The sequence below is a fragment of the Bos indicus genome, chromosome 5 (genome assembly GCF_029378745.1).
Source record: "Bos indicus isolate NIAB-ARS_2022 breed Sahiwal x Tharparkar chromosome 5, NIAB-ARS_B.indTharparkar_mat_pri_1.0, whole genome shotgun sequence".
Taxonomy (NCBI): Eukaryota; Metazoa; Chordata; class Mammalia; order Artiodactyla; family Bovidae; genus Bos; species Bos indicus.
Window position 1 is genome coordinate 33,988,363 of NC_091764.1, and position 144,179 is coordinate 34,132,541.

A 144,179-nucleotide genomic window follows, 5' to 3' on the forward strand; every position below is an offset into this window, starting at 1 on the left:
ACCTCTAAACAGGGGACACATACAGACTGAAAGTGAAGGGCTGGAAAAAGGTATTCCATGCAAAGAGAGACCAAAAGAAAGCAGGAGTAGCAATACTCCTATCAGATAAAATAGACTTTAAAACAAAGGCTGTGAAAAGAGACAAAGAAGGACACTACATAATGATCAAAGGATCAATCCAAGAAGAAGATATAACAATTATAAATATATATGCACCCAACATAGGAGCACCACAATAGCTAAGACAAATGCTAACAAGTATGAAAGGGGAAATTAACAATAACACAATAATAGTGGGAGACTTTAATATCCCACTCACACCTATGGATAGATCAACTAAACAGAAAATTAACAAGGAAACACAAACTTTAAATGATACAATTGACCAGTTAGACCTAATTGATATCTATAAGACATTTCACCCCAAAACAATGAATTTCACCTTTTTCTCAAGCGCACACAGAACCTTCTCCAGGATAGATCACATCCTGGGCCATAAATCTAGCCTTGATAAATTAAAAAAAATTGAAATCACTCCAAGCATCCTTTCTGACCACAATGCAGTAAGATTGGATCTCAATTACAGGAGAAAAACTATTAAAAATTCCAACATATGGAGGCTGAACAACATGCTGCTGAATAACCCACAAATCACAGAAGAAATAAAAAAAGAAATCAAAATATGCATAGAAACGAATGAAAATGAAAACACAACAACCCAAAACCCGTGGGACACTGTAAAAGCAGTGCTAAGGGGAAAGTTCACAGCAATACAAGCATACCTCAAGAAACAAGAAAAAAGTCAAATAAATAACCTAACTCTACACCTAAAACAACTAGAAAAGGAAGAAATGAAGAATCCCAGGGTTAGTAGAAGGAAAGAAATCTTTAAAATTAGGGCAGAAATAAATGCAAAAGAAACAAAAGAGACCATAGCAAAAATCAACAAAGCCAAAAACTGGTTTTTTGAAAGGGTAAATAAAATTGACAAACCATTAGCCAGACTCATCAAGAAACAAAGGGAGAAAAATCAAATCAATAAAATTAGAAATGACAGTGGAGAGATCACAACAGACAACACAGAAATACAAAGGATCATAAGAGACTACTATCAGCAACTATATGCCAATAAAATGGACAACGAGGAAGAAATGGACAAATTCTTAGAAAAGTACAACTTTCCAAAACTGAACCAGGAAGAAAATCTTAACAGACCCATCACAAGCACAGAAATTGAAACTGTAATCAGAAATCTTCCAGCAAACAAAAGCCCAGGTCCAGACGGCTTCACAGCTGAATTCTACCAAAAATTTAGAGAAGAGCTAACACCTATCCTACTCAAACTCTTCCATAAAATTGCAGAGGAAGGCAAACTTCCAAACTCATTCTATGAGGCCACCATCACCCTAATATCAAAACCTGACAAAGATGCCACAAAAAAAGAAAACTACAGGCCAATATCACTGATGAACATAGATGCAAAAATCCTTCACAAAATTCTAGCAATCAGAATCCAATAACACATTAAAAAGATCATACATCATGACCAAGTGGGCTTTATCCCAGGGATGCAAGGATTCTTCAATATCTGCAAATCAATCAATGTAATACACCACATTAACAAATTGAAAAATAAAAGCCATATGATTATCTCAATTGATGCAGAGAAAGCCTTTGACAAAATTCAACATCCATTTATGATAAAAACTCTCCAGAAAGCAGGAATAGAAGGAAAATACCTCAACATAATAAAAGCTATATATGACAAACCCACAGCAAACATTATCCTCAGTGGTGAAAAATTGAAACCATTTCCCCTGAAGTCAGGAACAAGACAAGGGTGCCCACTTTCACCACTACTATTCAACATAGTTTTGGAAGTTTTGGCCACAGCAATCAGAGCAGAAGAAGAAATAAAAGGAATCCAAATTGGAAACGAAGAAGTAAAAAATTTCACTGTTTGCAGATGACATGATCCTCTACCTAGAAAACCCTAAAGACTCCACTAGAAAATTACTAGAGCTAATCAATGAATATAGTAAAGTTGCAGGATATAAAATCAACACTCAGAAATCCCTTGCATTCCTATACACTAATAATGAGAAAATAGAAAGAGAAATTAAGGAAACAATTTCATTTACCATTGCAATGAAAAGACTAAAATACTTAGGAATATATCTACCTAAAGAAACTAAAGACCTATATATAGAAAACTAAAAAACACTGGTGAAAGAAATCAAAGAGGACACTAATAGATGGAGAAATATACCGTGTTCATGGATCGGAAGAATCAATATAGTGAAAATGAGTATACTACCCAAAGCAATTTATAGATTCAATGCAATCCCTATCAAGCTACCAACAGTATTTTTCACAGAACTAGAACAAATAATTTCACAATTTGTATGGAAATACAAAAAACCTCGAATAGCCAAAGCAATCTTGAGAAAGAAGAATGGAACTGGAGGAATCAACCTGCCTGACTTCAGGCTCTACTACAAAGCCACAGTCATCAAGACAGTATGGTACTGGCACAAAGACAGAAATATAGATCAATGGAACAAAATAGAAAGCCCAGAGATAAATCCACACACCTATGGACACCTTATCTTTGACAAAGGAGGCAAGAATATACAATGGATTTAAGACAATCTCTTTAACAAGTGGTACTGGGAAAACTGGTCAACCACCTGTAAAAGAATGAAACTAGAACACTTTCTAACACCATACACAAAAATAAACTCAAAATGGATTAAAGATCTAAATGTAAGATCAGAAACTATAAAATTCCTAAAGGAGAACATAGGCAAAACACTCTCCGACATAAATCACAGCAGGATCCTCTATGATCCACCTCCCAGAATATTGGAAATAAAAGCAAAAATAAACAAATGGGACCTAATTAAACTTAAAAGCTTCTGCACAACAAAGGAAATTATAAGCAAGGTGAAAAGACAGCCTTCAGAATGGGAGAAAATAATAGTAAATGAAGCAACTGACAAACAACTAATATCAAAAATACACAAGCAACTCCTGCAGCTCAATTCCAGAAAAATAAACGACCCAATCAAAAAATGGGTCAAAGAACTAAACAGACATTTCTCCAAAGAAAACATACAAATGGCTAACAAACACATGAAAAGATGCTCAACATCACTCATGATCAGAAAAATGCAAATCAAAACCACAATGAGGTACCATTTCACGCCAGTCAGAATGGCTGCGATCCAAAAGTCTACAAGCAATAAATGCTGGAGAGGGTGTGAGGAAAATGGAACCCTCTTACACTGTTGGTGGGAATGCAAACTTGTACAGCCATTATGGAGAAAAGTGTGGAGATTCCTTAAAAAACTGGAAATAGAACTGCTTTATGACCCAGCAATCCCACTGCTGGGCACACACACCGAGGAAACCAGAATTGAAAGAGACACGTGTACCCCAATGTTCATCACAGCACTGTTTATAATAGCCAGGACATGGAAGCAACCTAGATGCCCATCAGCAGATGAATGGATAAGAAAGCTATGGTACATATACACAATGGAGTATTACTCAGCCATTAAAAAGAATACATTTGAATCAGTTCTAATGAGGTGGATGAAACTGGACCGATTACACAGAGTGAAGTAAGCCAGAAAGAAAAACACCAATACAGTATACTAATGCATATATATGGAATTTAGAAAGATGGTAACGATAACCCTGTATGCGAGACAGCAAAAGAGACACAGGTGTATAGAACAGTCTTATGGACTCTGTGGGAGAGGGAGAGGGTGGGATGATTTGGGAGAATGGCATTGAAACCTGTATAATATCATATATGAAACGAATCACCAGTCCAAGTTCAATGCATGATACTGGTTGCTTGGGGCTGGTGCACTGGGATGACCCAGAGGGATGGTACGGGGAGGGAGGAGGGAGAGGGGTTCGGGATGGGGAACACGTGTATACCTGTGGCAGATTCATGTTGATGTATGGCAAAACCAATACAATATTGTAAAGTAATTAACCTCCAATTAAAATAAATAAATTTATATTAAAAAAATAGGACAATAACACAGATATATTAGTGACAAATATATTGAGGTACATATTATGTTGCAGAAGTAAAATCAAGGTGTCTTTAGCTTCAGTTCAGTTCGGTCGCTCAGTCGTGTCCAACTCTTTGTGACCCCATGAATCGCAGCATGCCAGGCCTCCCTGTCCATCACCAACTCCCGGAGTTCACTCAGACTCAAGTCCATCGAGTCAGTGATGCCATCCAGCCATCTCATTCTCTGTCGTCCCCTTCTCCTCTTGCCACCAATCCCTCCCAGCAGTAGAGTCTTTTCCAATGAGTCAACTCTTCGCATGAGGTGGCCAAAGTACTGGGGTTTCAGCTTTAGCATCATTCCTTCCAAAGAACACCCAGGGCTGACCTCCTTCAGAATGGACTGGTTGGATCTCCGTGCAGTCCCAGGGACTCTCAAGAGTCTTCTCCAACACCACAGTTCAAACGCATCAAGTCTTTAGGTTACATTAATTAAAAAAATTTTTTTAATATATGTTTTCAGGATGACATATGTTATCAATGCCCTTTGATGAGAACTTTTCCAGAAGTGTGTTATTGGAGGCTCATGCCATCTACGGTCATAAGGAAGAAGGAAAAGGAACAAATGCCATAAGTATTTAGGAGGCAGAGTGACAGGACTGGTGATTATTCCTTTGAAAATGTTCACTGGATCATGTCCATCACTGCTCCTTACTAAAATCCTCCACATAAAGAGGATAGCATCCAAGCAAGGCTCATGTCTTCAGGGGAGCCTCCCCAGATTCCCAGCCCAGTGCATGTCCCTCTGTTACCCCAGAGAGTCATGCTGAGGCCTCTCCCTCACAGCACTTCTCTCTATTTACAAACTTCATTCATTGGTGAGATCATTTGCAGAATGTTGGTCCTTCCAAGCTCCATGAAAGACTAGCAGAATGCCTGGCATTTAGTGCAAAGAATGCATCAGTTGGATCTGAAAGGTGAAGGAGACACTAAGATACCCCCCTACCTCTAGCCTGAACAGTTGTGACCATGATGGTACAGTTTCACGAGATGGGGTCTATGGGGGAAGAGGAGAGTTTGGGCTTGGGGGAAAAAGGATGAGTTCAATTTTGGACATGTTACATCTGAATTAAAAACTTGTGGAGTATTTTACTTTAGAAGCACATACATATGTGTGTGTATAGTTAACTAGAAACATATCAATAAACCTCTCAGTAAAATTATCCCATTTGTCATTATGAAATAGCATTGGATGTCTAAAATAAAACTGAATACATAGTCCTTCAAAATCAAGCACACTGAAAATTACTGGGTATTTCCTATTTTAAGAACAATTACTTAAAATAGAAATTTATTTTAGTAAAGTGTGTTACTCTACTCAAGTAATGAATAGGGCTCTTCCCCTTTTATTGCTTGCCAGAAGGAATAGAAAAAAAGAGACAAAAAAAAAACCCCCTTCCTCCCCAAAGCTAACTTCTCAGCAGAAAAGGCAAAACCTATATGGCACCCCACTCCAGTACTTTTGCCTGGAAAATCCCATGGATGGAGGAGCCTGGTAGGCTGCAGTCCATGGGGTCGCTAAGAGTCGGACACGACTGAACGACTTTGCTTTCACTTTTCACTTTCATGCATTGGAGAAGGAAATGGCAACCCACTCCAGTGTTCTTGCCTTGAGAATCCCAGGGACGGGGGAGCCTGACGGCTGCCGTCTATGGGGTCACACAGAGTCAGACACGACTGAAGTGACTTAGCATAGCATATTTCTGCCCAATAAGATTTTAGCATCATATATCCTCCCTCTAACTTCCTGAGATGACCTTGCCCTTGTTCTCACCTGAACTAGCTCATGCTATGCATCTGGGGCTTGTTTCACGTTTTCATGCCTTCTGATTTTGTCATTCATTTCCCCATTTTCTTATCTCTATCCTCACTTCCCTTGATACCTCTCATCACTTCCCTACTATTGCTTTCATTTCTCTGGCTCTTGGATGAAGATTCTTTCTCCATTGTATTGCTTTTGGACACCCAAACTGATAAGAAAGTAAGAATGATCATACTGGTTCAGAACTAAGGAACAGTCAGCCCTGTATTCCATTTCTAAAACTATCTCTAAGGGTTTGAGGGTTTAAAGATCTCCCTGAGTCTAGCCACCTGAATATTTAATTTGGACCTATCATTTAAATTTGTTATCCTTACTTTGAATGAATGCTTTTCAACATGCCTTTTACCTTTACTTGCCTGATTCCAAACCCTGTGCTCTTATCATCTGTGCTATTTGTGAACATCTCTGTGTATTATTTTTAGGATGCAGATTCCCAGAAGTGACACCAATGGGATCTAAGTTCTTCCTATTTATTGCCAAATTATTTTCCAGTAACTAATATTGTTATTAAATACCTAAGATACATTATGACTTACTCGAAATGTTTACACATATTAACAAACATATTTCATATTACCATGTGAGGTAGGTGTTATTATTTCCACTTTAAAGATGAGGAAATTGAGGAACAGAGATGTTAAGCAACTCACCCACGGTCACAGAGTTATTAGGGTGGAATCAGAATTAGAATTCAGAAAATTTCACTTCAGAGCCCACATTTTTATCACTAAACTAAATGTGATTAAATTTAATTTTATCACAAAAAAGTTATAGTAACTTATACTGGCACCATTAACAAGTGTAGATAATATACTCAACTTTGGAACACTTCTACTTTTTGATTAGCACATTCATATGTAGAGCTTAACTTCCCTTTGTCACTTTAAAATTAAGGTTTGGAGTGGACATGGAGGACTATTTTCTAATAAATACGTTGTCTCCTTACTCCCATAGTGGGAGAACAGGATCAGAGGTGTTGGTCCGACAGCTATTTCAGTATAGAATGAGCATAATGAAATACTCATGCCTGTAAGCTGGGGCTTTGAAAATTCATTGCCCTGTGCTTATTTCTGCAAAGCATGCAAGAAAGTAACAGATACCACTTATTGTGCACTTACTGTGTGCCAAGCATTGTGGTGAAGATTCTGGAGACACAGAGTCATTTAAACATCAGACGGGTATCATTACCTCATTCAGTAAGAAGCTAGGGAGATCCAGGCATGTTGATCTGCATAACAATGCATAAAGGTCAGGTAAATAAACCCCTGGGACTGATCACTGGCTCTGGTTCTTTAGTTTAGCTTCAGCGAATGAGACCATTTTGCCATCCAGTCACAATACGGAACAAACCCTACTCTCTGCTCCCCTAACAGATGAAAATTAAGTGACCCTACAAAGCTAACCTGGGCCAAAATCAGGAACAATAGACATTTTTAAAGAGGACTGCACTGTGATTTTATTTTAAATTCGGTTTAGATTCAGTAGAATTTGTTGACCTCCTGCCAGAGCCAGTTACAGATCTGGAGAGGTAGATTGTCTATTGAGATGCTGGAAGAGATGACAGCAGACCCTGTCAGGCCCAGACGACTGGGACTCTTTTAGGTTGCAAAGTTATTCTTTGCTGTGGCTCCTTTAACTAACTCCTATTGTCAAAATACTGTCATCTATGAATGAGATCCAAAGAACATTGAAGTTGGTAAAATGGGTTAATTAGGCAAAGAAATGTGATTACATCCATCAAAAGAAAAACTAGGTAATTTTAAAGACCATCTGATGTTTTAGACCATATTAGTTGGAGTAAAAGACTGATTTCAGAATAAATAACTTACTTTCTAATGAGGTGAGTTTTTTTTTTTTTCCATAGATGGCCATATTACTTCTGTTATAAATTGAAGATAATCAGGACACTTATTCTGCAAAAACTGTACCTACTGATCTTTCTATTTTTCATCATTGTCAAAATTCAGACTGTCCTATAACTGATTAAAAAGAGAAAACTATACACATTCAGGAGATAGTTTTGATCCCATTTCAAAATTCACCCACAAGAAATATATATATATAGAAATTCACCCACAAGAAATATATATATATATAGATAGATCTACATACCAATGTATTTGGACAGCTTTGAAAACCCATGGGGGAAAGCACCTTTTCTTTGTAAGTGCACAGCTCTCCTACTAGGCACCCAGACAGGAAGCATGTGCAACCCAGGTGAATACAGGGTGAAGCTGCGGTGAGGGCAGGTGTTGCTCAAGTTTAGGCTGAATCTTGTTTGGGATGTGATTAATCTTTCTTCAAAAAGCTGCCCCTCCTTCCTGGACCCTTCCAGAAAGGGCCCATGGGAGCTACTAGAAAACTCCCAGGTGACCTGAGGTGATTCAATTCTCTTTTCACACTACAGATTCCTTCTCCAGCCTCACTTTCAGATACAGAAATGTTTATTTTCTCAGTACCATAGGGCAGCCCACTGCATAACCCATTAATATGTCCTGACTACAAGAGTATCATTTGGGGAATCTACTCAGTTGCAAAGGTCCACAGTAATTTTAGATACAATCAACAATGCCCTTGGGGCTCATAACTCTGTTACAAAGCAAACTGATTCCTGGGCTGCCTGGAAATAGGGCAGCCATCCCCATGTGAAGGCAGGGGGTCCTTCATCCTCTTGGTCCTCCAAAGGGGTTGTTTCAGCATCAGGGAACATCTTAGAGCCAGGCACAGTAAACTGACTTTGGAATCAGTGCTGGATATAAGACCTAGATATGCCAGTTAGAGCTGAGTGAACTTGGAATAAATTCATTAGACTCTGAATCAGGGGTTATAATGGACTGTACCTTCTAGGAATGATGTGAGGATTAAACGAGAGACCATCTATTAGGTGCTTATGTTGTTGCTTGTCTCTCGAGAGGCACACAGCAAAGAGCAGAGTCATCATCACGATACCCCCTGCTTCCATTTGAGACCACAGCAATTGGGTTTAAATGCTGAGCTACTGAAAGGACCTCTGACAGGAAGTTTCACCTACAAGTGGTGTTGGAGGAAAAGCCACACTGAAGCCACTGGGCACTCTTCCTGAATACCATCCCCATCCTCCTTCCCGGCAATCGTCTCCACAGCAGCTTCTTCACTTCAGCCTCCAAGGGGACATCTACACTCCATTTTCAGATTGCCAACTAAAATCCAGATGAGGGGTGAAGTCTTTCCACACTCAAAGCCCAAGGGTGTCTAATTGTAAACAGTTGTAGAATCATGGTTAAGTCTGAGCATGGACTTTGAATTTGGGCCTGAACAAGAATTCAAGCCCCCTTTCACCACTTACTGTCTTAATGTGAACTTAGCCTCTTCAAACCTGTTTTCTTGTTTACACACAGGCTAATATGATATTGAGTAATTAAAAGGATAACATGTAATAATATTTACATGTAAAGTGCTTAGCACGGTAGTTGCCAAGGAGTGAAGCCCAGTTCGACTACTGAATTGAGTTTGTAAAATGCTACCTTGATTACTGCGGCCTTGTAGTATAGCCTGAAGTCAAGGAACCTGTTTCCTCCAGCTCTGCTTTTCGTTCTCAAGATTGCCTTGGCTGTTCAGGGTCTTGTGTTTCTAAACAAATTGAAAATTTTTTTGCTTTACTTCTGTGAAAAATGCCATTGGTAATTTAATAGGATTGCACTGAATCTGTAAATTGCCTTGGATAGGATAGTCATTTTCACAGTATTGATCCTTCCAAACCAAGAACATGGTATATCTCTCCATCTGTTTGTGTCCTCTTTATTTCAGTATCTGAACAGTTTTCTGAGTCGAGGTCTTTTGCCTCCTTAGGTAGGTTTGTTCCTAAGTATTTGATTCTTTTTGTTAAAATGGTGAATGGGATTGTTTTCTTAATTTCTCTTTCCAGTCTTTTGTTGCTAGTGTATAAGAATACAAGAGATTTCTGTCCATTAATGTTGTATCCTGCAACTTTACCAAATTCATTGATTGGCACCAGTAGTTATTACTCAGCCATAAAAAGTAATGAAATTGTGCCATTTGCAGAGATGTGGATGGACGTAGAGACTATCATTCAGAGTGAAGTCAAAAAGAGAAAAACAAACATTGAATATTAACACACATATCTAGAAAAATGGTACAGATGAACCTGTTTACAAAGCAGAAATATAGACACAGATGCAGAGGAGACAGAAGTATGGACAGAAAGGGGGAAAAGGGGAAGTGGGATCAATTGCGAGATTGAGACTGACATATATACACTGCTGCTGCTGCTGCTAAGTTGCTTCAGTCGTGTCTGACTCTGTGCGACCCCATAGACAGCAGCCCACCAGGCTCCCCCATCCCTGGGATTCTCCAGGCAAGAACACTGGAGTGGGTTGCCATTTCCTTCTCCAATGCATGAAAGTGAAGAGTGAAAGCGAAGTAGCTCAGTCATGTCCGACTCTTAGCGACCCCATGGACTGCAGCCTACCAGGCTCCTCCGTCCATGGGATTTTCCAGGCAAAAGTACTGGAGTGGGGTGCCGTTGCCTTCTCCACTATGTATAAAATAGGTAACTAATGAGAGTCACTGGGAGAACAGGGAGGGGGAAAAAAAGGTACAGTCTGTTTATAGGACATAAATTAACCTTAAAAAATGCGTTACAATATATATTAAGAGCAGACAAATACTGCTTGATTCCACTTATACAAGGTAGCTACAACAGCTGTCAGAAAGTACTTTGGGGGTGGGGTGGAAAGGGAATGGGAAGTTAAGTGTTTAAGGGGAACAGAGTTTCAGTATAGGAAGCTGAAAAATTCAGAAGATGGATGATGGTGAGAGTCGAAAAACAATATGAATGTACTTAGTGTCACTGAACTATACAGTTAAATAGTTAAAATAGTATGTTTATATTATATGATTTTTACCACAATTTAAAAAAAATTTTAAATGCTACCTAACTGCAGCCTTAGGTGCACAGAAATAAGTTAAAACCCTAATCAAAAGATAAGCTTTCCATCAGACAATCAGACATGCTCTCTAAACACTGGGGAATATACCAGTGATGATAAGGTAACCAGCTGATGGAGCCATGCTCCGTCTATCATTTTGCATGTTCAGATTTCCTACCTTATTCATAAGCATTATCCCTGCCAGGCAAAGGGCACACTACTTATAATTAGCAATTTCATTCTAAATTAGCTTCCTCTAGAAAGGGAGGGGGGAGAAAAACCAACTTTTTGGCGACGTGTATAATATTATTATGATATGGGTACTACTAACTGTCTTGTTGTTGTTGTTGTTTTTACAAACTTGGGAACAAAACTAAGGACAAACGTTAAGCAGGCGAGGGAAGCAGTGTCAGAGGCAGAATTTGATCGCAGGTCTGTTTGAGCGAGGCTCCCCATCCATCGTCTTCCCCTTTCTGTTTGCACTGCCTTTCAGTTTCTCCAGTTTATTCAAGAGCTGGCCTTCTGAACAGGATTCTCAGACAGCCATTACTAACCAAAACCGATTTCTGCCACTCGACGGAACAAATATTCTAGTTATGAGGCGTTTGGTTTTCCTCTCGCTTTTCCAGCGGTGACTAAAAAGCCATAGCTACTCCATCAGAGGCTATTCCGTCTGCCCTTTTGAAATGCGCCTGGTAGATTAATTTTTGAAAGATGATTCACCTTCCTTTTCCTGTTTTGATGGAACACGGAGACGCAACCATTCCTGTCAATAGAAGGCTCGAGTTTCCACCGCGCAAATTCGCGCGCCGCTGACTGTCTCATTGGCTGACGCGCAGGTGGGATTTCCTGTCGCCATTTTAAGGAAACACACTGCCCTGCAAGAAGTGCCCAGTCAGTTCAGAGGGTCTGTGCCCGGAACAAAGAGAGAGCAAAAGAAAGGGAAACGGGCCCAGCGGCCCCAGACCCCTCCATCCTGTGCCCTCGCTCCCCGCTGACCCCAGATTTCGAGCGCCCGGCTTCTTGATCCCCGACGCGCCACGCCCGGGGCTCGATCACGTGGGGTCTCCTCCCAGCCCAGAGCGCGCCCCAGCTCAGCAAAACCACCCAGTTCGCCCAACGGAGCCCCTCAGCATAGATCTCGGGGTGCGGGTTGGCCGGGACTGCGGGTGCTGTGGATCCGGAAGAGGGGAGGCACCTCCCACTGCGGGTGACGGACAAAGGCTTTCCAGAGGTGCTCGCGCTCCGGCCGATCCCGGCCTCCTCCGCGCCGTCCCTAGGGAGCCTCCACGCCGCTCCCTTGCTGCCAGCGGCTCCCACGCTGTTTGCAGGGTTGTGAGCCGACCAGCCACTCCGGCGGCCATCCTCACTCGGCGCCCTTCCCACAATGCAACTCCCCTCGCTCACGCGCCCCGGCCCGGCTCCGGCGTACCCTCAATGCACCCCCAGCTCCCCATCGCACAGTCCTCCTCGCCTCCTTCCGTGCCCTCCAAGCCACCTCCCCTCTCCATCTCCGAGGGCTCCCAGTCTCCGGCCACCGCTGCAGCTGGGCTCTGGGCTCATCGCAGGGCACCAGGAGGGCGTGGGGCAGGTGTCCAGGCTGCGCGCACATTCCGCTCCCGGTGCCACCGCCGGCGCTCCCGACACACAAGCGCCCCGCAACCCCTCCCTCGCTCCCTCTCTCTTTCCGATGCTCAACCTTCGCCGGCCGCGGTCGCCGCATACTCGGCGGACGGCGACACGGAGGCAGCCAGGGGCGGCCGCCTAGGCAAGAGACACCATGTGACGGGCACCGCTCAGTGACACGCAGCTTCGGTTAAAGAGCGGACGCGCAGGAGGGGAGGCGACGGCACGCGAGACGCGGATAAATAGCCTGAACAGCTAAACCATCGCGAGCCATGGATGCGCAAGGGCGACGCGTCCCCTAGTAGGAGAATGACTGTGATTTGATTCGAGACCCTCTGCGGCCGAGCGAGCGGATGTGAGTGCGAGGCTGGCGAGCACCGTGTGGGTAAGGGTTGCTGGTGGGGGGAGCTTCTGATGCAATCGGCCCCGAAAGGAGGAGGAGAGCCAGGAGTGCGCGGGCTGGGGCGGCACGCCGCTCCGCCTGAAGGTCGCCGCCCTTCACCTTCCTCGGAAATCCGCCACGCCACGCCGAGCCTTCCCGCCCAGTCCTCGCTGACTGAGGGCACCTTTCATCCGCCAAGGCAGCCAGACCTTGACACAAAGGACATCGCAAGGCTGGGGGAAAATCCGGGAAGGGCGGATACCACTTTCCCCCCCTTTTTTTTTGGCCCAAGGTAAGAGGATTTCCCTTTCCCAGGGAGAGCTGAGGGAGCAGCGGTGGGGAGGAAAGGGACGTTTTAGATGTGAGAGGAGGCGGTAACGCAGAACTCATCCATGCGAGCGTAAAAGGAAGGAGTGCGCGGCTGAGCCGGATGCGTTCGCATTTTGCTTTTACCAAGAGAAAAGTCAGATCCACGGTTCTGCTGACCGCCTGCGGCAGTGTAAAGAGGCGCGGAGCCCCTGGTTTTAGCGTTGCGTGGGCTGCGGCTTACTTTTGGGGTCTGTTTTCTTAGTGGCAGATTGTGGTGCCAGATCTGGTTAAATCATTCGCGGGTTAGGGACCACGCGGGTCTAGAGAGCGCGCCGAGGTGAGGGCTCCACTGCATTCCCGAGGAGTGGTTGAGTGCTGGGCATTTGCGGGGAATTTCCTGTGTCTTAGGAGCCCCAAGAAAGGCATGTGATGTGCCCGGGGTTGAGTATGCGGCCGGCTGGGTCTCGAGGACTGGCCACGGAGCCCGAGTAAACAGGAACACGCTCGCCGGCCCTTCTCGAGCTCTGCCCGGCTCTCAGTAACGGAGAGGATGCGGGCTATGAGGTTGGGGGACGAGGGGTGAGGGGGATTATTAAGCGATGCTGGCAGTGACTCGCTGCCCTTTCCCTCCCCGAAGAGGTTCTTTCCCAAAGGAAGGAGAGAAAGAGAGAAGTGCCGTTCTGAAAGCTAGGAACCGGTGGAGCTGGCGAACAAAAGGGCACCGATTGCGCGGGGCCAGAGCGCCGAGTGTCCTCCCCAGCACTCCCACATCTTCCCCCCACCCCCGAATCACCCTCGCGTCCCTAAATGTTACCACAATAGGCCTTTAACCTCGCCGGGCGGGTGCCCGGAGGAAAGTGCTCCTTCGCCCCGGTGCACGCCCCCACCACCGTCATTCCCCTCCCGGAGCTTCGGGGTCCTCAGCACCCACTGGTACCCCCAGGCTACAGGGCTGACTGGGCGCCACTTCCCTGTTGAAGTGCCCAGCCCTGGGTTTGGACTGAACTGTAGTTAGAAGGTACAAGTACATATGGCGGCAAAAGGAATTTCGCGGTAACCGCGTCCCGGCGTTTCGGCGGTGCCTTTCACAGGCTGTCTTCCGCTTGGGAAGGTGGTGCTGCAATTGTGAATCCTTTGTGTCTGACCTGGTTTTTCTTGCTCTGGTTCTCTGGTGAAAACCTAATTGCCACCAGTATCACATACTTTTGCGGACGAATCCCTGGTGATGTATTTCATGAGTTGAAAAAGACCCGAGAGCTAGGAAACCGTATTTATTTGCGTTTGGAAAAGGATCTGACATCTCTGCCGTGGGTTTAAGACTTTTTAATATAAGGGGAAGGAAAGAATAAATCATCCTTTGCAGACTCCAGGGCCCAACAAGACTGTAATTTGTCACCTTGATAGAAGAAACTGCGGCAACTCGTGCTTTTTCTGACGTCAGAACGACGACGGAAAATAAAACCTGAGCTAGGTGGCTGGCTGGCCTCATTGTTAAATGAATCTCTCACCGGCTGGGTATTGCTGAAATTTTTCAGACAAGTCAGGGCTCTGATGATGGTAGGATTTCAGTTTGGGCCCCAACCTCAAATTGGCTTTACTCCTCAGAGTTACTCAGTTCTCAGTAGTTCCTTAGACATCACTAAACTCACCTGGTTTGGCTTAAGGTCTTAACCTTGATGAGATGAATTCACTTTTTTCCCCCTAAACATATTCAATGAGTGTTTCCTACTGAGAGTTTATGTGGCAGTTAGCAACTACAAGATAAAAGTCCTATTTCTGTGAGCTGTCCCTCCTCCTGGGGGGAAACAGACAATAAATACACCTATAAATGAATGTTGGAGATTTGTTCTTGCAGTGAACGAATAAAACCAGGTCAATCTTGTGAGGAAGGCTGATGCCTGAGATAGATGACCTTCTAGGTGGGTCTTGTAAGAGGGTACATTTGTCCTGAGACTAAGAGACCAGACACCTGATTATTGCTAGACTGTCTTTTTCTTTCCCTGGGTGATGCATGAGCGCAAAATTAGTCTTACTTACCATTGTTTCCCTAATGCCCAGCACAGAATAACTGCTTAATAAATGCCTGTTGGATTGAGATCTTAGTCAAAACATCTTGTTCACCACTTAGTGCTACTGTTGACCATCCCTTTCTCTAGATCTCATTATTTGTTCCTCTGCTAAGTTGAAGCATCGGAGTCTCTTTCTACTCTGCTTCTTCTCTCGCCTTCTCTCCATTTTTGAGCAGTTACCAGGAACCTGCAAATGATGCATAAACCTGTTTTTTCATCTCCATTCCCACTGCCCAGGTTCAGGTCTCTCTCACTTGATTTAGACAGGGCAATTTAAGGAGTTTATTGGGATTCAAAAATGGTGAAACAGACATGGAGGTGCCCTGAAGAAACCAGCACTCACGGGAGCAGATGCAAGCACGGTGAAGGGTAAAGAGTAAAGTAGCCAGCAAAGGAGGCGTAATGGGCTTCTAGTTGGTCTCCTGGGTATCAAGTTCTGCTCCCCTAATTCAGTCTCAACACTTCCATGGGATCTGCATTTTTTTAACTAATTTTTAACTAATCTTTCTTTTGAAAACCTTCAGTGGTTTTCAAAAACCACTGTTTTTCAAAATCAGTTGCCTACAATTAAAGTCTAAATTCCTTAGTCAGGCACCTGGGACCTTCCACAACCTGTTCCTCACCTCTTTCCATCACTTTCTCCCAGTTCACCCTATGTCCTCCCTGTCACTTTCTGCCTCAATATTGATGCTGATTCCAAACTGGAATGCCTGCTGAAATCCTATATATTTGTAAAAGACTTAGCCCAAATACTACTTTCTGCCTCTTCAAGTAAGTGTTCACTGATTACCTCCTAGCCTTTTCATATTGATCTTTCACATTTTGCACCATCAGTCCAGGTGATGGAAGGTGAAGTAAGGACAGATACTTTGAGTCAAATGTAAATGCCCAGTCTCAACTTATCAGCCTAGACATCTTGGGTAAGTTGTTTAGCATCTCTGAGCCTCAGTTCCCCACCCCCCACCTTTGTTAAATGATAGTGATGGTGGTGATGATAGTGGTACTTACTGAGTTATCCTGAAGGGTTAGTGAGGATAATAGATGTGAAGAGCTTGGCACACTGTTAGTACTCCATAGGTACTGAATTAAGAGAGACTTCAGGTTTCTCATCTATCAGAGGAGGTGGGGGAAGTTGATCAGGAAAGTTCCCCTTACCTCTAATGTTCAATGAATATTTAATCATTTAAAAATATTTTTCTGAAAATGTCTTAATGGAAACTACCAGAAACTTTTCAGTCCCTGGGCGAATGTGCATCTGTGAAAGGTAGTATGGAGGTGGGGGAAGCAAGTGCATAGAAGGAAGTGAAATCCAAATAGCATCATAGACTTTAGAGAAGGACATCTTAGAACACTGGCCCTAAATTGAATCTTTTTAAAAAAACTTATATCTGGAAGTTGATCACATTTTAGTCATTGGTTTTCAGCTCACCACCTGTGTGTTAGGGTTACTTACTAAGCATAAAGGAATCCAGTCATAGGAAAGCACCATGGTTTGGGTAAACTTTGCAAGCACCCAGGTTGCTGTCACGGAACTCTGCCTCAGGTAATGCTATAGTGTATCTTTGCCTGTAACTAACTGGGTCCCCTTGGGTAACTCAGCTAGCATTTTTAATGCCTCCTTTTCTCATCCGTATGATGCTAATGACAGTGTCTGAGCTGTGAAGGTACAATGAGAACAGAGCTGAGAATATGCTTGAACAAGTTCAGACTCTGGTAATCTGCAGGTTTAGGAGATAGATCAAGATTAATGATTCTCAAAGCAGGCTTCACACCAGATTCACCAAAAGTCTCTTAAAAGCTACCAATGCCCAGACTCTGTTTCCAGAGATTCAGATTTAGTTGGCCTGGCATAGAGCTCAGACAGGGGAATTTTTTAAAAACAATACTGGGGTAATTTTTATAAGTGATTTAGATTTAAAAACAAAACAAAAACAGAAATTAAATGACGATTTCCATATATTGTTTGTTTGATAAACCTTTTGGTAATATGAAGTTATGAGCTTGATTGGCTTTTCCCCCGACTTCACGAAACCAACTGGTTGTTGACATCATGGAGTCACAGCCTCAGGTTACAGTTTATAACTTGAATTTTCCCAGGTAGAGAAGCCCGTCAGAGTGATGCAGCCAGGGCCACATAAAGATTTAATGTGTGGATCTCAGTTTCCATCTCTTAGGAGTGATGGAAGACAAAGAAGATGGGAAAAGAAGGGAGCAATGGAAAGGAAAAGGAAAGGGAGAGTTTATGGCCCGAGGTCTCGGAGGAGGGGGCTTTGAGTTGGGAGAATGTCAGGACAGAACACAGAGGAAAAGTTGGGCTTGATTTATTGAACTGGTTTTGTTATGTTGGTGACTATAGAACCGAATGAAACCTGTGGGTGTATTTTGTAGGACTTGTTCTCTTAAAATTGTTTGGAATTAGCTGTCAACATTTAAGTATCTGAATTTCACTTAAAACTTGATTTCTGGCATTTCTTGAAAAGAAATAAAAAGATTTGTCTTATTTTTACTGAAATAGATGAGACACATGTTCTCCAGTTTCTTGTATCCAATCTGCTTTGCTTATTTGTCTTACCTACTTGGGCTCCAGCTACATTTGTTTTTAGCTTTTAATATAATCTGCAGATCTTAGTATTGGCAACACATTAGAATCTTCTCAAAGCATTTAAAACATCCATGCTTAGATTCCATTCTAGATGAACTGAATCAGAAACTGGTGTGTGTTAGGGGGCATGTTATCACTATTATTTTTCCAAACCTCCCAAGGTGATTTCTATGTGTAGTTAGAACTGAGGACTACTAGTCTGAGTCGGACATGACTAAAGTGACTTAGCAGTAGCAGCAGTCTGAGTCACCTATTGCAACCCACTCCAGTACTCTTGCCTGGAAAATCCCATGGATGGAGGAGCCTGGTAGGCTGCAGTCCATGGGGTCGCTAAGAGTCGAGCACTGAGCGACTTCACTTTCACTTTTCACTTTCATGCATTGGAGAAGGAAATGGCAACCCACTCCAGTATTCTTGCCTGGAGAATCCCAGGGACAGAGGAGCCTAGTGGGCTGCCGTCTATGGGGTCGCACAGAGTTGGACACGACTGAAGTGTCTTAGCAGTAGCAGCAGTCTGAGTCACCTATTCAAAAGACTTGTCTACAAGCCCATCTTATCTCTGAAAATGATTCATTAAGAAACGGTATATAGAATCATAAATTCAGAGGATTTTAGAACCAGGAGAGATCTTTGAGAGCGCATCTGTTAATCTGAACTTCAGATTCTGCCTGAGAAAAAGTCCAAAAAGAAAAAAAGCTTGTTCAAAGACTGTAAACATCATTTAGTATGAATTATGGTGTTTTATTATATTTTCTCTTTTCAAATAAAGGTATATTTTTAAATGTTTATAAGTGATCCTCTTTACATGCACTAAAAAGCCTCTTGATGAAAGTGAAAGTGGAGAGTGAAAATGTTGGCTTAAAGCTCAACATTCAGAAAATGAAGATCATGGCATCTGGTCCCATCACTTCATGGGAAATAGATGGGGAAACAGTGGAAACAGTGTCAGACTTTATTTTTTGGGGCTCCAAAATCACTGCAGGTGGTGATTGTAGCCATGAAATTAAAAGACACTTACTCCTTGGAAGGAAAGTTATGTCCAACCTAGATAGCATATTCAAAAGCAGAGACATTACTCTGCCAACAAAGATTCGTCTAGTCAAGGCTATGGTTTTTCCAGTGGTCATGTATGGATGTGAGAGTTGGACTGTGAAGAAAGCTGAGCGCTGAAGAATCGATGCTTTTGAACTGTGGTGTTGGAGAAGACTCTTGAGAGTCCCTTGGACTGCAAGGAGATCCAACCAGTCCATTCTGAAGGAGATCAGTCCTGGGATTTCTTTGGAAAGAATAATGCTAAAGCTGAAACTCCAGTACTTTGGCCACCTCATGCGAAGAGTTGACTCATTGGAAAAGACCCTAATGCTGGGAGGGATTGGGGGCAGGAGGAGAAGGGGACGACAGAGGATGAGATGGCTGGATGGCATCACTGAATCAATGGACGTGAGTCTGAGTGAACTCCGGGAGTTGGTGATGGACAGGGAGGCCTGGCGTGCTGTGATTTGTAGGGTCGCAAAGAGTTGGACACGACTGAGTGACTGAACTGAACTGAACTGAACTTACATACACCACTCTGTTGTGCTTTCAATTTGTCATGATTTCTATTTTTCCTAGAGTATTTTGTTTGGAGTTAGCTAGAACTTAAAAAAAAAAAAAAAAGTTGCCATTCACTGTTTTTAGTCCAGCAGTAATTCTTGATCAGAGGTATTGCTAGAGCAAAAAGTACATGTGCAGAGAAAGAGACTTTTTCAAAGGCTATAGGAATATATTTTGGGTTGTTTTTGAACTCTGTACATAATTATTTAAATCTATTAATTTTCAGTTGATGAGAAAGATTTTTACTTTTGTGTATTCACACTGCTCAAAGACACTCACTGTTTAAAGTTAAATTTTTAAATGTAATATACAATACAATCTGTCCTCCTGTATCCAGAGTTGCAGGTTAACTTCATTAACTTCTAAAGTTTATTAGTATTTTCTCTCTTTGAGAAATCAGAATAATTGCAAAACATCTCAATGGGAAGGTTAACTCCTAGACATCTTAGGCTGGGCATGTTAATAAGAACATTTGAAAAATTCAGCTAGATGAGTCAAAGATTTTAATGTAAAAAATAAAATTGTGAAAGTTATAGAATAAAACATGGGAGGGAGCTTTTGGGGGGATAGGCAGTGAAGGCTCTGGAGTAGGAAATGGGAGCCACTCCAGTATTCTTGCCTGGAAAATTCCATGGACAGAGGAGCCTGGCGGGCTACCGTCCATGGAGTCGCAGAGTTTGACGCAATTGAGCACACAGTACAGCAATGAAGGAGGCTTTTCTCACTGTAGACGCTTTCGTACTGTATGAATGGTGTACTGTGTACATGTATTACCTAGTCAAATATTTTATAATAAAATGAAATAGTTCAATACAAAAATAAAAATAAAACATCATCTAGGAACCTGAACAAAGTTCTTGTGGAGCAGGTGTCAGGATACTGTAAACAAGACAGGACCAGGGGTCCATCATTTCAAGGCAGTGAGCTGTTCCTCTCTGCCCCCCTCAGGAGTGGTCAGTCCTTACTCCCCTGTGAGCTTCCTGTAGCACAGGGCTTCTCATCCCCAGTGCTCCTGGCCTTTGGACCAGATAAAGCTTTGATGTGAATAGCTGTCCTGTGTACTGTATGATGTTTAGCAGCACCTCTGACCTCTCTCTGCTAGAAGCCTACAATACCCTCTCACTTGTGATAGCCAAAAATGCCTCCAGGCATGGCCAATGTCCACTGAGGGCGGGGGCCAAAACGGTCCCTAGTTGAGAACCACTACTTTAATATAACCCTTTCTGTGGGCTTGTAGAAGTCATACCAAGAATTCTTAAACATTCCAGCCATAGTGACTGTGTTGTTAATGATAGATACCTTTCATTAATAGAGTACTTTACAATTTTAAACATATTATCACATACTTTGTGCATGCTCAGATCAAAAGTAAAATACAGTGGCAGAGTTAATGAAAACTATGTGGAGCAGCTGTACACGTTGCTTCTTTTAACTTCTAATCTTTGTTTTGTTTTCCTAAGAAATTGTGTTTGTGAGGATTATGCTGTATTGTCTGTAGGCAGATGATCAGTTGAGTCATCATTATTGTTAACGTTTTTACTATCACTGTGTATTGAGCTAAGAGGTCTGTGCTCCCTGTCCTCGAGAAGTTGAGAATGTACTTAGGAAGGAGGATAACTCCATAAAGAGATCATGAAAACATATAAGACCCCTTCCTATAATCCAATGAGTATACAAAAGTGCTATGAGAAGTCATCACAGGTAAATAATCACAATTGGTCACTGGAGGAAGACCTTATAGAGAAGATTGGCTTGAAATAATCTTTTTTTTTAAAAACCACACAAGCCAGCAAGCTGGGCTTTTTGAAAGAAATGTACTTAGTGGGCACTGGCTCAATGAGAAAGGAAGTGGCTGAGAAGTATGTTCAGGGCCAAGGTGGGGGGCGGTGGGAGGAAAGCCGAAAACTGCAAAGCAGATCCATTACAGAAGTGAAAGGTTCAGAAGGAACATCCTGGGAGAGAAATTTAAAGCGTTAAGAGGGGACTTCCCTGATGATCCAGTGGCTAAGACTCCACGCTCCCAAGGAGGCCTGAATTCCATACCTGGTCAGGGGTCCCACATGCCGCAACTAAGGCCCAGCACAGCCAAATAACTAAGTAAATATTCAGGGGAAAAGAGGAGTTAAGGGCAATCTTGGCTTTGAATTTGCTGTTCCAGGGGTTCGACTAGTAGAAACACTTAGGACTGGCAAGGGGAAAAGAGGAATACGCCAAGACATGGATTTTCAGGAAGAATCTGCCTCTGTAAATGGAGTGGGCTGGGCTCAGTAGGCAGCATGGGGGGAAGCGACCAGCCAGGCTACGATTGTGGAGCCAGAAGGAACAAGAGGAAGGAAGGGATGGTATGAAATGTTGATAGGACTCAGAGACTGATTAGATACCCGAGTTCCAAGTCTGAGTGATGAGGGGAACCAACATTATCGTGAACAGAAATAGAAAAGCTGATGTGTGAGGTCAGATGGTATGTTCAGTGGGGCACGTTGAGTTGGAGGTCACGACAAACATTCACGTGAAGAGGTCTCCCAGGCAGCTGGGATCTGAAAAGAATTTGTGAAAATTTTTCTGAGCAGGAGGAGGGAACCTGAGAGATTGTCTCTCCCCTCCAGCTTTCGCACTTTACAGATAAAGAAATACGTGGCATGTTAAGTGACGTGATCATTAGCAAGTAGGAAGTATGACAGAGATCCTATCTCCTAATTTCTAGAGGAATTCTAGTTTTGTAAAACGAAAAGCCCTGGGGAAAAGAGATCTGAAAGGCACCCTTGTGGGATGAAGACTGACACTTCAGGCTTGAAACTTACAAAGGAAAGAGTTTGGAGTGTATGAAGGAAAGCGGGGTGGGGGTAGGGCTGCCCCCACACAGAGCACAGAGGATGGGAGGAGAACAGGAGCTGGCAGTGGAGGCTGAGAACAGTTCCTCTGAGAATGCGGATGCTTGCAGATGCAGTGAGAAGCAAGGTGGTGGGGTTCAGGAAACAGTGTCCCTCCTTCGCGGGGAGGTGAAAGGTTGAGAACTTAGAAAAGGCCACTTGCCTTGATTAGGAGGAGGCAGCAATAGTAGCTGTGACAGTCGCCCTCGCTTACCAGAACCAGGGCAGGTACGGACCCAGTTGTAGAAGCTTTATAGCGACTCTGTGAGGTAGATACTGCTTCATCTCCATTTTACAGATGACAAAACTGAGACAAAGAGATATTAACCTACTTGCCCAGAGTCAGCACAGCTCCTGAGGGGTGGAGCCAGGATTTGCCAGTGGAACTAGGGTTCAAGGGAGTGATGAGAACAGGGGTAAGCTGTTTAGATTGTTGGCCATAGAGACAGGAGCAGGCTGATTGTTCAAAGTCACTTTGCAAATATGGAGCTGAGCGGGATTGACAGAAGTTGGGGGAGCCACCAGAGGGAGAGTGGGAGGCCAGGTCCTAGCAGAGCTGAGACCAGGAGCACTGGCTAAGTCATGAGTTTTGAGTAAGAAGAGAGAAAACACCGTCTCTTCTGAGACTGCTTACTGGATCCCAGTCTTTCATTACCCAAGGTCATTCCCCACTTCCCAAGGACCCTGGGTTTTCAAAGATTGTATCCACTCTAAGTTTTTATTTTAGTTGAAGTATAATTTATATGCAGTGCAACAGCTGGATCTTAAGCATACTGTTTAGAGAGTTTTGACTATAACTTGAATTATATTAATTCACTTCCCACTTTTGGTACTCTAAGATATATTACACTGCCAGTCAGAATCTAGGATTATCACACCAAGTTAAGGCAATCTTGCCAAAACTAAGGACTCATGACATTTTAATTAACCTGTTTAGCCTGTTTGAGGCCTTTCGAAATATAGTGAAGCAGCTCACAGATCATATTATTACCATCTGAGAGTCCGGTGAGCCAGGGACCTCCAGTATGTAAATAGACTCAGTTGGTTGTGGGAAGAGATGTCGTGGGAAGAGTTATCAGGAAGACAGAACCATAACTGGCCTTATACCTAACACATTCTCAAAACCACTGACCTAGCTGTCATAATTCATTCCCAGGAGCTGAACTAGGAGAGGTAGATCTTATTCTTAATCACCAATAATCATTCATAGCAGTTTTGAAGTTATGTGTACCTGACTGGATATTTGGCTTCCCAGGTGGTGCTAGTGGTAAAGAACCTGCCTGCCAATGCAGGAGATGTAAGACTCAGGTTTGATCCCCGAGTCAGGGAAGATCTCCTGGAGGAAGGCATGGCAACCCACTTCAGTATTCTTGCTTGGAGAATCCCATGAACAAAGGAGCCTGGCAGGCTACAGTACATAGTGTTCCAGAATCGGACATGACTAAAGTGACTTAGCACACGTGCATGACTGGCTATTTAATGTCATTTAGGGATTCTTGTTAGGAGAAGGCAATGGCAACCCACTCCAGTACTCTTGCCTGAAAAATCCCATGGACAGAGGAGCCTGGTAGGTTGCAGTCCATGGGGTCGAAAAGAGTCGGACACGACTGAGTGACTTTGCTTTCACTTTTCACTTTCATGCATTGGAGAAGGAAATGGCAATCCACTCCAGTGTTCTTGCCTGGAGAATCCCAAGGACGATGGAGCCTGGTGGGCTGCTGTCTATGGGGTCACACACAGTCAGACACGACTGAAGTGACTTAGCAGCAGCAGCAGGGATTCTTGTTATGTTTTAGATATGATTGTGATATGGTGGTATTGTTTTAAAAATGGATCTGACTTTTTAGAAATATGTATTGAAGTATTTACAGGTGATATCTGGAATGTCTTGTAAAATAATTCTAGGTAATACTGGGAGTAAAACTTCAACAAGACTGGCCTGAAATGATCATTATTGAAGTTGGTACATGGGGGTTCATTATTATGTTATGTTCACTTTTGTATATGTTTAAAAGTTCTCATAATAAAAAATTTCAGAGGTTGAAAAAAATAAAATTAAGAATATCAGTCAGGGTTTAACTGCATATAAACAGAGATCTCTTGTATGTTAAGCAAAAGGGATTGAATACAGGGAATTAAAGCCTGTAAAATTGCTAGAAAAGATGGCAGACCAGGCTTTGGGCTCAGTCTCTAGGAATAAACACAGAGTACCACCACTCAGCTCGCCTAAGGGTCTTCTCTTATGCCTTCATCAGGAAGCCAGCTTCTCATTGTTTGAACTGCATCCTCTGGGAACACATCACTGAGGCCAAATCTGATGGTCAGGAATTCACCACCACAGTTGTTGGCTGCACTGTAGCACCTGCTAAAATTGTACCAGTGAAATGGGTGCTTGGTCCCCACCACTTTGCTCTCTATTGCATGAGTGCTAAGTCGCTTCAGTTGTGTCCAATTTTTGTGACCCTATAGGCTGTAGTCCACCAGGCTCCTCTGTCCATGGGATTTCCCAAGCAAGAATACTGGAGTGGGTTGCCAATTCCTACTCCAGGGAATCTTCCTGACCTAGGGATTGAACCTGGATCTCCCACATTTACAGGCAAATTCTTTATTGTTTAAGCCACCTGGAAATCCCACCCTGCTAATCAGTAGATTGGGGGATTAGTTCAGTTCAGTTCTGTCACTCAGTCGTGTCCGACTTTTTGCAACCCCATGGACTGTAGCACGCCAGGATTTCTTGTCCATCACCAACTCCCAGAGTTCACTCAAACTTATGTTCATCGAGTCAGTGATGCCATCCAGTCATCTCATCCTCTGTCATCCCCGTCTCCTCCTGCCTTCAATCTTTCCCAGCATCAGAGTCTTTTCAAATGAGTCAGTTCTTTGCATCAGGTGGCCAAAGTATTGGACTTTCAGCTTCAACATCTGTCCTTCCAATGAACACTCAGGACTGATCTCCTTTAGGATGGACTGGCTGGATCTCCCTGCAGTCCAAGGGACTCTCAAGAGTCTTCTCCAACACCACAGTTCAAAAGCATCAGTTCTTTGGTGCTCAGCTTTCTTTATGGTCCAACTCTCACGTCTATACATGACCACTGGAAAAACTGTAGCCTTGACTAGACGATCCTTTGTTGGCAAAGTAACGTCTCTGCTTTTTAATATGTTGTCTATTGGTCATAACTTTCCTTCCAATTTGGGGGATTAATTAACAAACTACAATTTCAGTTGCTAAGAAACTTTGTGACAGATTGGCCCAGTCAGTGTTTGTTCCCACTTCTTTCTAGTCCAGTTCTGCAAGGATGAAAAATTGAAAACTACATTTCCTACATTCATTTGCAGCTACGCTTCTAGAGAGGATTTAGATTCTACCAATTTTTCTTTCTGTTAGTGGAATCTAAGTGTATTTTTGCTTATTTATCCCCCAAAGTAATTTTGGACAATGTTTAAATTATAGTATATTCTTTGGTTTGGTTTCCTCTCTACAGTTTTTAACCAGCTTTTACCAAACCAGTATAAACTCTTCGTACTCAAGAATGTGTTCTTTGATCTCTCTGCTTCGGCTAGATTCATCTGAATGGGTGTTCTGTGCACACTTGGCCACCATGTCTTTGCCTGTGCTGTTTCTAGTGCAAGGAATGCCTTCCCTGCTGCCGCTACTGCTGCTGCTAAGTCGCTTCAGTAGTGTCCGACTCTGTGCGACCCCATAAACGGCAGCCCACCAGGCTCCTCCGTCCCTGGGATTCTCCAGGCAAGAACAGTGGAGTGGGTTGCCATTTCCTTCTCCAATGCATGAAAGTGAAAAGTGAAAGTGAAGTCTCTCAGTCGTGTCTGACTCCTAGTGACCCCATGGACTGCAGCCTACCAGGCTCCTCCGTCCATGGGACTTTCCAGACAAGAGTACTGGAGTAGGGTGCCATTGCCTTCTCCGAATGCCTTCCCTACTCCAGTCTAAATCCTATTTTTAAGCATAGTTCATATCCTAACTATTTGTAAAATCTTACCTGATTTCTCCAGGCTCCAACTTCCTTCCTTCCCTCTTTCCTTCCCATGTGTACATATGTATGTCTCTGAAATCTTTCTGGACTTATCTTTGTTTTACTGTACAGTTTGGTCTCTATCATGCAAGTGTTTTATTGTTGTTACTTTATATGAAAAGGTCTTTCTTGTTTCAGTAGGCTGTATGTGCTTAGTCCTCATTCATGTCCAACTTTTTGTGACCCCATGGACTGCAGCCTTCTAGGCTCCTCTGTCCATGGGCATTCTCCAGGCAAGAATACTGGAGTGGGTTGCCATGCCCTAATCCAGGGATCAAACCCAGGTCTCCCACATTGCAGGTGTATTCTTTACCATCTAAGCCACCAGGGAAGCCCAAGAATACTGGAGTGGGTAGCCTATCCCTTTTCTAGGGGATCTTCCTGACCCAGGAATCAAACCAAGATTTCCTGCATCACAGGCAGATTCTTTACCAGCTGAGCTACCAAGGAAGCCTGTAAGCAATGTTAAATTCTCTGTATAACCTCTTTTTTGATCTGTATCACCATGAAGAGTTAGAGAAGTTTGTGTTTTTTACATGGGTACTGTTAGTAAAATGTACCAATAAGCATACCAAGATAATACTGCTTCTTAAGAATATCTCTGAGTTTTGTAGTGAAGGATCAGAAATGTTCTGTGCTTAGTAAACTGTCATTTGTAACCTGTTACAGACGCTGGGGGATAGTCATTGTTGTTGGGTTAACATCAAGATCTTCACATGATGATCTCATTCAATCTTGTAATTAACTGTACAGTCTGATAATTGCTTCTGTCCTTCAGTGAAACTATAATTCTTTTGTTTCTTAAACTTGACCTGCACTTCCTGTCTCTTTGTCATGGGCCATGTTCCCCTTCATTGAGAAGTCTCAGCTTAAGGCCCGTCTCCACCTATTGTCTCCCATCCCCCGGGCACTGCGACTGGCCTGCAGTAGCAGGCTGGATGTCAGTTTATGGCAAGTCAAGAAGTTAAGGAGCATTTTCAGTAATGATGTAGAACTGTGTTATGGACATAACTCAGGATGGGAGACTATATCTTGTTAAGTGAAAAAATATGTCTTAAAAACTCTGTGGTATGATTTCCATTTTTGTAAATGTATACATATTTTTAAAAAATCTATACTTATTCCTTTCATTTAACAGATACTTATCAAGTGTCTACTGTGTGCCAGGCACTGTATCTGTGTGCATAGAAAAACCCCTGAAGCTGATACTCCAATATACATATACAGTGATCATCTCTGCTTGCTGAGATAACAGGTGACTTTTTTCTTCTTATTTGTTTTTTCCTTCATTTGCAAGCTTGTGTTTTCTAATTTTTCTACACTTATATTATTTGTTAATATGGAACTAACACATTTTTTAAAAAACATGTCTGTTCTTCAAATGTGTACTGTGTAGTATTACATGAAAAACAATAGACTAAAAACACTAAAATTCCAAAGTTAATAAAAGAGAGCTAAAAAGGAAGACAGAAAGGAAAAGAAAAAGGAGAAAAGAAGGGAAGAAGAAGCACGTTAAACTTTAACACTGGCCCATTTTGGGTGTTGGGTTTCTTGTACAATGTTTGTTCTAAAGATTCTGCAATGGGTATGTATTAGCTTTAGAATCAGAACTTTTTTTTTCCCCTTTTTAAATAGCCAGTTCAAATGTGACTTTTCTGTGAAACTGCCTCAGATCCCTGAATTTGACCTTTTCGAAAGCTTTTAAAGTCCTTTTATCACCTAGCACTCAATAAATATACGACAAATTGAATGGGTAGTATTTTCTAAGTATGGCCTTAACTTTCATAGTGATGAATGTCACTAATTTTGTTACTTTTCCGCATTTTTCCAGTTTTTGTTTTCAAGAAAAAGTTAGATTTCAGATAGGCTATTTCACAACAATAAAAATGTATTCTTTAAAAAAAAAAATAGGAGATTACAACCTAGACAAAACAGAGACTGACAAAAAGCCATGTGAGGCGAGAACAAGAAGATGCGATCTGTAAGGCAAGGAGAGAGGCCTCAGAAGAAACAAAACTTGCCAGCATCTGATTTTGCACTTCTGGAACTGTGAAAAAATGAATTTCTCTTTAAGCCAAAGGCAAAAATAAATGTATCCTATGTGATTAACTTAGTAGTGGCATTTGCCTAATACTGACATAATTTTAATGGCCAGAACTTCATCTATTCTTTCTGTTCTTTTCCTCTTTTGTCCATTGCATGTGTGTGTGTGTGTGTGTGTGTGTGTGTGTGTGTGTGTACATAGTATATATTTGTATACACACTTGTATATTAATATAAAAGTTTGAATACAAACAGTAGACTCAAATCTGTTGTTAGTCACCTTTTCCTCTCCTTAGAAATTTTTTGTCTAGTACCCTATTTCCTACAAGTTTATGGAGAGAAAAGGACTCCTTAGCTCAGATTGGAAATGCCATCCACTGAGTGAACTTTCTAGAAGCTCTGCAGGATCGCTTCAGTAGCCTCTGAGGGAGTCATTTAGGTGAAAGCCAGGGTGGCAAGACTCCTAGGAATGACCCAGTCTGGTCCACTTGTGTGGCTTTCTTTAGAGGGGGCCAAAAGGTGATGGGGGCTTCAGCCTTTTTAATGCACTTCAACTTTTGCAAAGAAAACACAGGCTGTAGACATTGCTGCTGTGTGAAGGCACTAAAAGCAATTAGTCATGGCCCGAGCTCCAGCACTGCCACCCTGGCTGGAAGAATCAGCTTGGAGCTGCCAGGTTGGCTTTAGATCAGGAGTTCAAGGAGCTTCGGTCTCTTGTCCCTGCTTCCTGGTTTCTAGAAGAGGCCTTGCTCTGCAGAAAGGGTGAGCCTTCTGGAACCTGAGATAGTAGACAGTATTTATTTTGTGGAAGCTTTAAAGGATCATGGAACCAGGGAAGTCTCGTTCTAAATGTGTGAATGAAAAGGAGTAACGTGTGGCCTAGCTGTTGGGAAAAGAAGAAAGAAATTATTGAAGAATTATCATTCCAGAGTACTTTCTGAGGGTCCAGAAAATATTATCATATTTTTACTATTTTAAATATTACATATTTTAAATATTACTTCCTGGGTATTGTAGGATGTTTACATTGGCACATTGGAGTTTTCACTCTTAACTAGGTTACAGTTGTGGAATTCAGGGTCAGACAAAACATCAAAACATCATCCAAGGGGGTTTACCATTGGAGGTGAAAAAAAAAATCTTAGTGACATTCTGCTTCATCCCTTGGTCCTGAGACTCACTGAGGACTCCCTTGGTCCTGAAACATCACCTCACTGAGATTATCCAAGTGAGGCTCCCATACCTTTATAGGCCTGACTTTGAAAGTTGCATTTCCCTCTTGAAAGGATTCCTGGACCCAGTACCAACATGTGCATGTGCGTGGGTGTGTGTGTGTGTAGGCTTCCCCATACCAACAATTGTCGACCCAATTCTGACATTATCTACCAGTAGCTAGAATGAGATTCTACAGGTCGAGGTCTTCATCCCATGAAACTGCCCTCCACTTCAGATGCCATCACAAGTCCGAGTTGTTACCTGTGCTGCTGACTGGCCATAAATCAGAGGTTTTCATGATCTCCTCATTGGGTTCCAGTAATCTTCCAGAAGAGCTCACAGAACTCATGAAAACCTGTTTACTCACTTGGTTACCCATTTATTACAAAGGATATCAAAGGATACAAGTGAAGTGAAAGTGAAGGTCACTCAGTGGTGTCTGACTCTTTGGGACCCATGGACTATACAGTCCATGGAATTCTCCAGGCCAGAATACTGGAGTGAGTAGCCTTCCCCTTCTCCAGGGGATCTTTCCAACCCAGGGATCTAACCCAGGTCTCCCACAATGCAGGCAGATTCTTTACTAGCTGAGCCACCAGGGAAGCCCAAAAAGATACAGACCAACAGCCAAATGTAGCAGTACAGTGGCGAGGTCCTCAACAAAAGAGCTTCTGTCCTTGTGAAGTGTGGGGTTCAGGATGTGGGGAGTTCTGGGTCCCTAGTACGAATACTCTCCGAATCTCCTTTATTAATTTTTTTTCGCGGCTTCATTATATAGGCATCACTGATGAACTCATTGGCCATGAGTGATTGACTGAAGTTCTCTCCTCTTCCCGGAAATCATGGATAGGACGGAAAATTCCAGTCCTCTAATCAAGTGTTTGACTCCACTGGCAACCAGCCCACATCCTTAGGTGCTTTCCCAGAGTTGGGTCATTAACATAACAAAAGACATTTATCACTCTTACAGTGTATGTAAGTCGCTCAGTCATGGCCAACTCTTTGCAACCGCATGGGGTTTGTAGCCCACCAGGCTCCTCTATCCATGGAATTCTCCAGGCAAGAATACTGGAGTGAGTTGCCATTCACTTCTCCAGGAGATCTTGCCGACCCAGGGATCGAACCTGGGTCTCCCTCATTACAGGCAGATTCTTAACTATATAAGCTCTAAGGGTTTGGTGAGCTGTGAGCCAGAAGTAGGAACGAAGACCAAGTATGTATTCTTTATAACAAATCGGGGCTTCCCTGATAGCTTAGTTGGTAAAGAATCCATTTGCAATGAAGGAGACCCTGGTTTGATTCCTGGGTTGGGAAGATCCACTGAAGAAGGGATAGGCTATCCACTCTAGTATTCTTGGGCTTCCCTTATGGCTCAGCTGGTAAAGAATCTGCCTGCAATGTGGGAGACCTGAGTTCAATCCCTGGGTTGGGAAGATCCCCTGGAGAAGGGAAAGTGACAGTCATAAAGTGAAAGTCACTCAGTCATGTGTGACTGTGACCCATGGACTATCGAGTCAGACATGATTGAGTGACTTTCACTTTATGATAAATCACAGTACCACACCTCTGTGGCCACCTGCTTTTTGATTTGTGATGCTGTGTGTCTAAAACTCTGTAGTGATAGTGCTGAGTTGCTAAGCCTAACTTGTGTCTGACTCTTTGCAACCCTATGGACTATAGCCTATCAGGCTCCCCTGTCCATGGAATTGCCCAGGCAAGTATACTAGAGTGAGCTGCCATTTCCTCCTCCAGGGGATCTTCCCAACTGAGGCATGGAACTCTCATCCTCTGTCTTCTTCATTGGCAGGTCTTTACCACTGAGCCACCTGGGAAGCCTGAAACTCTTATATATTAATGATGACCCCTTTGAAATTTAAATCACAATCATCCATGTAGGGGAAAATGTGAACTCGGCAAGTCTTTCATTTCTGTGAGGAAATATAGTTTCAGGTGGATTAACCTAAATCCCCAGAGTATGAGTTTTTAATTCCCTAATTCCCTGACATGGAGTGATTTCATTGAAGAGATTGATTTAATCTCTTGCAGTTGATGGATAAACTGTTTGCTAAATTTCAAAACACAGATTTGTCCTTTGCTGCTTGACCTCCAGGTTGGGTGGTTGATCCTGCATGATGCCATTTATTGAGGATTTGCATTTTTATTAAATGGGGATTGCTAAATCAGAGGTGCTTTTGTGTCCGTTCGATCTGTACCCAGCTATGTGTGTGCCCTGTGGTCTGACGCATTAAAACAACTGAATCGCTTTCCTTTTAAACTTACTGCTTCATAAAAGGGCATCTCTATTGACTAAAGATGACATGGTATTTCTATAAACGTGAACATAAAGATTATGGGACATGACTCCTTTTATAGTTAAAAGTGTAGGGAGATTTATGAAAGACATAAAATGTACAGTCTCTATAATTTGATGTACCAAGATTGCTTTAATACATTGAATAACAAAATGTAAAAGTTATCAGTAAATTGTTTGTGTGTAATAGTTTATTTTTAATCAGTGGTATTTGTATGTTTAATTATTTTTCCTTGTGTTGTATTTTAGGGGTGTCAACCTTATATTTTTGCTGCTATCCTTTTGTAAATACTCTCAGAAAAAGAGAATTTGGACCCATTTTTTGACGACAGGTAGTTTCTAAACATGATGCATTTCAAAAGTGGACTTGAGCTAACTGAGTTGCAGAACATGACAGTGCCCGAAGATGATAACATCAGCAATGATTCCAATGATTTCACTGAAGTGGAAAATGGTCAGATAAATAGGTGAGTATTTTTCCACTAACACTTTCTCTCCAATGAAAGAAAGGTCTCTAAAATATTATTCTGGTTTTTCAGTTATTCTCTTGAATTATTCATTACTAAAGTTATGCTCCATTTGAAGATGTAATTTGAATTTCATATGTGACATCTGTTGGGCATAGTCTGCAATAGCAGATGAAGCAAATAGGAAAGGAATTTATTCATCCTTTCGCATCTTTCAATTGAGTCTAATAAAAATGTATAAATACATTGGACCCCAACCAGCCCTAACTTTTCAAAAGCTTTATGCTTATGAATTAGACCAACTGTTGGAATTTAGCTGCACGCCATATCTGAATGTGTACTACAGTCATCTGGCTTCGCCCACATTTTAATCAAGAAATGGTCAAAGTTGCGCTTGCCGACGTTCACATGTTAAAACGACAAATACGTCATTACAAGCATCATTTGTAACATGGATTTTGAGTAATAATAACATAGGGCTAAATGCCTCTGTGAGAAACTAGAGAAATAGTACATGAAACAGAGAGAAATGAAGAGATACTGTGAGTGAGGGAAGGTAGGGGGCAGATAGGAAGAATGCTGGCCTGGCAGCTCTCAGCCTCAGCTGTGACCATAAGTCCTTCCAACCCTTGGGTCCTGTGTTTCTTAAGGTACAAGAATAGGACTAAACTTAAATATATATATGTATGTATATTTTAATGATTCGGGGCGTTATCTGACCTGATTTTATTTTTTTTAATTTATTGAAGTGTAGTTGATTTATATATTGTGTTAGTTTCTGGTGTATGACAGAGTGATTCAGTTTTGCATGTATATACACTCTTTTTCATATTGTCTTCTAGTATGGTTTATCATAGGATAAATTGAATATATTGATATTGAGTATATTGATAATTCCCTGTGCTATCCAGTAGGACCTTGTTGTTTATCCATGCTATGTATAGTAGCTTGCACTTGCTAACTTAAAACTCCCAGTCCTCCTCTCCCCCACCCCCTTCCCACTGACAGCCACAAGTCTGTTCTCTATGTCTGTGAGTCTGTTTCCATCTCATAGATAAGTTCGCTTGTGTCATATTTTTAGATTCCTCACATAAGCGATATCGTATGGAATTTATCTTTCTCTGCCTGACTTACTTCACTTAGTATGATTGTCTCTAGGTTCATCCACATGGCTGCCAACTTATGTAGATCCCTATCGGAAAGTTTTTCAGCTTGGGAGTTTGTGTGTGGTTTGTTTGGAGTTGAGGCCTCCTAAAAGGCTGGAAGAAAAGTGAAATATGTGGGGACTACTTATTAGAACATAGACATGCTGCACTTGGGAGGGCAGGGTCAAAAGGAAATTGGGAGGAAGGAGGATGAAAACATTTTGTCAGCTAACCAGGCATCTCTGCAGCAATCCTTTCTGATAATCTCTGCATTCTGATACAATGTGTAATTGAAAGTCAGGGGTAGGATTGGGCTGCCCTCATTTACATACACTCAGAAGTTTCAGCCCCCTCTCCTCCTTATTCTCTTCCTTAAATGTTCTCAGAGATTAAGTCTCCAACCCAAATACTTCCTCACTACCATCCAAGTATCATTTACCGTGTGGTGATATTTCTTATTGTTGGACCCAAGTTTGCTTCTTTGACCTTTCCTGTGTAATTATTAAGAATAACTGCCATTTCTTGAGTGCCAGTTGTGATTTTATATTACATATATCCTTATAACAATCCTTAAAATATCATGCAATGTATTCTTTTGCAAATAAGGAAATTTAAAAATTTAGTATACCAATAAGAACGTGGAAGCTCAGAGAAATAAATAACTTGCTCAAGGGCACATACAGGTCTGTAAGAAATCTGTGTCTTTCTACCCTCTTCTGCTACCTCTGTTTAAAATGCTCCAGCATGAATGAAAAGGATAGTTCCTACTCTCAGTTTGAACCCTGCTAAACTCTACTAGTGCTGTTTTCTGCTCTGGGTTCCTGGGGTGTTCTGTAGTCACTACTGATTTCCACTGAACAATGGATGGGACATCCGTCAGCTGTTTCACAAGTGCAAATTTTGGGTTTGTAACAACTTCATTCCCAAATCAGTGTAAGCCTTGAGGACCTTAAAACTAGAGTCCTTTATAATATTCAGTTCAGGCTCTGAACTTGATCTTTAAGGGTTTTACTATGAAAAAGTATTGTTTTGGAGGCGATAACCCCTTGCAATAAGAGAAGGCACCGCTTCTCACCCCTTTGGGTGCCTGCCAAGAGAGCCCACTTGCCTACTAGGCATGGGCTGTACAGCCTCATATTTTTTGGAATTTTATTCCACTGTTGCAGATGCAGTGTGATGCATTTATTTGTCCCCTCTTTGGTTGACATGGTTTATGAATCTTGCTTCACTTCTGGCTCTAGACCAATAAAAATTAAAAATAACATATTACAGCATGAAGCCCAAAAGGTAAATAATAATCAGAAAAGAGCCCCCACCCCCATGATTTCTGCAAAGCTACACCTGAGTACCTCTGACTCTTCTGGTAGCTTTTTCACATTCGTGGGAAGAAGGTAGGCCTGATTATATGAATCTAAGAGAATCCTCTCCCAGAACAGTGAACTTCTAGGTAACAGTGCATCTTTGTAAGGAAGCTAGAGAAAATGTTGAAAGCAAATGTTGAACCCTGATTACCTGGCGTCCAGCTGATAGCCTTGCCTGGAAACTTCTCCCCCTAGGATACTTTAAGAAGCATTTTTTAAAGTTTAGTTAAAAAACAGAGTAGAGCCCTTTGGGTATTAGGACTCCTGCCCATCTTCCAGTTCAGTTGTTTTATTTCATGCCCTAATTTTTTGGGTGGTAGTCATAGAAATCGTGCCCAACTCTCTTATGATCCCATGGACTGTAGCCTTCCAGGCTCCACTGTCCACGGAATTCTTCAGGCAAGAGTACTGGAGTGGGTAGCCATTCCTTTCTCCAGGGGATCTCCCCTACTCAGGAATGGAACCTGGGTTCTCTGCCTTACAAGAGAGTTCTTTACTGTGTGAGCCAGACAGCAGAAGCCCTGCAGTCATAGAAGTCTACCCCTGGAACAGCAAAACCTTTTGAAATGTCCACTGGGCCAGTATTGCTGACATTTTAATGTGCATTTGAAACACCTGGAGAACTTGTTAACATGCAGATTCTGACTCAGTAGCTCTGGAACTGGGCTTGAAATTCTGACTTCCTGCAAGCTCCCAGGTGATGCTGGACCTCATTTTGGGTAAGGAGCTCTAGACACTCCTCTAGATGTGATCTTCTGGAGAGGAGGAACCGTCCTAACCATCTTTATATCTCTTATACCTTGTTATCATACTATAATGGTGCCCGGTACAGGGCAAACATCTCAAAGCATTTGTTAAATGAAAGTGACAGAGACAGAGAGAGCTCTTACGTACATGGTTTGAATTTCAACTTGTATTGAACGCTGGCTCTATCCACAGGTCTTGTGTGATCTTGTGCTTTGAGCCTTAGTCCCATCTCTATAACACAAGCATGAAAATAATACCTGACCTCCTGGGATTGCTGGGGAGTATTAAACACAACGCTGTTTGTAGGTTAAGGACTCAAGCTGTACTATCAGCCAGCTTCAGTTCAAATCCTGGCTCAATGGGTTAGTTATTAGTAATCTAACTTTAGTCAAATTACTTAATTTCCCTAAAATGGAGCTAATTATTGTGAAAAGAGATGAGAAAACTCATATAAAGTACTTGGCACAGGGTCTGGCAAGATATGGGAAAGTCTCTAACAAAAGTACAGAGCTCTTTCTTTGGCAAGCACATCTTTCTTCTCCACCCAAGGACTAACAAAACTGTTTTAGGTTTGGGGTGATTGTTGGTTATTGTTATCCTAAAGTTGTTGAAATATTCATAGATGATACTAACTGTGTCCAGGCAAATATTCACATATTTTCATATTTATATACTGTTCTCATCTCCATGTATAGTTATTGTTGTTATGACCCAGGAAGCTTGTAACAAAATCTGAGAGTCTCCTGAAGATTTTCCTTAATGAGAGACTCGTCACTACACACTCGAGTCAGCCTTTTTCCTCTCGGTCCCCTATCTTTCCGAGTTGATGAACTATGTTTGTATCATTGGGAGGACTCTTGAAAAGTCATCACTTCTTTTCTTCTAATGTCTTTTCTGTACCTTTGGGAAGAAGAGGCCATAACTTTTTCTTACATTCAGTTTTCATGTTGGAAAATTCTTCCCTCGCTTTAATCACTCCTGCTCCAACAGAAGTCTGTTTTCTCCTATTTTCAGTAGAGTTTATCCACCAAATAAGGCTTTGTTCACCTCTCAGTATTCTCTTTAAATACCTACTGTTTCTTTAATTCATTTATGTTTTCCAGTCTCTTTCATACATGCTTTTTGGTCCTTTTCTCTTTCCTTCATATAGAATGTAGTGTTTCAGGGGAGGAGCTAGGAAAGGTTATTTAAGTTCAGCTATTCATCTCTTTTGTGTTATAAATCCTCCAGTGAAACACTATAATCTAGTAAGTAACCTGATTGGTGGAGATTAAAATAGGAAGATTATTTTCCCATTGTACAACCCATCCTTAATTGGATTGTTGTTGTTGGTTTATTTTTGGTTTTAAATAACTGCTCTATATTGCTTGCCTCCTTCACATACCTCAGTATAATGCCTCCTTTTTTAAGGCTTTGTCTATTGAAGGTCAGCATGACAGCCACTGTAGATTTTTGTTTTGTTTTGTTCACAGAACAGTTGTCTACCTAAGAGTTGATCGAATTCTGCTTTATGGGTACAGACCGACCCAGCGAAAACTCTTTCTTAATAATACTCTTATCATCCTGAGACCACATGTCAAAGACATCTTCTCCAATAGCCCATTTTTAAGTCAATAAAGAGGTCTTTGCCAGAGGTCAGTGCTTTTTTAACAGGCAATTGCATTTTTAAAATGGTGAGATTACAGAAACTTGTGATAAGCTGCTGACCTAGTTACTGTAAACGGACTTTTCCATCACACAAAAAAGATTGTTTTTGTTGTATGCGTGTGTGTGTTTAAGTTTGCAGCAATATAAAGCAAAGATTGAAAAATAAAAGAGAAGAAAATGTGGAAACACCATAAAGAAAACACAGAGGCTTTCTTTGAGTACTTCATTCTTACCGAGCAAGATTTCCCTGTAGCCTAAGCCAGTCTAGTTCCTCAATGGAAGAGGAGCCTTAGGTTTATGAAGGGTTCCTCTGAGTTGCTGATGAGAAGGGCAGGTACATAGAAGGAGTGAGAACATGACGCCACCACTCTGAATGCAAGATTAGTGCTTAGTGCCACAGTTGGAGCCACAGAAAAATCGTAAATAGGTCAGAGTCAGAAGAGTCTGTTCAATCTAGAGTATCCAGCACACACACAGAAGATGAGGGTCGTGCACCAGGCAGGAAAGCACTGGCTTAGAGGAGGATGGAGGGTCTCTTGAGGGGAGAGTGCATTCCTAGTAGCACTGTTTTTCAGTCCCTGTTCTCCGAATGCCCTGGTCTTATCTCCGTCCTCACCGCCTCTTGGGAAGACCATTCGGAAGAGCAGGGGGAGCTAAGGTTGAACGAGGCCAAATCAAATTCAGCAGTACCTGGAATTTGCAGGCCAAGCAATTTGTACTGAAAACTTTTTCATTAGGAGCGCTAGTAAAGATTTTTGGGAAAACCTATTAAGCTTGGCTGCATAAAGTAGACGGAAAGAGGCAGAATCGGGAGGCACTTGAGGCACAATGTGTTTTAATAAGCTTTTTATGGTTACTCATCACAGCAGCTCTGCAAGTCCCTTGCATTATTTTCCTCCTGTGGAAGCGTTGCAGCAGGGAGCCAGCAGGCATGCAGGGGCCTCGTCTTCCTCCCCTCCCATTGCAGCCTCTGATCCTGCGGAATGCCCCTGCATCCTGGTGCCTTGATCCATTTTTCTCTGTCAGCTTTCTTCCCCAAGTCTGGGGTGCACTGGCAGGCCAGGAGCTTAGAATTGCCATAACAGGAGACTTATGGTGTTTGGTTTAGTTGATTTGAAAATGTTGGGGATTTTCCCCTTTATTTAAAAATAATGAAAATTCTCTTTGGAAAGCAAGTCCCTCCACAAGAAAGGCAAATGGGACTTTCTGGATAATGATTTGGCTCACTTAAGTTGGTTGTTAAAATTAATCTAATTCCATGCAGTCTTTTATTTAACAGAAGCACTCAGTATGAGTCCATTTCATTTTGGCAAGTCCAGCACCCCCGTTTCCTTGGGCTGCCAGGATGAAAAGGAAGGTTGCGCTCCCTTGTCCCTCTCCAGCCAGATCTGTAAACCTCAGTTCTGTGGAAAGATTTAAAATGTTAAGGGTAAAAGAAGGGCCAGGGTTAGAGTACTGTCAGATGGGTCTCCAGAGAAGTGGCTTTCATTATGTCATTCTCTTGCTAAGACCCTGCCATGCTATTTCCCAGACCTCAGCCTTTAAGATTCCTCTGGCTAATCCCACCCAATAATGGTTTTTCCTTTTCTGGCTTCCTTATTTCATCTCCGTTTTGCATGGTCTGATGTTCCTATTCTGGTGTTTTGGTTTGTTGTCGTTCAGTCGCTATGTTGTCGTTAAGTTGTTTCCAACTCTTTGTGACCCATGGACTGCAGCACGCTAGGCTTCCCTGTCCTTTACTGTCAGAGTTGACTCAAACTCACGTCCACTGAGTCAGTGATGCCATCCAGCATTCTCATCCTCTGCCTCTCCCTTCTCCTGCCTCAATCTTTCCCAGTATCAGGGTCTTTTCCAATGGGTTGGCTCTTTGCATCAGGTAACCAAAGTATTGGAGCTTCAGCTTCAGCATCAGTCCCTCCAATGAACTGGTTTGATCTCCTTGCTGTCCAAGGGACTCTCAAGGGTCTTCTGCAGCACCGCAACTTGAAATCATCAATTCTTCATCACTCAGCCTTCTTTATGGTCTCACATCCGTACAGGACTACAAGAAATGCTCCTCAACTGGAAAGTCACCTCCTGTGTTTCAGGAGACCAAGGTTTTCTTCACTTCCTTTTCATTTCTGACAGTCACTGGAAAGGTTCTAGGCAAATGCAGATGCTGAAGGAAATAAACCACAGATTGTGTTGCTCACACCAGGTAGTGGCCTCAGGGGAGGTTCGTAGTTCATATGTTGCCTGCCTTTGGTTTATCCAGGTGAAAAAAAGCAAACCTGAAGAATATGGATTCAAGATGAAAGAGGTAGATAAATAAAACCAACACTGATGATGTGTATCTTTCATTAAAAAATGGTTTATTGTGAAATACAGCTTTGTTCAGAAAAGCATCTGAAAATGTATAGTTCAAAAATACGTGCTTCTTTAAAATAGTCTAGTTCAAGTGTCTTTATATTTATTAGGGAAAAATTTATGAATTAGTTCTTACTAAAACCAGATAATTAAATTTCCAGAAAAGCCAAAAAGAATTCCTATTTTACTATTACATGTAGCAGTTTACTTATGGATGGACTTTTCCTTGTCAATAGAACTTCTTTTTTTAATGGGAAATTTTTTAAATTAGAAATTTAGGCCATAAAGTTCTAATGTTAATCCCAATAATATATTTACTGGTTCTTAGAGCATTCTGATTGCCTCCTTCTGTATGTTTTGTATATACTTGACTCTACTCAGCCTGTCTGAATCTTCCCCAGATTCAGAAAGTGTTCCTTTCATTTTGTGCCTGGAGCTGTATTGGTATTTTACATGTGCTCTTATTTAACTGTCCCAGTAACACTGTGAGATAATGCAGTAGCATCATTCCCATTTCACAGATGAGGAAACTGGGGTCGCATACTCATGCCCTCAGAATAAGTAAGAATTGAGCCCAAGTTCTGAATCCCTTTAAGCCCTAGCTCTGCCCCTGACCATGGACCATATGCCCCTCCTCCTCTACCATAATTTCCTCATCTGAACTCCTATGGGCTAGTGTCTACATCACTTATGACACACTTCCATGCCTCCCACGTTGCCCATATATAAGCGGGTGCTAAAGTAATATTTCATGGGGAGAGAGTTATTTTCCATTTTTGCAGGGGTGAGAGGAGGGTAAACCTGTGTAATAACTTTGTACTCCAAGAATGTGAGCTTGTAAAGAGTCCTGTCTCCAGTATTCTTTTTAAATGCCAGCCTTATAGTATTTTTGACCTTATCTAATGTTCCATTAGAGAAAAATCTATATAAAAGTTAACTTGCATTGCATATAGTGTTTTAATTCATTGGTATTAAAATTACTCAAAATCTATAGCTCTTTTTGACATAGAGTTGTCTTTTGTTTCCTCTCAAGATGAGCATTGTTTGGTACTAAGTAGCAATACATGACCCTTGAACTTCCAGATGTTCAAGCTGGTTTTAGAAAAGGCAGAGGAATCAGAGATCAAAATGCCAACGTCCAGTGGGTCATCGAAAAAGCAAGAGAGTTCCAGAAAAACATCTATTTCTGCTTTATTGACTATGCCAAAGCCTTTGACTGTGTGGATCACAATAAACTGTGGAAAATTCTGAAAGAGATGGGAATACCAGACCACCTGACCTGCCTTTTGAGAAACCTATATGCAGGTGAGGAAGCAACAGTTAAAACTGGACATGGAACAACAGACTGGTTCCATATAGGAAAAGGAGTACGTCAAGGCTGTATATTGTCACCTTGCTTATTTAACTTATATGCAGAGTACATCATGAGAAACGCTGGACTGGAAGAAGCACAAGCTGGAATCAAGATTGCTGGAAGAAATATCAATAACCTCAGATATGCAAATGACACCACCCTTATGGCAGAAAGTGAAGAAGAACAAAAGAGCCTTTTGATGAAAGTGAAAGAGGAGAGTGAAAAAGTTGACTTAAAGCTCAACATTCAGAAAACTAAGATCATGGCATCTGGTCCCATCACTTCATGGGAAATAGATGGGGAAACAGTGGAAACAGTGTCAGACTTTATTTTTTGGGGCTCCAAAATCACTGCAGATGGTGACTGCAGCCATGAAATTAAAAGACGCTTCCTCCTTGGAAGGAAAATTATGACCAACCTAGATAGCATATTCAAAAGCAGAGCTATTACTTTGCCAACAAAGGTCCGTCTAGTCAAGGCTATGGTTTTTCCAGTGGTCATGTATGGATGTGAGAGTTGGACTGTGAAGAAGGCTGAGCGCCGAAGAATCGATGCTTTTAAACTGTGGTGTTGGAGAAGACTCTTGAGAGTTCCTTGGACTGCAAGGAGATCCAACCAGTCCATCCTAAAGGAGATCAGTCCTGGGTGTTCATTGGAAGGACTGATGCTGAAGCTGAAACTCCAGTACTTTGGCCACCTCATGTGAAGAGTTGACTCATTGGAAAAGACCCTGATGCTGGGAGGGATTGGGGACAGGAGGAGAAGGGGACGACAGAGGATGAGATGGCTGGATGGCATCACCAACTTGATGGATATGCGTTTGAGTGAACTCCGGGAGTTGGTGATGGACAGGAGGCCTGGTGTGCTGCGATTCATGGGGTCGCAAAGAGTCGGACATGACTGAACAACTGAACTGAACTGAGAGTGAGGGATGTAAAAAGGAATGAGGCAAAGTGTCTGCCCTTGGAGCACTTTTAGTTTATTAGGTAAAACAAGAATATGAGCAACTAATCCTGACAAAAATTAAAAGCAGCCATGAAATTAAAAGATGCTTGCTCCTTGGAAGAAAAGCTATGACAAATCTAGACAGCGTATTAAAAAGCAGAGACATCACTTTACTGACAAAGACCATAATGTCAAAGCTATGGTTTTTCCAGTAGTCATATACGGATGTGAAAGTTGGACCATAAAGAAGGCTGAGCACTGAAGAATTGATGCTTTTGAATTGTGGTGCTGGAAAAGACTCTTGAGTGTCCCTCGGGCAGCAAAGAGATCAAGCCAGTCAATCCTAAAGGAAATCAAGCCTGAATATTCATTGGAAGGACTGATGCTGAAGCTGAAGCTCCAGTACTTTGGCCACCTTATATGAAGAGCTGACTTATTGGAAAAGACTCTGATGCTGGGAAAGATTGAGGGCAGGAGGAGAAGGGAACAACAGAGGATGAAGTGGTTAGATGGCATCAACAACTCAATGGGTATGAGTTTGAGCAAACTCCAGGAGATAGTGAAGAACAGGGAAGCCTAGTGTGCTGCAGTCCATGGGGTCACAAAGAATGGACACAACTTAGTGACTGAACAACAAGAACAGTCGTGACTGAAAAAAAACAAAAATAAGTCAGTGAGAGCAGCTGGGTAGGACTATAAACTCTTAGCTAACTGATTGATAACTTTTCATGCATGATGTTTTGGTAAATAATAAATCATTCAGTCATGATGTTAAGCTCCAAGTCATTATAATGAAATTAAATCATTATGCCTCTCTTTACAGCAAGTTTATTTCTGATCGTGAAAGTAGAAGAAGTCTCACCAACAGCCACTTGGAAAAAAAGAAATGTGATGACTATGTAAGTGTCATTTTAATAAAGTTTGCTTCTTTTTTAAATTACAATAATTGCAACAGATGTTTTTAATTCATCCAGCATGGTACCAAAAGCATAGCTGTTTACTCACCAAGACTTTCCTTGGAGCCTGTGTATTGTCTCCTGAAACCGCTTTGAAAAAATAAGTAGACCACGAAGAAAGAATTCATTGAGTTTCATTTCCCTGTTGGTTCCTGATAGTGCTTTAAAGGCTTTGGAGTGATGATCTTTATGGAGGACTGTTTTGTTTAGTGTGACTGTGTCTCTGTTCAGATTCCAGGAACAACCTCCTTGGGGATGTCTGTTTTTAACCTAAGCAACGCCATTATGGGCAGTGGGATTTTAGGACTCGCCTTCGCCCTGGCAAACACTGGAATCCTACTTTTTCTGTGAGTGTTGACACAGCCATACTTTCCATTTAAAAACTGTATTTTCTGTATGTTTCTGTTCATACCCAGAAGACACTGGAAATACTTTTAAATGGTTCTTACTTCTTTTTATGTTTTACTAGTGTGACTATTTTATAGTGCATACTTTTGTATTGTTTGTTTGAATGGTTTTTTTCCAAGGAGCACCTAATGTTTGTACAGCTAAAAAAATAGAAAATCATTTTATTAATCAAAAATACCAAAATAAGTACTTGTGAAAAGGATAAAAGATTTGAAAATAGCACTTGTATTTTTGGACTCTTGACTTGTCACTTTAAATCTCAGCTAAATGGTGAAAATATTAAGAGGTGTTTAATCCATCCAGTCACCACTTTGGTATTTGAATTGCTGTGGGATATAAACTATATCCAAAGGTAACTGCAAATTTGTTTGTAAGAAACGTTCAAGAAGCAAAGAAGTTTTCAGTGTTTTAAAGATGAGAAAATAGGGTGTACTTTCTCCCTGAGATTCAGTGAAAAGAAAATCGGCAGTTTTCTTTCACAATAAGTTCATCTCAAACTGTTGAAGAAGACTTTCTGCAAATGTACAGAGGGCTTAATTTCAGTTGGAATGAGATGGCAGATCATTGCAGTCATCGTTCATACGAGGAAAATTCCTACCCAGTCTGATTCCCCTCTCACACCTCAAAGGAGTATCAGTGGTGCTTTGCCTGATGAGGCTGGTACAAAATGCCCTTCTCCTGGGATCTTGCCTTTTTGCCCCTGACGACACTCCCACTCTTCACTGGGTTTGCCCAGTAGTCCTCATTGTTGTATCCATAATTTCTTTGGAAGCAGTTCTGAAAAGACTACTAACCCTGCAAATTGTGTTTATTTCTTTAGAAAGACTTAGAAAACTGACAGAAGTACATTGCTACCCATCCCACACTACTCAGGCATCAGAAATTTCCATCCAGGCTGTGCTGTAGGGATTAATATTCTTACTTTTGTGTGTAAACCCATTAGAGGTGTCCTTCCTAGAATCAGAGAAACTCTGTGTAGGACAGTGAATCTAATATGTTGCCTTCCTTTTGTCAGCCTAATTCAGGAAACCCTCTTCTCTTTATTGCCGAGATCGAATCTTTCTGGGTGGTCTTTCTGTGTATGTATATCCTGAGCCAAGTGCTAGGTTTTAAAATGACAGAAGTTGAACAAAATATTTCTATGGTGATATTTTTTTTGTATATGTGAAACTCTGACCCTGTGAGGATGCCATAGATGGAGTTTGAGTAGCTGTTACTTGTGATTTTCAGTGCGTTGACATGAAACACCTAACTGCTAGTCTCTCCTTCTAAATGGTTATGTAGTCCAACAAGTAACTTAGCTACTGTGAGCTGGAATTCCCTGTGCTTTGAAGCAAGAAAATTGCACTAGAAAAAAAATCTCACAACCCTATTTACCTCCAGAACCCTATAGTTCTGTGACAATTTTCAGTTATTCCAAAGCTGGAAGTAAGTTTGGTTCAGATGTAAGTGTTTCACATTGATTTCTTTCTTTTTAGCTATTGTAATATACAAAGTGTCAATTCTTTAAGGAGGATAATGAGAAAACTCTTGTGGCTTATACTCTATGCCAGGAACTACTCAGAGTGTTTTAAGCTGAGTCCTGACGAGTTTATGAGGCAGGTACTACTGTCCGTTCCCAGTTTCAGAGATAATGCAACTGGTGCTTGGAGAGTAGACCTTTACTCTGGAATCTCTCTTTGCCACCATCCTGGTAATTCCCTCCTCCTTTCTTCTCTGCTAGATCCTTTGTTCCCTGCATTTTCATTTCTTGCTGTTTCTGGATTTACTTCCTTTTTGCTGCTGAGAAAGGGTAAATAAAAATAAAATTTCTGAGCCCTTCATATCTGAAAAATATTTTTATTCTGCCTTCGTCGTTGATTGGTAGTTTGGCTAGATATAAACTCTCTATTGGCAGTCATTTTCCTTCATAACTTGGAAGGCATTGCTTCATTCCTTCCTAGTTTTTTTCTGTTATGAAGTCAAAATGCTTCTGATTCCGGATCTTTTATATATAGCCAGGGTTTTTGTTTTTACTTTGTCTTTCCTGGAAACTTGCCAAATCTCTTTGTTCCCAATGTTCTGAAGTTTCACAATGATGTATCTTGCTATGAATCTCTTTTCATCCATTGTCTCAGGCAACTGGTACAGCTTTTCTTTTAGAAATTTATGCTCTTCAGTTCTGGAACATCTTCTTACATTGTTGTCTTGATGAATTTCTTCCTGCTCTTTCTCTTTTTCTCTCTTTCTAAAACTGTTACCAAGATTTTAGACCTTCTGGACTAGCCCTCTAACTTTTTATTCTTTTCTTTATTTAATTTGTATACTTTTTCACTGTACTTTCTGGGATATGCCATCAAGTTTTTCTCCAACTCTTTACTGAATGTTTTATTTTTTCTTATTTTTTATTTACAGGAGGTTTTAAACATTCTTTGAATGTTCCTTTTTTTATATTATTTTATTTCTGTTTTATGATTTCATTGTTTTCCCTGAGGATTCTAGTGATCATTTTTCTCAGTTATGGAAAATTTCAAACACCAAATTCAGTTCAGTTTAGTCGCTCAGTCATGTCCGACTCTTTGTAACCCCATGAATCGCAGCACGCCAGGCCTCCCTGTCCATCACCAACTCCCGGAGTTCACTCAGACTCACGTCCATCGAGTCAGTGATGCCATCCAGCCATCTCATCCTCTGTCGTCCCCTTCTCCTCCTGCCCCCAATCCCTCCCAGCATCAGAGTCTTTTCCAATGAGTCAACTCTTCCAATGAGGTGGCCAAACTACTGGAGTTTCAGCTTTAGTATCATTCCTTCCAAAGAACACCCAGGGCTGATCTCCTTCAGAATGGACTGGTTGGATCTCCTTGCAGTCCAAGGGACTCTCAAGAGTCTGCTCCAACACCACAGTTCAAAAGCATCAATTCTTTGGTGCTCAGCCTTCTTCACAGTCCAACTCTCACATCCATACATGACCATAGGAAAAACCATAGCCTTGACTAGATGGACCTTTGTTGGCAAAGTAATGTCTCTGCTTTTTAATATGCTATCTAGGTTGGTCATAACTTTCCTTCCAAGGAGGAAGCGTCTTTTAATTTCATGGCTGCAGTCACCATCTGCAGTGATTTTGGAGCCCCCCAAAATAAAGTCTGACACTGTTTCCACTGTTTCCCCATCTATTTCCCATGAAGTGATGGGACCGGATGCCATGATCTTCGTTTAGAGAATCTAAAAGCTTCCCTTCTTCCCTTTATCTCATGACCTTGCTTGTTTAGTCAGCCCCTTTCCCAGGTTGTCTTGAAGCAAATCCAAGACATCATTTCATTCAAAAATATTTCAGTGTATTTCACTAATATATAAGGGCTGTAAAACATAACCATAATATGTCATACCCCCAAAATTCACCATAGTTCCTTAATATCATCAAATATCGAAACTATATTTAAATTGCTCTGATTATCTCATTTTAAAAAAACAATTGGATTGTTCACATCAATACTCAAATAAGGTCCATACAGTATGAGTGTTTGGTATGTGGTTTAAGTCTCTGAGTCTGTAGGCCCCCCATTCTCTTGTATTCTCTTCTGTGCAATTTATTTGTTCAAGAAACTAGGCCATTTGTCCTATAGAGTTTCTATAATCTGAGTTCTGCTGATGATTGTACTCTTATGATGCAAGTTGACTTTTCTGTTTTGGACGCTTTCATTTTAGAACCTTTCCTTAGATGTCAGGTTGTCCCTCTCTGTCTGCTGTATTCAAGAATTGCCAGGGGGTTGGGGGAGAACGAGGCTAATTGAAATCTGGTATACATGAGTGGGGCTTGTTGGAAATAGCTTAACTAAAGATGCTGTCAGTAGCCCTTTTCTTGGGGAACCAGCCATGTCAGTTTCTCCTTGGCTGTTCACATCACCCAGAGATCTTCCTGTAAGGCCTGGACATTGCTGCCGTCTTTCTTGGGACCAAGTAGACGGAAATGGCTTGGGGGAATATCTCTGTGCATGTGCACCCAATCCTGGTTTTCATTGCAGTACCCCTCCCCGACAAGTTGTGCTGGGTCTCTCACTTGGAGACTTACAGTTTATACTCTTCAGAGAATATATTTATGTATCTTTTGCCTATATGGGAGAGGAGCAGTCAGCTCAATTTACAGAGTAGATACCTGGTCTGAGGAATTTGGCTATTTCTTGAAGTTTGACAGATCCTCTTTATTGAAGCTCATCGTGTTCATTGTTGCCCACTTCCAGTAATGCCCCCAGGGCCTTTTGGGAATTCTCTGGTGTAAACTGGCTTGGCTTTCTCCACTGCAAATTTAACTTTCAGATCTGTCTGCTTTCCAGCTTCTGAAACTTTGTAATTGTCTCTTCTCTCCTATTCTTACTATCCTAGCAGTTTTGTGCCTTTAAAAAAAATCCCTTTACAGGTTTATTGAAGCAGGGGAAGCCTTAGTAAATTCCAGCATTCCATCAACCATTCCTGAAACGTGGTTGATTTTTAGTTACACTGGTTCAGGGAGAAGTCATGTCTTATGAGTCTTCAGTTTCTTATTGAGGCGAAGACTTAGATAACGGTGACTTTTATAGTTGTAGGAATATATAGTTTTCTATATATATATAATATATATAGTTTTCTCCTCTGGATAAAACCATCATAGGTTGGTTGGTTCTTTGCAAGATCCATGAATAGCCAGCACCACACACCAAATCTTCAGGGTAAAGCCCTTGAAGGTAGTTGTATAGAGACCCAAACTTACAAGTTTTTCACAGAAGGCAGAACTCTCCTACCTCAGAACAAGGGTTCACTCTGTGTTGTAAAACCAGCTGCTCCCACAGCTGCTCAAAGCCAAGAAGCAGTTGGCAGGATGAAGATAATTCATGTGGTACAGGGCCCTGTTCCAGACTCTTATTGGCCAACACCGAGAAGGGATCCAAGCCTGCCCAGGCTTCTTTAGAAAAGCAGCTGGGAAGGCTCCTCTGTGTCTCACTGAGGCTGGGTGCCGGACTCTTCACTGGGGTCATCTGGAAACTTGCTGGGGTGATTGCTTTTTCTTGGATGAGACTGGGGCTTATTTGGGGGACCTGACTATAGTGGCTATCATTCATGTTTAAAGCACATCTGATTCAGTGAATTCTGCCCTATTATAAGAATACTGTGAGGATTTGTGTTATCCAGAGCCTTTCTGAGGCCTTATATTGGCATCTTAAGAAACAGGAAATACGGTCATGGGGACTCTCAGCTTACAGTTGTTCTGAATGTATATGTTCTTTGTTAAAAAAATAAATAAATAATGGGGCTGTTCCCTGAAGCAGCAATTTGGGGATGTGCTGAGGCACAGCGTCACAGTGTTAGTTGCTCAGTCGTATCCAACTTTTTGCAACTCCGTGGACTGTAGCCTCTGTCTGTGGAATTCTCCTGGCAAGAATACTGGAGTCATGGCCATTCCCTTCTCCAGGGAATCTTCCCTACTCAGGGACTGAACCCAGAACTCCCACATTGCAGCAGAATCTTTACCATCTGAGCCACCAGGGAAGCCCATCAAAGTAAGGGTGAGATGCTCCTATCTAATCGAGTTTTCCTAAGAGTGGGGTCCAAGGGAAAGGCAATGGATGCTGAAGAAATCTCTCTGCACTGTATCCTCCTCCTCTCTTGCTAATCTCTTTGCACAGCTTCCCCATAAATTCATTATAGCAAAACTAGGAATTAAAAGTAAATATTAGCATGGAAGAATGATGGCTTTTGTTTTGTTTGTTATTTCACATTCAGTTCAGTTCAGTCACTCAGTTGTGTTGAACTCTTTGTGACCCCATGAATTGCAACACACCAGGCCTCCCTGCCCATCCCCAACTCCTCGAGTTTACTCAAACTCACATCCATCCAGTCGGTGATGCCATCCAGCCATCTCATCCTCTGTCATTTCCTCCTGCCCCCAACCTCTCCCACCATCAGAGTCTTTTCCAATGAGTCAACTCTTCCAATGAGGTGGCCAAAGTACTGGAGTTTCAGCTTTAGCATCATTCCTTCCAAAGAAATCCCAGGGCTGATCTCCTTCAGAATGGACTGGTTGGATCTCCTTCCAGTCCAAGGGACTCTCAAGAGTCTGCTCCAACACCACAGTTCAAAAGCATCAATTCTTCAGTGCTCAGCTTTCTTCACAGTCCAACTCTCACATCCATACATGACCACAGGAAAAACCATAGCCTTGACTAGACGGATCTTTGTTGGCAAAGTAGTGTCTCTGCTTTTCAATGTGCTGTCTAGGTTGGTCATAACTTTCCTTCCAAGGAGTAAGCACCTTTTAATTTCATGACTGCAATCACCCTCTGCAGTGATTTTGGAGCCCCCAAAAATGAAGTCTGACACTGTTCCACTGTTTGCCCATCTATTTCCCATGAAATGATGGGACCAGGTGCCATGATCTTTGTTTCTGAATGTTGATCTTTAAGCCAACTTTTTCACTCTCCTCCTTCACTTTCATCAAGAGGCTTTTTAGTTCCTCTTCACTTTCTGCCATAAGGCTGGTGTCATCTGCATATCTGAGGTTACTGAGATTTCTCCCAGCAATCTTGATTCCAGCTTGTGCTTCTTCCAGCCCAGCGTTTCTCATTACCATTTCCCAAAACAGGAAAGTTGCATTTTCTGAAGATTTCTATTAAAGGCCTACATTTTATAGAAAATTAATCTCTGAAGAACATGTCATTTCACTGTGCCAGGTTAATGAGAAGTTAATTACACTATATAGAAGCTGATAAAGTAATAAATGCTTTATATTTTTCCTTAACTTCTTAGCATGTATTATTATTTTAATCATGTAACCTTTAAGTTTAAAACCATGAAAAAGAAGAATGTAATTCATGATATTCCTAGGAGCTCAAAGAGATATCACAGTTTATTGTAAATACTGAGTTTGTAAACTATCTGTTCAAAATGATCGTTGTGAAATAACATTATAATCTGTGTGGAGTAATAATTTAAATTTTATTTTGGTTGATTATTACTCCTGCCTATTTTTGGTGTTTTCCATTTTCTGTCTCACTTAGGTAGTGGTGATGAGAATAAAAAGGATAATGTCTAAAAGCACACTTTGAAAAGTGACATGCAATAAAACATGTATTAATTAGTAATGACCCCATCAGGCTCCTTTAAGAAACTAATGAGTGTGGGTATAGACGAGCAGGAAAGAGAGAGAGAGGGAGATGGAGAGATAACCAGGAGTGGCTGGTACATAGTAACACTATGTACTAAGCATTTGCTAAAGTATTAACTAGGTAGCTACTAAATAGTAGGTAACATTTGTTGAACGGTAACTATATATACCATATTATCTCATCTAATCCCCACAGCAACACTATGAAGTAAATATTACCCCCATTTTAATGATGAAGTAACTGATGTTTAATAACACCTTAGAAAGTAGGGGAGCCAGAGTTGCATTCAGAGTCTCTTGACTCTAGAACCTGAGTGACCTAAAACACTGTACTGCCTTTTAGTGATGCCTTCAGAAGCCAAATTTACATTATTAATGTACTTCTTGAGACAAATCTTATTCTTATCAATGGGTACTTGCAAGTTAATCCCTTATCTCTTGAAAAATCAGTAATACAAAAAATCAGTAATACAAAATACCTTGTAAAATCAGTCAGTATTCTTGAACTACTTTACTGCTGTTCCACCAAGAACCATCACCCACCTTTTTTGTAATGGAAATAGTTCAGGAATACCAAGGATACCAAATTGTGTATCAGAGGTGGTCAAGTTCCTGGTCTCAGCAAGTATAATACATGCCTCATGTGTTCAGTCACCTAGTCATATCTGACTCTTTGTGACCCTGTGGACTGTAGGCTGCTAGGCTCCTCTGTCCATGGGATTTCCCAGGCAAGAATTCTGAAATGGGTTACCATTTCCTCCTCCCGGGGATTTTCCCAGTCCTAAGCTGGGTCTCCTGTGGCTCTGTACTGGCAGGTGGATTCTTTACCACATGAGCCACCTGGGACACCCTATACAAGCCTCAAGTATATTGTAAAACCAGTAGGCTTTGTGAACTGCTTCATATTTGTCTTTATGTGTACTTGCCTTTGCCTCATGTACTATTTAAGATTGCTCACTGCCCTTGAACCTAATTCCTTCCAGGACTTTAACTAAATTTTTTGTAATTAAGAATTGAAAACCAAGAAATAGCAAAGTCAAATAACATCAAGTTCATTATTAGGGAATTGGTTAAATAACCATAATAGTTCCATGAAATGGAATATTCAGTTCAGTTCAGTTCAGTTCAGTCACTCAGTCGTGTCCGACTCTTTGCGACCCCATGAATCGCAGCACGCCAGGCCTCCCTGTCCATCACCAACTCCTGGAGTTCATCCAGACTCACGTCCATTGAGTCAGTGATGCCATCCAGCCATCTCATCCTCTGTCGTCCCCTTCTCCTCCTGCCCCCAATCCCTCCCAGCATCAGAGTCTTTTCCAATGAATCAACTCTTCGCATGAGGTGGCCAAAGTACTGGAGTTTCAGCTTTAGCATCATTCCTTCCAAAGAAATCCCAGGGCTGATCTCCTTCAGAATGGACTGGTTGGATCTCCTTGCAGTCCAAGGGACTCTCAAGAGTCTTCTCCAACACCACAGTTCAAAAGCATCAATTCTTCGGCACTCAGCCTTCTTCACAGTCCAACTCTCACATCTATACATGACCACAGGAAAAACCATAGCCTTGACTAGACGAACCTTTGTTGGCAAAGTAATGTCTCTGCTTTTGAATATGCTCTCTAGGTTGGACATAACTTTCCTTCCAAGGAGTAAGTGTCTTTTAATTTCATGGCTGCAGTCACTATCTGCAGTGATTTTGGAGCCCCCAAAAATAAAGTCTGACACTGTTTCCACTGTTTGCCCATCTATTTCCCATTAGACTACTATTTATAAGAGTGAAATAGACTTATATGTCCTGCTATGGAGAAATTTTCCAGGGATGTTATTATGTAGAAGCAAACTGAATATTGGGTGGAAGTGAGCATGGGGATAGATTGAGTATATGTACGTATATTACATAGACTTTGTGGGGAAGGTTCACAAGAAAACTGTTGACAGTGGCTACTTTGGGAGTGTGACGCAGGGCCTAGGGGTGGAATGGGAGTGGAAAGTTTACACTCCTTAACGTATCTTTTTCACCATATACTTTAGGGGAAGAAATTAGTTAAGAAATTGTTTTTTAAAGAACTTAAAACTACTGCAATGAGACTTTTTCTCTTACCTTCAGAAAACTTGAGAAAAAAAAATTCAGTGTGATTATTTAGACCACAAGAGCTAGAATGAGCCATCAGTACAGTGCCACCTGCTCCAATCTGCATTTTCCCTTCATCTCCCTGCAGACTGCCTCTGCATCAGCCACAGAGGCCACCGGGACTGTGCGTATCATCTCGGCCTTTCCACTACCCAGTGGGGGCCACCCCACTCCCGTACCATCCCTGTGCTTCTGAATCCTGACATTCCTCTAAGACCCAGGCCAGATGCCATCTCCAAAAAGGTTTCTCTGATCCTCCAAGATAGAGGGAAGGATCTCCCTTTCTTCTTTTTTTGGTGTAGCCTTTATAGCAAATAGCACTTCCATTATTTAGGGCTTCTCAGGTAACGCAGTGGTAAAGAGTCTGCCTGCCAGTGTCAGAGACACAAGAAATATGGGTTCAATCCCTGGATTGAGAAGATCCCCTGGAGTAGAAAATGGAAGCTCACTCCAGTATTGCCTAGAAAATGGACAGAGGAGCCTGGTGGGCTACCATCCATGGGCTCTCCCAAGAGTTGGACATGACTTAGCAACTCAGCACAGCACACATACTTCCATTATTTAGGCATATATATTCTGTTTCCTGTTGAACACTGATCCCTACAAGGGCAGGATTAATGTCTAATTCTTCCTTATTCTCCCCCTCACCACAAAATCCAAAACAGTGCTTGCCTATAGCTGATCTCAATAAAGTTTTCCTGAAATGAATGAATGACTATGTGAGAATTAGCTTAGTCTTACAAAGGCTTTAGGGCAAACAATGTCCCTTATAATTTTGCAAACTTATCAGAAGGGAAAAAGTCAACTATGAGATTTAGTTCACCCTCCAATTTTAAGTAGGCTGTGGAGATGTAATGAAAATTAGAGAAGGTTAGCAAGGGACTCACCACCCTTTGGTTACTTTCCTGGGAATGCCTCATTCATTTGAAAAATCAAAATAGAGACTGTTAAGAATTACTGTATGAGGTTAGCACTGCATTGCTAAAAGGGCATTTATTGCTAAATTGCTGTTTGCAGAAAGGACAGTACTTTTCATTGTTAGTTTACAGCAATTACCTTCACTTTGTGGTGGATTGTTTGTTCCAGTTGTAGGTAAAGTCCCTCTCTTAATATTTACCTTTGTAGATGGTTATCACTATCCTACCACCAAAAAAATGCAATACAGTATTGCCTATAATCACAGTGTTTGCAAACAAATCAGTAAATAGCCATTCAGTAAAGATAAATCTAAAAAATGAGGAATGCTATAAGCCAAGATCAGACTACCAGATGCCTTCTCTATGTTTTACAATTCAGCCCGCATAAGGGTTAGGCAGAAACTGATTTAGAACAACAGACTCATCAACACATTGCCCTAAATCCTGTTCATATATTACAGTTATTTGATCATTATTGTCGTGTCACAAATATGGGCTTCTTGTTCTATCAGGAGATTTGCTGTCTTAAACAACTGCCTCAGCATAGCTCTCTGGAGTCTCTCAATCTTTTTCTGCAAATTTTACCAAATTGGAGTGAGGTTGCAGTGTACCTTTGCAAATATTCTGCATGGTCTCGAACTTTCATTGCTTTATTACTTTAGATACATTCCTAAAAGTTTGAATCATACCCACCAAAGATGATAATTTTCCTCTTAGCCATAACAAAGATGGTCTGTGTGATATTTATCAAGTCATTCCTGGTAAATGTTGAGTTGTCTTCTCTAGGGGCTCTGAAGCAGGCAGTTCTTGGCCTCCTAAGGAAAGACCAAATTGGATGTTGTGATATCAAAACAGGCACAATAAAGAGGAAATCAATAGGAAATGCTGCTCTTCTGATGATCCTAGGAGGTCCCTGGGTAGAGGCTCACTCATCTTCCATCTTGTCAGTCACTTACTTGTTTTCAAAATTCTTTGAGTTATGGTCTCCGTTCCTTAGAAATGATTTGAAGAGAAAATTGTTATCCTTCAGCTGGCAGCAAATATCATTGGCCTCAGAGTCTCTTGTTTGGGAATAATGATACTGGAAGGGGAGCAGTGGTACATTCAGGCTTGCCAGCATTTGGAATACATGTAGAAAGGACAGCAGCAGTGCCCTTGAACTCTATTGAAATTCACTGGATGAGGAAGCTTTTCAGAAATGGGGAAATAGGAAAGGGGTTAGTGTTGTGCTAAAAATGAGTGCCTATTTTGTAAACAGAAGGAGTTGGCAAGTGTAAGAGATCGGTCCCACCCACTGTTTTTAAAAATTGAGCAGTTATGCTTCGTTGATGAATCATCTGAGATGTGTCTGATAAGGGCTTCCAAGAAGTCGATGCTCTTGGCCCCAGAGGTATAGGAGTGGTGTGCGTGTGAGTGTGCACGTGTGCATAAACACGCAGTACATACACTGAGTCTTCACTCAGGTCTTCCTATGCTGAGTTGCATCCAGGGCCCTGGTGCTACCCAAGGGCAGCAGTGTGGCCCCATTTTGGAGCCCTGTGTTTTTCTTAGTCTGCATGAAGCAGCTTAACTAAACTGTCTGAAACTAAACTAAACTAAACTGTTTAACAGTACTATTCGTGGCCATGATGCATAGAATGCCTTTAACGTTTACTCTTCTGGGTTACAGTAAGACAGATGTGTCACACAGTAGGTCCACGCAGTCCAGAAATTTGGATTTTCCAGAGTAGCTTGAACTCACAGAGTAGCAGGCAGTTTAGTAGATTGGAAAACTGCCCTGGCGTGGGCCAGTTAGTCTGGCTTTGTTCTATAGCCCCAGGCTTCACCTTTGGTCAGGCACACTGTATCAGTGATCTACATCTGTATCAGGGTCAGCAAACTATAGTCCACAGACAAAAGCCACCTGCAGCCTCTATTTGTATGGCTTGCTAGACGAGAATGGCTTAAATTTTTTTTTTAAGGGTTAAAAAATGAAGATACCTATAAAGTATGCATTGTTTCATGGAGTCTTTATAACAATTCTATTTAGCATCCCATTTTACAAATAAAGAAGCTAAGAGTTACAGAGGCTAAGTAACTTGCCCAGGATGACACCATTTGGGAGTGGGAGAGGGGACGGGAGGGCAACGATGATGTATTCCTCTTAACTCACCTTAAGTGTATGGGTTGTTACCTTGGAAACAGAAAAAGTGTGAATTCAGCCTGTATTCCACTGTTCCTACTGGAATGGAAGTCCACATAGCCCATCAAGTATAGCAGATTCCTTTACCTAGTGGTTATATGGAATTCTTTTGTCACTCAGGGGTCACATCTTTAGAGTGTAATAAAGGAGGCATCATTTTGAAAGGTAAGGATATAGTTTTGAGGAGAAGGGAAGCCACAAGGAAGTGATCCTTGTGGAATGGAAGGAAGCCATTTCTCAAGTTAAAAATGGAGCGCTCACAAAACCCACAACCTTCTATCAATAACTATAGTCAAAAAACAGGAAGTGGTGGCACATGGCTTTCTTGCTGATACAACTTCCTCATTTAAACTCAGACCTCCTCCTAACTTTCTTAGCTTCTCAAAAGCATCAACTAAACTGATAAACTCTATTTCTATCTACGTAAAAACTTCTCTCGCTTTAGGATTATATTAGATATTGTTTGATTTGATCACCAGTGAAATACATTCCTTGCCTTAGACAAAACAAATGACCTAATCAACAGTGACCAGTACTTTGTTTTTTCTAAGGCAAAGAATGTATATCACTGGTGATCAAATCAAACAATATCTAATATAATCCTAAAGAGAGAGAAGTTTTTAAAAGAGATACACAGATAGAAATAGAGTTTATCAGTTTAGTTGATGCTTTTGAGAAGCTAAGAAAGTTAGGAGGAGGTCTGAGTTTAAATGAGGAAGTTGTGTCCACAAGAAAGAAAGCCTGTGTCACCACTTCGTGTTTTTTTTTGCCTATAGTTGTAACCAGTCCATTCTGAAGGAGGTCAGCCCAGGATTTCTTTGGAAGGAATGATGCTGAAGCTGAAACTCCAGTACTTTGGCCACCTCATGTGAAGAGTTGACTCATTGGAAAAAACTCTGATGCTGGGAGGGATTAGGGGCAGGAGGAGAAGGGGACGACAAAGGATGAGATGGCTGGATGGCATCACTGACTTGATGGACGTGAGTCTGAGTGAACTCCAGGAGTTGGTGATGGACAGGGAGGCCTGGCGTGCTGTGGTTCATGGGGTCGCAAAGAGTCGGACACGACTGAGCGACTGAACTGAACTGAATCAACAGTGAGGCTAGTTTAAGAGAATCTTTGCACCACAGAATTTAGATTTGCCTACAAGAAAAGTAATGGAATTGTACAAATAATTGATCCTCACCTGTTCCCTGTCCAGCCTTTAAAAACCATCCCTTTAATTCTCTTGTTCACTTTGTAAATATTACAAATAATCACATGCTACTAGATCCTAGTGTGCTGGTCTTCTGACCCTCAGAATGTTGAAATTTAATCAGGGTGTAGTGACTAAGAAGTCCATTTTGGGACTGAATAACTAGATGTTTCTGCTCTTTTCCATAAGTATTTCATGAGTTCCTTAAATTAAATGGGAATTATATTAATAAGCTTTGGGCTTAAACAGATAAATACCTCCCAAAAAAGGGTTTGGAATAATGATGCTGGCATTTGAAAGATTCTTTATATTTTTTATTTTAATACTACTATTGTAAAAGTAAGATAATCATTAAGGCCATTTTGAAAATGTATAAAATATTAAAAAATCACTCAAAGTCTGTTAAAACAAGCTCAATTATTAATACTTGGATATATTTTAATCTGAGGTTTTTGTCTTCTGCTAGGCTCTTGCTTTTCACACTGGTATTCTTCTGTGGACATTTGACTTTGGCAGACAGTAAAGCACGGTGGATAAAGACTCTGGAGTTCGACTGCCAGAGTTTGAGGGCTACGATGCTGGCTTTGTGACCTTGGATAAAATATTCAACCTCCCTGAACTTTAGTTTCCTTATCTGTAAAATAGGTAGTAATAGTACTATTCATAAGTAAAATACTGTTAAAAGTGTTTAGGGTGGGCCTGACAGAGTGAATATTTAAATTTATTGTTCTGTTCAGTTCAGTTGCTCAGTCGTATCCGACTCTGTGACCCCATGGACTGCAGCACACCAGGCCTCCCTGTCCATCACCAACTGCCAGAGCTTGCTCAAACTCATGTCCATTGAATTGGTGATGCCATCCAACCATCTCATCCTCTGTCATCCCCTTCTCCTCCTGCCTTTAATCTTTCGCAGCATCAGGGTCTTATTGTTAATATAAATTTATTGTTAGCAGTGATCAACAAAGTGCTTAATTATACCGAATTCTCATTGAAGTAAATGAAAGCTCTAGGAGGTGCATTTGTTATGTAAAAAATAATTTTGAATTTTTCAAAATATTTAAAATTTCCTCATGAATTAGAACAGCTTGTCCCTCTCTCCTAATTTTCAGGCGTGTGTTCTTCCATTTAAGCTGTCATCAAAAAATACTTCTCCTGTGTGCCCTTTCCTCTCCACTTAAGCCTCTCCCACTGGCATCACTACCCAGACCAGAAACTATACTGCACCACCCACTTTGCACGTACCCGCTAGACACCCTACTCCAGACCACAGCCTCCTCTACTTCCCTCCAAGGGCTTCCCTTTGGATACTCCCAACTGTGCCTTGTATGTCTTTTAAAACCTCTGTGCTTCCTTCCCTGTCCAGCTTAGATGTCACAGCCCTTCACTTAAACTCCTCACTTCCCCACACCTGAAATTCCCTTCCTCCACTGGTGCTGTATCACAGTATCCTGGAAAAGCCCTGAACCTGAGCTCCCTGACCACACAGATGAATGACATTTCAAATTCACTTCATTGGGCTCTCCAGCCCTTCCTTCATCCCCAGCAGGCACTCTGCTCTCTTCAGCAGTATTTTAAAATATGGATGTGAGAGTTGGACTATAAAGAAAGCTGAACACAGAAGAATTGATGCTTTTGAACTGTGGTGTTAGAGAAGACTCTTGAGAGTCCCTTGGACTGCAAGGAGATCCAGCCAGTCCATCCTAAAGGAGATCAGTCCTGGGTGTTCATTGGAGGGACTGATGTTGAAGCTGAAAGTCCAATACTTTGGCCACCTGATCTGGAGAGCTGACTCATTTGAAAAGACCCTGATTGTTGGGAAAGATTGAGGGCAGGAGGAGAAGGGGACGACAGAGAATGAGATGGTTGGATGGCATCACCGACACAATGGACATGAGTTTGGGTGGACTCCGGGAGTTGGTGGTGGACAGGGAGGCCTGGCATCGTGCTGTTCATGGGGTCGCAAAGAGTCGGACAGGACTGAGTGACTGAACTGAATTCACGTCATAGAGATATTTCTTATATGAAGAGTTGAGGGTGGAGTGAAAGAGTGGGGAGAGTCAGTGGAGATGAGAGGTGAATGAGAAAATGGGGAAGGTGGAGACAGCCTGGAAATGTGGAAGAAAGGTGGGAGGTAGAAGAGAGCTTGGGAGAGGCCAGCATCACAGGGAAGGACTGGAGAAAGATGATTGGCCAGGAGACAGAGCTTTTCCTACACTTTGTTCAATTCCCTTGTCCTCGGGTTTTACATTTTCTTGCAAATATTCTGCCTCAATCAACATCTCTGTCTATGAGTCCACATAGACAGTGGACTGTCTATGATAGTGAGGGGCTGCAGTTTGGGGGGACACGATGTTAGATAAAAGCAGGATGAGTAATAAAGACCACTTTCTCTCCAGCGAAGGAGTTTTCATGTGGACTATTCTAATGATGAGGATGGCAAAAGTTTTATATTTTTTAAGGAAATAATTCATTTATTCATCAAATATTTATTGGTACATTTTATGTGCCAGACACTCTCCCAGGCACTGGGGATATCAAAGGATATAGAAACAGAGATAACTGCATGATAAAATAACGTTAGCATGTCAAGAGTATTTTTCAATTCAAGAAAGCTTTTGTGAGCACCAAGCCACAGAGCACTGGTGCTGTCGCTGCACCTCAGATGCCAGCACGCTTGCACAGAGCCCCACAGCTCAGAGACACATGCAGGCAGAGCAGAGAGGCGTCCGCAGCCGCCTGAGGCCTTAGCATAGGGATGCTAGTAAGATCATTCTTTCCTGAATGACTTGGTCTGAGAGAAAAACACCAGCTTGTCATTTGGTTCTTAGGCAGGGGCTCTCCAGATCTCACAGGAAGCTGGTGTTCTTTTCTGGTGAGGAAAGAAGAGGAGCTACAGTAATGATTCACCTAGTAACTGCTTACTTTCACGGCCTCCCTTGTGGTAAGAAAGAGCTGTTCATTCCTCCCTTCTAGCTCTTCTTCCTTGACCTTGATGTTCTCCCAGCCTCTGCCTTCTCAGATGAACAGCCCCTACTAGTGTAGAATGTGGTTAGTGAATTCTTCCTCTTGGACACCCTTCCAGGAAGGTGCCCTGGCCCTGTGTTCCCAGAGGAGCACTTCGGGCCAGTGCAGACCTGACTCTGCGTGGCTCTGGGCCTCGGGCCGCCGGAGCTCTGCCGAGATGCCTGTGTCCACCCTTGGTTACCCCTATGTTCCCTTTTCTTCTCAAAGCAGAACTGAAAAGAGACAGGAGATTACCAGAAACCTAGCTTTTTCCTAAGAATCTGCAGAAAGGGCAATGCCCTAAGGTTGGGAGTGCAGGCGGAGGACAGGTCAGCTGAAAATAGGCCCCAGATCCACTTTCCTAGGACCAGCTCAGCTCCTTGTTTGGGCTGAAGTGACTACAAAAAGGAAGATAGTAACTGTGCTCTTAAGGTTTGGGTTGGAGGACTGGGCCTAGGAATTGACAGGCTGATCACAGGGTTTCAGCCTGTCTCAGCCAGGTGTCAGGGTCTCTCAAACAATCTCAGGCCTAGCCCTTGTCTCCAGTCACAGCACCCTGACAGCCAAGACCTTTACTTGGAAAATCCAGCTTCGCACCCCCATCCCCGATCCCCACACCCACACCCACCCCCCACAGTTAGGTGTGGACACCACTGCTCCTTGCTGAGCTGGCTTGTGGATTTGTACTTCAGAGGTACAAAAGTAGTTGATATAATAAGTCACCAGCCTGAAATGCCATCACTTGGTAAGAAATAAAACAGGCATCTCTGGACATTATTTTTTTTAAAGGTTTTATACTCTCATCCAGGTTTAGATAGAAGAGGGGGGATTGTATAGTATGGTCAACCTCAGGGCCCCTTTGGAGGAAAGGACATGGCAGTTGGGGAGGGGTGTGAAGTTAAAAATAATTTAAAATATATGTATCCTAGTGAAGTAAGTCATGCCCTAATACCCTTAGGAAGTCAACCAAAGGAAACAGACAGGACTCACTTTCACACTGAGAGTTGGTCAGGGTCCCACAGGAATGGCATTGGTTCAGCTGTAAATGCTTCCCTTCAGCCCAGTCTCACCTGGACAGTGGTGGGGTCCGTGTCCCAGGTAATCACCCTGAACACCTGCAGACAGTGTGGAAGGTGATGTGGTGGCGCTGGTCCAGAGGTTGTGAGACATAAACACTGAGACGGACATGCCAGGGGACCAGAGCTCGTAGCTTTACATCCTGGCTACTCTAGGTGCAGTTCATGGACCAGCGGCATCAGCTTACCTGGGAGCTTGGGAAACATACAGAATCTGACGTCCCATTCCAGACCTGCTGACTGAGAATCTTCATTTTAACAAGAACCTAAGGAAATTCAGCGGAGAAGGCAATGGCACCCCACTCCAGTACTCTTGCCTGGAAAATCCCATGGATGGAGGAGCCTGGTAGGCTGCAGTCCATGGGGTGGCAAAGAGTTGGACACAACTGAGCGACTTCACTTTCACTTTTCGCTTTCCTGCATTGGAGAAGGAAATGGCAACCCACTCCAGTATTCTTGCCTTGAGAATCCCAGGGACGGGGGAGTCTGGTGGGCTGCCGTCTACGGGGTCGCACAGAGTCGGACATGACTGAAGCGACTTAGCAGCAGCAGCAGCAGCAGCAGCAAGGAGATTCAGATAGACTTAAAGCTTGAGAATAATTGCTTTAAACTCAGGCAAGGGAGAGGACAGGGAGAGTCATGCTGGGAGGGTCGGTAAGGGTTCTGTCTTTTTTGAGAGAAGTGGGGCCTGGATGAGTTGAAAGCCCTCACCTGTGTGGCAGCCTTGAACACCCCCATCTGAGCTATTTCTAGATCCACAGTGGTGACGGCTGCTTCATCTTCACCTCTTTCAAGGGCTCTGATGCTCGGTTGGAGGATGTCATATGATTTCTTGTTATATAGCTGGGCTGTTAAAAAGATAGTTTCATCTGCCTTAAAGTGTTGTTAGGTTGGGTTTTATTCTTTTTTCTTTTTGTTGAAGGTATAACTTATAAGATTCCTAATTCAAGTTAAAGGATGTAGGATTGGATGAATTTACTCAAATACAGTTGTGAAATCACCACTACAGCCATGGTATAGAACATTTCAATCATCTTAAGTGTTGGTTCCATTTATTGTCACAGCTTTCTATTTCATTAGCATAACATACTTTTAAAAATGAAAAATTTTTAAACATTAGCCATATAATCTTTGTATATATTATAGAAGAATAAAGAATCACAGTCCTATAAATGTTTCAAACAATGACAGATAAATGTTTTTAAAATAGACGTTTAGGTGTTCATTGTTTAATGTATGAGACAAAATTTTCTTGCAGCAAATAGAGGAAAAACGTCTCTGAATATATTGCCAGAGGACTGAAAATGGACAAATGTCATCCCAGGTTTCAAAAGTGGTAAAAAGTAGAGCCCAAACATCATTCCAGTACTCTTGCCTGGAAAATCCCATGGACGGAGGAGCCTGGTGGGCTGCAGTCCATAGGGTCGCTGAGGGTCGGACACGACTGAGCGACTTCACTTTCACACTTCACTTTCCTGCATTGGAGAAGGAGGTGGCGGCCCACTCCAGTTTTCTTGCCTGGAGAATCCCAGGGACGGGGGAGCCTGGTGGGCTGCCGTCTGTGGGATCACACAGAGTCGGACACGACTGAAGCGACTTAGCAGCAGCAGCAAACATCATTCCAGAGCAGATTACTAAATAGCTTATTTATGTGCAATTACTGCAGAAAATATTGCTCCTTGGGCCAAATAAGTATGTCCTAAATAGTCATGCTTAACTAACTTATCTTTTGAAGAATGAACTGGTAACACAGGGAATACTTCTCAGTACTCTGTAATGACTTACAAGGAAAAGAATCTTAAAGAGTGGATATATGTATATGTATAACTGATTCACTTTGCTGTACAGTGGAAATTAACACAGCATTGTAAATCAACTATACGCCAATAAAATTTTTCAGAAGAGTGAACTGGCAGGTCACAGGACTGGCTTAAACAGAGTGTACTTTGATTTTTGTAAGATATTTGGCAGAATCTCATGTGACTTAAAAATGAGATTCTAACCTTTGTAAAGTCACTTTTTCTTAGGTAAGAGTCTGCTATGTCCTGTGTTTGATATTATAAGTATAGGAAATAGGACAGGCCATGAGTGCATGCTTAGTCACTCACTCGTGTCTGACTCTTAGTGACCCCATGGATTGTGGTCTGTCGTGCTTCTCTGTCCATGGAATTATCCAGGCAAGAATACTGGAGTGGATAGCCATTCCCTTTGCCAGAGGATCTTCCCAACCCAGGGATTGAACCCATGTCTCCAGTATTGCAGGTGAATTCTTTACCATCTGAGCCACCAGGGAAGCCCTAGGACAGGCCATGGCTGTGAATTAAACCATCAAGGCCTGTCCTGCAGTCCAGTGGTGGAGACATATAGTAAAGCAATAAAACAGATTCCTCTGGCTGCTGGGTCCAAGAAAATCAAGAAAAAAGAGACATAGAGATTATCCCAGCTGCCCAGAAATTAAAGAAGATAGTGGCTTGGATTTGAGTAGTGGATGTGGAGATAGGAAAAAAAAAAAAAAGAAGTGTATGGATTGGGGTTATATTTTGGAGGCATAAATGATCAGACACTTGCCAATAAATTAGACATGAGGGACGAGAGAGTAGACGAGAAGTCAGAGGTGATGTCTATTTGGAGCAGTTGTCTGGACAAGGGGCCACTTTCCAGACGGTCTTGTTCCATTCAGCATTAGACCCACACTCAGGATGAAGCTTGAGTCTTCTTGGGTGAAGACTTGGATGAAGGCAGACTCAAGATAGGAAGCTGGATGAGGTAATTGATACATAAGTAAAAAGGATCAGCAATTTAAAAAATATCGGGAGACTGGAAAGATAAAAGGTAATGAAAATAAGTGCAGACCCTTATACTTGACTTTTCAAAAAGTGCACAGGATGGAACCAGGAAGATTGGCCTAACAGCAGTTCCTACCAGAAACTCAATAAGAATGAAAAGTGTGACCCGCTTCCATGAAAATGAAAACCAAAATAGGTCGCCTTAAAAGAAGCAGGGTGTACAACACAAATTAATCATCTTATTGTGCTTTGCACTTTTTGAACCAAAACTAATGTGAGACCATCATGCACACAGCCATTAAAAGGGATGGATGAATAGCTGAAAGTACTAGAGATGTTCATGTCAACGAGCACCGTCTTAAAATGAGCATTGTAAAATGAGCACCGTCAGATGGACTTTGAGGTGGAAGAGGGGATAGATTTCAAGTAGATTCAAGTCAGTCCGGAGGGTAAAATAAGGACCCAGGATGAAAATAGCAGCACTGCTTTCAGCTCAGCCTCAGTTCCACTGCACAGCACTTTCCAGAATCAGGATGGGTTGTACTTGTGTCTCCTGACAGGAGACCTGGCAGACCTACAAGCCTTTGTGTTGGCACAGAGCAGAGAGGTTTCCCATCCTGCCTGAAAAGCTGGGCAGGGTAGTCTCTCAAGGTCTCTCCCGAGTCCAGGAGTCTAGAATTCTGTTTCCTAACCAGAGTTCCAGGAAAATATCTATTTCTGCTTTATTGACTATGCCAAAGCCTTTGACTGTGTGGATCACAATAAACTGGAAAATTCTGAAAGAGATGGAAATACCAGACCACCTGACCTGCCTCTTGAGAAATCTGTACGCAGGTCAGGAAGCAACAGTTAGAACTGAACATGGAACAACAGACTGGTTCCAAATTGGAAAAGGAGTACGTCAAGGCTGTATATTGTTACCCTGCTTATTTAACTGCTATGCAGAGTACATCATGAGAAACGCTGGGCTGGAAGAAGCACAAGCTGGAATCAAGATTGCCGGGAGAAATATCAATAACCTCAGATATGCAGATGACACCACCCTTATGGCAGAAAGTGAAGAGGAACTCAAAAGCCTCTTAATGAAAGAGAGAGTGAAAATGTTGGCTTAAAGCTCAACATTCAGAAAACGAAGATTATAGCATCTGGTCCCATCACTTCGTGGGAAATAGATGGGGAAACAGTGGAAATAGTCTCAGACTTTATTTTTCTGGGCTCCAAAATCACTGCAGATGGTGATTGCAGCCATGAAATTAAAAGATGCTTACTCCTTGAAAGAAAAGTTATGACCAACCTAGATAGCATATTGAAAAGCAGAGACATTACTTTGCCAACAAAGGTCCATCTAGTCAAGGCTATGGTTTTTCCTGTGGTCATGTATGGATGTGAGAGTTGGACTGTGAAGAAGGCTGAGTGCCAAAAAATTGATGCTTTTGAAGTGTGGTGTTGGAGAAGACTCTTGAGAGTCCCTTGGACTGCAAGGAGATCCAACCAGTCCATTCTGAAGGGGATCAGCCCTGGGATTTCTTTGGAAGGACTGATGTTAAAGCTGAAACTCCAGTACTTTGGCCACCTCATGCGAAGAGGTGACTCATTGGAAAAGACTCTGATGCTGGGAGGGATTGGGGGCAGGAGGAGAAGGGGACGACAGAGGATGAGATGGTTGGATGGCATCACTGACTCGATGGATGTGAGTCTGAGTGAACTCTGGGAGTTGGTGATGGACAGGGAGACCTGGCATGCCAGGGTTCATGGGGTCGCAAAGAGTCGGACACGACTGAGCGACTTACCTGATCTGAACCAGCCTCTTGGTTCTCAGGGGACACAAAATCTAGTGGAATGTCCCTGCACCGTGTTTACAAAGTATGGCTGATGCATGAGGGTTCTCAGAATTCCTGACCACATTCTTCACAAGACTGACCTTGCTCCACTGCTTCCCCAGGGCCTGTGTCCAGTCATGTTCTAGATCCTCTCCTCTTCAAGGCTGAACATCAGTTTGGACTATTCATACCTTGACAACTGCCTGGTGCTGAGGTTTGCTTCCCATTGAACAGGACTTTTTCAGTGATTGGCTTTTGCCCCAGCCATATGAAAACTTTTGGTCAGTGGTTAGCAATGTGAAAGGTTTCCCAGGAAGAGCAATGGTAAAGAATCCACCTGCCAGTGCAGGAGATGCAAAGAAACGCAGGTTCAATCCCTGGGTCGGAAAGATTCCCTGGAGTAGGAAATGGCAACCCACTCCAGTATTCTTGCCTGGAAAATTCCATGGGCAGAGGAGCCTTGTGGACTGTAGTCCACAGGGTCTCAAATAGTTGAACACTATTTGAGCGACTGAGCATGCACACACACAGCAGCACGAAAGCTTATATGACAGCCAGATGAAACTGAAGACGTGAGTCATTTCTGTTGCTCTTAGTTCAGGAATACCAGCTTATGTTTCTCCTCCAGGAAACCTAACTATATGTCCAGATGTTTACTTGGACAAATAAGGGCACAGTTATGCTCAAAATAAATGTTCAAATAAGTCATTTTTGTATCTCAAGTCATTCTTCCTGGTCTGTCTTTTAGACGTCAACTCCCACTGGAGCCTCTTAAACTATTCTGGGATCTGTGATAACTAATTAGATACCTTATCACTTCTTCTAAGAATCTAAATAGGGAGGTGAATTTTTCTAAATCTTAGTCCCGTTAGTGCTAGATTCTGTTACAGGCTAAAGCAGTCTTAGAGTTTTAATATACACAGAAGGTACCTCTTAGTGACAACTTAGAAACAGCTTTTTGCTTTATATTAGCTTTCAGTCTTGGAAGGGAAGATGTATGCATTGGAAGGGATGGAGAAAAGGGTCTTCAGGGATTGGCTGTCAGACTTACTATGGGGTCATTTGGTTGGGGGTGTGGCCTGATGGCTCTCAGACATGGGAGCAAGGGGCTTGTCATCACTGTGGGATGACCTCAGTTTGCCAGTGTTAAGTGTGGGGAAGAAGATAGCTGAGTTTCCTGCTAAAATCTTCTGTGATCAACCCTTTCCTCCCACTTGGAAAAGAAAAGGAAGTGATATGCATGCGTGCGTGCTGAGTCACTTCAGTGGTATCTACTCTTTACGACTCTGTGGACTGTAGCCCTCCAGGCTCCTCTGTCCATGGGATTTCCCAGGCAAGAATACTAGAGTGGGTTGCCATTTCCTTCTCCAGGGGATCTTCCCGACTCAGGGATCGAACCCAAGACTCTTGAATGTCCTACACTGGCAGATGGGTTCTTTACCACTGGTGCCACCAGGGGAAGCCCTGATACAAGTGCATCATCTCCAAAGAAAGTCCACCCAAAAGAAAGGCAAAGAGGCTTCTGGTATGAGAACACCACGTGGTCCTAGCTGGGGGAAAGATGTTTCCTTAGAATCTTTCTTTTGCTACTGAAGAGCCAGTTCTTCCGGGCTGAGGGCCTTTGGTTAACCATTAGGTTCAGTTCAGTTCAGTCGCTCAGTCGTGTCCGACTCTTTGTAACCCCATGAATCGCAGCACACCAGGCCTCCCTGTCCATCACCAACCCCAGGAGTTCACTCAGACTCACATCCATCGAGTCAGTGATGCCATCCAACCATCTCATCCTCTGTCGTCCGCTTCTCCTCCTGCCCCTAATCCCTCCCAGAATCAGAGTCTTTTCCAATGAGTCACCTCTTCGCATGAGGTGGCCAAAGTACTGGAGTTTCAGCTTTAGCATCAGTCCTTCCAAAGAAATCCCAGGGCTGATCCCCTTCAGAATGGACTGGTTGGATCTCCTTGCAGTCCAAGGGACTCTCAAGAGTCTTCTCCAACACCACAGTTCAAAAGCATCAATTTTTTGGCACTCAGCCTTCTTCACAGTCCAACTCTCACGTCCATACATGACCACAGGAAAAACCATAGCCTTGACTAGATGGACCTTTGTTGGTAAAGTAGTGTCTCTGCTTTTCAATATGCTATCTAGGTTGGTCATAACTTTCCTTCCAAGGAGGAAGCGTCTTTTAATTTCATGGCTGCAGTCATCCTCTGCAGTGATTTTGGAGCCCAAAAAAAATAAAGTCTGACACTGTTTCCACTGTTTCCCCATCTATTTCCCTTGAAGTGATGGGACCAGATGGCATGATCTTTGTTTTCCGAATGTTGAGCTTTAAGCCAACTTTTTCACTCTCCACTTTCACTTTCATCAAGAGGCTTTTGAGTTCCTCTTCACTTTCTGCCATAAGGGTGGTGTCATCTGCATGTCTGAGGTTATTGATATTTCTCCCTGCAATCTTGATTCCAGCTTGTGCTTCTTCCAGTCCAACATTTCTCATGATGTACTCTGCATAGAAGTTAAATAAGCAGGGTGACAATATACAGCCTTGACGTACTGCTTTTCCATTTTGGAACCAGTCTGTTGTTCCATGTCCAGTTCTAACTGTTGCTTCCTGACCTGCGTACAGATTTCTCAAGAGGCAGGTCAGGTGGTCTGGTATTCCCATCTCTTTCAGAATTTTGCACAGTTTATTGTGATCCACACAGTCAAAGGCTTTGGCATAGACAATAAAGCAGAAATAGATTTTTTTCTGGAACTCTCTTGCTTTTTCCATGATCCAGTGGATGTTGGCAATTAGGTAGACATTAGTAATTATCCCTCCTACAAGGTATGTATTTTGAAAGGTCATACTCTTTACTCAATAGCTCGGGGCCAGTGGTAATATGCACTCTTCTCCCCAGCTCAATCCCAAGAGAGTCAATTGAGCAGAGAACAAAGTTGCTCCAGAAGAGCACATGGCTAATCCTCAAGTTCCGCCCACTCAGCCCCCAGTTGGGAAGCCCAAGCTGTCCGTGCCACACAGAAATAAATCCCCTGTGGCCTGGCACAGGCACATGTGGAAATTGCCGTTTAGGCTTCAGTGTCACCGTGAGTGAACTCTGAGTGAAACTCAAAGCCTGCTTCCTCAACATAAATATTATCTTACAAGATGAAAGAGAAATCATTGCACAGTTGTGTCCTGTGTCTTACTCTGTGGCATATCAAGTCATGTTCCACTGCTTATCTCAGAACTGCTCCATTGCTTAATAAAAGCTTGCTCTCAGCTTTTCATGTCCCTCAACCAGAATAAGTAATAAGGGACTTACCCTCTTATTCACCCTCTTCCTCCGAGATCTGAGTCAATACATATCCAGATGCCCTTCCTTACAGTCATACATACATTCCCCTTTATTAGCTGGTCAGTTGTACCTTCACCCAAAGGGTTAGGTTTTCTGATCTTTCTCCCAGTATTTGTTTTACCTCTGCTGAGCCCTGTCACTCTCTTATGTTTCCTGGCCAGTCTCTGGCCGTTCATCTTCTCTGCCCTTGACTGTCTTTGCTCCCCCATTTATCTCCCCGTGGTTGAAACATAGGCGAAACAAAATGCTGCAAGACAGGGGAAAGCTAAGAAGCTGTCTTTCTGCCTGGGGCAAGGGAAGGCCCCTGAGGAGGTGGCAGTTGAGCAGGGGTTCAGCAGGCGCATGGGATGTGAAGAGGTCTGGGAGGAGGCCCTTGCAGAGAGAACTGCACAAGGTGCCAAGCACTGCCCAACAGTCCTTGCCAGAAAAATAATTGCCTTAACTACTCAGACATGGAATCAATTGCACAAATGCCTTGTTTCCGGGACATTTTTCCCAACATCAGGAAGTGAATGGTTTCATCTAGGAGACTGGAATTTTGTTCTTATTATTAAATAAGCTTTATTTTCAATTCTTATGTCTGTTTTAACCAAATGATTCCGAACTGTGTCATCTCCCACATCATTTTTAACTGTGCTTTTTCTTGAGGAAGGTTCGGCAATGAGCCAGATGTACTAAAACAAAAACATGAGTTCATCATTCAACAAAGTCTTTTCATTACAGATGATTGTCAGAATTTTCCCATCCATTAAAGGAGGTTCTTTTAAGAGACACTGGGAGCAAAAAAAAAAAAAAAAGTGAATTATCTCAGTGGTTTAATTTATTTATTCAAAAATAGCCATAGAATAAATAGATGGAAAGAACCCTAGACACCATTTGCCTTTATATTATAGGCAAGGAGTCTAGGAATGAGAGACCTCAAGAAAGGTGCCCAAAGTCACGTCACTGACCTAAAGGTCGTTTCATGCCTTACTCTCCCAGCCCCCACCCCTCCCTTCTCACACCTCCTCACTCAGATGTCACAGAAAGTGTACCATAGACCACAAAAGCTTTCTTTCACAATGTTGTTTTAAAAGTCACCTCAATTGAAATGATTCCAGAGTGCCATTTATATTTAAGCTTAGAATTATGTAAAAGATTTGAATTCTTGGAGTTACAGTCCAATGAGCAATTCTTTACTTGGTAGAACATTTTTATTGAAGATGTTAAGGAGGGTGTGACTAATAGGTTCCAGTATTTGGATTCTATCAGTGAATAGTGTTAACCTATTAATCAGCCTTGGCCTTTCTACATTTTAAGGTCAGAGTCTTTATAGTTATCACAAGACTTATTTTCTTTGCTTTAGGGTACTTTTGACTTCAGTAACACTGCTGTCTATATATTCAATCAACCTGCTGTTGATCTGTTCAAAGGAAACAGGTAAGCTGTTTGTAAAGCCAAAGTGATAAATTCTCACAGTGACATTTTGAACAAATGATACTCTCCCTGTTCAACAACTTGTTTATTAAAGAAAAGCAGTACTTTGACCTGTTGTCGCTGGAAGACCTATAGTGGTATTTACTTAGTAGATACAGGAACATATAAATGAGCTTGTTATGAATAGTAAGCAAATAACATTGCAATTTAAAGAGAACCCTCAAATATACTTGCTTTTCTAGTTTAAGATGACTTCATTTTAAAGACCTTGGTTTTTCCTCAAGTGTTTATAAATTCAGACCAAGGATCCCATGCTTTTATATTATAGGCTCCAAGGTTTTAAAAGTAAACAGAGCTTTCATTCTCTTTTGTGCATATTCCAAGGAGAAAATGTGACTCCCAAGCGATGTGGGCGTCAGTGTGCTGTGAAAGGACCTTAAGTTCTCTGGGCAGTGTAATACCTGACATGTTTATTTTCTATTCCTGGGACACTGGATTATGTTTGTAATACTTTGACTTTTACGTTAGCTAAAACCACATTGGCCAACCATTACTGTATATAGATGACTCCATTTAACTGGAACATTTTGTAATAAACTGTGGATCTAACCATTGTCTAGTTTAAACATCAGTCTTATGAAAGAATAAACAGAAGTTTAATTATAGTCTAACCCAATTTCTTTCTGTGAACCTTTTGAAAAATGTGAGCTGAACTGTTACAAAAGAAGCATAAACCCATTTTTTTAATGAATGGTTTAACATTTTAATATTTGTTGAGATGAGCCAGTTGAAGACTTTAGAATTTTGCTATAGCCAAATTATTCTCTCGAAAGAATTATCTGCTGCTTTTTTTTGTGAGTGTCAAATCTCTGAAATAAAGATCAAAATTCTAATGTCGTGGTTATTACATGTTTTTATGTTATTATATTTAGAACCCACAAGGCATTGTTGGAATATTATTATTCCTTGTTAGCCTCATCAGTTCAGGTAATTCATTCAAAAGAAACCTTTCTTCCCAGCCATCAGGGTTTTTATTTTTAAAACAAATTTTTATTTTAATGATATACACCAGACCTGAGAATAAAATTAGAGTGGGACTTTCCCCCCAAGTAAAGTAGGGAAATTTTTGAGATAATTAAAATAAAAATAAGGCTTATGACCTAATCATTTACTTGTAATGTTTTGTAGCCAACCTGAAAAAAAAAAAATGGTGCTCATGTCTGACATTTTTAAAAGTCAACAAGTTGTTTTTGTTTTGTAATGAGAATGCCTTAATCCTTACAAAGCCAAGAAGACTATGTATATGATTTTTGATAAAGACACAGTAACTTGGGGAATATTCAAGAGAATGGTGAAATCTTGGCTATTTTTAATGTAGGGAACTCATCACTTTTTCTGTTCTCATCTATGGTTTTTTAAACAGGCTGCATGGTTTATGAAAAGCTGGGAGAACAGGTCTTTGGTACCACAGGGAAACTTGTCATCTTTGGAGCCACCTCCCTACAGAACACTGGAGGTAAAAAGATTGTTTTTTCTATACATTAAAGTTGTGAATGTTATTACTATTTTTTCTAATCTTAGTGGTTGGGTGGCCACATGAATTTTAACACAATTCAATTTTAACACAATTTAGCAATTCTCATTGCTAAAATTGTGCAATGAAAGTGAAGCAGAGACAGTAGTCACTTACAACCAGTTACACTTACAACCAGGGTACTTGGACAGTGTCTACAGCCATCTTTATGTCCTACTGAAGGTTAGCCTAGAGACAGTCTGGTCATCTTTGTATAGCTTGCAACATGAGCCTCAGTATCTCCTTTCTAAAAATGTTCTCATTTTCTTCTAGCAATGCTGAGCTACCTCTTCATAGTAAAAAATGAGCTACCTTCTGCCATAAAATTTCTAATGGGAAAAGAAGAGGAATTTTCGTAAGTTAGACTGTTGTTTAAAAGATAACTAAAATGTTTTTAATTGAAATGAGGGCTAATAACCTAAGTTTTTGTTTTATGAAGACTGCAGGAACAGAATTTTCCCTAGGCTGTTTTTTCTTGGTTTGTTGTTTCTAGGGGTTTATAAATGAAGGAAGCAAGGAGAACCGTTTGAATCTGAGCATTTAAAAGATAGATTCATCAGCCGTGCTATAGACGCTAAGTCCTGCAACTTCCCAAGAGCTTGAAATCGACATCTAGTTTCTCTGAAATAGAACAGATATGGAGTATTTCTAATGCAGAAATAGAACATGCAAAATTAAGACCCAAAATTCTTCCTTAAAGAAAAGACAGAACATTTTGGGAGCAGAATTGACATGAGCCAACCTCGTTAAAGATGTAGCCAACCTTGGAAAATGTTGCCTCTGCATTTGGCACACTGCTGTGTTTTGACTACCTCTTGTTCAACAGTTCTTATTAGTCTTAGTTTCTCTGTCTTCTTTCAAGGGAGAATTGTAGAAACCAGAGTGCCTAGTGTTCTAGCATCAGGATTCAAGGTCAAATACAAGCGATTAGGGAGTAAGCAATGCCTACCTGTGGTGGCTTATTTTTTGACGATATTCACCAAGCCAAGCAAAAAGGAACTTTCTCTTTAAATAATTGATAAGACAAGTTGTAATTTGACAAAACGTAATGTGTGCATTCAGCTTTGAAGTCATATAAATAATTCAGAGGAATGGCACACATAGCCAGTGGGGGAGAGCAGGGGGAAAGAAGTATCTCTTCCTCGGTCACATGGAGAGACAGATGATAGTAAATGATTAGTGGTTGGCTTAAAGTGTTTGGATAAAATCGAATAATAATTACCATTAAAAAAATTTTTTTTTAATTTTTAAAAATATTGTGAAATTTTCCTTGTGAGAAAAAAAAGTCGCTTTCTAAGAAAATATGGCTATCTGCTTCAATGCCTTTCAGAGCCTGGTACGTGGATGGCCGCCTGCTGGTGGTGGTCGTTACCTTTGGCATAATTCTCCCTCTGTGTCTCTTGAAGAACTTAGGTAAGATCTTGCTTTTATCACAGTCTCTATAGCACTCAGATGAATCAGAAACCTAATAAAAACAAACAACTTTGCTCCCTACTTTGACTTGCAGGGTAAAGATTGAATAATAAATTGTAAGTATTAATGAGGCATGACTTTAATAGGGGATTAAAAACACTGGCTCATATGTGACTTTGTAAGCAGTCCCTCTTCTAAGCCATGGAAGGGTAAAGGGGGTCCTGGGGCCAGCAGCAGAAAATGCTCTGTCTAAAAGTCCAAAGTCCAAAAAATGGAATTCTCCTCATAGAAGGTCTTACACATTCTGATTGTTTAGATGGACAGAATTTCATAGCTAATACCAAGACAGAAAGTGGCTTATATTTTTACCCAGAGGAGAAGGGGACCACAGAGGACAAGATGGGTGGATGGCATCCCCAACTCAACGGACATGAGTTTGAGCAAGCTCCAGGAGATGGTGAAGGACAGGGAAGCCTGGCAGTCCATGGGGTTGCAAAGAGTCAGTCAGGACTGAGTACTGAACAGGCAAAAATTGATATTATGAATCAGTCTTAAACGATCAGAGTCTAACCAGTCTCAATGATTTGCCTCACTGAAGGGAGAGAGAGAAGTGAAAAGTGGTAGATGATCACTAAGCCATATCCACTTGGCTTTGACATTTTTGCATGTGTGCTTATATTTGGAGACAAGAATCCCTGATGTTATGAAAATTTCATGTGTGAAATAATGCAGCCAGACCTCTATCCAGTCTAATGGCACTGAAATGCATTTCCTTATAATTCTGGGCTCATTCGAGGCAGACATCTCAAGTTCTTACCACACCTCTGTAGCTGTTCTTTTAGACCTATAAGTGGATTTTTTCTTTAAAGCTACTTAATTTTCTGGTTTCTGAGTCTCTGTTTAAGCTTTTCTGTGTATACATAGCTCTTTTTCATGCTAGTGGAGAAGGACTCTTCTCCCCCAGAGGTGAGCACCGTGCAGCCCCCAGAGACCACTTAACTCTGCCTTTCTGGAGCTTATGGTGCTCAGAGATCTCCCAGGCATTCTAAGGGGAACAAGGTCGAGTGCCTTGGGTGCTCAGTTTATCCCTAGAAATCACTTCATCTCTTCTGTGCATATTCAGTATGTACACAATAGGTACATAATCAAGAACTATTGAGTGGATCAAGGAGTAAATGGATTTGGCTGTAGGAATTCATTAGAATACGGCAGCAGAGACCGATAGCCAAATTTGGGAGGCTCTTTTCCCCTGGACTCTGAAAATCTGCATTCTCTAGTGTGTCAGGAAGAACTGGAATCAAAGCACATACTACTGTATTGTTTTAATTTAAAGTCACCATTTTTTGCCAAATAAGATAGCCCTATCAAATAGAAAATCTTATATTCATATTAGCATGTATGGATATTATTGGAACCCTAAACTGTGCTTGAAATAATGCATTGAAAGAGGTGATGGATAAAATAATAATTCTTTAAACTCTTTTTAGGTTATCTTGGCTATACTAGTGGATTTTCCTTGAGCTGTATGGTTTTTTTCCTAATTGTGGTAAGTGCTGGTTGAAATGGTTGGCCTGGTTTTGCCATAGTACGATGCTACGTAATAATTACGCATTACTGGGCTTTATTTGACAAAGTTTGATTGTTTCTCCTTTTTTTTTTTAATGCCAGGTTATCTACAAGAAATTTAAAATTACCTGTACTGTTCCAGAGCTAAATTCAACAATTCCTAATTCAACAAATCCGGACATGTGTACGCCAAAATATGTTACCTTTAATTCAAAGGTAAGTTTCTTGTCCTTTAGATATAAAAATAGGGGTGTTTTTACAAAGGACATTGTGTTTCTTAAACTTGTTTTAATTAAACTGTCTTTGATGCGTTGATTCTCAAAGGAACAGGGTACCACAGGTTTCAAATGCCACAGTCCATTTAATGACCTTGAAGAAATATACAGATGGTGTACTTCATGCTCCCCTTTACCCAGTTTAGTGTAGGACAACCTAAAGTATTCTCTGTGAAAAGCTCTTTCTGCACAATTATCTCAGCTCTGCTATTTCTTATAGTTCTTTAAAAACAAATTAATAACATCCTTAGCCCACTGTTTCTTCTTTTCTTAAAACTAATTTTTTAATAGGAGGATACTTCCTTTACAATGTTGTGTGGATTTCTGCCGTACAACTTGAATCAGTCCTGATATGTGTCTACGCCTTCCCTTTGAGCCCCCCTCCCACCCATCCCCATCCCACAGCTCACTGCTTCTGTCTCGTGCTGACAGAAAGGAACACCTCAAACTTCCCCAGCTTGCACAGTTGAAATATAGACCCCACCACAAATTGGCACTTCAGGAACATTCATACGACATATTGGGGAAGGGTAGACTATGGAGACAGTCAGGCTTGGATTTGAATTCTCAGGCAAATTGTCAACCCCATTTGTAAAATGATGACTCTATTGTGTATCTTACAGGGTTTCTTAGAATGTGCCTGATACCTTGCTTGGGCAAAATTATAGCATGAGAAATGTTACTTTTCCCTTCTTCTCTGCCAGCTTCTTTTTGCATAAGAAGTTACTATCTTGAATTATCTTTTTCTATTAAACTAATTTAGTTTGATCTGTCACCTGCTGTCTTTTAACTCTGAAAGGTACCCTAAAGTAGTGAAGTAGTTTTCTTTTAAGAAAGTCATTTTCTTTTTAGATCCATATTTAAGTCTGACTGATGCACCCCTTATAAAGCAGAGAGCAGTGAAACGAAGGTGCATGTTCTGGCTGTGTTGCCTTGCCTGTCTTGGAGGGAGCCAGGAGAACAGTGCTGGTCTGTCTCAGGATTGTGGGGACTCAGTGAAATAACAGAGGAAAGTGCTTGTAACCAGCTAGTGCCACATTAATACAGGTGATGCAACGCCTGGGGAACGTAAAATACAGCGTAGGTGAGCTTGGCTGTAAAACCCCTCTCTGCCAAGTGCATAATGGCTCAAGCTAGATAAGCTGTCTTAGAAAAGCTGCTCCTATTTTAGATACCAAAGCTCCCCTAATAACCAAATAATCCAAGGATTCTGAAGGGCTGTCAGATAAAAAGGCAGCTCAGAAATACTGGAGCAATACAGTTTTTATGGTAAAATGCCTTTCCGTAACGTTTATTTTTTCCTCCCAAATAGACCGTGTACGCTTTACCAACAATTGCGTTTGCTTTTGTCTGCCACCCGTCGGTCCTGCCAATTTACAGTGAACTTAAAGAGTAAGAGATTTGTTTAATTTTTTTTTTCAAACTGAATCATTTTACAGCCCCTCATTAATAGGCAAGTGCTGTATCAAAATAAATGGACTCATATCATGAACTTCCATAGCCCAGCTTCAACATTTACTTTGTCATTCTTGAGCAAGACACAAACCTGCAGTATATTTTGTCCATAAATGTATAAAAAGCATTTATTATGTGGGCTTTTTCTTATTAATTTGGTTTTTCAAATACTGTGTTACTCAAGAGAGTTCAAGTGTTTGTGTTGCTTTATATCACTTGTGATTAGTTTGCAAATGAATAATGGTAATCTTCAGATTCATCTGTGAACCACTGAATACATTGTATATGATTTGCCTTTTGGTTTAGTTGGAGGCTGGTAAAACAGGCATGAAGAAATGAATGTTTTAAGACCACAAACTGGACAGAAGAATATTGTTGTTCATTTTCAACTATTACAGTGATTATGGATTTGTTTTTGATTGCTCTTCTAAAGAAAATGGAAGGACTGCTTATGAATTCCCTAATGGGTTCTCTTCTTAGCCTCTCTTATTATCAGACTTTCTACATAAAAATATTTATCATGTCATAGTCTCTTTTTTGAGATAACTGGTTTACAACTTATATAGGTTTCATGTGTACAACCTGATATTTCTACTTCCATACACACTACGTCCTGCTCACAAAAATATAGTTTCCATCCGTCACCATACAGTGGATCTCCTTTACCCATTTCGTCCTCCCTCTTCCCTTTCCCTGCTGGTAACCACGACTCTATTCTCTGTAGCTACATCCTTGTAAATTTACTCCTAGATATTTTATTCTTTTTGTTGCATTTATAAGTGGATTGTTTTCTTAATTTCTCTTTCTGTTCTCTCATTGTTAGCATATAGAAACATGGCAGATTTTTGTGTGATTTTTGTACCTTGCAACTTTACTGTACTTGTTTATTATCTCTAATAGTTTTTTGGTGGAGTCTTCAGGGTTTTCGGTGTATAAAATGATGTCACCTGCAAATAGTGACAGTTTTACTTTCTTCTTTCCAATTTGGATGCTCTTTATTTTTTTTCTTCCCTAATTGCTCTGGCTAGGACTTCTGCTATTAGGCTGAATAAGAGTGGTAAGAGTGGGCATCCTTGTCCTCTTCCTCATTTTAGAGGGATAGCTTCCATTTTTCATCATTTAGAGTGATGTTTGCTGTCGGTTTGTCATTGCTGATATTTTGTTGAGGATTTTTACATCTATATTCATCAGAGATATTAGCCAGCAATTTTCCTTTTTTGTGTTTTCTTTGTCTGGTTTTGGTATCACAAAGATTTTGGCCTCATAACATGTTACGAACCATTCCCTTCTCTTCAGATTTTTGGAAGAGTTTGCAAAGGATAGGTATTAAATCTTTGAATGTTTGGTAGAATTCACCAGTGAAGTCCTCTGGTCCTAGACTTCTGTTCTTCCAGAGGTTTTTGAAGACCACTTCAGTCTCTGTACTAGTGATGGGTCTATTCATATTTTCCGTTTCTTCATGATTCAGTCTTGAAAGGTTATATGATTCTAAGTGTTTGTCCGTTTCTTCTAGGTTGTCCAGTGTGTTGGCATATAACTTTCATAATACTCCCTTGTAGTCTCTTGTATTTCGATGGTGTCTGTTGGTACTTACTCTCTTCTGTGTCTGATTTTATTTATCAGGGCCTTCTGTCTTTTTTTCTCTGTAAGCCTAGCTAAAGGTTTGTCAATTGTGTTTGTCTTTTCAAAGAATCAGTTCTTAGTTTCATTGATCCTTTCTGTTATCTTTTTAGTTTCTATTTTATTTATTCCACTCATTTTTATTTCCTTTCTTACACTGACTTTGGACTTTGTTCTTCTTTTTCTAGTTTCTTTAGGTGTCAGGGTAGATTGTTTGACATTTTTCTTGTTTCTTGAAATAGGCATCATGGCATAGTCTTAAGCTCAGAAAAGATATACAATATAGTTATCTATTTCCATTTTGAAAGAAAGATGATGTTACTCAGGATTGAATTCACTCATGATTGTTCCTCTTTCATTTTAAATTGATTCATGACTAAGTTTTGAAGTATTTACATCTACCTATCTTTGCATACATTAGTCCTACTTTATGATCTTATATTTAAGATATTTTTAAACATAAGATAATTAAAAGATATCTTTGGCATCTTTTAAACTTAATAGTTCTGCTTTTAGTTTGTAGTTGTCTTATGTGGGTACTTCTCAATTTGTCTTGTGTTCCATACTTCTGTTATAACACAGTCAAATGTCCTGCTTCTTGGTGGCCTACTCTTGAGTACAAGTCTTGGAGATTAATTGTTTGGGCAGCTAAAGAAACTTAGAGGTTCATGCAAACTCCCAAGATAAACTTGACCTAGGAGAGAAAGAGAAAGCGTTTCATTATCCCAGCTGTGAGTTTCTGGGCACTCATTGCTGTGAAGACATACAGGCTTCCCTGAGGCTGTGTGAGTGCATGCGTGCTTAGTCGCTTCAGTCAAGTCTGACTCCTTGCATCCCTGTGGACTTCAGTCTGCAGGCTTCTCTGTCTATGGGATTTTCCAGACAAGAATACTGGAGCGGGTGGCCATGCCCTCCTCCAGGGGATCTTCCCGACCCAGGGATGGAACCAGTATCTCCTGCATTGCAGGTGAATTCTTTACCCACTGAGCCACCTGGGAAACCCTCCCTGAGGCTATTCGATGGGGAAAATCAGACCTTAAATAGCAGCTTTAGTGACAGAACTCCCAGTCAAATTCTAGCTCAGTGCCTGATCTCTGGAGCCAAGGAAACAGCATTGGAACTTATTCTGCCTTTTTCCTGTGTGTCCTGAGTGTGGAGATAGTATCAAACACATGTTAAAAAAACACTCTCTGCCCTTCAGATGAGAACTCAATATTCTTCCAAAAGAATGAGGAAGAACATTCAAGGCATTGTTTGTTCCATGGCTCTTTCTCTCTCAATACCCAATCAGTGTAAAGAAAGTTATTGGAAACTGGCATATTTGCTGTAATTACTGGGGGTAATTATAGCAGCTCAAGTCAGCCCAAGCCTGTTAGAAAGAAAGTTAAGTTCCATTCTTCAGGGTTAATATTTGTGTTTACATTCAATAACATGGTTTTTAATTTTTCAAATTTCTTTTTCTTTGTTTTTAGTCGATCACAGAAAAAGATGCAGATGGTTTCAAATATCTCCTTTTTCGCCATGTTTGTTATGTATTTCTTGACTGCCATTTTTGGCTACTTGACATTCTATGGTAAGTACCTTCTGTCAGTACCTAAATATAGGTATTAGTAAGTAAATTAGTAAAAATCAGTATCAAAATATGTACTGATATTTCAATGTGATAACCCCCAAAAGCAACAAATCTATCCATTGATTTTACTGATCTTTTCTTCTGCTTAAAGCAAATGGCTATGGTTCCTTTACATATTCATGCTGACTATGCAGTAGAATAATTACCATAATTTTTTCTCCTAATACTGTCCTTAAAAAAAATGCATTTTATAAGCATGTCACCTTTACTAAGGAAGGTTTAGAACTGTATCAGTGAAGGCTTTCCTAATTGCTGTTGTGAACTGGGTCATTTTCCATTAATAGAAAAGAGAGACAGAGATAGATTTGGAAAGTGAGAAAGAGTAGAGTGCTACACTCATGACACTGTGCGTTAATTAATAATAAAACACCTGATTGTTCAGCAGCAGGTGGAGCTTTGCTTTAATATGAAGCAATGACAGAGTTAAATGAAATCTGAAAAAGAACAAAGTTTCATTTGTAACTTTTATTGACCCTGTATGAATAGTCTACCTTACTGCTCCTTCATCCTCTTCTATTCCAATCATCCTGCAATTTTATTTAACATCTTTCATTATCATTACAGTTTGGGAGCTGTTTTAAATTTGAATACGTAAATTTCACATTACATTCTCTATGAAATAACATTTCTTGGGGGCACTTTTTTTCATAAACACAAATGTCTCAAAATTTAAACACATTTGAGATGATTAATTCGGCCTGGAAAGGCTTCCCTGATTATACAGTTGTATTATTACCATTACCACAAGCCTCACAGCTTGTGAGACCGTAGTTCCCCCACCAGAGATTGAACCCAGCCTTTGGTAGTGAAAGCACTGACTCCTAACCACTGGACCTTCAGGGAATTCCCTAATTACCATTTTCACAAGCAATGGAGAAGAGCATTGTCTAATGAATCCATAAATACCACATTTAATTTCTGCATAAAGACGGTGTTCTCAAGTTTCCTGAAGAGTTGCAGGGCTTGGGGGTGGGTAAAGGGAGGGAAAGAGAGAGAGAGCCTAATATTAGTTGACTGGTCTCACTGTTGCCTTGTTTAAGCTATGATTTTTTTGTGGCAAATCCATTTTTTTCCCACATAGAATAGAATATCAAAACCTTTCAATACTCTTGCTGCTGCTGATGCTGCTGCTAAGTCGCTTCAGTCGTGTCCGACTCTGTGCGACCCCAGAGATGGCAGCGAGAAAAAAAGGTCAGCTACTTTTAGATGGTTATGAATTTTGAATCAAGGAAATTAGAACTAAGGAGATTTTTATTATAATCTAGGATCCTTTTTCTAAAATTGAGACCTATCTCTGGCCCAGACTATTAAATGGAACTGGAATTCCACACCCTGAACCTTGAGATGGGAAGGGAACTATCTCTTGTCAAAGGAGTGGATTTTTGAGTTGGAGACAAAATGGCAGAGTAGAAGGACCTTGAGCTTAGCTCCTCTCCAGAGCACATCCAAATTACAACTAACTGCTGTATAGTCATTGATTAAAAAAAAACAGGAGTGGGCCTTCCTCGGTGGTCCAGTGGCTAAGACTCCATGCTCCCAATGAAGGGGGCCTGGGTTTGATCCCTGGTCTGGGAACTAAGTCCCACATGCCACAACTAAAGATTCTACACACAGCAACTAAGACCTGACATGGTCAAATAAATAAATAAAAATAAATATTTAAAAAACAGCAATTATTCTTTAAAAAAGGGCAGGGGTGAGCTTTTTCTTGCTCAGTGACTGCTTTTCTAGCTTTGCTTGTCTTTGAAGTGACACTTTCTAAAGTTCAGTGTTAAGAAAAAGTTCAAAGTGGTATATAAGCTTTATGAGGAAAACGTATCTGGAAGAGGAGAATGCGTTCCTTGCAGCAGTGAAGTTCCATGGGCACTTCTGCTTGGACGTTGAGTGATAACAGAAGTCTTTGAAAGAGGCTGGAGGTGGCCTGCAGCCCACTCAGCGAGACTGAGGCTGATGGGCATTGTTGGATGAGTGGCACCAAGTTGAAGAGAATCTAGATGAAGAAGGGCTTTGTGTTTCAGCCACATGGTATGCCTAACCTCAGCTCACTCCTAGGTTTAGTTTAGTGTAAATTACACTCTGTGTAATTTCTGGTGATTACTCTTACACTCCTTTTTGCTGCAGGTATGGACAGGTGGGGCATGTCTCACATGGGGGACTTTGCTCTCCAACTTTATAAATTGTTGAATAGACACTTCAGTTCCCAGAGCATTGCTTTCCTTGCCTTCTTTAGTTTACAGATCCTTTGTGGTTCAGGAAACCCATCACTCCATGATAATTCTTTTGTCTTGTTTTAATGCCTTTTCACATTCCGCCTCATTTTAGAAAGCGTGCAGTCCGACCTCCTCCACAAGTACCAGAGCAAGAACGACATCCTTATCCTGACGGTACGGCTGGCAGTCATCATGGCCGTCATCCTCACCGTGCCTGTGTTATTTTTCACGGTGAGTAAAAGGCCTCAGTGCAACCTGACTAAAAGCTGAGGGCTCCTCTTCCGTGCTGCCTTCAGGAGCCACTTGCAGATCAAGGCTGCTGTGGGGAATTCCTGCATCATTGAAACTGCCTCAGGGAAGGATCTCAAAGGTCTTTGGAAAGAAAGTGGTATCAGTGAGTTAGGGTAGCTTTCTGACGGATGAGTCAGTTCTGATTAGTCTATCCCTCTTCCTTACAGAGAAATGTAGGTAGACTATTTGACTCCCAGTCATCCAAGACAGGGCAATATAGAAGGACCAGAAGAGAGTGCTCAGTCACAGATTAAATAGAAACTGTCCCCCACCCCCCGCCCCCTGCAAAAGAAAACTACCTACTCATAAAGAAAAGGACTTTCCATCTTATGTCCAGCCCCCTGGTTTGTCAGACGTTTAAGCCATCTATAAACTCACGAGGTGTGGACTGACCATGTCCAAATGCCTACGCCCCAATCCGTCCATAACTGATGAGAAACACGAAAGGCATCAAGCTGGAGGCATGACAGGACCTTTTGCTTTCTTTTTCTGCAGGTTCGATCTTCTTTATTTGAACTGGCTAAGAAAACAAAGTTTAATTTATGTCGTCATGTCTTGGTGACCATCCTACTCCTGGTTATTATCAACTTGTTGGTGATCTTCATACCCTCCATGAAGGATATTTTTGGAGTCGTTGGTATGGCTTTCTGACCTGCTGCTTATTCTATGATAGCTGTTTAGAAAGTTAAACTTTCACAATGATAACCTCGATTTTTCTTATTTTCCAGGCGTTACATCTGCTAATATGCTTATTTTCATTCTTCCTTCATCTCTTTATTTAAAAATCACAAGCCAAGATGGAGACAAGGGAACTCAACAAATTTGGGTATGTCTCATGCCAGCCACTCTCATTTTTCTGGTTTGTTTTTCATGGAACTATGCCAGGTAAATAGTCCATCTCCATCATCTAGTACTTACAGTGACCTCAGAAGGAGGCAACCATACTAGTGTTTGCCCATTTGGGAGATTTGAAATGTCATATCAGGATCTTCTCCATTCCCTCAAAATATCTTCAGGTTCTGCTCCTTTTGTGTCAGAGTGGCCAGCCAAGAAATTAGACATTGATCATCCTGTGTCTCTCCAGGGTGATGCCTTGTCATTAGCAAGATCTGAAGTGGAAAGGGACTCAAAAATTTTCTGCGGTCCACTGTTTCTGTATAGTCCCTGGTCCTGTAACTCCATCCTTCAGCCCAGGGAACCTGCAGTGCCTTAATTGAAACAGCTTAGTTAGCATTGAGTCTTTTTATAATTTGACAGAAATGCCTTGAAGCAACAGACCCGGATTCAGAAACTACCTTTCTATATTGGAATTCTTGTTTCCAGGTCTGGTGAAGTTCAAGGGCATCTTGAAGGTGGTGCACTTGGAGACAGTGAGGGAAGCAGGGGTGAAGTGGCTGCTACATGAGTACCTTCTGGAGCACCATTATGTTTGGCCTTGGAGAAGGCTTCTCAGCCGCCCTCCCAGATAGTGTGAGCACTCCAATCACAAACGTTACCTGAGTCAGCAGACCCCAGTGAGGGGCGTAGGCACGGGGGAACATCCCTGTGTATTTAGAGGAAGCATCGTTGATGCCACTGGAGCATCTGCTTCCCCAAAAGGACTATCCCTAAAGCCATAAATCTCAAATCCTTCTAAATCTGACCAGTGGGGGCTTCATGAGGATAGAGAGGAAGGAGCCGTCTTCTGGTCCCAAACTTTTGTTTTTTGGGGAGGTTTTTGACTAAATTTTGGCAGTTAGCTTAAGATTCAATCTGACAGTGGTGGAGACCTACTGATCACCAATCTCTGGGCCTCTCCAACCTTGCTCCTGTTATAAAACCACTGGGAGGATCTACCAAATAGCATTAAACAAGAGATCCAGTCTGTGTAGGGGCTCACTGGGAGTTACACCAGACCGCTGATGGTGAGCCTGGATGCAACCCTCTCAACCCCACTCTCCACCCCCTCCCCTTCCCATAACTCTGTCTCCTCCTCCAGACTCCAGTCTAGCCCGCCCTGGCTGTCTTGACACTTCATCCTTCTCCTTGAATTTCAGCTCTCATTGGAAACTCTGAACACCAAACAATTTAAAATCTTGTGTTCTCCAGATTTTAGATTTAGTAATCTGCCCCCTGGGCCTTCATCAACCCTTGAAAGCACTTAATTTTGTATACTCATTTCCTGTCTCACTCGATCAAATTTACTCTGCTTTTAGATATCCTTTTAACACTTTTTCAAACAGAAATGTTTACCTGCCAGTGATAAACTAGGCTGGCTGATGACATGACCTGTATGTTGTTGAAGGATGATCTTTTTCCTTCGTTCCATGAAGTCAAAGAGCAGAATACAGAGGATGGTTGTGCACAGCTAGTTTTTCTTAGTTGCCCATCCTTGGAGAATCAGGTACACACAACTTTAGAAAGAATCTCACAGTTCAGTAATAGATGTAACCAACCAAATAAAATATGAGGGGACATGAAAAGAGAGGGAAATCATTTTTGTTTTTCCCGGGTATACATGGGAAATGTTTGCTTCCCTGAAAATAACCCTTGCCTTTCTGTTACTCCAGGCTGCCCTTTTCTTGGGTCTGGGAGTATTGTTTTCCCTGGTAAGCATTCCCTTGGTCATCTACGACTGGGCCTACTCATCAAGTGGTGACGAAGGCCACTGAGACCAGCTGAGAAAAGCAGTCAAGTTATCACGCATCAGCAACCCTTCATCACTTCCTCTGCAAGTTTACAGAAGCAAACAGAAATTTACAAGATAGACAATGAAATAATACTTTGGTAGCAAAACAAGAGACCTGTTTCTATCATGGTTCATCCTTCTCCAGGATTGGGGATCAATTTTAAGATTGTCGATTTTTTTGGTTCCAAATTTCATGCAATCATATTTTCCAGTACTTTTCACAGTTGATTGTTTTTCACTCTACTAACTCTATTTTTTTGTGATTTCATCGTCTTAGAACTCTGAAGACGTGATCATCCATCATGTTTATTTATTGTACATCCAGATTCTGAAATAATTTTCCTACTGATGTTCAGCTTATATCTGTACCTTTTTAGCAGAGAAAAGAATCTTGAATTGTATATATTTATTTTGCTTTACAGAAAAAAATGGTTTCGTAAATAATTTGCCTATTTTGGTTAAAATAGCACATAGGGATAATCAGATGAGAGTCACAGGGCACATACCCTTGTTGGATCAGAGAATGCCCAATATTTGAGGCAGTTCTGATCACCTGGCAGGCGAGCTTCAGCAGCTCATGGCCTCGCTGGCATTCCATCCACTCTGTGCAGAGACCTTCTCTGGTGAGTGTTCTCAGCTCAGAAAGGGGTGGGAATGATTCTTACCTTGGTAAATATACTGAACTACACATCTGGGTTATCTAGCAAATGAAGTTTTGTTTCCCTCTTTGTGTCAAAGTTACTCTATATAATCTGAGTCAGCCTTTGTTGGGGAAGACCCACGACACCTTTATAACAAATTGAGAAACAGAAGTCCTACAAAAAGATTGTCCAAAATGTATGAGGAAATATTTTTCAGATGCAGATAACCTTCAGCCCAACATCTGTATTGTTGAAGGGGGAAAAACATTGTCTTAAATTATAAACCCAGCAGCTTCTACTCATGTCCATCAGCTTTTTGCACAGAAAATCATATGTATCTAACCAAGGATGATCTAGGGAAAGTAAGTCCTGTTTTATATTAGGTACTTTAGGGGGGTCTTTAAAAAATTTGTTTTATATCTATGAAAGTGAAAGTGTTAGTTGCTCAATTGTGTCCACCTCTTTGCAACCTCATGGACTGTAGCCTGCCAGGCTCCTCTGTTCATGGATTTCTCCAGGCAAGAAGACTGGAGTGGGTAGCCATTCCCTTCTTTAGGGGATCTTCCCGACCCAGGGATCGAACTGGTGTCTCCTGCATTGCAGGCAGATTCCTTACTGTCTGAGCCACCAAGGGAACCCAATCTGCCTGCAGTGCAGAAGACCCTGGTTCCATCTCTGGGTTGGGACGATCCCCTGGAGAAGGGAATGGCTACCCACTCCAGTATTCTTGCCTGGAGAAGTCCATGGACAGAGGAGTCTGGTGGACTATAGTCCATGAGGTTGCAAAGAGGTGAACACAACTGAGTGACTAACACTTTGTATCTATAAATTTAGGTTATTGCAAATACAAGATTTTTGTACCTTAAATAAGCCTCATTCCTATTTCTTCTCTACTAGCCATCCATCCAGTCTTGAAAAAAGAGCCTTCAGAGATGATTTTGAGGACAGCGTGGGATGAAAGCACTGTGTACCTTTCTCCCCCAAGATGGGGACTTTGGTGGCAGTGCTATCCCTCTCCTCATCCCTGGTCAAGGGTGGGCTGTCATTGCCCACCTGATGTGACCCACATAGGGGACAGAGTTGCTGACACTCTTACCCCAGCCCCTCTCCTAAAAGCCAGTGAAGGAAATTCCTGAGAGACTGTAAAAGCAGAGAAGTATGGGGCACGGTAGCTTGAAAAGGCACTGGGGACAGGATAGAAACCCAGTACCACATTCCCCCTGTGCTGGGCCATCGCCTGTGCGTGGATTGTCTGTATCACACAATGAGAAGCATGTGACCCTGTGAGCTAGTCTCATAAAACAGGGCTTGTGTTATATCTACATCCTGGTTGAATTCAACAAACATGTCGGTTCACTGAACAGATTTCTTATCCAGAGATAAGTAGCCTCTAACCATAGGCTCTTGGCAGAGTTTTGAGGCACTTAACTCTGGGCTCTGTTCCTCCCGCACTGAGATCCCTGGAGGCCTCCATATTTACCAGGAGTAACACGGAACTGTCCCCTCCCCTTTACAGACTAATATCCCATACAGAAAGCAAGCATCAGGATCATTCCTGACCCTCTTGGGGGAAAAGGAAAGATTATTTTCTGCCTGTCTTAGTAGTATCATCATAGGTTCTAATGTCATGCTCCAGAATTACATCCACAGAGATTAGAGTTCAGGTATTTAGAAATGAGTACCTACCTATGTATAAATTCCTAACCCAGTGAAACCCACAGCCATTTCTGTCCTTCTCAGCAGTCTTCCATAGATAAGCAGAAGAGAAACTCAACCAAACAAGATGCCTGGCCCTTGGAGCTTATCCGGGGACACCCAATCATGTAATAGCTAGATAGTGGATGACCCTCCATTAAAAAAATACAAATTTCATTTGCAAGCTATATTAGGCTGCTTCCCATTTTCTTCATTAACTTATAAAAATTCACTTTCTGCCCATATAGTTTAGAAGATTATCATTAGCTCTTGGGATGTATAGTGATATTTTTGGATCTTTGGAATTTATGTGTCAGAACAGGGGATTTTTTAAATTATTTAAAATATGCTTATTTAGAGGAGGCTTGGGATGTGTAATGATATTTTTGGATCTCTGGATTTTGTGTCAGAATGGGATTTTTTTTTTTATTATTTAAAATATGCTTATTTAGAGGAGGCACTTGTTGATGTCTGCACTACTACAGGGTTTTAAAACCTTTGTACGTTTATTTAAGTTTATTGTTGACTGAATATAATAGACCCTACTGTAATTTGTCAGTGATTAATTTCATCATTTGCAGTCCATGGGGTCGCTAAGAGTCGGATATGACTGAGCGACTTCACTTTCACTTTTCACTTTCCTGCATTGGAGAAGGAAGTGGCAACCCACTCCAGTGTTCTTGCCTGGAGAATCCCAGAGACGGGGGAGCCTGGTGGGCTGCCGTCTCTGGGATCGCACAGAGTCGGACACGACTGAAGTGACTTAGCAGCAGCAGCAGCAGCTGTAAAGGATACTGTTCTTATTCTTCTTGTTCAGAGTAGTGAACCCGTAGCCAAAAATACATGTACCATAGATGTTAGGTAGAATTTAAATCACACAGTCAAGTGCTGTACAGGTTTTTCTGCTATGTGAGTAGACTAACGAATTTTATACCTTAAGCCTTTGGGAGAAGCACACTTTCCTTGGGTAGATGGGATCTCAGCACCAGTGAACAGTGCTAGTTCATGCTTTGGGGTATGAACTGTTCTCTAGTTGTAATAACATAGCACACTGCAAATCCCTAATTTCCTTCATGTTACTTATTGGAAGTGAGGACAGCAGCATATGTAAAGGAAAGAAATTCAGTCTTGTTAATCATAGGCAGTCCCCAATTTATAAGCTAGTGCAGAACCCCAACTTATAGGCAGAGCATAGTGCAGAACTGTCGGTTGGTTGTTTGCAACCTGGAATGTATTTTCCTTCAGAAACCAAGTTATACATAATGGTTAGGCCCCCAGACCAACTAGAAAAGATGATCTAAACTCATAGTTTAGCTGAAATAGGGTACTATATTAACAAGATTGCTAAAGAATCTAAGCAATGAATATGATTTTGTTTCTAGCAGATGTTTGCTCAGAGTTGCCGAGAATCCATCCCTCATGTTGTTAGTGGAATCTGGATCAACCACTCCAGTCTCACACTGCCTGCTGGGTGGTGGCACCAGAGTAGCCACCAATTAGAAGTGCCCAGAGTGGCCTACAGCTGGGTCCCCAGCAAAGGAAGGGGACCAGGTCCAGGGCAACCAGAGACCTCATAGGAGGAAGAGGGTTAAGAAGGATTGAGGGGTCCTCTGATGGGCCATACATCACCAGGGACATTCTCCGCTGCTACCCCTTCTTTTCTCTGGAGGCTCAGGCCTGGCCTGCCTGCTTCTGTTTGTAGGACCTTTTGCTCCTGGAGTTTATCTCCTTCACTCCCACTACCGTAAATGATGTCACTGTGTAGCTTCTCCTGCATGCCAGTCGCTGAAGCCAGCACACAGCACTTTTAATGGATTTAGTGCTAGGAAACCATAGTTTAACTGCCCAATAGTCAAAGAGGGGTAAAAACCTCTCTACCCACTTTTCCTCTTATATTTGCAGACTCTGTTGAGAAAGACATACATGGGTGATGGCCATGGAGTTTGGGGTGGACTAATGGCTGTGATAAGGTGTCATGGTATTTCAGAGGACACCTCAGACAGTCACCCAGAATTAGCTTCTTTCTAGAGTTGGATTCAAGCCTCCAAGTCAGTGTTCCTCAAAGTGGGGATCCCCAGATCAGCAGCATCAGCATCACCTGGGAACTCGATGGGATGCATGTACTCAGGCCTCAGCCCAGACCAAATAAGATCAGAAACTTTGGGGGTGGAGGTCCAGCAAACTGTATTTTATAATGACTCCCAGTGATCTTGGCACAGGTCAAGTTAGAGACCCACATTGAGCCAATTCATCTCACCTTTTTCTCCCCAGTAGTCCTATCTGTCATTCTCAGACAGTGGTTCCTGGGACTTGAGGGATAAGAGTGGGAACCAGGACTTAGGGAGGGGAGAAATGCAGCCCCCTTCCTACTGGAAATGCTGGTACAGGTGCATCATTGCAAATAAGGCTGCCTGCACGTGGCCTGAGACACAGTAAGTTTAGAGTTTTGGCAGCTGTGAAGAAATGAAAATGAGGTGTTTCGGATTTTTTTTTTTTTTGAAAGCAATTAAAAGATCTACCTTTTGTTAGAGGAAATACTGAATTTAGGTCAGAAGTTTCTCTAGAATGTTTGGGTTCGTCATGTGATGATCAATCCTATCCTCCCTTTAAAGGGAGTTCTCTGCTGAGAGAGGCTACAGAAAAGCCTTTGAAAAGGTTAGTGCTCCACTCTTTCAGCGGATCAGAGTGCTGGATGGCACATCTTGTTGGGTTGGGGGTGGGGAGGAGATCGGTGAAATGATCAGGTATTTGATTTTATGCCTTTAGTGCAAAAGCCATCAGTTTCCCTCTGTTTTTCAATGTAAGTTGGCTTGAGGCTTAGGATGTAAACCTTAAGAATATAATTCCTGCATTCTAGTTCATGGTAAACTTCTATCCACTTTCAAATTAAAGACTGAGATTTTATCATTTGAGGATGTTAATGTTTTCCTTAGAAATGGCAAATCTGAGAATCTTTTAGCAACACCATTCCTGTAAAATACAGTGAATTATTTATAATGATCTAAGGTTTTCAGATACAAATTTGGGGACGGGGTGGCTAACAACTGAAAGATACCACTAAATCTTAAAGGAAAAGTTATTGAAAAGCATGTAAAATTCACAGGGCTCAGACCTCCTCCTTTAGAGTTTTCTGTAAGGAAGGACTGTGAAGCTGGGCCTATATGCATACAGGCTTGAATTCGTGTTTTTTAAAGGAAGAATCTATGCAGTTGAGGCTTATTGTAGGAAATACTTCATTTTTATGTAAATACATTGTAAATAAATAGGAGGCTGTATATTTTTGAAGTTGTTGATCCACATTGAAATAGAAGTTGCTAGTATCTGCATATCAAGAATAAATGTCTTCATTGATACTAGTGGTTTTGTTTGGGAATTAGAAAAATTTACATTCTCTCCCAGGTAACATAGTTCTCTTAATGTAAACTTGGAACCTACAAATCTTACTTGTTTAGAGAGAGAAATGTCTGAGAAATAGTTAACGTTGATTTCTTATACTGGTATTAAGATTAATTATTTCAAAGCTAGTCCTCTGAGCTACAAATAAAAAGGAACATTTTAGACCCAAATTATTGCCGTATAGAAATAGAATACCCAAAATAACAAGTTGTTTCTTTGCAATACTGTTTCACTGTTAACACTGATACTACTACACAGTATTTATGAAAACAGATGTTGGGGAGGAGGAATTTTTTTTTTTTCCAAAATTGAATTTCTGTTTCCCAAACTTTGGTCCCTTTGAAAGGGAAAGAGCTGAATATTAGACCTGAATATTAACTGTGAGCACAAATTTGAAAGAAAGAAGAAAAGAACTATTATTTATCAAGCTTTTGAAAGTCTTGCATGTTTGCCTTTCAGTGTCCACGCCAACATAGGATGTCTTAAGTAATTTTTTTTTTCCCAAAAGACTTGAGTCTTGATCGCTGGTATGTAATCTACTCTCTAGAGTTCAGTGTATTCTAGACTTCATCTACCTGTAGCACACCACTGGTGTACTAATGTAAAACCTTGTCAATGAGTTTCAGATGGATGATTTAAGTGAGTCACATGTCACAAAACTTTGTAATTCATGGTTGATTAAACACATAGTTTTGTTTTTTCCCCCCAGGATGTGGGACATGTAAGAAGTTCTATTGTATAACTTCTCTGTTAACATAGTTTTTAAACATTAAAATGTGGAATAAAGCATTTATGAATTTTTGTGTTCATTCTTCTAGGGTACAATACTGAGGTGGCTCAATGGCTAAGAATCTGCCTGCAATGCGGGAGACACGGGTTCGATCCCTAAATTGGGAAGATCCCCTGGAGGAGGAAATGGTAATCCCCTCCAGTATTCTTGCCTGGATAATCCCATGGACAGAGGAGCCTGATGGGGAGCCATGGGGTTGCAAAGAGTTGGACCTGAGTGACTGAACACGCACACACACACACACTAACTAAAAGGGCCTGGGGGTAATTGGGTTCTTGCTACACTCACTAGTTGGGATTGTTGGAGACAGATTGGCCAACTTGTCAGTGTTTCGGGACACTGAGAGTTCATGGAACCTTATATTCAAGTGTCCAAACTTTAAAAAATGCTTCCAGTTCTACTAGTAAGCAGAAATGCATGTTTGTTTATGGCTTTAAAAATAATCTTGTTCCTGTGACAATGTTATTCCAACCAACTGAGTTATTTACAGAAAATTGAGCATGTAATAGTTCTTCATTACTGATCGGGACATAGACTTGGATTACTGTGATATTGAATGGTTTGCCTTGGAAATGAACAGAGATCGTTCTATCGTTTTTGAGATTGCACCCAACAACTGCATTTCGGACTCTTTTGTTGACTATGAGGGCTACTCCATTTCTTCTAAGGGATTCTTGCCCACAGTAGTAGATATAATGGTCATATGAGTTAAATTCACCCATTCCAGTCCATTTTAGTTCACTGATTCCTAAAATGTTGATGTTCACTCTTGCTATCTCCTGTTTGACCACTTCCAATTTATCTTGATTCATGGATCTAACATTCCAGGTTTCTATGCAGTGTTGTTCTTTACAGCATCCACTTTGCTTCCATCACCAGTCACATCCACAACTGGGCATTGTTTTTGCTTTGGCTCCATCTCTTTATTCTTTCTGGACTTAGTTCTCCACTAGCATATTGGACACCTACCAACCTGGGGAGTTCAACTTTCAGTGTCATAATTTTTGCATTTTCATACAGTTCATGGGGTTCTCCAGGCAAGAATACTAAAGTGGTTTGCCATTCCCTTCTCCAGTAGACCACGTTTGGTCAAAAAACTAAGATCCTGGCATCCAGTCCCATCACTTCATGGCAAATAGATGGGGAAACAATGGAAACAGCGAGAGACTTTATTTTCAGTTTCAGTTCAGTTGAGTCACTCAGTTGTGTCCGACTCTTTGTGACCCCATGAACCACAGCAGCCAGGCCTCCCTGTCCATCACCAACTCCCAGAGTCCACCCAAACCCATGTCCATTGAGTCAGTGATACTATCCAACCATCTCATCCTCTGATGTCCCCTTCTCCTCCTGCCCTCAATTTTTCCCAGCATCAGAGTTTTTTCAAATGAGTCAGCTCTTTGCATCAGGTGGCCAAAGTATTGGAGTTCCAGCTTCAACATCAGTCCTTCCAACAAACACCCAGGACTGATCTCCTTTGTCCAAGGGACTCTCAAGATTCTTCTCCAGTACCACAGTTCAAAAGCATCAATTCTTCTGTGCTCAGCTTTCTTCACAGTCCAACTCTCACATCCATACATTACCACTGGAAAAACCATAGCCTTGACTAGACAGACCTTTGTTGGCAAAGTAACGTCTCTGCTTTTTAATATGCTGTCTAGGTTGGTCATAGCTTTCCTTCCAAGGAGCACACGTCTTTTAATTTCATGGCTGCAGTCACCATCTGCAGTGATTTTGGAGCCCTGAAAAATAAAGTCAGCCACCGTTTCCACTGTTTCCCCATCTATTTTCCATGAAGTGATGGGACCAGATGCCATGATTTTAGTTTTCTGAATGTTGAGTTTTAAGCCAACTTTTTCACTCTCCTCTTTCACTTTCATCAAGAGGCTCTTTAGTTCTTCACTTTCTGCCATAAGGGTGGTGTCATCTGCATTTCTGAGGTTATTGATATTTCTCCCAGCAATCTTGATTCCAGCTTGTGTTTCTTCCAGCCCAGCGTTTCTCATGATGTACTCTGCGTAGAAGTTAAATAAGCAGAGTGACAATACACAGCCTTGACATACTCCTTTTCCTATTTGGAACCAGTCTGTTGTTCCATGTCCAGTTCTAACTGTTGCTTCCTGACTTTGCACACAGGTTTCTCAAGAGGCAGATCAGGTGGTCTGGTATTCCCATCTCTTTCAGAATTTTCCACAGTTTATTGTGATCCACACAGTCAAAGGCTTTGGCATAGTCAATAAAGCAGAAATAGATGTTTTTCTGGAACTCTCTTGCTTTTTTGATGATCCAGAGGATGTTGGCAATTTGATCTCTGGTTCCTCTGGCTTTTCTAAAACCAGCTTGAACATCTAGAAGTTCACAGTTCACGTATTGCTGAAGCCTGGCTTGGAGAATTTTGAGCATTACTTTACTAGCGTGTGAGATGAGTGCAATTGTGTGGTAGTTTGACTATTTTGGGGGGCTCCAAAATCACTGCAGATGGTGACTGCAGCCATGAGATTAAAAGATGCTTGCTCCTTGGAAGAAAGCTATGACCAATCTAGACAGCATATTAAAAAGCAGAAACATTACTTTGCCAACAAAGGTCTGTCTAATCAAGGCTATGGTTTTTCCAGTGGTCATGTATGGATGTGAGAGTTGGACTATTAAGAAAGCTGAATACCGAAGAATTTATGCTTTTGAACTGTGGTGTTGAAGAAGACTCTTGAGAGTCCCTTGGATTGCAAGGAGATCAAATCAGTCAATCCTCAAGGAAATCAGTGCTGAATATTCATTGGAAGGACTTGATGCTAAAGCTGAAACTCCAATATTTGGTCATCTGATGAGAAGAAGTGGCTCATTGGAAAAGACCCTGATGCTGGGAAAGATTGAAGGCAGGAGGAGAAGGGGACAACAGAGGATGAGATTTTAGATAGCATCACTGACTGGATGGACATGAGTTTGGGCAAACTCCAGGAGTTGGTGATGGACAGGGAGGCCTGGCGTGCTACAGTCCATAGGGTCACATGACTGAGTGTTGGAACTGAACTGAACAGTTCTTTGTGTACCAGTAAGAACTGGCTCCCCCAAACCTCAGTTCACTGCATTGTTCTAAGATTATTTGTAAAAGCTAAAACTCAGTGATTAAAGACAAATGAGAATTCTAAAAAAAAGAAAAATTCTTCCAATAGGAATCTCTCTGATCTGAAGCATATTACAATTCTCCAATCCTTAATAATCAGAGTAGGTTCAACATAATATTTTCTTCTTAAACTCAAGATCATCTTTATGAGTATCAGTTTCTGTGCCATCTTGTATGAGGGACTCTAGTCTTTCTCTGCCCACATTGTAACCACTCATAAAATAGGAAATCCTATCAATACTTCCATTTTTCCAGGAACTATTGAAGGGAAAGCTCCTATAGCCTGATTTTTCCCTTGTCCATCATTGGCTCCTCCCCATGATTTTAGGAAAGTTTATCCGACCAAGATGGCAAGATGGCCATAGTCTGATGTCTGCATTTATCTGTGGACAGGGTTAGTGCAGGAACAACCTGCACCTCAAGGTATGACTGGGTGTGAGGCTGCTCTTGACCCTCACTGGGCTGCCCTGGAGATAGCTTATTCTGCAGGGCCACCTTCTTGCCCATGTGGATCTCAAGGTGGAAATTTGGAGCCAGGAGTCCAAGCTGTGGACTCCAACCTAGCTTCATTAGCAATAAGGCTGATACTTTTATCCTTATGTGCCTCCTGTTTCTGTTTCTTAATCAAAACCCCAGGGATAAAGGGTGTGAGTCATTTCACTTTCAAACTCAAGCAGTTGTAAAAGTGTGTCAGAATTGAGCAGGTTTTCTTATGAATCAAAAGGTCTGGTCCTATTGTACTTTTAATGGCTCTGACTGCTTCCACTACCATTCCATGCTAATGTGTATTCTGCCCTATTTTACATATAATTGTTTGGATTTGGGGAGAATAACCCATAATGAAATAAACTATGGACTTCCAAAACGGAATAAACTATGGACTTACTGATTACCTTGCAACTCAGAAGACCTGCTTGCTTACCTTCTAGATTTATAATTACATTCTGTCTCATTAGCATTGTCTGAGAAGGAGTTGATGAGACCCAAATAACTGAGCCATTTTTTGTATACCAGTGTTTTATCATTCATTATTTCTAATTTTAGACTAATCCAAATTGGCAGGACAATCTGTTCTTCAGTAGTTAGTGCAACATTAAAATAACCTGCCAAATTATCAAAATGCATTATAAAGCAATGGCATTTAAAACAGACTTATGATGTGGAAATAAATAGATCATAATAGAGAACCCAAATAACATCAGAAAAGTAGCCTTTCCAAATTAATGGGGAAAATAAGGGATACTCAATAAATGGTGAAAAAAAATGACTTAGTTTTATGAAGATAATAAAGCTATATCCTTATATTGCCCCTTATATCTTAAAAAAATGCTCATCTAAAGACTTTAAAACACACAGGTAAATATGTCTTTTTTTTTTTTTTTTACAAATGTAGTGCTATGATTCTCATATAAACTAGTCAAGTGTCAAAATGTTTATCTAGCTCATTATTAATAAAGGAACAAATAAGATGTTTTAAAATGGTTCCAGGGAGAATTCAAAGAAAAGACACATATATGAGCAACCAGAGATGCTGAAATGAATTTGCTAAAAGATGCAAAACTGGCTCTTTCCCAGGGAGAAATCAATTACATCTCCATCGGACAGAATTCATTTGCTTCTTTGGGCAATAATCATTTTGGTTTCTATCAGCTTTCTACAATTGACAGCGTTATGAAACAACTCAAAGACAAAAAAATGAGCAAAATTCATTTGGAATCAGAACTCAGAAGGGACATCTAGTATTACACAGAAAACCTACTAATTTTTTCTACTCCTTTTTAAAACTTCAAATTCTTTCCAATTTTATTAATATCTTTCCCTTTTTTGACCATAAAAGTCTCTAAGATTATTTTTGGTCATTAAAAAAAGATGGCCTCGTTTGGTGTGACCTGATAATTCACATAGGCGCAGTGTCAGTTAACCAAGTAGGCTTTCTTGGGGCTTCCCTGGTGGTTCAGTGATAAAGAACATGCCTGCCAATGCAGGAGACTCGGGTTCGATCCCTGGGTCTGAAAGACTCCCCTGGAGGATAAAAATGGCAACCAACTCCAGTATTCTTGCCTCTGAAATCCTATGGACAGAGGAGCCTGTTGGGCTACAGTCCATGGGGTCACAAAAGAGTGGCACATGACTCAGCTACTAAACAACAACAGGCCTTTCTTGGGTTTGTGTTGTACAACCACTGGAGCTCTCAAGTGCACTTTTAAAAGTCTCTATTATTTGCCAGCTCAAGTCTAGGAAGGGCTTCCCTGGTGGCTCTCCTGCAATGCGGGAGACCTGGCTTCGATTCCTGGGTTGGGAAGACCCCCTGGAAAAGGGAATGGCTACCCCCTTCAGTATACTTGCCTGGAGAACTCCATAGACAGAGGAGCCTGGAGGGCTGCAATCCATGGGATCACAAAGAGTTGGACACAACTGAGTGACTTTCACTTTCAAGGCTAGGAAATCAAGCCCAAGAAATTCCACCATACTTTGCCCATGTTGCCTATAAATCTGAATGAATTCCTCTCTATGTGAGTTCCCAAATTTGCTAAGGAGCCTGGTCTTCTAGAAAGTGCCCTTTCTCACAATCTATAAGGATGCTGCAAGAACGGGCTTTCCTGGGATGGCTTTGCTGGCACTGGCTTCATAAGTAAAATCAACCCGTGTTCACTAGAGGTATTCAATTAAATGAACATCCTTCACAAATACAACATTCCCAGAAATTGATATACAATTTTTTTCAATTATATACTAGTAGAAAGGAAGCTATGCAAATAACTATACATTGCTATGAAGGAGAAAAGAACTTAGAGCTTCTTAATTTATTGATGGTGAGAAAATCAATGAGTTTAACTTCATTTTACAAAAGCAGAGTCTAGTGAATCAATGTAGATTAAAGATAGCTTAAAAAGAAATAGAAATGGCTTCCTTGTTTATCCAGAAAAGAGTATTAAAACAGTCTCAACAGAACCACAGAAAACTTTCCCTCATTAACGCCTTCCATCCTGTGTAATTCTGCTCTGCTGGATCTTGGTTTAAGGTTCTGCTGACATAAACTTACCTGCTTCTGGACTAAAAGGAGTCATGGAAAGTCAGACTCACTTCACAGGTACAGCTTGAAAGTTATCTAAGTAACATCGGCCCAGAAACATGACCCAAAAGTCTATTCTATGAAGTATCAGTAGTTTAATATACTTGGCAAGTCCTTTTCCAATGGGCCTTTTCCAATGACGCAATGGGCCTCTGTGTCTTTGCTTTGTTGTTGCTGTTCAGCCTCCAAGTCGTGTCTGACTCTGCAACCCCATAAACTGCAGCACTCCAGGCTCCCCTGTCCTTCACTGTCTCCTGGAGTTTGCTCAAAGTCATGTCCATTGAGTCAGTGATGCTATCTAACCATCTTATCCTCTGTCGCCTCCTTCTCATTTTGCCCTCAATATTTCCCAGCATTGGAGTCTGTTCCAATGAGTTGGCTCTTTGCATCAGGTGGCCAAAGTATTGGAGCTTCAGCATCAGTCCTTTCAATGAATATTCAGGTTGATTTCCTTTAGGATTGACCGGTGTGATCTCCTTGCAGTCCAAGGGACTCTCAAGAGTCTTGTCTAGCACCACAGTTCAAAAGCATCAATTCTTTAGTGCTCAGATTTGTTTATGGTCCAACTCTCACATCCATACATGACTACTGGAAAAACCACTTTGACTATGCAGACCTTTGTCAGCAAAGTGATGTCTCTGCTTTTTAATATACTGTTTAGGTTTGTCAAAACTTTCCTTTCAAGGAGCAAGTGTCTTTTAATTTCATGGCTGCAGTCACCATCTGCACTGATTTTGTAGCCCAATAAAATATAACCTATCACTATTTCCACTTTTTCTCCTTCTATTTGCCAAGAAGTGATTGGACTAGATGCCATGATCTTTGTTTTTTGAACATTGAGCTTTAAGCCAGCTTTTTCACTCTCCTCTTTCACCCTCATCAAGAGGCTCTTTACCAATAGCTGATTCATGTTGATGTTTGGCAGAACCAGCACAACATTATAAAGCAATTAGCCTTCAATTGAAAAAATAAATAAATTTTAAACATAAATAAATAAATTTAAAGGTTAAAAATTCTCTTTAGTTCCTCTTCACTTTCTGCCATTAGAGTGGTATCATTTGCATATTTGAGGTTGTCGATATTTCTCCCAGCAATCTTTTTTTTTTTTTTTTAAAGAGCCTGAGCCTGGTCCTCAGAACTCTCTGCCCTCTGACTGCAGGTGACTGCTGCTTAACAGGCTGCTCTCTCCCAGCAATCTTGATTCCCACTTGTGATTCATCCAGCCCTGCATTTTGCATGATGTTCTCTACAGGGTGATAATACACAGCCTTGACAAACTCCTTTCCCAACTTTGAAACAGTCTGTTGTTTCATGTTCAGTTCTAACTGTTGCTTCTTGACCTGCATACAGGTTTCTCAGGAGACAGATAAGGTGGTCTGGTATTCCCATCTCTTTAAGGATTTTCCAGTTTGTTTTGTGATCAACACAGTCAAAGGCTTTAGCATAGTCAAGCCTAGTCAATGAAGCAGAAGTAGATGTTTTTCTGGAATTTCCTTGCTTTCTCTATGATCCACTGAATGCTGGAAATTTGATCTCTGATTCCTCTGCTTTTTCTAAGCCCATTTGTGTATCTGGAAGCTCTGAGTTCATGTACTGCTGAAACCTAGCTAAGAAGGATTTTGAGCATAACCTTGCTAGCATGAAAAGTGAGCACAATTGTATGGTAGCTTGAACATTCTTTGGTATTGCCCTTCTTTGGGATAGGCATGAAAGCTGACGTTTTCCAGTCCTATGGCCATTGCTGAGTTTTCCAACTTTGCTGACATATTGCCTGCCATACTTGGATTTTAAAACTTCAGCTGGAATCCCATCACCTCCACTAGCTTTTTTTTTTTTTTTGTAGAAATGCTTCCTAAGGCTTACTTGAACTCACACTCCGAGATGCCTGGCTCTAGGTGAGTGAGTATACTATAGTGATTATTCTGGTCATTAAGACCTTTTTGTATAGTTCTTCCATGTTTTCTTGCCACTTCTTATTAATCTCTTCTGCTTCTGTTAGGTCCTTACTGTTTCTGTCCTTTATCATGCCCATCCTTGCATGAAATGTTCCCTTGATATCTCCAATTTTCTTAAAGATATCTCTAGTTTTTCCCAGTCTATGGTTTTCCTCTATTTCTTTGCATTATTCATTTAAGAAGGCCTTCTATCTCTCCTTGCTATTCTCTGGAACTCTGCATTCAGTTTGGTATGTCTTTCCCTTTCTCCCTTGCCTTTTGCTTCTCTTCTTTCCTCAGATATTTATAAAGCCTCCTTGAACAACCACTTTGCTTCTTGCATTTCTTTTTCTTGGGTGTGGTTTTGGTCACTGCCTCCTGTACAGTGTTATGAGCCTCCATCCATGGTTCTTCAGCCACTCTGTCTACTGAGTCTAATCCCTTTAATCTATCTGTCACTTCCACTGTATAATCATACGGGATTTTATTTAGGTCATACATGAATGGCCTAGTGGTTTTCACTATTTTCTTCAATGTCTGCTAAAGATCCAGACTTTGACCTGCAGCTTATAGCAGGACCTCAGACAACTTTCAAGAATCATAGAACCTGTTGAATAACAAGACTGAAAAGCTGTGGTTAATTTCCTAGGTAACTAATGGTTTCCACTCTATCTTAATTATTCTTCCAGAAAACCTTAAAGAGCCATGTAGTATTCCACTGAAAGGATACCCAGTAATCTTTTTTGCCTATTCCAAAGCCTTTCAGAGTTTTCCTATCACTATCTATATATCTGTGGGACTTCCCTATAGTTCAGATAGTAAAGAATCTGCCTGCAATGCAGGAGACCCGGGTTCAATCCCTGGGTCAGTAACATCCCCTGGAGAAGGAAATGGCCACCCACTCCAGTATTCTTGCCTGGAGAATTCCATGGACAGAGTAGCCTGGTGGGTACAGTCCATGGGGTCACAAAGAGTTGGACATGACTAAACAATACACAGATATCCGTATCTTATATATACATTATCTTGGAGAGGGGAAGGCCTTTCTGCATACAAAATGCAGAGGTCACAAAGAAAGTAATTGAGCTATAAATATTTTTAAACTCTCTATGACTTACAAAGTAACAAAGTGCAGAAAAAAAAATTTCAAATAGATGAAACTAACATTTGCTACACCCCAGTTGCGACTACTATGACCTGACTCTCAAATTTGAGGTGGAAATTATTCAAAGTATTCCCTTAATCATATTACCAGGATGCTCCATGCTTCCTTCTTGATCGTCCCCATTCCAAATTGTCCAAGAACCCTTGAGGCATTTAGCTCCAGAAGTGCCTGCTTCCAAACTCCAGGCAAAAGCGAACTTCCAAGTGAATTGAATCAGTTCACAGCAGGCTTTCATCCCACTGCCGTGCAGTTTCTGTTGCTGCCATACAGTGTTACTGTTGAACACTGGCACTGCAGTTTGTTAATTTGCCTCTGCTGTTAACCATGGTGCACTGGCTGGTCCACAACTCATCCAGGGTTGAAGCCACAGAGAAAGGATGACTAGTGCAGGCAGTGCTGTGGTGACTGCCGCCTTGGGAGCCCAAGCAAAGAAGAACAGTTTGCCAAAGCTTGTTCCCAACTCATGCCCTCCAGGCTGTCTGACTTAGGCAGGACTCCCGTTAAAGCTACACATGGTATCAACTCTTTCCCTTCCCCCTCCACCCCGCTGGGTATTTAAACCTGATACTGATGCCAGATCTCCATTCTGTGTGTCCCTCTTGGTGAGTTCCCCTTTAGGGAATCTATGCTACTGCTAAGTTGCTTCAGTCGTGTCCGACTCAGTGTGAGCCCATAGACAGCAGCCCACCGGGCTCCCCCGTCCCTGGGATTCTCCAGGCAAGAACACTGGAGTGGGTTGCCATTTCCTTCTCCAATGTATGAAAGTGAAAGGTGAAAGGGAAGTCGCTCAGTCATGTCTGACTCTTAGCGACCCCATGGACTGCAGCCTACCAGGTTCCTCCGTCCATGGGATTTGCCAGGCAAGAGTACTGGAGTGGGGTGCCATCACCTTCTCCGAGGGAATCTATGAGAGAGGTTCTAAAAGTAGTAAAATTCAAAAGAGAAGGTACTGGTAGCAGAATTAATCCTATCTTTGTGATGTCTCTGCAAATTTGCCTGACTTTCCAACTGTCATTGTTTCAATACCTCAAGGGATGTTTGGCTTCAAACGGTCACACTAAACCACAAAAATATTTCTGGTTACAGTTCTTCCTTGAGGGGATGCCTGTATGTTCGGCTCCTATTTAGAACTTTAGAGAGGCCATTCCATTGACTTTTTCTTGTTTGAAAGTTACTAAACTGTATTCACAAAGAAACAGTTTAAAGTTCTGCCTACCCAGTCCTTGGCTACATAGCAGAGAGCTAATCTCCTTAATGAATCAAAAGCTTTTAAAAATCAGTAAGAAAAAAATTTTAATCCCTGTGAAAAATGGGCTACAAAAATGTAAAAAGAAGCTACCAGAAAAAGAAATAAATGTTTGAAATGGTACCCAATCTAATAATCCAACTCATAGGTAAAAATGTTTTAATTGGAGGCTAATTACTTTACAATATTGTATTGGTTTTGCCATACATCATCATGAATCTGCCACAATAAATGTAGTTTAGAACATTTATATAACTTTAAAATTTTTACTTTCATCCTGGCAAAGATTAAAGCAGTTGCTAATGTAATTCTGGTAAGGATGTAAGAAACAGCCATTCTGATATGCAACTGATGACAGTATGAACTGTTGCAAACTTTTTAGAGATAAATTTGGCAATATCTATTAATACTCTTAACTTTTGCCCATCAATTCCACATCTGTGAATTTTTCTAACTCACAAGAAGGTACAAAAATAAATGTGTAATATACTATCAGATCCTCATCGATTCATCTCAATTCGTATTCCTGTCTCTCTTTTTTCACTGGTTCTGCTTCCCTTAGGCTGTTTCTTTGTCTCTTTATACTATACTCTTGAACAGTCCTTATGTTACCACTTCTCCACAAGTAAACCCAGCCCCACCTCCCTATTTTTCATATTCAGGCTCCCAGTTAGCCTAGCTCCACATCCCAGATAGAAATTAGAAACATTTTCTCATCTTATGCATCAGAAAATTTTAATTGGAAGATTCTTGTTCAACCACAGCTTGATTTTTCATAACTAGTTCCAAAACAGGATGGGTAGCTTTTATATATTTTGTGAATTTGTTGTTGGTGTTGTTTAGTTGCTAAGTCTTGTCAGTCTTTTGCAGCACCATGGACTGTAGCCTGCCAGGCTTCTCTGTCCATGGGATTTCCCAGGCAACAGTGGGTTGCCATTTCCTTCTCTAGAGGATTTATGCTAGAGTCTGTCTTCAGGCCTTCTATAGTGGTATAACCAGAGATATTTTCAAAATTATCCAAAACTTAAAAATAAGACAAAGAAAAGAAAGACATAATATCGAACTGGGACATTATTTATCAGTGCCACCCACAGATTATTTAATCATCTATAGGAATGTGTACTCCTGACTATGTGTGTTAGTCGGTCAGTCGTGTCCAGCTGTCTTTGTGACCCCATGAACTGTAGCCTGTCAAGCTCCTCTGTCCATAGAATTGTCCAGGCCAGATTGCTGGAGTACGTAGCCATTCCCTTCTCCAGGAGATCTTCCCAACCCAAGGATCAAACCTGGGTCTCCTGCATTACAGGCAGTTTCTTTACCATCTGAGCCACTAGGGAAATCCACTACTGACTATATAGGCCCAGATTTTGTTGTAGTCCATAGCTTATAATATTACAACATACATAATTACATTTGTAATATTTAAATGTAATGTGTAATTATATATTTACATATGTAATTTGTAATGTGTAATTGCATATTTATATATGAAATGCATAATTTTTATATATAATGTGTAAATATTGGAAATTGTAATTTTAAATATCACATGTTAAGTGTTAATTTATAAATTTTTGTCTGAGAAGCAAATTACTTCTACCCAGTCAAAATAAAACCTCAAAAGCTTTGTATTTAGTTTAGCTATCTTATTCTATCATTCTTTTCTGTTATTATTGTTCAGTCCCAAATTGTGTCCAACTATTTGCAACCCCATGAACTGCAGCATGCCAGGCTTCTCTGTCTTTCACTATCTCCCTGAGTTTGCTCAGATTCATATCCATTGAGTCAGTGATGCCATTCACCCATTTCATCCTACATCACCCCCTTCTCCTCTTGTCCTCAATCTTTCTTCAGATCAGGGTCCCTTTCAATGAGTCAGCTCTTTGCATCAAGTGGTCAAAGTATTGGAGCTTCAGCTTCAGCCTCAGTCCTTCCAATGAATATTGGGGTTGATTTCCTTTAGGATTGACTGGTTGGAGCTCCTTGCTGTCCAAGGGACTCTCAAGAGTCTTCTCCTGCATCACAGCTTGAAAGCATCAATTCTTCAGCGATCTGCCTTCTTTATAGTCCAACTCTCACATCCATACATGACTACGGGAAAAACCATTGCTTTGACTGTATCGAACGTTGTCAGTGAAGTGATATCTCTGATTTTTAATACACTATCTAGGTTTGTCATAGATTTTCTTCCAAGGAGCAAGTGTCTTTTAATTTTGTGGCTGCAGTCACCATCTGAATTGTTTCTAAATTTTCCCCATCTATTTGCCATAAAGTGATAGGACCAGATGCCATGATCTTAGGTTTTTGAATGTTGAGTTTTAATTCAGCTTTTTCACTCTCCTCTTTCACCTTCATCAAGAGACTCTTTAGTTCCTCTTCCCTTTCTGCCACTTAAGTGGCATATATATCATCTGCATATATGTGGTTGTTGGTATTTCTTCTGGCAATCTTGATACCAGCTTGTAATTCATCCAGCCTGGCATTTCATATGATGTACTCTGCATATAAGTTAAATAAGCAGAGTGACAACACACAGCCTTGATGTACTCCTTTCCCAATTTTGAACCAGTCTGTTATTCCATGTCCAGTTCTAACTGTTGCTTCTTGTCCTGCATACAGGTTTCTCAGGAGGCAGGTGAGAGGCAGGCAGGTGAGAGTCCCATCTCTTCAAGAAGTTTCCACAGTTTATTGTGATCCACACAGTCAATAGCTTTAGCATGGTCAATGAAGCAGAGTAGATTTTTTTTTTTTAATTCCCTTGCTTTTTCTATGATCCAGCATATGTTGGCAATTTGACCTCTGGTTCCTCTGTCTTTTTTAAATCCAGCTTGTACATCTGGAATTTCTCAGTTCATATACTGCTGAAGCCTAGCTTGAAGGATTTTGAGCATAATCTTGCTGGTATGTGAAATGAGTGCAATTGTACAGTAATTTGAACATTCTTTGGCATTGCCTTTCTTTGGGATTGGAATGAAAACTGACCTTTTCCAGTCCTATAGCCACTGCTGAGTTTTTCAAATTTGCTGGCATAATGAGTGAAGCACTTTAACAGTATCATCTTTTAGGATTTGAAATAGCTCAGCTGGAATTCCATCACCTCCATTAATTTTGTTCATAGTATGCTACCTAAGGCCCACTTGACTTCACACTCCAGGATGTCTGGCTCTAGGTGAGTGACCACACCTTCATGGTTATCTGGGTCATGAAGATCTTTTTTGTACAGTTCTTCTGTGTATTCTTGCCACCTTTTCATTCTTTTTAAAATGCTGATAAACAACCAGTCCCTAAAAATGCCTTTCAAGCTGGTTTTACTATCTTACTTCAGATTGGCTGTGTATTACCTTGAGCTTATTACTTCTATTAAGAAAACTCTAAGATGTGAAATTCCTACCACTGTTATGATATTTTATGTTACCATATTCACTGTCCCCTCAAGCATAATTTTTTTATCTTTGATTATCAACCTCTTGTTCATAATATGAACACTCTGGACACAAAATAATTTTTGATACTTTTTTTGTGGGCAAAATTTTTGGTACTTTTTTATGGACAAATATTGAAAGTCCAATTTTTAAACATATTACACACATCAAACAAAACACATCTGAGAGCGAGATAGGTCTCTGACCACTAGCTGGTGCCTATTTCCTTCTTAGGCTTTGGAAACAAACTAGGTCTATATGACTATCTCAGCACTTGGAAACTGGGTGTCAGAGGAAGTAGTATGTACTGTCCCTGCCTGTTGAGAAGATGGCTCTTCTCAGTAGTTGAGAAGCAGTCTTTTCAGCTCAGGGAAGCAGCTTACTTTTCACTTTTCACACATGAAAGTTTACATCTGAGGTATACGTGTGTTTTCCTGTAGAAAAGCATGAAGGTTTGGAAGAGTGGAAAGGAACGTGTGAAATCTAGTTTTCATTCAAAGCTTCCAAAGATCCCTTTGGCACACAATGTCTTTATTCCTGTATCTTTTCTCTTAGAGACTTGCCAGTGGAGCCCTCTGTGTGGCCCACATGCCTGAGGAGGCAGAATCTCCCCATTTCCCACAGCATATGAGCAATGACTGACAGGTGTGACCTACCACAGCTTGGTAACCTTGTGGAATCAGATGCCTGATGTGGATGCCTGCTGTCTGCATAGCTCCTCTGGGGGCCAGGGCAGTTTTCCTTCAGAAATCCACGATCAATTCTGCCCAATTCCTTGCCTGGCTCCTTCCCTTCCCAGTCCTACTCCCTGACCCTCCTGAGGGTTCTTCTTAGGAATACTTCTTAATAAAGCATTCTTACACAAATTCTGCTTAGAATTTGCTTCTAGGGAACCCGACCTAAGACACTAAGTTTGCCTCAGCTTCCCAGGTGGCACTAGTGGTAAAGAACTCTCCTGCCAATGCAGGAGCCATAAGAGATGTGGGTTTGATCCCTGGGTTGGGAAGATCCCACGGAGGAGGGCATGGCAACCCATTCCAATATTCTTGCCTAGAGAATCCTATGGACAGAGGAGCCTGCAGGCTACTGTCCACTGGGTCGCAGAGTCGGACGTGACTGAAGTGACTTAACACACACACACACTTTATAAAATAAATGATCTGAGCTTTTTGAGCTTTCTAACAAATCAAAATTCTGGGGATTTTGTGTTTTTTTTTGGGTTTTGAGTAGGGGGGAGTAGTACAGTCCTTGGGACCTTCTTCCCCTTATTCAAAGTCAAAAAACAACAATCCTTCTGGAATGAAATATCCTTATCAATTTTCCAGAGTTTCTTTTCTCTGAACAAGATAACCACAAAACAAACGACAGAGAACAGCACGTTTTCTAACAAAGGGCCCACACAGATGACAACACGATTTCCAAGTACCCCCAGCAAGCCCACTCAGGCCCCTCTCAGAATCCCCTGGAAACCCTCCTAGGCCACATCCTCTTTTCACATAAGGCCCTTGTGGGAGACACTGCAGTGTTTGCACGTGTTATGTGGAGTGATTGGCAAATACTGTACTGCCTTCAAACTGAAATGGCCAACTAAATATCCTTCAGATCATAAGTTAATGAATGACCTATCACAGTTCAGTTCAGTAGCTCAGTCTTGTCCGACTTTTTGCAACCCCATGGACTGCAGCATGCCAGGCTTCCCTGTCCATCACCAGCTCCTGGAGCTTGCTTAAACTCATGTCCATAGAGTTGGTGATGCCATCCAACCATCTCATCCTCTGTCATCCTCTCCTCCTGCCTTCAATCTTTCCCAGCATCAGGGTCTTTTCCAGTGAGTCAGTTCTTCGCATCAGGTGGCCAAAGTATTGAAGTTGCAGCTGTCACATCAGTGTTTAAAATCCTCCAGTGGCTTCCTGTATTACTCACAGAAAAAGCTGAAGTCCTTCTCTACATGGGGTGTTTCCATGGTATTTTAAAATTTTATCTATCCACCCCAATCTGGCCTCCCTGTCCCTTGAACATATCAAGCATGCTCTAACCTCAGGGCCTTTGCACTTGTTATCCTTTCTCTTGATGAAAGTGAAAGAGGAGAGTGAAAAAGCTGGCTTAAAACAACATACAAAAAACTAAGATCATGGCATCCAGTCCCATCACTTCATGACAAATAGATGGGGAAACAATGGAAACAGTGAGAGACTTTATTTTCTTGGGCTCTAAAATCACTGCAGATGGTGACTACAGCCATGAAATTAAAAGACTCTTGCTCCTTGGAAGAAAAGCTATGACCAACCTAGACAACCTACTAAAAAGCAGAGACATTACTTTCCCAACAAAGGTCCGTTTAGTCAAAGATGGTTTTCCCAGCAGTCATGTATGGATGTGAGAATTGGACCATAAAGAAAGCTGAGCACCCAAGAATTAATGCTTTTGAACTGTGGTGTTGGAGAAGACTCTTGAGAGTCCCTTCGATGCAAGGAGATCAAAGCAGTGCATCCTAAAGGAGATCAGTCCTGGGTGTTCATTGGAAGGACTGATGCTGAAGCTGAAACTCCAATGTGTTGTCCACCTGATGCAAAGAACTAACTCACTGGAAAAGACCCTGATGCTGAAAATGATTGAAGGCAGGAGGAGAAGGGGACAACAGAGGATGAGATGGCTGGATGGCATCACCGACTGGATGGACATGAGTTTGAGCAAGCTCTGGGGGTGGGTGATGGACAGGGAGGCCTGGTGTGCTGCAGTCCATGGGGTCACAAAGAATCAGACATGACTGAGTGACTGAACGTAACCGAACTGAACTGATTCTTTCTCTTGTTATCCTTTTCTCATAGTTATCCGCATGGCAGTTAACCTCTTTGCTTTCAGATTTCTTTCTCTAAGACCCTCTCTGACCATTCAATTTAAAAAACAGCAACTCATCTAAGACTCATACCTCACTCTATATTGTTGTTCAGTCACTAAGTCGCATCTGACTCTTTGCAACCCCATGAACTGCAGCACACCAGGCTTCCCTGTCTTTCACTATCTCTCAGAGTTTGTTCAAATTCATGTCCATTGTGTCAGTGATGCTGTCTAACCATCTCATCTTCTGCCTCCCTCTTCACCTTTTGCCTTCAGTCTTTCCCAGCATCATGGTCTTTTCCAATGAGTTAGCTCTTCGAATCAGGTGGCCAAAGTATTGAAGCTTCAGCTTCAGCATCAGTTCTTCCAACGAATGTTCAGGACTGAGTAGGATTTACTAGTTTGATCTGCTTGCAGTCCAAGGAACTCTCAAGAGTCTTCTCCAACACCACAGTTCAAAAACATCAATTCTTGGGCTCTCCGCTTTCTTTACATCCAACTCTCACATCCATACATGACTACTGGAAAACTATAGCTTTGACTAGATGGACCTTTGTAGGCAAAGTAATGTCTCTGCTTTTTAACATGCTGTCTAGGTTTGTCACAGTTTTTCTAAAAAGGAGCGAGCATCTTTTAATTTCATGGCTGCAGTCACCATCTGCAGTGATTTTGCAGCCCAAGACTTCCTCCCATCCAAAACAAAAATATCTCTCAATTTATGTAGATCTTATTGTATATCTTTCAGGAAGATTTTGCAGTCTGCTTCATATAGGTTCTCTGATGCTGCTGTTAAGTCGCTTCAGTCGGTCCGACTCTGTGCGACTCCATAAATGGCAGCCCACCAGGCTCCCCTGTCCCTGGGATTCTCCAGGCAAGAACACTGGAGTGGGTTGCCATTTCCTTCTCCAATGCATGAAAGTGAAAAGTGAAAGTGAAGTCACTCAGTCGTGTCCAACTCTTAGTGACCCCATGGACTGCAGCCCACCAGGCTCCTCCGTCCATTACCTCCCCTTTAAAGTTATTCCTAAGAAATTTGTAGAGCAACAGGAGGGCCCAGATGTCATGTGACAACACTAAGTGATGATCTGGGAATAGATCCTGATCAGGCCTCTTAGTCACTTGACCTCTCCACCTTCAATGCTTTCGTTTTTTGTTTTTAATTGAAGGATAATTGCTTTACAGAATTTTGTTGTTTTCTATCAAACCTCAACATGAATCAGCCATAGCTATACATATGTCCCTTCCCTTTTGAACCTCCCTCCCATCTTTCTCCCCATCCTATCCCTCTGGGTTGAATCAGAACCCCTGTTTGAGTTTCCTGAGCCATAGAGCAAATTCCCATTGGCTATCTATTTTACATATGGTAATATAAGTTGGCTTAAAACTCAACATTCAGAAAATGAAGATCATGACATCTGGTCCCATCACTTCATGGGAAATAGATGGGGAAACAGTGGAAACAGTGTCAGACTTTATTTTTTTGGGCTCCAAAATCACTGCAGTTGGTGATTGCAGCCATGAAATTAAAAGACGCTTACTCCTTGGAAGAAAAGTTATGACCAACCTAGATAGCATATTCAAAAGCAGAGACATTACTTTGCCAACAAAGGTCCGTCTAGTCAAGGCTATGGTTTTTCCAGTGGTCGTGTATGGATGTGAGAGTTGAACTGTGAAGAAGGCTGAGCGCCAAAGAATTGATGCTTTTGAACTGTGGTGTTGGAGAAGACTCTTGAGAGTCCCTTGGACTGCAAGGAGATGCAACCAGTCCATTCTGAAGGAGATCAGCCCTGGGATTTCTTTGGAAGGAATGATGCTAATGCTGAAACTCCAGTACTTTGGCCACCTCATGCGAAGAGTTGACTCATTGGAAAAGACTCTGATGCTGGGAGGGATTGGGGGCAGGAGGAGAAGGGGACGACAGAGGATGAGATGGCTGGATGGCATCACTGACTCAATGGACGTGAGTCTGAGTGAACTCCGGGAGTTGGTGATGGACAGGGAGGCCTGGTGTGCTGTGATTCATGGGGTTGCAAAGAGTCGGACACGACTGAGCAACTGAACTAAACTGAATATAAGTTTCCATGTTACTCTTTCCATATATCTCACCCTCTCCTCCCCTCTCCCCATGTCCATAAGTCTGTTCTGTATGTCTGTTTCTCCATTGCTGCCCTGTAAATAAGTTCTTCAGTACCATTCTTCTAGATTCCGTATATATGTGTTAGAATACAACTATAAACATCTTTCTCTTTCTGACTCACTTCACTCTATATAATAGGTTCTAGGTTCATCCACCTCATCAGAACTGACTCAAATGCTCTTGTTTTTATAGCTGAGTAATATTCCATTGTGTATACGTATCACAGCTTCATTAAATATTCACCTCTCGATGGACATCTAGGTTGCTTCCATGTTCTAGCTATTGTAAACAGTGCTGCAGTGAACAATGGGATACATGTGTCTCTTTCAATTTTGGTTCCCACAAGGTATATGCCTAGAAGTGGGATTGCTGGGTCATATGGTGGTTTTATTCCTAGTTTTTTAAGGAATCTCCATACCATCCTCCATAGCAGCTGTATCAATTTACATTCCCTCCAACAGTGCAAGAGTGTTCCCTTTTCTCCACACCATTTCCAGCATTTATTGTTTGTAGATTTTTTGATGATGGCCATTCTGACTGGTGTGAGGTGATATCTCATTGTAGTTTGCATTTCTCTAATAATGAGCGATGTTGAGAATTTTTCATGTGTTTGTTAGCCATCTGTTTGTCTTCTTTGGAGAAATGTCTGTTTAAGTCTTTTTCCCACTTTTTGATTGGGTTGTTTGTTTTTCCAGTATTGAGTTCAATGAGTTGCTTGTATATTTTGGAAATTGATCCTTTGTCAGTTGTTTCATTTGCTATTATTTTCTCCCATTCTGAGGGTTGCCTTTTCACCTGGATTATAGTTTCTTTTGCTGTGCAAAAGCTTTTAAGTTTAATCAGGTTCCCTTTGTTTACTTTTGTTTTTATTTCCATTACTCTAGGAGGTGGGTCATAGAGGATCTTGCTTTGATTTATGTCATCAAGTGTTCTACCTATGTTTTCCTCTAAGAATTTTATACTTCTGGTCTTACATTTAGGTCCTTATTCCATTTTGAGTTTATCTTTGTGTACAGTGTTAGGAAGTGTTCTAATTTCATTCTTTTACATTTAGGTTTCCAGGTTTCCCAGCATCATTTATTGAAGAAGCTTTCTTTGCCCCATTGTATATTCTTGCCTCCTTTGTCAAAAATAAGGTACCCATAGGTGCATGGGTTTATTTCTGGGCTTTCTATCTTGTTCCAGTGGTCTCTATTTCTGTTTTTGTGCCAGTACCGTACCGTCTTGATGACTGTAGTTTTGTAGTATAACCTGAAGTCAGGAAGGTTGATTTCTCCAGCTCCATTCTTCTTTCTCAAGACTGCTTTGGCTATTGTGTGTCCATATGAATTGTGAAATTTTTTGTTCTAGTTCTGTGGAAAAATGCCATTGGTTATTTGATAGGGATCACATTGAATCTGTAGATTGCATTTGATAGTATAGTCATTTTCACAATATCGATTCTTCCTAAACAGGAACATGGAATATCTCTCCATCTGTTTATGTCATCTTTGATTTCTTTCATTAGTGTCTTATAATTTTCAGTTCTTTTGTCTCTTTAGATAAGTTTATTCCTAGATATATAATTCTTTTTGTTGCAATGGTGAATGTGATTGATTCCTTAATTTCTCTTTCTGATTTTTCATTATTCGTATATAGAAATGCAAGTGATTTCTGTGTATTGATTTTGTATCCTGCAAATTTGCTAAGTTCACTGATTAGTTCTAGTAATTTTCTGATACTATCTTTAGGGTTTTCTATGTACAGTATCATGTCATCTGCAAACAGTGAGAGCTGTACTTCTTATTTTCTGATCTGGATTCCTTTTACTTCATTTTCTTCTCTGATTGCTGTAGGTAGGACTTCCAAAATTATGTTGAATAACAGTGGTGAAAGTGGACACCCTTGTCTTGTTCTTGATATTAGGGAGAATGCTTTCAGTTTTTCACCATTGAGAATAATATTTGCTATAGGCTTGTCATATACAGCCCTTACTATGTTGAGATAGGTTCCTTCTATGCCCATTTTTTGAAGAGGTTTAATCATAAATGGGTGCTGAATTTTGTCACAGGCTTTTTCTGCATCTATTGAGATTATCATATGATTTTTATCTTTCAATTTATTAATATGGTGTATCACATTGATTGATTTGTGTATATTCAAGAATCCTTGCATCCCTGGAATAAACTCAACTTGATTATGGTGTATGAGCTTTTAGATGAGTTGCTGAATTACGTTTGCTAAACTTTTGATGAGGATTTTTGCATCTATGTTTATCAGTGATATTGGCCTGTAGCTTTCTTTTTGTGTTTTGTCTTTGTCTGGTTTTGTTATCAGGGTGATCGTGGCCTCATAGAATGAGTTTGAAAGTGTTCCTTCCTCTACAGGAAAAGAGTTTTTTGAAAGAGTTTTAGAAGGATAGGCATTAGCTCTTCTCTAAATATTTGATAGAATTCTCCTGTGAAGCCATCTGGTCCTGGGCTTTTGTTTTTTGGGTTTTGATCACAGCTTCAATTTCGGTGCTTGTAATTGGGTTGTTCATAATTTCTATTTCTTCCTGGTTCAGTTTTGGAAGATTGAGCTTTTCTAAGAATCTGTCCATTTCTTACAGGTTATCCATTTTATTGCTGTATCATTGTTCATAGTAGTGTATTATAATCCTTTGTGTTTCTGCATTGTCTGTTGTAGCCTCTTCTTTTTCATTTCTAATTTTGTTGATTTGATTTTTCTCTCATTTTTTCTTGATGAGTCTGGCTAAAGGTTTGTTAATTTTATCTTCTCAAAGAACCAGCTTTTAGTTTTATTAATCTTTACTATTGTTTCTTTCATTTCTTTTTTATTTATTTCTGCTCAGATCTTTATGATTTCTTTCATTCTACTAATTTTGGGTTTTTATTGTTCTTCTTTTTCCAGTTGTTTTAGATGTAGAGGTATGTTGTTTATTTGATGTTTTTCTTGTTTCTTGAGGTAGGATTGTATTGCTATAAACTTCCCTCTTAGAACTGCTTTTGCTGCATCCCATAAGTTTTGAGTTGTCGTGTTTTCATTGTCCTTTGTTTCCAGAAATTTTTTGATTTCCTTTTTGATTTCTTCAGTAACCTGTTGGTTATTTAGAAACTTGTTTAATCTCCATGTGTTTGTGTTTCTTAGTTTTTTTTTCTTGTAACTGATATCTAATCTCATAGCATTGTGGCTGGAGAAGATGCTTGATACGATTTCAATTTTCTTAAATTTACTGAGGTTTGACTTGTGACCCAAAATGTGGTCTATCCTGGGGAATGTCCCATGTGCACTTGAGAAGAAGGTGTATTCTTCTGCATTTGGATGGAATTTTCTGAAGATATCAATGAGATCCATCTCATCTAATGTATCATTTAAGACTTGTGTTTCCTTATTAATTTTTTGTTTTGATGATCTGTTCATTGGTGTGAGTGGGGTGTTAAAGTCTCCTACTATTATTGTTACTGTCAATGTCTCCTTTTATGTCTGTTAATGTTTGTCTTATGTATTCAGGTGCACCTATGTTGGGTGCATAGATATTTACAATTGTTATGTCTTCCTCTTGGATTGACCCCTTGCTCATTATGTAATGTCCTTCCTTATCTCTTGTAATTTTCTTTATTTTAAGGTCTATTTTGTCTGATATGAGCACTGCTGCTTCAGCTTTATTTTGCTTCCCATTTGCATGGAATATATTTTTCCATCCTCTCACTTTCCATCTATATGTGTCTTTAGGTCTGAAGTGGGTTTCTTGTAGACAGCATAAATGTGTGTCTTGTTTTGTATCCATTCAGCCAGCCACCATTCTTGCCTGGAGAATCCCAGGGACGGCGGAGCCTGGTGGGCTGCCGTCTATGGGGTCACACAGAGTCGGACACAACTGAAATGACTTAGCGGTAGCGGTAGCCAGTCTGTGTCTTTTGGTTGGAGTATTTAATCTGTTTACATTTAAAGTAATTATTGATATATGTGTTCCTATTGCCATTTTCTTAATTGTTTGGGGTTGATTTTGTAGATGTTTTTTCTTCTCTTGTGTTTCTTGACTATATAAGTCTGTTAAACATTTGTTGTAAATCTGGTTTGGTGGTACTGAATTCTCTAAACTTTTGCTTGTCTGAAAAGTTTTTTATTTCTCTATCAATTTTGAATGAGAACCTTGCCTGGTACAGTAGTCTTGGTTGTAGATTTTTTTCCCTTTCAGTATTTTAAATATATCCTGCCATTCCCTTTTGGCCTGCAGAGTTTCTGCTGAAAGATCAACTGTTAAGCATATGGGGTTTCCTTTGTATGTTACTTGTTGCTTCACCCTTGCTGCTTTTAATATTCTTTCTTTGTGTTTAGTCTTTGTTAGTTTGATTAGTATGTGTCTTGGCATGTTTCTCCTTGGGTGTATCTTGTATGGGACTCTTTGTGCCTCTTGGATTTGATTGACTATTTCCTTTTCCATGTTGGGGACATTTTCAACTATAATCTCTTCAAAAATTTTCTCATACCTTTTCTTTTTCTCTTCTTCTGGGACCCTTATAATTCAAATGTTGGTACATTTGATATTGTCCCAGAGGTCTCTGAGACTATCCTCAGTTCTTTTCATTCTTTTTACTTTATTCTGCTCTTCAGAAGTTATTTCCACCATTTAATCTTACAGCTCACTGATTCATTCTTCTGCTTCAGATATTTTGCTATTGATACCTTCTAGAGTATTTTTAATTTCAGTAATTGTTTTGTTTGTCTCTGTATGTTTATTCTTTCATTCTTTTAGGTCTTTGTTAATTGATTTTTGCATTTTCTCCATTTTTTTTTCAAGGTTTTTGATCATCTTTACTATCATTATTCTGAATTCTTTTTCAGACAGTTTGCCTATTTCCTTTTCATTTATTTGGGCTTCTGTGTTTCTAGTTTGTTCCTTCATTTGTGTAGTATTTCTCTGCTTTTTAATTATTATTTTTTTTTTTTAACTTACTGTGTTTGAGGTATTTTCCCAGGCTTCAAGGTTGAATTCTTTCTTCCTTTTGGTTTCTGCCCTCCTAAGGTTGGTCCAGTAGTTTGTGTAAACTTCATATAGGGTGAGATTTGTCCTGAGTTTTTGCTTGTTTGTTTGTTTTCCCTCTGATGGGCAAGGCTGAGTGAGGTGGTCATCCTGTCTGATGATGATTGGGTTTGTCTTTTTGTTCTGTTTGTTGTTTAGATGAGGCATCCTGCACAGGGTGCTACTGGTGGTTTGGTGATGCCAGTCCTGCATTCAAGTGGTTTCCTTTGTGTGAGTTCATACTATTTGATACTCCCTAGGGTTAGTTCTCTGGTAGTCTAGGGTCTTGGAGTCAGTGCTCCCACTCCAAAGGCTCAGGGCTTGATCTCTGGTCAGGAACAAACATTCCACAAGTGGTTTGTTATGGCATTAAGTGAGATTAAAACAAATGTCCAAAAACAAGAAACCAAAGATGAACCCCAGAAAAATGGCAGTTACAAAATCAGGTAAATGACAATTAAAATAATGGAATATACACGTATACATATACACCCATGAGCAAAGTCAAAACAATCCAACAAAAACAAAGTACAGGATATTGACCTGGTGAACAAAGGAAATAAAAAATTTTATTTACCAGTTAAGAACAAAACTAACTTAAGCACAAACTGGAAAACAAAACTAAAGCAAGATGCCAAGTGGGGAATAAAGCAATGAAAACAAAACTATGACAGCATGAAAAATGTGACTGAGAAAAAATAAAAGCAAAGCTCAAAAGCTTAATTAGACTTCATAGTGCCAATAAAATCAACAACTACACCAGAGGGGGGAAAAAAGGAAACAAAAGGGGAAAAAAATCCAAAAGAATCTACAGAACAAGTCAAAACATAAGAATAATAAATGTTTTTCTTGAATCACTGCTGTCAGAGTCCTTTCCCTCGCTGGGAGTCACAGTCCACCTCACCTCCCTAGGATGCCCTCCAAAGCTTTGCTGATCTCTGGACCTGCTGTGTGGGCAGCTCAGATTCTAATTTGGTCCTACTCCTGTGTGTTCTTGCCTCCAATGTCCACAGCTATCAGAACTACTGCATCTTTTGTGGGAGTTCTCAATGACCTTTTATATATTACATATATGCCTAGTTGATTGTGTGGACTGTGTGATTTTAATCTGTAGCTTGTACAGCTGGTGGGAAGGTTTTGGGTCTTCTTCCTTAGCCACACTGTCCCTCGGTTTCAACTGTGGTTTTATTTCTACCTCTGCATGTGGGTCGTCCATTGGGGTTTGCTCCTGAGGCTGCTCTGGAGGACTTGGGTTTGCCCTTGTGAGGGCCAGCTATGGAGGTGGTACAGTTGCTTGGGTTGCAGGGCTTCTGGCAGCACCAGGTACTCTGGGGAGTGGCGGCTAGGGCAGCAGGAACTATAGTGCTCTAGTAGAGTATGTCAACCAGTATTGGCCAATATGCTCCAGTATTCTTGCCTGGAGAACCCCCTACCCCCACCCCCACCCCAACAGAGAAGCCTGGCAGGCCACAGTCTACAGGGCTGCAAAGAGTTGGACACTACCCAAGCGACCCTGTGCATACAGACGCTTGACATTTTTTGCCTGTGGCAGCTCTGCCCTAGTGAGAATTGAGCGTGAGGGTGGTGCAGCTGCTTGGCTTGCAGAGACCCTCGCCAAGAGTGCAGGGACACGGAGTGCCTTCACCACAGGACTTAAGGCATCATCAGTCTTTTGTCGAGCCTCTTATAGCTGGCCATCAGAAGGCCTATTTGGCCAGTCTTTCTCCATAGCTCCAAATTTCAGGCACTAAGATGGCTCCCTTGCCTGAGGTCCTTCTCTGTTGTTCCTCACGTAGGCACATAGAGGGCCCCCCTGGTTGGGGTCCTACTCTGTAGTTCAGTGCATCAAGCATTTGATGGGTCAGCCTCTCTATTGTTGAGCTGCTGATGTTGGTGTGTGGGAAGAGAGAGGCTATGATGATTGCTCCACCCCCTACACGTGACTCAGCAATATCGCCTTGCTTCCATGGCTATGGGGCTTTTCTCCACAGGCATTTCCCACCACAATCTCCTCCCTCACATTCTCTTGCTCCCTCTCTCCGCAGTCAACAGCAGCCCTCACCCTGAGATTGCTCCACAATCCCTAAACTCCACCTCCCAGCTGCTGCGCCTTCTAGGCGACCTGTGTCCCTGTCCAGGGTATGTATGGCTGTGGCAAGGACTGTCTGGTTCTCATTCCATTTAGGCTGCCACAGACCAGCTGTTTCACTCTTAAATGTTTCTCCTCTGACTCAGACAATTGTCCCGATGTGAGGATCCGACCCCTGCTTCAGTTCCCCCACCCACCAAGGGCAGATCCAGTCTAACTAACACTCCTGTTTTTCCCACTAGCTCCTTCATCCTACCAAGTTTTGTGTGGTTATAGGTATTCTTTTCCACTGGTCAGGTACTACCGTCTGTTCTTAGCTGGTGTTCTGTATTCACTTCTGAGTCTGAAGTTGTATTCCTGACGTATCCAAGGAGAGAGATGTATTCCACGTCCATTGACTCCTCTGCCATCTTGTTCAACCTCTGAAATAATGGCAATGCTTTCGTTTTTCACCCTAACCCAGCCACTCACTCATATCATAATATCAAGAATTTGTTGTCATCAGTAACTGCATCTCCTGCATAATCTCAATTCCAAGAACTTCCCCGGTGGCCCACTGACTAAGAATCCACAGTGCAACGGAGGGGATGCAGGGTCTATCCCTGGTCAGGAACTAAGATCCCACTTACCATACAGCAACTAAGCCTGCACACCACCAGCTAAGCCCAGGTGCCACCAACTACTGAGCTGGTAGACCACAATTAGATCCATGCACCATAAGGAAGATCCCATGTGCCACAACTAAATAAATAAATAAATAAATAATTTTTAAAAATCTCAATTCCATCCATCTCACTTTTTGACCATCACCTCCTGCTTTAACCTCCTATCATCACTCCTCGTGCTACCTGAATGACAACTATCTTCTCCGTCACCAGATGGCGATTCTTTTTGTATTCTCACTGTCCCTCATGCCATTCACATCCCCTTGTCCTTCTTTACCTGTTTGAATCCAACAGTTCAGTTCAGTTCAGTCACTGAGTCATGTCTGACTCTTTCTGACCGCATGTACTGCAGCACGTTAGGCCTCCCTGTTGGTCACCAACTCCCAGAGTTAACTCAAACTCATGTCCATTGAGTCAGTGATGCCATCCAACCAACTCATCCTCTGTTGTTCCCTTCTCCTCCTGCCTTCAATTGTTCCCAGCATCAGGGTCTTTTCCAATGAGGCAGTTTTTCCCATTAGGTGTCCAAAGTATTGAAGTTTCATCTTCAGCATCAGTCCTTCCAATGAAATATTCAGGACTGATTTCCTTTAGGATTGACTGGTTGGATCTCCTTGCAGTCCAAGGGACTCTCAAGAGTCTTCTCCAACACCACAGTTCAAAAGCATCAATTCCTCCGCACTCAGCTTTCTTTATAGTCCAACTCCCACATCCATACATGATTACTGGGAAAACCATACCCTTGACTAGACAGACCTCTGTTGGCAAAGTAATGTCTGTGCTTTTTAATATGCTATCTAGGTTGGTCATAACTTTTCTTCCAAGGAGCAAGCGTCTTTTAATTTCATGGCTGCAATCACCATCTGCAGTGATTTTGGAGCCCACAAAATAAAGTCTGTCACTGTTTACACTCTTTCCCCATCTATTTGCCATGAACTGATGGGACCAGATGCCATGATCTTAGTTTTCTGAATGTTGAGTTTTAAGCCAACTTTTTCACTCTCCTCAACCTTTCATCAAGAGGTTGTTAGGTCTTCTTTGCTTCCTGCCATAAGGGTGGTGTCATCCTTATATCTGAGGTTTTGATATTTTTCCCAGCAATCTTGATTCCAGCTTGTACTTTATCTGGCCCAGCGTTTCTCAAGATGTACTCTGCATATAAGTTAAATAAGCAGGGTGACAATATACAGCCTTGACGTGCTCCTTTCCCAATTTGGAAACAGTTCGTTGTTTCATGTCTAGTTCTTTTTTTTTTTTTTTCTGGAACTCTCTTGCTTTTTTATTTTTTTTAATTTAATTTTATTTAACTTTACAATATTGTAAAATTGTACAATTTTACAAAATTAGTTTTGCCATATATCAAAATGAATCTGCCCCGGGTATACATGTGTTCCCCATCCTGAACCCTCCTCCCTCCTCCCTCCCCATACCATCTCTCTGGGTCGTCCCAGTTCACCAGCCCCAAGCATCCAGTATCGTGCATTGAACCTGGACTGGCGACTCGTTTCATATATGATATTATACATATTTCAATGCCATTCTCCCAAATCATCCCACCCTCTCCCTCTCCCACAGAGTCCAAACTGTTGCTTCCTGACCTGTATACAGATTTCTCAAGAGGCAGTTCAGGTGGTCTGGTATTCCCATCTCTTTCAGAATTTTCCACAGTTTATTGTGATCCACACAGTCAAAGGCTTTGGTGTAGTCAATAAGGCAGAAATAGATGTTTTTCTGGAACTCTCTTGCTTTTTCCCTGATCCAGCGGATGTTGGCAATTTGATCTCTGGTTCCTCTGCCTTTTCTAAAACCAGCTTGAACATCAGGAAGTTCATGGTTCACATATTGCTGAAGCCTGGTTTGGAGAATTTTGAGCATTACTTTGCTCATGTGGGAGTTGAATGCAATTGTGCAGTTGTGCAGTAGTTTGAGCATTCTTTGGCATTGCCATTCTTTGGGATTGGAATGAAAACTGACCTTTTCCAGTCCTGTGGCCGTTGCTGAGGTTTCCAAATTTGATGGCATATTGCGTGCAGCACTTTCATAGCATCATCTTTTAGAATTTGAAATAGCTCAACTGGAATTCCATTACCCCCACTAGCCTTGTTTGTAGTGATGCTTCCTAAGGCCCACTTGACTTCAAATTCCAGAATGCCTGGCTCTAGGTCAGTGATCACACCATCGTGATTATCTGGGTTATGAAGATCTTTTTGGTACAGTTCTTCTGTGTATTCTTGCCAACTCTTCTTAATATCTTCTGTTTCTGTTAGGTCCATATCATTTCTGTCCTTTATTGAGCCCATCTTTGCATGAAATGTTCCCTTGGTATCTTTAATTTTCTTATAGAGATCTATAGTCTTTCCCATTCTATTGTTTCCCTCTATTTCTTTGTACTGATCACTGAAGAAGGCTTTCTTATCTCTCCTTGCTATTTTTTGGAACTCTGCATTCCAAGGGGTATATCTTCCCTTTTCTCCTTTGCCTTTCACTTCTCTTCTATTCACAACTTTTTGTAATGCCTCCTCAGACAATCATTTTGCCTTTTTGCATTTCTTTTTCTTGGGGATGGTCTTGATCCCCACCTCCTGTACAATGTCATGAAGCTCTGTCCATAGTTCTTCAGGTACTCTTTCTATCAGAGCTAACCTTGAATCTATTTGTCACTTCCAATGTATAATGGTAAGGGATTTGTTTTAGGTTATACCTGAATCCCACATTCAACCATTATAATGACTCCTGTGCATATTGACTTGCCTCCCTTGCTCTTTCTCACTTCAGGGCCCTCATCTGGCAGAAGCACAGCTCTGATCAGACTGGGTACTCTCCTAGGTTTGCTCCTGCAGATCCCCTCTGCATCCTTCTGCACTCTGCTCTGGGCACTGGGAGCTGCCCTTTATAGATGCTTCAACGTGGCTTCCTCACCCTTTAGCTACCAGTTAGGTTTAGCCAATGAGAGGCACTGGCAAGAGAATGGAAGGCAGGAGAAAGAGAAGTAGGGGTATTAATTCCCTGCTCCCTTTGTAACAGTCTGCAGCTCTGCAGTGGCTGTTTCTCTTAGGCCACAGCTCCAGATCAGCAGGCCTTTTCCCTGCAGCCCTACTGCTCAGAAAGATCTGATGACTATTATTCCTCTTGCCCTTTCAGCGTTGGGGTGGTAACAGCTCTCTGCCGTTGCTATCCCTAGGATGCTTCTGCACTGTTGTTGGTTCCCTTCATGTTTGGCTTACCTTTCAAGACTGTCCCACCATTTAATTGTCCTCAATCACTCCTCTTGAGAGTCACTTCACTTTTCTCCCTCAGTTAAATCCAGCTGTGCATGCACCTGTGCCTGCACCTGTGTATGTAACTTAATATGACTGGAGAAAAACCACAAACTCTTGACAAGTTGCACTTTAAATTTATGACCAGGAATCACAACTGGGTCCCTACTGGCTACAGGCAATCATAACTTTTATTACAAGTTCACTCATTCTCCCACTCTCTCAAGCAAAATTTTCACACCTTCTCTCTTCTAAAACCCCAAAACCTCATCCTCTTCTTCAATCTCAAGGGAATATTTTATTTCCTACTGCGCTGAGATAATTGAAGCATCAGAAAAGAACTTCCCTAGACTCACACCATCTCTTGTAGCCTCCAACCAGCATCATCTCCCAGATATTCAGCTTTCCTGCTTGTTACCATGACAAACTATCTGAACACTGTACAAAGCCAGTCCCTGTACTTGAGGGACCCACCCTCCTTCATCTAATCAAGGATATTGCTCTAGCAATTTTCCTTTGTCTCTTCCGTACTATTGATCTTCCTCTCTATTGGATCATTCTTAATAGATGTAGTAGCATGTTTATACTTCTCCCATTTAAAACTCAGCCATAAAAGTGAAAGTGAAAGTGTCTGTAACTTAGTTGTGTCCAACTCTTTGCAACCTCATGGACTGTAGCCCTCCAGGCTCCTCTGTCCATGGGATTTTCCAGGCAAGAATACTGGAGTGGGTTGCCATTCCCTTCTCCAGGGGATCTTCCTGATCCTGAGATTGAACCCAGGTCTCCCTTATTGCAGGCAGATTCTTTACCATCTTAGCCGCCAGGGAAGCCTATGACACAATGACAGCTGTAAAAACACCTCTTTTAACTCTTTATTAGCAACTGCCTCTTTTCTTTTCCTTTCCCTTTGTAGAAAGGTTCCTAGAAATAATTGTCTATATTTACTGTCTCCAACTACGTTCCTTTGATTCCCCTTAAACCTGCTTCAGGCTTTAACCCCATTATTCCACCAAAATTGCTTTTGTCAAAGTGAAAGTGAAAGTCACTCAGTCGTGTTCAACTCTTTGTGATCCCATGGATTATACAGTCCATGGAATTCTCCAGGCCAGAATAGTGGAGTGGGTAGCTGTTCCCATCTCTAGAGGATCTTCCCAACCCAGGGATCAAACCCAGGTCTCCTGCTTTGCAAGCAGATTCTTTACCAGCTGAGCCACTAGGAAAGCCCAAGAATACTGGAGTAGGTAGCCTATCCCTTCTCCAGTGGCTCTTCCTGACCCAGGAATTGAACCAGGGTCTCCTGCATTACACATGGATTCTTTACCAGCTGAGCTCACTGGTATTAATTACAATGGTCAGACCTCAGGCCTCAACCTGTCAGCAGCTTGACCTGCCTACCTCTCCCTCATACTCTCCAGCATGTCACATTCTCTTACTTTTCATACTATTCTGGTTGTTTCTTCTCAGTTTCTTCTGCTAGTTGGTTCTCTTAATTTATCCTATTAACTTTAGAGTACTGCAGAGATCAGGTTTTGAATCTTATCTTCATCTACATCTTGATAACCTCAAGCAGCCCCATATATTTAAATAAAATCTATATGTTGACAACTCCCATATTTTATATCTCTCTTGAACTCCAAGCTCATATACTCAAGTGCCTACCCAGCATCTCCAAAACAAACCTCTTGATTTCCGCTCATTCCCTAAACTTGCTCCATGCCTCCTCCTTCCCTCAGTTGATGTCAACACCAATCTCCTGGTAACTCAGACAAAAAATTTGAATATATTCCTGATTTTCTCCATTATTACCTCTTGTTTTATCCTCTTCTATTATCCAACTGTTCCATTTGTTCCAGCTACACTGGCTTCCTGACTGCTCTTTGAACACACACGTCATATCTGTGTCATAGGGTTTTTGCTCCCTGCAGTTCTTCCCATAAATTTCCTCTGGCTAACTCCCTCTCATCCTTTTAATCCTTGCACAAGTCTCACTTTCTTAGTAAGGCTTACTCTGACCACTCTTATGTAATCCCACCACTCACACACATACATATACATAAATGTCCCTTGCCCTCGTTTTTTGTTTCCTCTTAACAGTTGCTATCTAAGTAAAGTTTATTGCTTGTTGACTGTCTCCCTACTGGAAGATAAGCTTTGCAAGGTCAGGAGCCTTTCTATTGTGTTCACAGATGTATCCCAGTCTTAAAACTGTATCTGTCACCTAGTAGGCACTCAAATACTGAGTAGCACTCAAATTACAATGAGTGAATGGAAGGTGATTTAAGTATTAAATTCTGCTGGTTTGAGGTAGGAATCTAAATCTGTTCACATCCTGCTAATTTCAAAAAAAAAATGGGGTCAAGGCTGGACCAGATTAGAGCTTATAGATATCGTCTACCTCAAAGGATTTCGATAGGAGAGTCTGGTCAAAGCAGAGGTAGGTGAAAGGAAAGGGAGAAAAGGCCAGCAGCTTCTCTCAGTCTTGTTGGGGCAGTGTAAGGCTCAACTGAAAGTCCTTCGTCAGTTCTTGAGTTTGGACTGTTCTATACATTCTGGATGGAGAAGGCAATGGCACCCCACTCCAGTACTCTTGCCTGGAAAAATCCCATGGACTGAGGAGCCTGGAGGGCTGCAGTCCATGGGGTCGCTAAGAGTCAGACAGGACTGAGCGACTTCACCTTCACTTTTCACTTTCATGGATTGGAAAAGGAAATGGCAACCCACTCCAGTATTCTTGCCTGGAGGATCCCAGGGCCAGGGGAGCCTGGTGGGCTGCCGTCTATGGGATCACACAGAGTCGGACAGGACTGAAGCGACTTAGCAGTAGCAGTAGCAGTATACATTCTGGATGTGAAGAAAGTAAGAAAGGTCAAAGGTTTATTTATGGACATTTCCCCTACTAATGAGGAAATAAGCATCTCAGAGTATATTTGTAGAAGATATTTAGTTTAGAAATTATAGATGTGCATGTGTGTGGAGTGTTGTTGCTGCTCTCTACTTTTCCTGAATATAATTTTTATAAGTCAGAAGGAACAAAACAATACACAAATACAAGTTTTAGTCAACAAATGGGTTCTAAAGTTTCTGTGTTCAGGTTTGTCTTTCCAACTTCCAAAAGTTTCACTGTCTGAAGAAATGCTGGATTAGCATCTGCCAACATTAATCCCCTCTTGTATTTCCCCTTCATTGTCTTTCAAAGCATGATCTCTGGACTACCTGAATGAGAATAGTTGGATGTCTCTTAAAAATGCAGATTTCTGAGTCTTCCCAAGATCTATTAAGCCATGTGGTGGGGCCAGGAATCTGCATGCTCAATAAACTCCCTAGAGAGTTCTGGTGCATGTTAAAGTTTGAAAATCCTATTTATCATAGGTGAAGGGACTTACTTTGCCCTAGTTTAATTTGTCTATACTATTTCATCTTTTATTCTGTGTCTCATCTTTTTAATGTCATTCTTTAAAAACATAAAAATAAGATTTTATTCTGAAAATAATCCATATTCAAGACTGACAAGGAGTCATGGATGACATTTACTTGGTTCAACAATTTCTTTGACCAATTTTATTTTACTTCACTTACTTTTAGGTATAGGATAAGAGTCACCCATCCATATCCTAACCAGGCATACAAATTGCACTTTTCTCCTGGCTGTGACTTTGCTGAACTTTTAAACTGCCTGCTTCCAACTTCAGAATAACAAGCCTTTAAAATTTAAGAATTGCCTCTGGAGAAAATGGATAGTTTCACACTAAGTTTACAAACAGGAACACAGCAGAACTTATAGCTAAAATATGACTAAATACCAATTAACTCAAGACCAAATCATGTTAGGCAGACTATCATCTATAACACTATTTAGAACAATGTATTCATGAACTGCAGTGCTTCCCTAGTAACTCAGTTGGTAAAGAATCCACCTGCAATGCAGTAGACCTCGGTTTGATTCCTGGGTTAGGAAGATCCCCTGGAGAAGGGATAAGCTACACCCTCCAGTATTGTTGGGCTTCTCTGGTGGCTCAGATGGTAAAGAATCCTCCCGTACTGCTGTAGTTTCTGGGTTCAAACCCTGGGTTGGAAAGATCCCCTGGAGGAGGGCATGGCAATCCAGTCCAGTATTCTTGCTGGAGAATCCCCATGAACAGAGGTTCCGGGTGGGCTACAGTCCATGAGGTTGCAAAGAGTTGGACACAACTGAGTGTCCAACTAAACACAGCACAGCATTGAAGAACTGCAGTCTTTGACTATAGTTTCCTTTGTTAACCAACAAACACAGAAGGCTACAAATAAGAAAAGAGCTTATTTTGGGTCTTAAGAATTGCAATTCAAGAGACACAGATTTGGATTAAAACCTTAAGAGTATTCTGGGAAAGAGTAAGTATCAGGGGCTTCAGGGGCTTATAAAGGCAACAGCTATGAAGTTGTAATCTGACACAAGAAAGAAAATATTTCTCCTTGAGGAATAGGCTGTCATGAGTTATTTAGGGTAAGGGTCCAATAAGCATCTTGAGTTTCTGGAACATTGTTTTGGATGCCTGCTGCTGTTGCTGCTGCTGCTAAGTCGCTTCAGTCATGTCCGACTCTGTGTGACCCCATAGACGGCAGCCCACCAGGCTCCCCCAGCCCTGGGATTCTCCAGACAAGAACACTGGAGTGGGTTGCCATTTCCTTCTCCAATGCATGAAAGTGAAAAGTGAAAGTGAAGTTGCTCAGTCGTGTCCGACTCTTAGCAACCCCATGGACTGCAGCCCACCAGGCTCCTCCATCCATGGGATTTTCCAGGCAAGAGTACTGGATGCCTATGTTAAGACAAAAAAGTGTTCAAAAAATGAGGTTCCATCAGACTGAGATGTGTGCATAAGTCACATGTCCTTGATGGCCTCCTAGATGAATTTTAGAAGGCTCTCTTAGCAATACTGACTCCAGCGTTATTTTCCTTTCACATTTCTCCCTTTTGATTAAAATCTTTCTTTAGAAAGCATTGATGATCAACCATTTCGTTATTTGGCATCTAATTCGCAACACTGAGAAGGTTCATTCCCAGAGAATCATATACCATGGAGGAGAGAAAGAGTTGGCTGTGTGAAAGCTTTGCTGTTAGAGAGTTTATGGCCACAGATGAGCAACAAGGAACCATCTAGGAAGTGAGTCTTAGCCAGCACTCAAAATAGGAGTAGTTCATAAATCTTGGTCAGGAGGAATCTCATAGGAGTAGTTAATCATCTCCAGACACTGAGTTATCATTATTCTTGTGGAGGGCATCATAGTACAGCAACATGAGAGATAAAATAACAACATTTTAACAAACAAATTAGAATTATTATCAGTATAATTAGTTGCAATCTAGATCTCAATAAGATACCAAGTCCAAAAAAAAAAAAAAAAAAAAGATACCAAGTCCAGCAGGGGAAAAGATCCCTAAATGTCAAGTTCAAAGCATCTTTTGCAGTTTTAAATGTCTCTGATGATGTCATTGGGTGTTTAGGTAAACTTTCTGAATGTCTCATGTAGCAAGAGTCATGAGGATTGTCTATACATGTAGACAGCAACAGTGATTTCTCTGGGGTTTATATCAAATTGTGTAATTTTAGCTTGGATGTGAGAGTTGGACTGTGAAGAAGGCTGAGCACCGAAGAATTGATTCTTTTGAACTGTGGTGTTGGAGAAGACTCTTGAGAGTCTCTTGGACTGCAAGGAGATCCAACCAGTCCATTCTGAAGATCAGCCCTGGGATTTCTTTGGAAGGATGATGCTAAAGCTGAAACTCCAGTACTTTGGCCACCTCATGCGAAGAGTTGACTCATTGGAAAAGACTCTGATGCTGGGAGGGATTGGGGGCAGGAGGAGAAGGGGACGACAGAGGATGAGGTGGCTGGATGGCATCACTGACTCGATGGACGTGAGTCTGAGTGAACTCCAGGAGTTGGTGATGGACAGGGAGGCCTGGCGTGCTGTGATTCATGGGGTTGAAAAGAGTCCGACAAGACTGAGCGACTGAACTGAATTGATGGCTTTGGGGAAAAGGCAATATTAGTTCTCAATGATTTCAAGGAGAAAAACTAGAAACATTAGTTTGGAGAGTCACAGCCACATATTGGAAGTAACTAGAAGAATTTAGGATCTAGTCCAGTTTAGGTAAATACCAAAACCTCAGAGACAATTAATAGCACTAAAATCTAATATCCACAAATGCATATTACTGAAACATAATTTTTCTCTCAAAAATACTGCTAACTTCTACCAAATGTAGCCAAATTAAGACTACTTTGCTTACAAAATAAGTTTGTTTTCAATAAACTTGGCCTGATTATTTATATAAGTGTACCAAGAACAATGATTGATCATATAGACTCTTAAATCTGCTTTATTGGAGATTTTCTTAAAGAATATTAGATTCAATTTTTATTATCTCTTGGAGAAGGAAATGGCAACCCACTCCAGTATTCTTGCCTGGAGAATCCCATGGATAGAGGAGCCTGGTGGGCTACAGTCCATGGGATCACAAAGAGTCGGACATGTCTGAGCAACTTCACTTTCTTTCTTTCACTTGAGGCCAGGAAAACCAATCCAAGTACTTTCCATCAGATTTCATTCGAAATATCTGTAGAATTGAGTGAATTACTCTCTTCTCGTGTGCTTAGTCACTCAGTCATGTCCAACTCTTTGTGACCTCGTGGACTGCAGCCCGCCAGGCTCCTCTGTCCATGGGGATTCCTCAGGCAAGAATACTGGAGTGGGTTGCGATGCCCTCCTCCAGAGGATCTTCCCAACCCAGGGATCAAATCCAGGTCTCCTGCATTGCAGGCGGATTCTTTACCATATGAGTCACCAGGGAAGTCCACTCTCTTCTTGAGGTATCCCAAATATTTGAGATTCCTCCATCTGCCAGGAAGTGACCTTCCTTCCTCACCTAGTTAGAATGCCAGGAATCTTGCAAGCAAGCAGCCAGGCTGCCCTTCCAAGGGGCTTTATTAGTTCTACAAAGTCAATCTTAGTTCCTTAAAGCCACATGATCATATCTGAGTTTATGTTTAAAGGCAAGGCCTTGGTAATATAGTCAATGTTTCTGACCATGTCAGATTGGGTAATGTTATTCATTATAAGGAGAATGGATTTTTGTTTTACTTCTATAAATACTATATTGCCATTAAAATAAGAGTAGTTAACAGCTTCTGAATTCTGGAGGGGTCAGGTGGTAAGAAAAAGATAAATGCTTCAGCTTTGTTTACAAAGGTATACTGTACCAAATTGCTGCAAATCATAGATAGTTTGAAAGAAAAAGATTCCTTAAATCTAGAAAAGCAAAACACAAAAGAACCAGCAATGTTTAAAACAAAAAATCATTGTAGTTATAATTACTTCTTGACCTTGACCTTTTGTTAGCAGTTTTTTGAAGCCACCAGTTTTCCCGTTAGACATATATAGTTATTTTTACCCAGTTTAGTGGTATGATCTGAAAATTATCAGAAACTTATATTTATCAAAAAGTCCTTTCTATGAATTTTCTCAAAGATGAAGCATTTTTGCAAAAGCATCAGAATAAAACAATAACTGCCTATATATGCTAAAAGACTTAAAAAGACACAGTTAAAGATCTGGTTACAGTGCAATTGACAGGAAATTTTAATTATTTCTGTGGTATACAACATTTAAAAATAACAACTAGAATTGTAGCTGGTAATATTGTATCAGGACTTATCAGGTTTTTAGGAATTTCACATAGTTCCTGAAACAGTAATATACCTTTACATACACAACATAAAGAAGGCTTAGTATTATTTCTAATTTGACAAGGCTTTCCATGTAATTTAACATATCAAATAAGCCTAATCAATTTAAAATCTCTCTTTTCATAAAAAGAGAGCAATCTTTGAGATATTTCCAGAGCCCTCTGAAACATCTCATATCTCAAAATTAGTTCTAAGTCAAAAGGACTTCATTTAGAATTCGATTTGAGGACATTTGTCAAAAATATCTAAAGTTTTAAAAAACACTTGGTCAAATAGGATCACAGATCACTGTGAAACAATGCTTAGTTATCTGTTTAACCAAAATAACAATTAAAGACCTCATAGACAAATATAGAAAGTTCAAAATACAGTTCTGAGGAAATTTTAGCTCTTTCAATATCAAGAGGACAAAGTTTACTAAAGTAGTCGTAGACCTGATAAAGAACATAGAACATAAGAGATTAACTTGACAAGATATAAAATCTTTGCTGTTTCTTTCTTTTTTTTTTTTTTTTTTTGATATATTACTCAAAGGGAGGGGGGAAACCTTTCATAATTTCTTGTCAAAAGCAGGCCAATATGAAAAAAAAAAAAAAGATAAAAATCAAATTTAAGGTCCATACCAGCTTACTTTTGATATTAAAACTCTTTTACTGCATTAAATTTATTCTGATTTTAGCCAGTTCTGACTACACACAAAATTCCTCTCTAAAGATTCCTTTCTTTTCCCCCAAATCTTTCCCAACTTTCTCTGGCCATTTATTTTCCCTTGGTTTCTTTCCCATTTCGAATTTACCAGCTTTGGGACAAATTTACCTTCTTTTCCTTTAATAAAATCAGTTTCCATTCCTTTTACCTTTAAAAAATTTTCCTTGCCTGGAAGATTTTTCTTATTAATTCTAATAGCTTTAATTACCTATATTAATTAGGAATCTTAATCCTTTGAAATCTTACTTTATTTGTGAAAATAAAGAAGCAAACATTTGTTAATGTATTAACATTTTGTGACTTGGAGAACTTATAAATTTTATACTTTTTAGAAACGTATGTTGCTTCACACTACAATCTTTCAATAATGCACAAGATATACATGTTTATTGGAGAAGGAAAAGGCAACCAACTCCAATATTCTTGCCATTAAATCCTATAGACAGAGGAGCCTGATGAGCTACAGTCCATGGGGTTGCAAAGGGTCAGACATGACTGAGTACACATAATAAACACATGTAAATGTGTCTACACACGTTTACTAATAGACCCATGCATATTCAGCCTTTATGAAATAAGAGGTCAAAAGTAGATAACCTTAGACTTGTTTACCAATTAATATTTCAGCATTTTATCTTATTTGGAAATGATCTAGATAATCAATGAATTCCCATCATTTATCTTAACTTAGCAAAACTCTGAAGCTTAAAAGTTACCAAAAAGATTTGGGAAAACTATTTTTAAGTAGACATATAATAAAACATAATTGTCGTTAAAGAGTTCATTTGAAAGTTCTTATCCATTTAATTTGCCTATTAATTCATCATACCAAGTTATTTTTCTTGTAGACAAATTTTATAAAAGATAATATAAACTTGTTTGACTTTTAGTAAACCTAGGTAAAAATCAAAGTATTATACTTAATGTTGATAATTCTAAAGACATGTCTGTATTAATTAAACCAACAAACTTACTAATTTTAATATCAAATACTTTCCTAGATCACATTAACCTGAAATTCATTTGAGTTAGTTTCTATAATGTTTCTGAGAGTTTTATATAGGCTCTTGCTTTTTTAAGCCAATTAACTAGAGCTCTTTCACAAATTAATTTTAGCAATACCATCCAGAGACAGAAAAATACCATATCTATAATGTGCATACATAGACCTACATACATACAGGTAAACACAAAGATAAAGTAATTTTCATTTTAAAACTTTATTCATGAATCATATATAACATAAAACTCATTAGCTTATAAGAAACAAATGGAACAAATTAAGACTACTCACTCAGGAGATTTTTAATATCTGTATTGACCCTTGACAAGAAATTTAAGAAAGCTGTTTGAGCAAGAGAGTCCTTTTAGCAATTTGTGATTAAAGGGGGCTCTTATCTTTCTTTCTTTCTTTCTTTCTTTCTTTTCTTTCTTTCTTTCTTTTTTGTCTTAGGGATTGGAAATGATCTAGATCAGAGTTCCCAGACAGGTTTACAATTTTTTTTTTAGATAAATAGGGGAGGTATGGGATCTATGTAAAGGAATGAGTCGAATTTGAACTGCCTGTAGGGCTGGATTTCCAGTTTTGCAAAGATTTATAAGGTGTTACCTAAATGACATCACAGGCCAGTCTACCCATCCAGCTATGTTACACCTTATTTTAAAAGAGGCTATCAAAAAAAAAAAAAAAAAAAAGGCTATCATTATGGGAGGTGATGAGGTGGGGGTGGCAGCAGGATGACTAGCCTTCTACAGGGGATCAATCTCCACGTAATAAAAAGAAAGTTCAGAGAGAAATGGATAGCAAGGAGAAGAGCATTATAGTAACATTCCAAGGAGAAAGAAGGAACAGAGGCACCTGGAAAGAGAGAGAGTTCTCAGAAGCCTCAGAGGATTTTTCTGATATAGAAATCCTTTGAGATAATTGTGAATTACTTTCTCTAAGGAAGCAATAAGGAGTTCATGATCTGAGCCACAGTCAGCTCCTGGTTTTGTTTTTGTTTTTGCTGACTGTATAGAGCTTCTCCATCTTTGGCTGCAAAGAATATAATCAATCTGATTTTGGTGTTGATCATCTGGTGATGCCCATGTGTAGAGTCTTCTCTTGTGTTGTTGGAAGAGAGTCTTTGCTATGACCAGTGTGTTCTCTTAGCAAAACTCTATTAGCCTTTGCCCTGCTTCATTCCGTATTCCAAGGCCAAATCTGCCTGTTACTCTGGGTATTTCTTGACTTCCTACTTTTGCATTCCAGTCCCCTGTAATGAAAAGGACATCTTTTTTGGGTGTTAGTTCTAAAAGGTCTTGTAGGTCTTCATAGAACCATTCAACTTCAGCTTCTTCAGCATTAGTGGTTGGGGCATAGGCTATTGAATGATTTGCCTTGGAAATGAACAGAGATCATTCTGTCACTTTTGAGATTGCATCCAAGTACTGCATTTCAGACTCTTTTGTTGACCATGATGGCTACTCCATTTCTTCTAAGGGATTCCTGCCCACAGTAGTAGATATAATGGTCATCTGGGTTAAATTCACCCATTCCAGTCCATTTTAGTTTGCTGATTCCTAGAATGTTGACGTTTACTCTTGCCATCTCCTGTTTGACCACTTCCAATTTGCCTTGATTCATGGACCTAACATTCCAGGTTCCTATGCAATATTGCTCTTGACAGCTTTGGACCTTGCTTCTATCACCAGTCGCATCCACAACTGGCTATTCTTTTTGCCTTGGCTCCATCCCTTCATTCTTTTTGGAGTTATTTCTCCACTGATCTCCAGTAGCATATTGGGCACCTACCGACCCGGGGAGTTCCCCTTTCAGTATCCTATCATTTTGCCTTTTCATACTGTTCATTGGGTTCTCAAGGCAAGAATACTGAAGTGGTTTGCCATTCCCTTCTCCAGTGGACCACATTCTGTCAGACCTCTCCACCATGACCCGTCTGTCTTGGGTGGCCCCACATGGCATGGCTTAGTTCCATTGAGTTAGACAAGACTATGGTCTGTGTGATCAGATTAGCTATTTTTCTGTGATTATGGTTTTAGTGTCTGCCCTCTGATGCCCTCTTGCAACACCTACTGTCTTACTTGGGTTTCTCTTACCTTGGATGTGGGGTACCTCTTCAGGGCTGCTCCAGCAAAGCATAGCTGCTGCTCCTTACCTTGAAGGAGGGGTATCTCCTAATGGCCACCCCTCCTGACCTTGAATGTGGAGTAGCTCCTCTCGGCCCTCCTGTGCTGGTGCAGCCGCTGCTCCTTGGATGTGTGGTAGCTCATCTCGGCCGCTGCCCCTGACCTCAGATGTGGGGTAGCTCCTCTCAGCCACTCCTGTGCCTACATAGCCATATGACCTAAATCAAATCCCTTATGATTATACAGTGGAAGTGAGAAATAGATTTAAGGGACTAGATCTGATAGACAGAGTGCCTGATGAACTATGGACTGAGGTTCGTGACATTGTACAGGAGACAGGGATCAAGACCATCCCCATGGAAAAGAAATGCATAAAAGCAAAATGGCTGTCTGAGGAGCCATGTGAAAAGAAGAGAAGTGAAAAGCAAAGGAGAAAAGGGAAGATATACCCCTTGGAATGCAGAGTTCCAAAGAATAGCAAGGAGAGATAAGAAAGCCTTCCTCAGCAATCAATGCAAAGAAATAGAGGAAAACAACAGAATGGGAAAGACTAGAAATCTCTTCAAGAAAATTAGAGATACCAAGGGAACATTTCATGCAAAGATGGGCTCAATAAAGGACAGAAATGGTATGGACCTAACAAAGCAGAAGATATTAAGAAGAGGTGGCAAGCATACACAGAAAGTGAAGTCGCTCACTCGTATCTGACTCTTTGAGACCCCGTGGACTGTAGCCCACCAGGCTCCTCTGTCTGTGGGATTCTCCAGGCAAGAATACTGGAGTGGGTTGCCATTTCCTTCTCCAGGGGATCTTCCCAACCCAGGGATCAAACCCAGGTCTCCCGCATTGCAGGCAGATGCTTTAACCTCTGAGCCACCCGGGAACCAGAATACACAGAAGAACTGTACAAAAAAATGCTTCACGACCAAGATAATCATGATGGTGTGATCACTCACCTAGAGCCAGACATCCTGGAATGTGAAGTCAAGTGGGCCTTAGAAAGCATCACTACAAACAAAGCTAGTGGAGGTGATGGAATTCCAGTTGAGCTATTCCAAATCCTGAAAGATGATGCTGTGAAAGTGCTGCACTCAATATGCCAGCAAATGTGGAAAACTCAGCAGTGGCCACAGGACTGGAAAAGGTTAGTTTTCATTCCAATCCCAAAGAAAGGCAATGCCAAAGAATGCTCAAACTACCATACAATCACACTCATCTCACACGCTAGTAAAGTAATGCTCAAAATTCTCCAAGCCAGGTTTCAGCAATATATGAACCGTGAACTTTCAGATGTTCAAGCTGGTTTTAGAAAAGGCACAGGAACAAGAGATCAAATTGCCAACATCCACTGGATCATCAAAAAAGCAAGAGAGTTCCAGAAAAACATCTATTTCTGCCTTATTGACTATGCCAAAGCCTTTGACTGTGTGGATCACAATACACTGTGGAAGATTCTTCAAGAGATGGAACTACCAGACTGCCTGACCTGCCTTTGAGAAACCTATATGCAGGTCAGGAAGCAACAGTTAGAACTGCACATGGAACAATAGACTGGTTCCAAATAGGAAAAGGAATACATCAAGGCTGTATATTGCTTATTTAACTTATGTGCAGAGTACATCATGAGAAACGCTGGGCTGGATGAAGCACAAGCTGGAATCAAGATTGCCGGAAGAAATATCAATAACCTCAGATGTGCAGATGACACAACCCTTATGGAAGAAAGTGAAGAGGAACTAAAAAGCCTCTTGATGAAAGTGAAAGAGGAGAGTGAAAAAGTTGGCTTAAAGCTCAACATTCAGAAAATGAAGATCATGGCATCTGGTCCCATCACTTCATGGAAAATAGATGGCGAAACAGTGAAAACAGTGTCAGACTTTATTTTGCGGGGCTCCAAAATCTCTGCAGATGGTGATTGCAGCCATGAAATTAAAAGATGCTTACTCCTTGGGAGAGAAGTTATGACCAACCTAGATAGCATACTGAAAAGCAGAGACAGTACTTTGCCCACAAAGGTCCATCTAGTCAAGGCTATGGTTTTTCCAGTGGTCATGTATGGATGTGAGATTTGGACTGTGAAGAAAGCTGAGCACCGAAGAATTGATGCTTTTGAATTGTGGTGTTGGAGAATACTCTTGAGAGACCCTTGGACTGCAAAGAGATCCAACCAGTCCATTCTAATGGAGATCAGTCCTGGATGTTCATTGGAAGGACTGATGCTGAAGCTGAAACTCCAATACTTTGGCCACCTCATGCGAAGAGTTGACTCATTGGAAAAGACCCTGATGCTAGGAGGGATTGGGGGCAGGAGGTAAGGGGACGACAGAGGATGAGATGGCTGGATGACATCACCGACTTGAAGGACATGAATTTGAATGAATTCTGGGAGTGGTGATGGGCAAGGAGGCTTGGCGTGCTGTGATTCATGGGGTCGCAAAGAGTTGGACACGACTGAGCGACTGCACTGAACTGAAAGGAGCAATAGTGGATTAATTATTATGTTTGGAGGCTTCAAAATACCATTTGACATATGTTTCTCATTCTTGTTTTCTTACAACTTTTGCTAACTGAATAGACAGACTAATTTTGGAATTACAGAGGAACCCCAAGTTGGCCAACTTAACTGTAAATCATTCCAGGTAATCATAGTTCAGCGAGACAAATATTTACAAGAGGAGGGCTGGTCTATAGTTCTTATACATAAGGTCATCAGAAGTTCCAGAAGGGAGCTGCTCTGTCAACTTATCCTTAAAAAGTACATCTCCCACTATTCTCAGACTAAGTACTCACCAGAACAAAATGGGAAATGAAATCCTAAGAACAGAATCTTCAACAGAGGACACTCAAATGAACTATAACTTCTACTGAGACAAATTTTGGAGTACAGCAGGACTCACCACCTTGACCTGGAGCCACCCATGAGACAACAGAGCACAATGAATTTTTGTAGATACCTTACTTAAATTTGTGACAGTGCTGGATGAGGGGGTTGGTCATTCCGTATCCCATTTGTCTGACACCACGTAATGTTGTCCAAGAAAAACAAAGGCTGCAAATAAGAAAAGAGTTTATTTTAAGTCTTAATAACTGCAATTTGGAAGACAGATTCAAGTAAAACTGAAAGAATATTCAGAATAAGAGAAAGAGTCAGGGCCTTATAAAGGCAAAAACCATGTGACTGTTTTCTGTCACAGAAAGGAAGTATTTGCCCTGAAGGGATAGGCTGGGGTGAGCTATTTTAGGGTCAGGGTCCAATAAGTATCTTGTTTCTGGAACATTGGGCAGATGTTCTGGGTGCCTGAATTAAGACAATAAGTGGTCACAAGGTCAGATTCCATTCGTGCTGAGATGTGCATAAATTATACTTCCTCAATGACCTCAGGCTCCATTTTAGAGAGCTGTCTTGGCCACACTGTCTCCATTTTGATTTTCTGTTTACACCTTGCAGACCAAGCCACTGACTAAGCAGCAAACAGGTATAAGCTCATATCTAAGGAAGTTCCTCCAAAAGTTAGAACTATATTTGATTTTGACAAATAACTGGATAATTTTAAGATCTTCTAAAACATGTATTAAAGAGGTTCAATAGAGGAAATTTAGGTAATAAAATTTATATCATTCCAGCTTCTCTCTAAAATAAAGTGATTCCACTTTCATGGACGTGGACTTCAAAGGAAGCTCTTTGCACCTACTTCATCTCTCTTATCATTGAGGCCAATTCTAAACAGACACTTTTCCAGTGTTAAATTATCTCTCTTTCTAAAATAATATCCAACTACCTCGGGCCATCAAGCAGAATTCCAAAACTCTCCCAAAGAACAAGAAAATTTCACCACATCCTGTCTCTTCAGACCTCACTGGCTTTTAGAAGGAAGAGCTCTCCTTGACATCATTTTAGAGGGGTATGCTGAAATGTTTGTTATTTTGGCATTTCTATTTATTCTGTATTGGATTTTAGTTTTGTGTTCTCAAAATATCTAAAAAGATGTGAATCTTTATATTTAGAGTCTATTCATACACCCTTATATAAATGAAGCAGGAAAATGTTCACCCAGTGAATGTCCTCAAGCTAGGCTGGGAGAATCTTCATTGTATCTAATGGTGCTTGTATACAGGTGGAGATTAAAGCAAGCACCTAATTTGATCTACTCTTCAGCTGCCTTAGGTAACAACATCAAAATCATCTTAGATTTCAGAAGAACAAAATAAGGAAAAATTAATTTACAGTTTTTCCAATAGTCATGTATGGATGTGAGAGTTGGGCCATAAAGAAGGCTGAGTGCCAAAAATTTGATGCTTTTGAATTGTAGTGTTGGAGAAGACTCTTGAGAGTCCCTTGGACTGCAAGGAGATCAAGCCAGTCAATTCTAAAGGAGATCAGTCCTGAAGGTTCACTGAAAGGACTGATGCTGAAGCTGAAGTTCCAATACTTTGGCCACCTGGTGCAAAGAGCCAACTCATTAGAAAAGACCCTGATGCTGGGAAACATTGAAGACAGAAGGAGAAAGGGATGAAAGAGGATGAGATGGCTGGATGGCATCATTGACTCAATGGACATGAGTTTGAACAAGCTCTGGGAGTTGGTGATGGACAGGGAAGCCTGGTGTGCTGCAGTCCATGGTGTCACAGAGTCAGACATGACTGAGAGACTGAACAACAACCATAAATCTATTTGCTATTGTTGTTTAGTCACCAAGTTATGTCCTACTCTTTTGCAACCCCATAGGGCTTCCCTGGTAGCTCAGCTGGTTAAGAATCCATCTGCAATGCAGGAGACCCCAGTTCAATTCCTGAGTTGGGAAGATATTCTGGAGAAAGGATAGGTTACCCACTTCAGTATTCTTGGGCTTCCCTGGTGGCTCAGGCAGTAAAGAATCTGCCCACAGTGCAGGAGACCTGAGTTCAATCCCTAGGTTGGGAAGATCTCCTGGAGGAAGGAATGGCAACCCACTCCAGTATTCTTGCCTGGAGAATCCCCATGGACAGAGGTTCCTGGCAGGCTACAGTTCATGGGGTTGTAAAGAGTCAGACACAAGTGTGCAACTAAGCATAGCACACTGTACTGTACTGTGAAAGTTAAAGTTGCTCAGCTGTGTCTGACTCTTTGCAACCCCATCTTCCCTCCAGGAAGATCCCCTGGAGAAGGGAATGGCTGCCCACTCCAGTATTCTGGCCTGGAGATTTCCATGGACTTTATAATTCACGGGGTCGCAAAGAGTTGGATGTGACTGAGCAACTTTCACTTTCATAGTACAGTGTGCTGTGCTTAGTTGCTCAGACAGGTCTGACTCTCTGAGACCCCATGAACTGTAGTCTGCCGGGAACCTCTGTCCATGGGGATTCTCCAGGCAAGAATACTGGAGTGGGTTGCCATCCCTTCCTCCAGGGGATCTTCCAAACTTAAGGATTGAACTCAGGTCTCCCAAATTGCACAGTTCAGACCAAACTGGTTAATCAAAAGTGACTGTAAAGATCTTTTAGAAAATTTGCACCAAATGACTGTTTTGCTATAAAAAATCATATCTAACATAGTACTTAGTACGTAATTGGAGCTCAATAAATACTTGTTGGATGAATGAAAAAAAACAAGTAGAAATGGCTACTTGTCCAATTTTCCTGACTTTGGTTGGGGGAGAGACTGCTTTGAAAACTTATTAAATGTAGACTGAAACTTCACAACATTCTTTACTACAGAGAGGAATTTGGTAAGGAGGGTCCGTCTTATATGTCAAGTGGGTAAGTGAGGCCATCACTGACAAAGGAGTCTGTCCTCTTAAGGAAGTTTCTCTTACACACCAGAGCTACAGCATTGCCTGCAAGCCAATGGCTGGAAGCCAGGATGTCTTCCATCCTGTCCAAAGAGGCATCCATCATGCCCTGCCTTTACGGTGCTGTCTTGGCCTCTCTTTTGGAGAGTGGTCCTTAGGTGTTTGGGGTAGAGGCAAAGTTCCTTTCTTGAGTTGGAGAATTGGCCTGAACAAAACTGCTCAGTAGTGCAGCCCATCACCATGTGAGGCATCAAGGAAGAGCTGTGTCTTGGAGAGACCTGGTGCACTAAGCAGAGCACAGACGCCCTTCAGTCAGCTCTACAAGCACTAATCCCTTGTCTGATTGGGAGCAAAGCTAGACTACAGGGTGTGTGTGTGTGTGTGTGTGTGTGTGTGTGTGCACATGCATGCACATAATGCCTGGTCTTCTCTTCCAGAATTCTCCACATGATCCAAGGACAAATGGCTTGTCTAGGAGAAAGTACAAAAATGTAGGAACACGGCTTTGGACTCAGACTAACCTATGCTGGAAGTGTCTTTGGGCAGGTTTTCTTCATCTTTATCAGGTTCAGTTTGCTTGATCATAAAAATGGAAATTATAACAACCATCCCATAGAGTGGTTGGGGATGAATATATGGGACAGCACATTATAAATCACTTAGCACAGTGAGCCTGGAATCCAGGTTACTGGCTATCATGATGGTGATCTAACCTGTGGGCCCATAGTCCAAGTTGCCTCTGAGTTGACAACAGAAATGGGCGAGAAAACTCTACTCAGTACAAGATCACTGTTTATACCAGGTTTGAAAGTGAAAGAGTTGTGTCCGACTCTTTGTGACCCCATAGACTGTAGCCCACCAGGCTCCTCGGTCCATGGGATTTTCCAGGCATGAATACTGGAGTCGGTTGCCATTTCCTTCTCCAGGGAATCTTCCCGACCCAGTAATCAAACCGGGTCTCCCGCATGGTAGGCAGACACTTTACCATCTGAGCTACCAGGGAAGCCCATATCAGGTTTGAGACCAGCATAAAAACCAAAAGAATGTTGTAGTTAAAGAATCCAAATGCAACCCTAGCTCTTCTGAGTTCTCAAAGGGGATAATCAAGGTGGAGCTATCACAGACAGTCTGTGACTAGACCATTGTCTGAAAGCCAAAGAAATTGCATACTTTGAAAAGGAGTTCTTTTCACAAGAGTAACTGGCAGAGGCTGATGCAGTCAAGAGGCAAAGCAAGGTAGAGTGTCATCAGAATAGTGTGCCTGTAGCAGACTCCTGGCAGAAGGCAAAGCACATTCTGCTGTGGCATCAGATTTGTGGCCTGTCAGGGCACATAAAGAGGGCCAGCAGGACAAAAAGCTCACCAGCAAAAATTCATCAGAGCACCAATTCCCAAGAAGGATGAAAAAAATCACATGTGCTATGGGGCAGCTGGTTCCTTCAGTGTCTGAGATCATTTTCAGATTCCATCTTTTTGTGTAACAATATATCACCTCTATTAATTTGCAGATTTCAGGGTGAGGTCATATGGAAAGTACTAGATGCTGTGCAAATGGCCCCTTATATATAATTAGGAGTTATACGTACAGTAATTAGTTTGCTGTAACTGTGAGCCCCAACATGTCAGTCTTGTATCTCATGGCATTTGATGCATGAGCTATTTTATTTTATTAACTGTCTGGCAGCTGCCCAATCATACCTAAAGTGAAGCAGTCCCTTCCGCACCCACCCCCACCCCCTCCCCACCACCTCTCCACCCTCCCCCCCCCACCGCCTCATCCCTAAAATAATCAGCCTAAATAAGAAAAAAATGTTGGAAATGCTACTCTTTTATTCACCTCAGAGTCACTCAGTATTATGATTGAAACAATACCCAAGAATGACTTTGCGAGTAATTATATCTGCACAAAGACATCTTTTATGTAAAAGAATATTATTTAGCCATAAAAAGAATGAGATAATTCAAAACACTAAGATTATGGTGTCCGGTCCCATCACTTCATGGCAAATAGATGCGGCAACAGTGGAAACAGTGAGAGACTATTTTTTGGTCTCCAAAATCACTGCAGATGATGACTGCAGCCATAAAATTAAAAGATGCTCGCTCCTTGGAAGAAAAGCTATGACCAACATAGATAGCACATTAAAAAACAGAGACATTACTTTACCAACAAAGGTCCATCTAGTCAAAGCTATGCTTTTTCCAGTAGTCAAGTATGGGTGTGAGAGTTAGACTATAAAGAAAGTTGAATGCTGAAGAATTGATGTTTTTGAACTGTGGTGTTGGAGAAGACTCTTGAGAGTCCCTTGGACAGCAAGCAGATCCAACCAGTCAATCCTAAAGGAAATCAGTCCTGAATATTCACTGGGAGGACTCATACTGAAGCTGAAACTCCAATACTTTGGCCACCTGATGTGAAGAACTGACTCATTTGAAAAGACCCTGATGCTGGGAAAGATTGAAGGCAGGAGGAGAAGGGGACGACAGAGGATGAGATGGTTGGATGGCATCACTGACTGAATGGATATGAGTTTGAGCAAGCTCTGGGAGTTGGTGATGGACAGGGAAGCCTGGTGTGCTGCAGTCCATGGGGTCACAAAGAGTCGGACACGACTGAGCAACTGAACTGAACTGACCTGACAGCAACATGGATGGACCTAGACATTATCATGTCAAGTAAAGTAAGTCAGGCAAAGATAAATATCATTTGTTATCCCTTGTATGATGAATCTACAAAAGATACAAAAGAACACAATAACAAAACAGAAATAGAGAGAAATGTGAGAAATAGATTCACAGACATAGAAAACAAACTTATGGTTACCAAAGGGGAAGGGAGATAGAGGGGTAAATTAGGAGTTAGGGATTAACAGACACACACAACTATATATAAAATAAATGAGTAACAAAGGTTTACCATATAGCACAGGGAACTATGTTCAATATCTATAACCTATAATGGAAAAGAATCTGAAATATAAATGTGTGTGTGTATAACTAAGTCACTTTCCTGTATACCTGAAACTCACCTAACATTTTAAATCAACTATAATTCAATAAAAAATTTAAAAACAAAAAGAATGGTGAATTCAAGTAAGACATTTTTGGTAAAGTGCTCTGGATAATTAGCTACACACATGTTTATAATGGAGAACTCTTGTTCACCTTTTTGTTCCCACATAGTAGGTCCTCTTTAAATATTTGAAGTAGATTTGCAGATTGAACAGTTACAGACTACTCCATGGACTAGGAGCAGTGGTTCTCAAACAAACGTCTATGTATATGTTAGCCAGAATCTGACTTTCATTGGTCAGGGGGGAAAATGAGAAAATTAAGGACATTATAGTGAGTTTTTCATACATTTGAAATTATTCCACTTAAAGGACTGATCTTCACTCTAAGATGGCTCAGCAGTAAAGAATCCACCTGCAATGCAAGAGACGGAGGAGACTCGGGTTCGATCCCTGGGTTGGGAAGATCCTCTAGAGTAGGAAACGGCAACCCCCTCCAGTGTTCTTGCCTGGGAAAATCCCATAGACAGAGGAGTATGGCAGGCTACAGTCCATGAGGGTTGCAAAGAACTGGACACAACTGAGAGACTAAACAAGCACACATGTGTTTCCATACTTCTTTTATTTGTAATTGTACTTGTCCATGAAATGTGCATTCTGTGAACCACTGCTGCAATGAGCTAGCAATATGACAGCCTATAGCTGAGAACTGGCTGAGCTCACTATATTCATATTGCGCAGGCCACAGAAAAGCTGCCAGCTTTAGGTCAATAACAGTCTGGCTGATCTAGCTGAAAATAACCCCAGATTGTGTCCAGTCTCTCCTGGCCTAGTAAATCTATTCCCTCCCCAAATCCTGACCATCACTAGGTGCTTCCATTTTAAATTATGGGTAACCTAGGACCAAACTCATCCTTTGCTTGAACCTTGAGTGAGTGCTAAGTAAACCATGCTGAATCCTGTATGACAGAAGAATCCTCAAAGAATAAAAACAGAGGGAAACAAATATTCCCCTCTCTCTAAAAAAACAGTGATCAACCACATAAAAAATGCATGGGCAGGTGGCACCATTTCGATTCAGTCAGACAATTTCACACTAGTGAAGAAAACATTTTGGCAAAGGAATACTTTAATCAAGAGGTAAAACAAAAAATTTTCAATCTTAGCTAAGGCCATCTGTTAAAACCTACAGGAAAGTGCATTGGAAGGAAATCTCTATCCATTGCATTGCAGTGTTGTTGATACTCATTGGACCTCTTAACATTAAGCTACAAAGGGAGTGCCTGTGTCTGCAACACATCTTAAGGTGAACTGGCTGGGGTAATCTATTCTCTAAAGAAAGGAAGAGCACAAGAATCCTCCAAGGAGAAAAATCCTGGTGAGGACTCTCGCTGGGACTCCAGCCCACAAGGATTGCAGATCCTTCAAGTGCTTCGGGTTCTATCCCATTTTGCATCATTGAGGAAAAAAGAACTACAAAGTTCTCTTTTTATAGAAGATATTTTCAGATTGAGACTTTAGATAACTCCACGTTGTCCTCTTTCATACAGAAGACAAGATACATATAAAACTGTCAGTTTGATGAAGTCCTAGGGAAAAGTTAATATAATTTTATAACCTTATTTAAGTATCAACAACCATCCCTTATACCATCTCCCCCATAACCAATTATCTGTTCTAGTTAAATGGGAACCTTCACAATGATTCTTTTGGATAGGTTTTATACCATAAGGAAAGCAAGATTTCTGAATTTGACACACAGAAAATCTTGGTGCTAGGAATTCTGAAGAATTGAAAGCAGTGATCCTAAAACAGAAGTCAGGGGCAAGAGCTTGTGTCAATCTCCTCTTCCCGCATCTATGTTCTCCTACTTCCTACTACTCTCCCCCCAGCATCTAAGGTCTGAGGAGGCATCATTTAGTGTGATAAATAATGACTTTTGAGTAGTTCTTTGATGCTCCCAAAAGTATGCTCACTGTCCTGATATATTTCATCATCACAGAACATATGCTGCAGATATTCTCACTATCTTGAACTTATTGATGAAGAAACTGAGGTTCAGAAATGGACCGTAACACCAAGAATGTGGCAAAACTAGAACTCAAATACCAGTTTTCTTAACTTCATATCCCATGGGTTTTGGGGGTTTTGTTGGTTTCTGGTTTGTTTTTTTTTTTTTTTGGCTGTGCTGGGTCTTCCTTCCGAGGCAGGCTTCTCTCGTTGTGGGTTCAGGCTCTAGTGCGTGTGCTTCTCTAGTTGCAGGGCACGGCCTTGGTTGCCCCACTGCATATGGGATCTTAGTTCCCCGACCAGTGATAGATCCCGTGTCCCTCGCACTGGCAGGCAGATTCTTAACCACCGGACCACCAGGGAAGTCTTCTAGTGGATTGTACATGGCAACTCATTGTGATTTTGATTTGTACTTCT

The 144,179-nt window shown here is 41.2% G+C and overlaps 1 protein-coding gene across 2 annotated transcripts; it reads left to right on the forward strand.

The window, feature by feature from the left end:
- The first annotated feature begins 12,687 nt into the window (after nucleotides 1-12,687).
- On the forward strand, nucleotides 12,688-91,462 carry SLC38A1 (solute carrier family 38 member 1). 2 transcript variants are annotated; one of them, XM_070789232.1, is made up of 17 exons: nucleotides 12,688-12,821; nucleotides 27,461-27,577; nucleotides 32,141-32,358; nucleotides 42,727-42,802; nucleotides 43,091-43,206; nucleotides 70,167-70,240; nucleotides 71,661-71,753; nucleotides 72,084-72,165; nucleotides 73,141-73,223; nucleotides 74,711-74,769; nucleotides 74,892-75,005; nucleotides 76,377-76,456; nucleotides 79,612-79,712; nucleotides 82,095-82,213; nucleotides 82,769-82,910; nucleotides 83,002-83,099; nucleotides 84,823-91,462. In XM_070789232.1, exons 3-17 carry the CDS (start codon nucleotides 32,237-32,239, stop codon nucleotides 84,922-84,924), a joined length of 1,461 nt encoding a protein of 486 aa, XP_070645333.1. In that variant the 5' UTR covers nucleotides 12,688-12,821; nucleotides 27,461-27,577; nucleotides 32,141-32,236; the 3' UTR covers nucleotides 84,925-91,462. The 2 variants fall into 2 exon arrangements, with proteins under 2 accessions (XP_070645333.1, XP_019816300.2); XM_019960741.2 differs by having other exon boundaries at nucleotides 12,698-13,140.
- The last annotated feature ends 52,717 nt before the right edge of the window (nucleotides 91,463-144,179 follow it).

Excerpts from the sequence above, each read along its gene's own strand:
- SLC38A1 (XM_070789232.1), top strand. The coding sequence starts at position 32,237 with ATGATGCATTTCAAAAGTGGACTTGAGCTAACTGAGTTGCAGAACATG. Across the intron at positions 72,166-73,140 it reads GGAAAAGAAGAGGAATTTTC|AGCCTGGTACGTGGATGGCC; the intron begins GTAAGTTAGACT and ends AATGCCTTTCAG. Across the intron at positions 75,006-76,376 it reads ATGTTACCTTTAATTCAAAG|ACCGTGTACGCTTTACCAAC; the intron begins GTAAGTTTCTTG and ends CCTCCCAAATAG.